General features: G+C 41.6%; 1 protein-coding gene across 1 annotated transcript; it reads left to right on the top strand.

Moving 5' to 3' along the window:
• The first annotated feature begins 10,720 nt into the window (after nucleotides 1-10,720).
• Nucleotides 10,721-11,252, top strand: LOC105487918 (small ribosomal subunit protein uS13). Its single transcript, XM_011751590.2, has one exon. It carries the CDS (start codon nucleotides 10,753-10,755, stop codon nucleotides 11,209-11,211), a length of 459 nt encoding a protein of 152 aa, XP_011749892.2. The 5' UTR covers nucleotides 10,721-10,752; the 3' UTR covers nucleotides 11,212-11,252.
• Nucleotides 11,253-144,179: the final 132,927 nt, after the last annotated feature.

Here is a 144,179-nt window from a genome sequence, read left to right on the forward strand (position 1 = left end):
GAGAATTAATCAAGCACTTGCCTTCTATGTACCCAGTGTTTCAGTAAGCCCTAGGATACAATGATGCATAGTCAGGTTTGCTGAAGGATAAATATTAATCAATGGATCATATGAAGCCTGCACAATTCTAACTTGGACAAAGGGTATGAAGTTCATGGAGCCAGGAAGTTTTACAATAGCGCATTTAGCCTAGTGAGGGAGGTCAGGGGAAGTGGCTGGTAGAAGTGATTATTACAATATAATTTGGTGAAGGGAGAGAAGAAGAAGCCTTTCAGGTAGAGATTGCAGAATGTGCTCAAACCTCATGGCAGGAGAGTGGAAAGAGAATTTAAAGATGAGAATGAAGTTGGATGAGGCTGGAGTTCACGGAGTGAAGAGAATAGTAGAGAACAATGAGTCGTGATTGCAAATGCTCATGGGAATGTTTATGGCTTGGCATTTATGCTCAGAGCAGTAGGAAGTCATCAAAAGGTTTTAAGCAAGAGGTCGAAATGATCAGATTAGAGAGCTGAAAATATGCTCTGACTTCAGTGTGGAGAATAGATTGGAGGATGGCAGAGATGCCATGTGGGAGGCAGGGCTGTTAACTAATGAACTGAGGGTAGCTTGAACTAAGGTGGGGGATGGACAGTGGGAGATAGATCTAGAGCAATTTAGGGGAAAATGAAAAACAAACCTGGCAATCCTTGGTGATTGGTTTGTGTGTCATTAGGGATGATGGAAAGGGAAGTGTCAAAGATGACTTTACATTCCCATTGATCTCTAGCCCTTTTGGATTCTAAATTTGATGAAAATTATAAACCTCTTTCTGGAGGCACGCGCGCGCGTGCACACACACACACACAGCATTTTGAATGTCATTTCAGAAGGACATACAGAACTTGTAAAGCTCATGTATGAGCGCCAGATGGGAAAGAAAACCAAATTTTATTCCTCACTGTACCTCTCGATTCTATTCTAGAAAACAGTGTGGAATCTGGCATGCAGTACATGTTCGTTGAAGTAATGAATAAAGGTGAGAGGAGATAGAGGGCACTGAGACAGTTCTAGTGGTTAATTTTCTGCCCTTTCAACTGCAAAATGGATGTAGGAGTCTTAATAGAAGAGCTATAACTTGCATGTCTATGAACCAACTGCTCATTAACTTGCAAGGCAGCATTAGGTGGGAAAGTCCACAAATGGACTCATGAGCCTCCAGGTGGTGAAGAGGAATAAATTTCAAAGTATTTAGGTTCCAAAGACCCAAGATTTGTCTGCAGCAGATGTCTCTTCGTAATGCTAAGTACTTTGGACTAAAGATAAAACTGTCTGCCTTTTTTTTTAATGTAGGGGGGTGCATCATTTAGAGATGAAGACAGTCTGCCTATGGCTGAATGGGTAAGTTAGGTTAATGCTACCGTGTGGAAGAAGCAAAAATGATAATTGTGTTCATAGACAGAGATTTAGAACAGAATCATGCCTTTGCAGATAAGACATTTCAGGAGGCCGGTGAAGATAAGAGGAAGAAAAAAATGCATTGAAGGAAGTTTTAGGAAAGATTCAGTTTGCACTTATTAACCCTAGGCTGGGTTGGGTTTTTCTCTTTGTGTTTTGAACAGCTGCATTTTAGAGGGAATTGCCATCTGAACCACAGACTCTCTGAAGGGCCTTAGCGATCACCTGGTTCAGTCTCCACCCCAGAGCAGGAATTCCCCTGCAAGACTTTTGGCAGATGGTTTGTGGTTCCTCCTGAAGCCGTGCTAATGAGACTCTATTGAACAACTCTGATGTAAAGTCCTGTCCTGATTGTTTAGTCTACACTGGGAATGGCAAATAGATTCAATTTGCATGACAATTCTAATTACTCGATAGTGCTTAAGGATTCTGGGGCTGAGTCTCCATTTTTTTTTCAAAAAGGCAATAACTGTGGTAACGTGGAAGCTAAAACTGTTCTATATTTGCCATTCCTGGGCTGGTTCTTTCAGTCAATGAATTCAACTTCCATTTATTGAGCATCTACTATCAGCCAGTAGTGTGGTCTTAGAGGGTTGGGATGTAAATCTAATGGCTATTTCTCAGTTCACATTTTACCTGTCCTGTCTGCTACATCAGATACAGTTGTTCACTTTTTCCTTTTTTTTTTTTTTTTGAGATGGAGTCTCGCTCTGTCGTCCAGGCTAAAGTGCAATGGCACAATCTCGGCTCACTGCAAACTCTGCGTCCTGGATTTAAGCAATTCTCCTGCCTCAGCCTTCTGAGTAGTTGGGACTACAGGCATGTGCCATCACGCCTGGCTAATTTTTTATATTTTTAGTAGAGACAGGGTTTCACCATGTTAGTCAGGATGGTCTCTATCTCCTGACCTTGTGATCCGCTGGCCTCAGCCTCCCAAAGTGCTGGGATTACAGGCGTGAACCACTGTGCCTGACCCACTCTTTCCTTCTTAAAATATCTTCCTACCCCACAACCCCACCATCCAGCCCCACGACAATCCCTATGCTTTTGGTTTCTCTGAAACCACATTCTCTCACAGGCCAGTAATAATCTCACAGGCTAGTAATAATCTCACAGGCTAGTCCTACTCAATTTTCTCTTCTTCTCTGTCTTAAAATGTCGGCTGACCATAAGTATGACCCCCAAATCTCCTTTTCTTCTCTGTCTCACTTTCTGTCTAGGTACCTCCAAAGTACCTCCACTCCCTTGTCTTCAAATACCATCTATATGCTAATGATATTCAACTTTTTGTCTCTAGCCATAAAGTGAAACCTATATAACCATCTGCTAGGTGACATCTCCACTTAGAGATCTAAAATGCATCTCAAACATAACACATTCAAAAGAGAACCCTTGATTTCCATATTTCCTCTATCTACCCCCAAAATCAGACCTCGCTCATCTGCCCATCTTCCCCATCTTGGTAAATACACTACCGTGTATTCAGTGGCACTTGCAAACCAGTCAGAATTTCTCTCTTCTTATCACCCCTTCTCTAAGCCATGAGCTATTTCTGCCAATTCTATCTCCAAAACGTCTTTCTAATCTGTCCAAGTCACTCTACCCCTTGGCCATCCTGATCATTCTTGCCTGGAATATGTCAATAAACCCCTGTCTGTTCTTCCTGCTTGCATTTTCGCTTCCCGGCGGTCCACTGCCCACACAATAAGAAGATAGTCTTATTTCTCCACATCCTCTCCAGCACCTGTTGTTTCCTGATTTTTTCATGATTGCTATTCTAACTGGTATGAGATGGTATCTCATTGTGGTTTTGATTTGCATTTCTCTGATGGCCATCAGTGACAGACTGGATTAAGAAAATGTGGCACATATACACCATGGAATACTATGCAGCCATAAAAAAGGATGAGTTCGTATCCTTTGTAGGGATATGGATGCAGCTGGAAACTATCATTCTCAGCAAACTGTCACAAGAACAGAAAACCAAATACCACATGTTCTCACTCATAGGTGGGAATTGAACAATGAGATCACTTGGACACAGGAAGGGGATCATCACACACCGGGGCCTATTGTGGGGAGGGGGGCAGGGATAGCATTAGGAGATATACCTAATGTAAATGACGAGTTAATGGGTGCAGCACACCAACGTGGCACATGTATACATATGTAACAAACCTGCATGTTGTGCACATGTACCCTAGAACTTAAAGTATAATAATAATAAAAAAAAGAAGATAGTCTTTACAAATGATTGCTAATGAGATCATGGAAATTGGCTGTTTAGAATGCTCCAAAGGCTTCCCTGTGAAGAAAATTCAAACGTGGACAGGGTGTACCTCAGCATTTTCCTCCCTTACCGATCTCACTGCTCTTGCTTCCTTCAAACACCCCCTGACTTTTTATTGCTCCATGCATCTTCCCTCTTTGGGGATTTCACAGTTTTTTGTTTCTCTGCCTAGAATATTCTTTTCTCTGGTTTCCCTATGGCTGGCTCCTTCTTGTCTTCTAGGTCTTAGCTTAAATTCCACCTTGTGGAATATCTCTATCTTCTGTCATCTGGATGACTGTAATCATCCTTGTTTCCCACTCCTCCACACTGCTCAGCAGGTTCAGCAGGATCTGCTCACTGTAGCATGGTACAACCCCTGCCCAGTCCTCCAATCTCAACTTCACTGGACTGTGCCTCACATGTTCGGTTCGCCTCACATAGACGAGCTCTGCCTTTTGCTGTATTGTAGAATGCCTCTGAGCCTTTTCCCAGGCTGTTCCTTCTGCCTGAAATTGTCTTCCATCTTTTCTTCTGGCTGACTGCTACTCTTCATCTAAGATGCAATTTACCAGGTGTCACCTTCCCTGGAAATGCTTTACTGACCTCTCTCCTTTCCCAAAGTTCGCCCACTGCTTTCTGTGCTTGGTTCCTGAAAGTTCTTGGGAACTGTTTAGTTACATTGTTGTCTGTTTTCTATTCTCTCTCGTGTATGGCCTTCTTGGGAAGAGAGTCTCTGTACGTCTGAGCTTGTATTTATCAACAGCACTGAGCCGAGACCTTTACAATATAATAAATGCCCCATAAAGATTGACTGGCAGGATTCCTGGAAGATGGCAGGAAGCTGTCTGTTGTGCTGTGATGGATTATAGTCAGTGTTTTACTCAGCTCCAGAATTTGTGAGCTCTGAGTGAAGGCTGACCTCTGGGAACAGAGTGAATAACATGTGCTTTGTGGAGGATCAGGGTGAGAGTGCTCAGTGCTGTCCTGAGCACTGAGTTTTGCATCCTGCAGGAGCCCATGTAGGCCTAGGAAAGGACGGAGCATCAGTGGTAGAGGAAGAGTTGGAAGGACAGGAAAGTCTTGAGTCCCCCAGGAATTATTGTTGTGTTCAGCCCTGGTATGGCAGTCTCCTTTTCTGTAGCCTGCCTCTAACATGCAGTGGACTCTAACTGGCCATATTTCCATTTAGTGACCCTGCCCACCTCGCCATACCTGGTTGAGACAGGACTAGGCATCCAACCTCACCTGGGCAATGAAATTCTCCCTCTCCTAGAATTTAATAATTAAATCAGAAAGATACAAAGGCTGGAAGGTGGTGGAAGGTAGTATGCTAATGGTAGCATACTAGAAATGGGGGCTGAAAACTCTTGCTTTTGGAATATTCCCATTTCCTTTCCCTTTCTGAATCAAATCTTCTTGATTCTATGAGATATCCCAGTAGCCCTACACACATATAGGGAGGGAGGAGGGAATTAGGATGGGAGTGACTCAGATGCCTTCTGGGAAAAGGAGTGGACCAGTTTTCCAGGAGTGAAGGGTGCAGTGAGAAAAGAGCCAGGAGTGGATCTCAGGCCTCCCATTTCAAGTTGAGCAAGTGTTTTCACCCTGTAATAAAATCAAGGACTCAGAAAATCAGAGCCGGAAAGGATCTTACTCATGAGGAAACAATGGCCCAGAAAGGGGACATGACTTGCTGAGGATCCTGCAGTCAGTGATTGGGTCTGGAACCCAGGACTCTCATCTCAGTTCTCTTTCTACCATCTCTGTTGTCCCCAGCTCATCTGAGCTCAGCTCCTCTGTCCAGATGGGTCTATTATGCTCCCATTCTCTGTCCTAGTTGGTGGCTCTGGGTGATTTCCTGTCGGGTCCAGTTGCCTGGGGTTAACTCCAGCTGTGCATTTACTTGGGGAGGGTGTTTACTGAGAGCATCTGCCTACATAAGGACCCAGGTGGCTCATCTCTTAGGATTGTGGGATTGAGAGCCACAATGCGATAATCACATGGAAGGACACTGGTATGGAGGAACACCAGTCATAATAGCATGATGTGATGTGAGCGTGGGGGTGGGACTCTCAGACTGCCCCACCCACACGCACCCTGCCAGCCATGCAGCATTCTAGCAGGGCTGCATTCCTGGCCTCAGATGTAACACTTGTTATATTGCTTCCAAATTTGGTTGGATGCAGTAATTGCACTCTTCTTTCCAGTCGACTCAGTCTCCCCAAGGTAGGAGGATGTCTGCTCTCTCTGCACCAAGCAGGATCTTAGGGTGACTAAAGATGGTCAGTGCTCCTGCATTACTTATATAGTTTGTCTGAGGACATAGCCCTAAAGTATGATCTGAAGTTTGCTAGGATCAGAATCCCTTAGTGTGACATTGGTAAAAATGCCAACTATAGGGCCTCTTGCAAGACCTACTGAATCATAATCTCTATATTATTAATAGACTTTTCAGATGGTGAAGGCTGCTGGTGCAATGAGTTCATTGAGGTTGGAAAAAGTGATGGGTTTAGGCTGGAGAGATGATAGTTTTCTGTTCCTGCCACAACACTTCCTAGCTGGGTGATTTGGGGCCTGTCACCCACTCTTTGAGCATCCCTTGAAGGAAAGGAATGTGTCTTATATTTATCACTTTTCAATGGCTAGAACACAACTGGTCCTTAACTAGTGTTGAATGAATACATACACGTAGAAGTGAAGATCATAACCCATATTACACCTCTTGAAAGAGGTAACTCAAGGAAATCACTTGTGCAAACTCCTACACATTGCAGGTCCTCACCAAGTGCAGTTCTCTCCCATTCCCCTTGGGTCAGTGGCTTGTGGTCTGCAGGTAACTTGTTCAGGGATACCGTGAAGTGTGGAGGCAATGGCAGGTTCTCAGGGACCTGGCTGAGACCTAGGGTGATAAGTGCTCCTATATTCTCCAAACTCCATTCTTATTCCCTCCCTGTGGTCCTCAGTCCTTTGTCCTGGGAGCCACCAAACCAGTGAAGGTCAACAGAGGCCAATCACAAAGGAGGGGGTTATGGCTGTCCATGTGGTCAATGTGAGGCTTGGGAGGCCACACCCAGCAGATGCTAAGTCTGTGTCCAGAGGCAGAAGAGTCGTGGCTGTGATCAGCAGCTAAGGTTAGGGGGCAACACAGAGGGTTAAGTTGGGGATTTGGGGTACTGCATATGAATAAATGAATCCAGGCATTAGCATTTGTGATACCCCTGGGAAAATTTTATACCCCCAGAGTCAATGATTATTTTTTAATCTATGAAAGGGTCATAAAGAACCTCCTATATTCCTTCTCAGTATTTGTCTGAGAAGGAAATGAGTTAAATGAGGATACAATTATTGTTTCTCTCTCTCTCGACTCTATTGTGATGCTTTCTGCTCAAAGTGTGGTCCCAAACCAGCAGTATCAGTGTCACCTGGGAGCCTGTTAGAACTGTAGACTCTCAGGCCCTGCCCCAGACCTAGTGAATCAGAACCTCATTTTAACATGACACCCAAGTGACTTAAAATTCACATTAAAGTTTCAGAAGTGAAGGCTAAACAATTACAAGGAATTTTTCATTCTCTAAGCACTTTTTTTTTTTCTAGTGAGCACTTCGAAGAAAGGGAATGTCTTGTTTCTCTCTTTTCAGTACCTGGAATATAATTGATTATTCACTAATGTTGAATGAATGAATGAATGAATGAATGAATGAATGAATGAAGATATCAACCTGTATTGTCTTGTTTCTCACCCACTTGGAGTTCTTTACCCAATTGATTTCCTGCTGTAATAGCAGGAGATATACACGGGGATTGCAGCTGCCTCACACGCAGCCGATGCCAGCCACAGATGCAGGCATTTAGCGTGTGATTAAGGACAGAGTAATCTACTTAATGTGGGTTGTGGGAGATATTTGGCAAGAACCAAGGGACAGGGGTTGGATTTTACTTTCCAAAGATAATGTCTTTCCCAATTGTTTAAAGCCCTCAGTAACTTGGATCACACCCAGACAGAAATAAGCCTTCTTAAGACAGAATTCTGTAAACAGGACTCTTGCTCACTTTTGCAGCAGAATCTTGACTCTAACAGTCTGCTTAGGTTTTTATGTAACATGGCATGGAGGCCTGCCCAGCCGGATCTTTGTGGAGCTAAGCCCAACTGAACTAACCGCCTATAGAGGAGAAATGCTTTTTGTTTACTGTATTTTACCACGAGCTAAATTAATTAAAGAATTAATCTATTCCATCACTCAACAAATACTACAGTGCCCGGTTTGAGGTTACTGTAGTGAGTACGTCAGCAGTCCCTGCTTCTACCAAGTAATTGCCAGGTGGTGAGGACGGAATAAGAATCAAGCAATTACAGTGAGGTTTGAGGAAGTGCAGACTGACATGGGAGAGCATGGCAGGCAAACTTAGCCTGCAAGGGTGGAGGTGCTGGAGAGATACTTCCTGCAGGAAGTGGCCTGTAGGCTGATACTTGAAGAATGGTTAGGAGTTAGGCAATTGGGACGGGAGGGAGGAAATGAAGCTGAGGCAAAGAATAGCATGGGCCCAAACCTAGAAACAAGAGAGAGTAAGCTAGAGCAAAGGAAGTGGCTCAGTGCATGTTTTGGGTAGGTCTTGTGTGGGGTGTTTGTGAATACACATGTGGGGTGTGGAGCCTGATGAGAGACAAGGCTGAGAAGGTAAGCAGGTGGATCCTCTTATGAAATTTGCATTTTATCCTAAGGCCGATTGAGGAAGTCTTTGAAAGGTCAGGTGTTCGTGGGGTCTGATAGTTTCCAGTTTGCCTCCCTCATGGACCAGTGGGCCCCTTCATCAATATGGTGAAATATGATGATAGGAAAAGATTTGGTTTTGGTCTGTGTGTCTCACACTGCCCTCTTGCCTCTGGTCTAAAGCTTCTTGCTTTGCATCCTGTAATGCTAACAATAGAGGAGTCCTAATTTGGCCTTGTATACTTCTTCAAAGAACAGGGTAATACTGTTCTGTTTTTTAACTCTTATTTTAATTTAAGGGGTACATGCACAGGATGTGCAGGTTTGTAACACAGGTAAATGTGTGTCATGGGGGTTTGTTATACAGGTTATTTCATCACCCAGGTATTAAGCCTAGTATTCACTCATTATTTTCCCTGATCCTGTCTCTCCTCATACCCTCTGCCCTCCAATAGGCCTCAGTGTGCATTATTCCCCTCTATGTGTCTATGTATTCTCATCATTTAGCTCTGACCTGTAAGTGAAAACATGCAGTATTTAGTTTTCTGCTCCTGCGTTGCTTTGCTAAAAATAATGGCCTCTAGCTCCATCCATGTTCCTGCAAAGTACATGATCTCATTCCTTTTTTGTGGCTGCATAGTACTCCACGGTACATATGTAGCACATTTTCTTTATCCAGTGTATCATTGATGGGCATTTAGGTTGATTTCATGTCCTTGTTTTTGTAACTAGTGCTGCAGTGAACATACAAGTGCATATGTCTTTGTAATAGAGCAATTTATATTCCTTTGGATACATACCCAGTAGTGGGATTGCTGGGTCGAATGGTAGTTCTGTTTTTAGGTTCTTGAAGAATTGCCACACTGTCTTCCACAATGGTTGAACTAATTTACACTCCCATAACCTATGTAAAAGCATTCCTATTTTTCCGTAACCTTGCCAACCTCTGTTATTTGTTGACTTTTTAATAATAGCCATTCTGACTTATATGTGATGGTATCTCTTTGTGGTTTTGATTTGTGTTGCTCTAATGATCAGTGATGTTGAACTTTTTTTCATATGATTGTTGGCCAAACGTGTAGCTTCTTTTGAGAAGTGTCTTTTCATGTCTTTTGCCCACTTCTGAATGAGGTGGGTTTTTTTTTTTCCCTTGTATTTTCCTTATAGATGCTGGGTATTAGACCTTCATCACCTGCATAGTTTGAAAATTGGGATACATACAGAGCAAAATGTTTCTCTGTAGGTTGTCTGTTTACTCTGTTGATAGTTTCTTTTGTTGTGCAGAAGCTCTTTAGTTTAATTAAATCCCATTTGTCAATGTTTGCTTTTGTTGCAATAGCTTTTGCCATCTTCGTCATGAAATCTCTGCCCATGCCAATGTGCTGAATGGTATTGTCTAGATTTTCTTCTAGGGTATTGCCTAGGCTTTGGGTTTTGCATTTAAGTCTTTAATTCATCTTGAGTTGACTTTCATATATGGCATAAGGAAGGGGTTCAGTTATCCCTGCACCATTTATTAAATAGGGAATCATTTCCTCATAGCTTGTTTTTGTCAGGTTTGCTGAAGATCAGATAGGTGTAGATGTGTGGTTTTATTTCTGTTTTCTCTATGCTGCTTTATTGGTCTATGTGTCTGTTCTTGTAACAGTACCATGCTGTTATGGTTACGGTAGCCCTGTAGTATAGTTTGAAGTCGGGTAGCGTGATGTCTTCAGCTTTGAAGAACAGTGTTTCTCTACCAATATGTCAGCAATTCACTTCTCCTGGTGGCTCTGCTTCCAGTCTCTCTATTGTGAGGGCTTCCTCTGTGTGGCTTATTTCCCTGAGTCCCCCAAGCCTTGTGTGGCAAGTGGGGTTCTGCTGCTTGGTGCCCTCACTGAAAACCACTGCCCTATGGGGTCTCACCAGCAGCATCCCAATGGGCACTCCCCATGGAGGTCAGGCCATTTCTGTATAATCATTTTATAACCATTAATGTACTAGCTACATTGATATATGCTTTCATTACGAGAGCCCTTACTTTGAGCTGTGACTGTTCAAAGATTTTTGAGAGGCCATGTGGTATAGTGGTCAAATCATAGGACTGAGGGTCAGAAGAGCTGGTCTGAACTGTGGCCCCTTTCTGCCCTCGTTGTATGCCCTTCTTGAGTCATCAGAATCACAGTTTCAGTTTCCACAGCTGTAAAATGAGGACAACAAGAGCATCTCCCTTGTCTTTCTCAGGGTGGTGGTGAGATCAAACAAGATGGTGCATGGGAAAATGTTTTGAAAAATTCTATAAAAGATTGGGCTTTTCCTTCCACAGGAGGCCTACACGCCACCACTTGTGCTGCCGCCATGTCTCTAGTGATCCCTGAAAAGTTCCAGCATATTTTGCGAGTACTCAACACCAACATCGATGGGCGGCGGAAAATAGCCTTTGCCATCACTGCCATTAAGGGTGTGGGCCGAAGATATGCTCATGTGGTGTTGAGGAAAGCAGACATTGACCTCACCAAGAGGGCGGGAGAACTCACTGAGGATGAGGTGGAACGTGTGATCACCATTATGCAGAATCCACGCCAGTACAAGATCCCAGACTGGTTCTTGAACAGACAGAAGGATGTAAAGGATGGAAAATATAGCCAGGTCCTAGCCAATGGTCTGGACAACAAGCTCCGTGAAGACCTGGAGCGACTGAAGAAGATTCGGGCCCATAGAGGGCTGCGCCACTTCTGGGGCCTTCGTGTCCGAGGCCAGCACGCCAAGACCACTGGCCGCCGTGGCCTCACCGTGGGTGTGTCCAAGAAGAAATAAGTCTGTAGGCCTTGTCTGTTAATAAATAGTTTATATACCTTAAAAAAAAAAAGATTGGGCTTTTATGAGCACTGTGGACATCCCGGGTTCAGTTCCTGGCTGCCCATCTCCTTCTGGTGCAGCTGAAGGTAGGAACCAGGAGTTATAGCATTTCTCACTTTTTGCAACTCATCACCTTCCTGTCTGAGGCTTGCAAACTAGGTTTCATTTACCACTGCTCCTGCACTCCATCACTTAATGGGCAACCTAATTGGAAACCATTTGTCCAGATATAAATGTTCATCTATAATTGTGGAGACCAAAGTAGTCCAAATAATTTTTGGTGACACGATCCACTTTGAAACTCTTTCTGGTGGACCTATGGAGAGCAAACATACCTACCATGCTTCCCTTGTAAGTAATTATCTATTCAGACTTCTTGCTGGCATTTTCTGAAATGTTAATGGAACATTAAATTCCAGTTTATTTCAGAACCCCTGTTTCTGCTAAAAAAGTTTCTCAGGGAAATTTTAAAAATGACAGCTAGACAGATAGATAAATAAAACACAAGAGCAAGCTATTCTCTTTACCCAAGTAATTCCCTTCTAAAATGCAAAACACAAACAGGCATGGTGGCTAATGTATGTTATCCTAGCACTTTAGGAGGCCAAGGCAGGCAGATTACTTGAGCCCAGGAGTTCCAGAACAAGCTGGGCAAGTTGGCGAACCCTGTCTCTACAAAAAATACAAAAATTAGCCAGTCATGGTGGTGAGTGCCTGTAGTACCAGTTACTCGGGAGGCTGAGGTGGGAGGATCACCTGAGCCTTGCGGATGTTGAGGTTTGCAGTGAGCCATGATTGTGCCACTGCACTCTAGCCAGGGCAACAAAACAAGAAGCAAGACCATGTGTAAAAAAGGAAGGAAGGAAGGAAGGAAGGAAGGAAGGAAGGAAGGAAGGAAGGAAGGAGGGAAGGAGGGAAGGAGGGAAGGAGGGAAGGAAGGAAGGAGGGAAGGAAGGAAATTATAGCACAAAGGGAGAAATTAAAGTTTTAAAGCATAGTCACAAAAATGGAATTTAGAGATTTTCAAAAACTCATAGTATTTATTTTTTTCTTCCCAACATGGAGTCTTGCTCTGTCACCCAGGCTAGAGGGCAGTGGCCTGGCCTGATCTTGGCTCACTGCAACCTCCGCACCCCCAGGTTCAAGCAATTCTCTTGCTCAGCTTCCCAAGTAGCTGGAATTACAGGTGCATGCCACAAAGCCTGGCTGATTTTTGTATTTTTAGTAGAGCTGGGGTTTCACTATGTTGGCCAGGCTGGTCTCGAACCCTGACCTTGTGATCCACCTGCCTCAGCCTCCCAAAGTGCTGGGATTATAGGGATGAGCCATCGTGCCCAGCCAACTCATACTATTTCAACTTTGAGAAGCATTCTCCCTATCCCATCTTTGGGTCCATTATACATGCTGAGAATTCCTGTCCTGGAGACAATGGGCCATATTAGAATATCCAGTCATTTCTTTCTGGGTTATCTTTAAGATAGCAGAGGGGATCCTTCAGGAAAGAGGGAGCCTTCACTGGTTGCATCCTCCCTGAAGCCTTCTTGGAGCCTCCTCCCCATGAGAGGCAGGCAGGACTATTTTCTCTTTGCCTCCAAGTGGTACCCATTTCTTTTCCATTATTCTTTACTCATTTATACAGTACTTAGTTTTTTCATCTGTGTCAATGGACCATGAGCTCCCCAAGGACAGGGACTAGGTCTCATTCACTTTGGCGCATCTAATGACTATTTGTAGGTAGAAGGCATGAAACAAATCATCCAAGGTCACCATCTCAAACCCTCATCAGCCCTCACCAGGATGACTGCAACAGCCTCCTAACTGGTTTTTCTGACATTCCTTTGTCCTTCTCTGAACCATGTTCCCCTAGCAGCCAAGGAAGGCTTTAAGGTAAAAATCAGATTAGTCTTTCCGCTGTTTAATATCTTCTGATGCCAACTCCTGTCCTCACAATCAGTCCCAACTTCTCAGCATGGCTCAGGGGGCTTTTTGTCATCTTGACCTGGTTTAGCTCTCCAGCCTCATCTCTGTCTACTCTCCCCTCAGCTGAAGTTCCAGCCACCAGCAAACTACCATATTTCCCTAAATACATCCTATCTTCTCACATAATAGTAACTGATATTATAGAGCACTTGCTATGCTGTATACTTTATAATGGCTCTGTCTGCATCGTTAGTAAACCTCACACAGCCCTATATCATAGTCATTATTATTATTATTCCCTTTTTACAGCTGAGAAAACTGAGATTTGGTAAAGAAAGGAAACTGCTTCAGGCCAGATAGTTAAAGGCAGCTAAAAGTTATAAACAGGCCTGTGACTGACTCCAGAGTCTGTGATTTTGTCTACCACATTTCATTGAAGAAGAGGTGGTTTTCATGCTTAAGGAAATTTCATCTAGCTGAGAAGATGTGACTCTACCCAAATAAAGAGAAGTCACTGTATAAGAGTAACTCCAATGCCATGCTGAGAAGTGGGAGCTGAGTTTCTGAGGGACAGTCTGAGAGACGATGATGATCTTCTAGCAGAGAGGTGGTCTAATTCTAGTGTTGGCTGGTTGGGAAAAATAAGAGTGAGTTGAAAGTAAGCAGCGAGAAGGGGGAAGTCTGGACCACCCAGTAAGGATGCATTTGCAAGAGTTCTGACATGAGACAAAAGTGGAGGCTGTGCAATTGCAAAGAAAAGGACTGGTCCCACAGGCATTTAAAAACCACCTTGGGCTATAATTTTCTCTTTAATGAAACTGCTGATCCTGCTGTTATTCATGTCTGAGGACCTCAGAGGCATTTTAGAGACACCCCCTGGTGGCCATTTGCCACTGTGTGTGGCACTTAAAAAGCCCTCAGTGAGGGTTCAGGAGCCCCAGGTAGGCTTGACTCCTGGTGGAATAGCCTTAGGCAACTCATTGAAGCATCGTGGGTGATTGCCACATCTGTCATGGCAGCTCATTGAAGCATCATGGGTGATTGCCACATCTGTCATGCCAGGTGATCTGCTCATTGTATCCACCAATCAAATTGGAGTTTTGGCTTAGAAATACTGTTTCAGGACTTGGGAGTTCTCACCATGCATCAAGAGCTGTGAGTAACAGTGGGATCAGGTCTCGCTCCTCCTCTCCCTCAGGATGACACACCCAGTGAGACTGTCACTAATCACTGCTTCTGCAGTGTAAAACAGTGTGTGTGTGTATTAAAGACCTCACTTAAAAGCAAGGAGGAGAGACAAGGGTGTTCTGACAAGCATCCTAGCATCGTAGCCAAAGCAGAGGTGAGTCAGTTACATAAAAGCCCTGATAGGGCCCCCTCGGTGCTGATCTGAGTCCTGTGCAAACTCAACCTGTTGAAAACAAGCCAGAGGCCTCCAGAACCTTCAGCCGGGAAGAAAGGGAATTAGGATTCAGTCAAAGGGAACCTTAGTAAGAGCACAAAGCAGACACAGAGTAGGACTTAACTATATCCAGTCATAGTTTGAGAAAATTGATTCTTTTTTTTTTTTTTTAACATTTATTCATTCACTCTGCATTTTATAAGCATCCACTTATTACGTGGGTTTACTTGACTGTTGAACTGAACAGTTTCTTCTCCATGTGGAGAAGAAACACATCTTGTTCATCACCCTGTCATCAGGGCTACAATCGACAGTGGTGGACGCTCAGCTGAATGCCCCGGGGCTGGACCCCAGCCTCTGCTCTTGCTTACTAGGGCTGCTTTAGCCTGGAGGAACAGCCAGAATAAATGACGACTTCTTCCCGTAAACACAAGGTACTGTCTGTTTGTTTATCTGCACACCTTAAGAACTATGTGCTCCTAGAAGGAGCATGTTTTCAAATTGGTGGGCTCCAAAACGGAGTTTTCTAATTAGCACAAACATGTTCTTTATGCCAGAAGTGGCCATAGGTATTATGGGCCTAATGTTACGCTACTCTACTGCTGTATTTTTTTCAGGTAACGTTTATTCGGCACAATTGTATACCAGGTGTGATGTTCAGTTGTCCCCAGGTGTTCGGTCCTGCCCCATCACACAGATATGAATAGGGCAAAATACTGACTTTCGGTCCTGTAGGGAGACAGGCATATAACTAAGCAGTTTAAGGTAAGTTTTGACAAATATGCATGCACAGAAAGTAGGGGTACTTCCTGTGGTCTGGGTAGTGATGGAAAACTTCCAAAAAGTGACTTCTGGTTAGGTTTGGAAGAATGAGTAGGGTTTAGCCAGGAGAAGTGTGGGGACATGTTGCAGCCCAAGAACGGAGATGTGAGTAGACATAATGAATGTGAGCAAACTACAAGTTTCATAGGTCTGATAGGAACCAGAATGTATACTTTTTTAGACTCAAGTCAGATAAGTCCTTCTCCAGGAAGTCTTCCTGGATCCCTAGAGAAGGAGGGACGTATTCTCTTTTATTACTGCCCCGGACCTATTATCAGCTTCTGTTATTGTATTTGCCACATAGCACTGCAAACATTTATAATACGTGTATTTCCCTGTTAGACCGGGAGCTTGTTGAGATCAGAGAGTTAGTGTCTTTTTTATCTTTGTTTAGTAAATTGCACATGCTCTAGAACAGAGTAGGCGCTTCCTGCACATTTACTGAAGTAAATTCGTACATGGAGAATATGAAGAAGGTGTTCTTCCTCCCAGAGCCGAGTTGAGGGACAGATTATCTCTGTATTCATTACATTTAGGGGGCCTCCAAAATCTTTCTTGAATTTTTTAATGTAGATCTTTCTACCTAATCATAGAAACATATACATACATGTACATGTGTGTCTTAGATATACACTGGAAGCATTTATATCCAATTTATCAGTGCCTCTTTCTGGGGAGAGGGGTGGGAGGAGGGCAGTGGGGGACTATTTTAGGACCACTGGATGTGACTGTTTACAATGTGCACCCTATTTTCAAGAAGACCATTCATTTAGGAGTGAGTCTGTACTTTACAAATTTAAACAACAAAAAATAATCATAAAGGAAAACATCATGAGACTGTCAGTTATTTTTTACTTTCTTTTCAGGGTTTTTCTGTATTTCTCCAAAATATCCAAAAATGTATAGGCCTGGCTTTCATATTAAAAAGCTGTTAAAGTTAGTAAATAGTGGACAATTTAAGAAATATTAAAAAGCATAAAGGAGAAAATAAAAATGACCCACATTTTACCAGCCCCCAAATCTACAATTAACATTTTACTTAATAAAGTTTGTTTAATTTTTTGACTTAAAATATTATGTTTTTTTCTTTGAGTAATTTTGGATAATACAGAAATATACAAATAAAAAAATTCATTTCATCACTCAGAGATGACCCACTGTTGACACTTTTTGCATTTTCTTGCAGCCTTTTTCTATATTAGTTACAATCATAGCTCCCATTTGGTGAGTGTTTAATTTGAGCCTGGCAATGTGCTAAGTTCTTGCCAGACCTCTCGTTTAATTCCCACATAAGCCTGTGAGGTGGGAATTGTCAGCCCCACCTCAAAGAAGATACAAACTAAACATTAAGAAACTTGGATCCGCGGTGGCTCAAGCCTATAATCCCAGCACTTTGGGAGGCCGAGACGGGCGGATCACGAGGTCAGGAAATCGAGAGACGATCCCGGCTAACACGGTGAAACCCCGTCTCTACTAAAAAATACAAAAAATCTAGCCAGGCGAGGTGGCGCGAGCCTGTAGTCCCAGCTACTCGGGAGGCTGAGGCAGGAGAATGGCGTAAACCCGGGAGGCGGAGATTGCAGTGAGCTGAGATCCGGCCACTGCACTCCAGCCTGGGTGACAGAGCAAGACTCCGTTTCAAAAAAAAAAAAAAGAAACTTGGATCCTCTGCAATGTGAACCTAATGTTGTCTGACTCTAAACTTAATATTCTTAACGATTACAATTTACTCCTTCATAGTTGCACATGCCCACACACACACACTTGCTGTACACACAGACACACACAAGCTGTGGTCACATTGTGTCTTCCACTTAGTCATTTTTTTTTTTTTTTGGTATTATTTGGTGTGCGTCTTATGAGGTCATGTAAAAATACTTTTAGAAATGTTTGGCAATTTTTAAAAGTTATATTTTAAGCAAATCAGTCTTGACTCAATTTTCCATTGACTGCTGGCCTTTGCCATCAGGCCTCCAGACATACTACATATCCAGTCCTCTGGGCTTTTTACTCCTTTATTCCTGCTTCCTCCTCAAACTGGGAGTAGGAAAAGCTGGGCAAGCTTTACTCATTTGTACTCAGAAGCTGTCAGGAAACTAACTGCCAAAATGCCTGCACTTTATGGCAGTACCTCATATGGGCATTGCTCTGAAGTCTCAAAGCCTTTCTTGCGAGTGTGTGTGTGTGTGTGCATGTGTGTGTGTGTTTAATGTGAATAACTTTGTCTGACTGAGACGGCATTTTCAAAATGGAGAAATTAATGGACAGGTTAAGCAATCAGGATACTATAAAATATTTAGCAAGGATTGCGACAAGCATTTAGGACATAGAGCACAAAACTTTTAGTAGACTGCAAACTGTTCACAAAAAAGTGGAAGAGATCACTGTGGGTTTTCTCAGCTCTGATATGTTAATCATGTGTATTGTGAATTCCCAGGGGGACCCAGAGTAACTGGTGCTCCCCAAACTTTCTTGACTAAGAACCTATTGAAGTGCAGGCAGCGTTCTTGGATAACTAGCATTCTGAAGTACATAGTTTGAGAACTACTAATCTACAGGTTTTCTATATAATGTTAATTCACTAATTTATTTTTACTCAATAGCTAATTAGGTCCTGGCTACTCGAAGTATGGTCTGTGGACCAGTGGTGTCTGCTTCCTCTAGGAGCTCCTTAGAAATACAGAAGCTGTGTTCTACCTCCCCTGTCCTTCCCCACATAGACAGATTTAGAATCTGCATTTTAATAAGATTGACAGGTCGTACACAGGAATAGTAAAGTTAGAAGCAGACACACTGCTGATAAGGACACAAAAGTTGTTAATATAGAAGTCACACAGAGTTCAATTTAATAAAGTGTTTCACACATGTATTTAAGGTAATGTACAGTAAACACAGGAAGTGAAAAATGTATTTGGACACTGCTTTCTCAAAATGCTGGTCATTTCCTCTGAGGGTATATTCTGGTGTTGGCTCAACAAGGAACTCAAACAACTGTGAGCCCACAGCTTTCTCTGAGTCCTTTTTCTTGTCCTTTTTAGGAGAGGGTGCAGTCCCATAGCATGTCCACATTTGGAACCGGTATGACATGCAGCCACATCCCATCAGCTAATAGCACTAGGTGGTGAGGCCCCTGGAGAGGGGTTTCAGCTGGGAACACACAGCTAAAGCCCCTTTAATTGCCCAGTCAGCTGTCAGGGCTGTAAACACATTTCTTCCCATTCAGAGCCATTTGCCCCTCTCTGTGACCTCTCATGGCTCTCAGACCCTAGCCACGTGGCCCAGATGGCATAATCTGTCAGGCCGAAGCAGGTGATAGTAGGGCTTGCTGTTAGGTAATCAGTGACTATAATTAGCTGGGGTGGAAGGGATAATGGGACCAACTGCAGGGCTGTGGGGAGGGGGCTGGGGCCAGGGGAAGCCCTGGATGGATGAGAGGGAGCCCAGTAGGAGGGAGGCTTGTTACCTGCCCTCCTTATTTCTCCTTTCCCCTTCCTCCTTCTTCCTCTAGTATTATGTTTTCTAGCACATGGAGTATGTGTGTGCTGGAGGCGTCATCCTCAATGAGGGAGGTCAGGGTTGAGCACTGGCAATTCAGTAAGTGAGTCGTTTGGCAGCCCTGATCAATTTTATTTCACAGAAGCTGTTCCAGAAATCTATGGTGCTTTGGTAATTAGTTGGCTACAAGGACCTTGTGGGAGCAAGGGTCAGGGTGGGGGTGGTGTGCTGTAGAGGTTTAGAACTTGATTCTGGGGAGTCAGACACACTGGCATTCAGACCCTGGCTCTGCTGTCACCAGCCAGGTGAGCTTAGGCTGGTGTAGCAGCCTCTCTGCGTCTCTTACAATAACAGCTCCCAATGCTCAACTTCTGGGCATGTTGTCAGTGCCAAGTAAACATGGCCATCAACACTTCCTGAAACATGCTTAATCTATAGTAGATACTCTGAAAATATCATTTTATTTCTCCTTTCTTTCTTGATAGGAATGATTTTGTACATGATGTCCATGATATGGAAATAACCAACCAAAAAATTGCTATTAACAGATCTTAGAAGGTGTCTTTGATAACAGGTGAAACTCGGTTATGTTTATCAAAAAGAGGTTGACAGGTGGCTGGGTGCACTGACTCACACCTGCAAGCCCAGCACTTTGGGAGGCTGAGGCAGGTGTATTGCTTGAGGTCAGGAGTTCGAGACCAGCTTGACCAACATGATGAAACCCCCCCCCCACTTCTACTAAAAATACAAAAATTAGCTGGGCATGGTGGCACGTGCCTGTAGTCCCAGCAACTCTGGAGGCTGAGGCAAGGGAATTGCTTGAACCTGGGGATGGAGGTTGTAGTGAGCTGAGATCTCACCACTGCACTCCAGCCTGGGCAACAAAGCAAGACTCTGTCTCAAAGTCTAAAACAAACAAACAAACAAAACAAGAGGTTGACAGATAAAGCTGGCTTTGTTTGTAACTTTTATCAGGAGAACTGTCCCTTCATTTTCTAAATCAAAGCGAAAGAGATAGCGCAGTCTACGAGTAAACATTGAAGCCTTGTGTATTTGTCCTGTGGCCACAGATGATGGTTTTCCTGGAACAGAACGTGCATTGTGGAGTGCACTGGACACATTGTTGGAGCTTGTCCACTTCTGTTTTGTTGAAGGTCTAAACTTCTCCTCTCATCTATCCTCTCCACCTCCTAGAATTGTTTTCTCCTTTTTCCCCTCCCTTAATAAAAAATACATATATAATTAATAGCTGTAAGCTACTTATATGTCCAGCTATGAATATATATCTCTATATATATCCTATATATCTCTCTCTATATAGCCTATATATATCTATACATCCTATATCTCTCCATATATATCCTATATATATCTATATATATCCTATATACATCTCCCTCTATATCCTATATATATCTCTATATATATCCTATATATATACCTAGAGATGAAAAAAGGTAACAAAAACCACCTATAATTTCAGAAATAACCAGTTAACACTTTGGTTTATATTCTACATCCATCTGGACACAGATATTACTTTTTCATCAAAATGAGTCATATTTGCTCACTTGGTACATGTTTCCCCCTGCCCCCCTTAATATATTCAATCTTATTCTATGTCAAAAGGTACATTTCTATAACATCATTTAAAAGTTTTTTTGTATAATAGTTTGTTGACTCTTAATGGGCAGAATCGTACCAATCTTTTTTTCCTCACTATTTTTTCAGTTGAGATAATTCACATACCATAAAATTCACCCCTTTAAAGTGTAGCTTTTAGTGTTTCCACAAAGTTGTGTAGCTTTTAGTGTTCAGTAGCTTTTAGTGTTTCCACAAAGTTGTGTAATTCTGTTACTGAATTTCAGAACATTTCTTATCCATTTGAGGTCACTCCCTATTCCCTGCCTCCTCCAACCCCTAGCTAATGGTAACTAGAGTACTGTTAAGATGCCATGAACTATTTGAGTCAGCTCTTCATAGTTGGATATGTAAGTTGCTTACAGCTATTTATTATTTCAAACAATACTATAATGATCAGTCTGTACAACTGTAGTCCAATTAGATTATATTTTTGAGCTGTCAAGGTTAATACACACATGTTGTTTAAATTTGAAAAGGAGTGTTACATTTGGGATCATGTGGTTTTGGGAAAATTGAGAATTAAATCTCTAAATCTGCAGAATGTTAAACATTGGAGCTTTCCCAAGGAAAATACTCAAAAAGACTTAAGCGATAACAAAAGTGGTCATTGCAAAATTGCTTTTGCAAATAACTACCTGTGGAGTTTGCCAGATGTTTGAAGTTATGAAATTATACTACTCTGCAGTTTTGCAGTAGAGGTTAATTCCTCACTCCACCCCTTGAGTGACAGTCAAAATTGTGTTTTGTGTCCCTCTGAACAGCATGAGGACCTGGTAGAGAGAGGAGGTGTGAGGTGGAACCAATTCTGTTTATAATTTTTAGGACTGATTTTGAAAGTTTGACTTAAAAAAATAGATCTTAATCTGATATAAAAAATCTGGTAATTACATTTAAAAGCCCTGTATACCTTTGCACACACAGACTGTATTTAAACATTCATTCCAATAATAATTATTATAATACTTCACATGAATTGGAGAGTTATGAGACTATGAGGCCCAGGTGTTATGTATGCTAAGTGTTTCATATTCATTATTTCATTCCACAGCCTTGCAAAATCATCTATTAGATTGTTTAAAAAATGGATGTCATAAGTTTGCACAAGGTAAATGATGGTCAAGTAACAAGCTACTCGTGGTGTCGGTTTGGCATGTCCATTGTTCCTTAGTCATTTATTCCTTCCCAGTGCCTGACTCACTGCCTGCAGTCTGCACCACCCCATCTCTATCCTTACCTGAGAACCACATGAGAAATGGGCAGGGCTGGGCCTTAGTGGAGAGAGCATGGTTTGAATCTTGGTCCTACCACTTCCATGCCACCTTGGGCAAGTTACTTGGTGACTCTGGCTCAGCTTCCTTATCTGTACAATGAAGATAAGAGTATCTGCTTTAAGCATTTGTGGTGCCAGCTAAATAATTCTATGACATGAAGCTAAGAAGTGTGTAAGCTCTCACTTGCTGTGGCAGGGTTGATCCAGCCTTGAGGTGACAGCACCAAGCCTGTCACCAGAGATAGTTACAGAAGAGATCTCAGTGATCAGCCATCTCCCCCCATCCTTTTACATTTGGGAAACCCGGGGGCTCCAGAGAGGAAGTGACTGTGAAAAATTACATTGCTTGTCAGCAGCAGAATCTTTCTAATGATTCTCTGAAGTGATCTGCTTAGTTCCTGTTTACGTTCCTCTAAAGCAAAGACTGTAGTGGCTTTATAAGCGTCTGAGAGCTGTGCTCTATTTCTGTACTCTTGCTCCCAGGGTTCCCTTATTTAGTCTTTGCTCTAATACACAGCTCAGGGGTTACTGGACTCCCTTGCATTGTCCCAGCACTGGGATTGACTGTGTGTTTAATCGCCACTGACAACCAGGCACTGTGCCCTCAGTACATTCTAACAAATGCCCTGTGAGAGAAACCAACATAGTCATTTTGCAGATGTGGAAACAGAGGCAGAAATAAGAAGCTGTGCCTAAGGTCACCCAGATACAAAATGAAGAAAACTTAGGAAAATTGCATCGTGATCAAGAGCTCTGACCTTGGCAAGTTTCTTAGCCCATTTGTCTCCTTGCTTTCTGTAAAATGGAGTAATAAGAGTATCTGCCCTAAAAGGAGGTGGTAGGGATTATTAACGCTTGTAAAGTGCTTGGAGGAATGCCTGGCACATAGTATGAGCTCGATAAATGTCAGCCTTAAACACAACAAACAAAACCAAACTGCTTCTAAAGTTTGTGTCCTTTCTGCAACTCCCTGACGCCTCACAAGGAATCAGGGAATTGAATTCCTACTTAGAAACTCGGAGCAAGGTTAAAGATTGCAAGGCGTTGGAAAGTGTGGCCTACTTAGAAAGCATAGTCACTCACATACACACACACATAGCTACTTTTAATAGCTGGTAAGAGCCAGAGAAAATCCAATTACAGATGAGTCAATCGATTAAAAAAAAAGAGGGCAGAATAAATGAAAGAATGTTGGAGAGACACAGAACCAAATTACAACCGGATAATAGAATTAAGGTCTGTAGAACAAACCAGGAGAAATAACAAAGGGATACAGGCTGGAGACGCTTTCACAGCTTTGTAATGATTTGATTCTTTCTGAACCCCTAGACTCCAAAGAGCGGTTATAGGACCAACGCCCCAAACAAGTGGGTGGATCAGAAACAGCCGGAATTGTGTTTGGCAAATCATAGTTTGTGGAGAAATGAACCACGTGTGGCCTGGGGAAGAAGAGGATTGTGTTTGAGTTAAACAGATGCTCCTAGTTAAGGGTGAGAGTCGCGGGCCCAGATGCAAGCCGACTTCGATTAGCAAAGGTATAGCCTTGCTCCAAAATATTGTTTGCTAAGACATTCTTCCTTTGTTTTCAAAGAAACATCTCTCCGTTAAATAGGATTACTCTCTTGTGTATACCTAAGCCAAAGCAAAACACATGCACTTTTCATTTTATTTTTCAGGTTGCGGGGACAGCAAGGTGGGGCTGTTAATTTCAGCACCAACCTCTACAGCTGTGTCTATTATTGGTGGGCTCTAGAATAACATCCGTTTCTATGTATTTATGGAAAGGCGTTCTTAACTAGGCCACATAAAAAGCGAGCGCATCTATAAATAAATTAAGGAGGCTGCAAGGCGCGGGCGGCTGCCCCTCTGCTGCGGCCTCGCAGGCCCTGCCGCGCAGCTGTCGTCTTTGTGCCCGGCTTTGCGCGCTCCATTGTGGACGCGATTACCCCGGCCTGGGGCGGCGCGTGCGGGGGCGGGGCGCACCTTCGCCGCCGACGGCTGGGGATTGGCTCCAGGGTCTAGGCTGGGCTACTTCGCGACTCGGGCTGGCCTTGCTGGGCTGCGAGGTTCATGGCCTGTGACTTGGCGGGTGCAGGTGACCTGGCGGCGGTCACTTCCTGGGAGCCAGCTGCAGCTACCCGGGCTCAGGCTGGGCTGGACTGACAGATGGTGACGTTGGGGGTGGGCGTAGGGTGGGGCAGGGGGAGGACAGTACAAAACAAGAATAAGAAAATGACTGGATAGACAAGATTAAACAGGTCAAAGCTGGGGTAGGGAGGATACGGATGAGGGAAACTTCTTTCAAAGCTTGAGAGCCCAATCCTTTCTTTCCACCTTAGGATGGGTGCCCCTCCTGGGCTCCTCCCTCTGGAACAGGCGTGAAGGATCCGAGTTCTACTTGCAGGTGGAGATTTAAGATAATAAAGGCAGTACTTTTCACTAGAGAAATGGAGCAAAGAGCTTCTATATGCTTGGCAATCATTTCTGGGTTTTGTAGGAATCTTGTCTCGAAAAGGATCTCGTTGTGGTCCCTGGACCTGCGCCAACAGTTTCTCCAGTTCAAAAAGCAGACTCGGGGCCCGCAGAGCCACCGAGTCAGAACCTGCTGTTTTCTAGGATCTCCTGGAGGTTCCTGGATAGACTCCATTTGAAAAAGCTCTGGTCTGCAGCACTGATTCTTAACCCTGGCAGAAGTTATGAGTTGAATTGTGTTCTTCAAAATGATGTTGAAGTCCTAATCCGCAGAACCTGTGAATGTGACCTTATTTGGAAATAGGGTCTTCACAAATGATCAAGTTAAGATGAGGCTATTAGAATGGATGGACCCAAATCCAACGTGACTGTGTTCATATAAAAAGGGGAAATTGAAGCACTGAGACAGATGTGAACACAGGGAGGATTTAATGTGAAGATGAAGGCAGAGATCAGGGTAATGCATCTTCAAGACAAGGAAAGCCAAAGTCTGATGGGAACCACCAGGTGCTAGGAGTGAGGCATGGAACAGATTTTCCCTCATGGCCTTCAGAAGGAACCAACCCTATCTGCACTTTGGTCTCCCACTTCTAACTTCCAGAACTGTAAGACAACATATTTCTGTTGTTTAAACCACCTTGTTTGTGATACTTTGTTACAACAGCACTAGCAAACCAATACACCTGGGTACTCCTAAGAATAACCCAGGTTTCTGAGCTCACATCTGAAATGTTTTCAATCAGAATACCTAGGAGTGGGGCCAATGGAACAGCATTTTCTAAATATCCCTTGGGTGATTCTAAGGTAGTTGGGAGTTTGGGAACTAGTGAGCCTGTCTCCCTTCCTTTGCAGTGTGGTGCAGAAGGAAGAGAGTTAGAGCTGAGGCCGACGATGTAAGATCTGCTCTTACTTCTTGCTGCATGACTGGGTAAGTCATGGCCTCTCTGAGCCTTACAGTGTTCTCCCTAAATCCAGATGCTTGCCTTCACCAGCTACCTGGGAAGCTTCTAGTGATGACGATTCATCACCTGATGGGGCATCCCAATCTATCATGGAAAGTTTGAACTGCTTAGAGAAATCTTTAAATACAGTCAAAACCTGCTGTGATTATCTCCATGATAAAGACGAGGAAACTGATGTCCTGAGAGATTAAGTAACTTGCCCAAGGCCAAACAGTCAGTATGGGGCCGACTGTGGATTGAATGCAGGCAGCTGTCAGAATCTATCCTCCTGGCCACTTGTAATACCCAGACTGACATAAGTTTACAAAGGGCTATCACACTGGTGACTCAAACCAGACTCCTGCCAGCCCTGGGAGACAGAGACCCAGCGTCCATTTCTGACCCTCAAACCTGGATTGTGTGGGTGGTGTATGAGGCTGGAGGAGGCATCCTGTGAACCATCTAGGCCTCCTGGGCATGGAATTTGCCATGTGTGCAATCTAGAACCTGAATGAGTTGGACGGGGATGCCAGGGTATGAATTTGATTCTTGTGTCAGGGCCTGCACCTGACCCCAACTCCCTCAGTAACCTGGGGCAGTCTGTCTTGCTCTGTGGTCCTCAGTGTTCACACCTGTGAGACGGGGCTAATAGAATCTACCTTTCCTACCTTGTAGCAGTCTTGGGGGCTCCAGTGAGATCACAGATAGGAATATGCCTTGTGAGTCACAAATATGATCGTTACTACAGCTTCGCCTGAGAAGAGAACTTAGCTATTTCCATGAAAAGACCTCTCCTCACTAGGGCAACTCTGGCAATTGCTCCTCCTCACCAACCATTTTATTTCTGCTCATTTCTACCAGCCATTTCCTTCCAGGCTTGGGCCGAAGTGGGGTTTGGAGAAGGGAATCAGTCAGGGGTGAGGTCTTGTAGGAAGCAGTAAGTTCAGTAATATACTGCCCTACTTTCAGGACACACCCTTTGATCTCCGAAATCAAAGACAATGTGCCCCGCTCCCTTCTAAATAGATTATACCTGAGCTGCATTTTCGTTTTCTTTATGTTTTTATTTTAAGTTCCAGGATACATGTGCAGGACATGCAGATTTGTTACATAGGTAAACATGTGCTATGGTGACTTGCTGCACATATCAACCCATCACCTAGGTATTAAGCCCCACATGCATTAGCTATTTATTCTGATGCTCTCCCTGCCCCCATACCGCCCCCCCACCCAGAGGCCCCAGTGTGTGTTGCTCCCCTCTGTGCCCATGTGTTCTCATTGTTCAGCTCCCACTTATAAGTGAGAACATGTGGTGTTTGGTTTTCTGTTTCTGCATTAGTTTGTTGAGGATGATGGCTTCCTGCTTCATCCATGTCCCTGTAAAGGACAGGATCTCATTCCTTTTTATGGATGCATAGTATTCCATGGTGTATATGTACCACATTTTCTTTTTTTTATTATTATACTTTAAGTTCTAGGGTACATGTGCGCAACGTGCGGGTTTTGTTACATATGTATACGTGTGCCGTGTTGGTGTGCTTCACCCATTAACTCATCATTTGCATTAGGTACTTGAAATACCTGACTTGCATTTTATAAGGGTGGGTCTGTCTGTTCCTTCTTTCCCTTAGAAATCTGAATGCCCCTTCATCTCCTCCCCACCTCCATACACCTCCACTAATAGGCAGGGCCTGGTTCACCCATCAGAGTCTAAAATTCCCAGTAGTATTATGATTCCCATCCCCTATTTTCTCATTGATGTTTTTTATTCATTCATTCCTCCGGTATTCCCTTGGTGTTTACTCTGTTCCAGATGCTGTGTGGGTACTAGGAATATCAAGTGGATTAAGATGAGCTCCTTGCTCCAGAAACTTACAAGCAATCTAATGTTAAAGCTGCACATAACTCATATTGGTTCTCAAGGTTGTCTCTGCTTACAGGCCTCATAATAAACCTTCTCCTTTCCCTTGCAGTGTGGTGGAGAAGAAAGAGAGTTGGAGCTGAGGCAGATGATGTAAGATCTGCTCTTACTTCTTGCTGTGTGACCTTGGGTAAGTCATAGCCTCTCTGAGCCTACATATTTATCTGCAAATTTAGATCAGCAATAAAGATATAAGATTCAGTGAGAGTTAACTATGAGCCAGCTGCTATTCTAAGTGCTTTACTTATGTCAACAGTTAACAACTTTAGGAGATAAATGTTAATGTCTTTATTTTACACATGAAGCAACTGAGACATAGAGAAGTTAATTAATTTATCAGGAATCACAAAACTAATTGCTTGCAGAACAAGAGTCAAGCCTAGGCTATCTGATTCCAGAACCCAGGTCCCTAACCCTCTGTATTAACCTGCTTCCATAAGCTGCCCATTATTCCAGTTTACCTTAGGGGGTCTGTGAACAGATATAACTACTCTAATGAATGCATGAAGAAGGGGGAGGAGGTAGAAGAGGAGGAGGTGCCAGGAAAAGAAGGAGAAACAATTCCTTCTTTGGCAAAGAAGTCTTACATGTCTTTACCAAAAGGTCTTAACATTTTCTCAAAAAAATTTTTTTTCTTATTTAGTTGCACATATACAACAAGTCTTCTATAATAGGGAAAAATAAGAGGGAGATGTAGAGGAAATAAAAAGGATGAAGTTTTTCCCATTTTAGGAACTTTGGGTAAAAAAAACCATTGAGTGTGCAGATTGTGTATCAGACATTGTGTTGGATACTCTTGTATGAATAATCTATAATCTATCGATTGATTGAGGGATGATATAATCCTACACACTACAGAGGTATTAATATCCCAGTTTTACAGATGAGGATATGGAGGCTTAGAGAGGTGACATGCCTTATTCAGGGACGGTTAGTGGCAGAGCCTGGATTTTACCCAAGAAAATTCTGATTGCCAAGCCAATGTTCTTATATCTCTCTTAGCTCTTGAACAGACAGGAGTTAGCAAATCTCCTGTGTAGCTGAAATTCAGTCTTCTCTCCTCTTCCTTCCTTCATTGATTAGTAATTTTCAGAGCAATTTCTACATACTGTTAATCCATGGATAATTCAACAAAAGCAATTCCACAATCCCAGCTTTTAGGGAGATGTGTTTGTATATATATATAAATTGTTTATATAAATATGTTTTATTTATATATATGTATTTTTTTCCCTTGTATGAAGGCTTGATAATTCCTATATGGAATAAGCTATTGATCTGAAGGAGCCAAAGAAGGCTCTAGTCTTGGATTGAATACTAAATTTTATGTGATGCTACCAAGCCATATCTTTTTTAAAAATATACTTAATTTTGTTAGAGGCATTTTAGTTTCACAGCAAATTTGAGAGGAAGGTACAGATATTTCCCATATCTCTCCTACCCCCACAAAACCACAGCTTCCTCAATTATTAGCATCCCTCACCAGAGTGATACATTTGCTACAATTGATGTAGCTACATTGATGTATCATAATCAGCTAAAGTCCATAGTTTACATTGGGGTTTGTTCATATTTTGGCTTTTTAAATCAATAGTTTGTGGGGAACAGGAGGTGTTCGGTTACATGGATAAGTTATTTAGGTGTGATTTCTGAGATTTTGGTGCACCCATCACCCGAGCAGTGTACACTGCACCCCGTGTGTAGTCTCTTATTCCTCAACCTCCTCCTACCCTTCCCCGCAAGTCCCCAGAATTCATTATGTTATTCTTGTGCCTTTGCATCCTCATAGCTTAGGGAGCCATAGTTTTAAATTATTATATAATTTTATCTTCCGTAACATACAAGATTTACCCGAGGAATCCCTACTTCAAATAAAAACTCTGGTGCCCGAAGGAGAGGCTTATTCTATCTCTCTCCTCCTCACTTCTGGTTTGTTAGGATCTGGATTTGAGTGCTGCTTCCTGTGCCACGCCGACTTGATTTGTACAACCCAAAGGTCAGGGCAGCAAAGCCGGGGGAGCTGTTTCTTTCTAACTTCAAGAACTCATGGGACTAGGTACATTAAAAACAGGGTTATTCCCAGTTCTTTTTGTTGCTTAAATAGATTGGCTTTTCAGTAGTATGTTCTGTGCCAGTAGTTCTAAGCTATCACAGGTAACAAAATCATAATTAAAATGATGTGTGTGAAGTTAATGTTGGTGAAAAAACGCATGTAAAGCTGTACAGTGCAAGAATGGGCAAAATCAAAGGCATTTTTTTTTCCCTTTTGCAAGGGAGGCATGTATAAATTCAACTAAACTCAACTAAACATGCTCATAGAAAACCTAAAGCCCAAGATATGTACACTTCCTTAAAAAGGAGAAGGTTAAAGGAAAATGGTACCTATTTAATCCCTATATTGTGCCAGGCAGTTAGACTCTTTCACTGGACTCTCTCCTTTAATCCTCCCAACAACTCTGAAATGAATCTATTATTATAAAGTAGGCATGGAATTATTTGAGATGATGCAAATAAGATACCAAGTCGAGTGCCTGGAACATAGTAATTGTTCAAGAATATGTTGCTTAATGTCCACAGAGATTCAACGACTTGCCTATGATCACACATCTAAGGAGAGGCAGAACAGGGATCCCATGCAGACAGATTTGGTCCCAAGATCACTCATACACTCATGGTGCTACCAAGGCACATTTTTTGCAGGAAAGACAAAAGACAACCTTTGATTTATTATTATTTTTTAAATGACCTGGAATTCTAATTCCCCAGGGCCAGTCTTGTCTCTGGCCTTTTTTGTTAGTTTTTCCCTGATTCTCTACTTATCCACTCTAATTAGTAAGAGACCACCATATAGTCCCCATTTTAGCCCCTTTCCCAGCTCAAAATCTGAAAAGAAACATGAGAACTCAGAAAACACTGGAAGACATCACTATTACGGGCCTTTCTCAAGTCCCATACTAGTGAGTCCTTCTCTCCATTGTGACTCACATCCCATCACCCTTCCTCCTCCCAGGACAAACAGGGTTATGACTCACTGTGGCTTCTGACAGCCTTAAAAGAACCATGAACTTGTGCCCAACCCTTGAAGGTCAAGGAGTACTATCATTCTTTAAGCCACACCATTGTGAACATACTTTTTCCTTTAGCCAAGGGGAACTCCATGCCTCTGTGGGTTTTTCCCTTTAGACTAATATATTTCTTCTTGGTTCCACCCTGAGAGGACTGTCAGTCAAGGGGGGCATTTTTGGGTTTGAGGTCAGCTTACAAAAGCTGCAGGGCAGAGGCCTTAGGTGAATTCTGGGGATTTACAAAAGAATCAGAGACTGGGGAAGCCAAGTGTTCTGTGAAGTGAAGCTTATCAGGAATAATTCTAGCAAAAGCAGGGACCCCTCAGTGCTATGTCATTACGGGCCTCTGGGCCTGTGGCTTCATGGGCAGGAGATAATTAGCAGACAGCTCATCCTGGAGGAAAGCATAGAATGAGCTTTGGAACTAGTTCCCCTGCCTCCAGTTTGGCTTCCTTCCAGCTTGCCCCATTATCATGTCATGCTCACGCTAAAGATCTTTAATGCTTCCCTTTCATCTCTATTTAACAAGGGGAAGAATATTTTTATAGCTTAAATGGAAAGGAAACAAGAAACACACCTCTTCTACTATGCCTCCCTGCTTTACCTGAACAACTGCTCCTGGTTCTCCAAGGCTCAGCTCCGCTGTTGCCTCTTCTGATTTGCCAAGTGGGGCTAGGTGCCTGCTCTGTGCATTTGTTACACACTTTGAACTCCTTCTAGCCCAGCCCTAATGCATTGTACTTTGGTTTTGCATTTAGTCATCTAGCTTCCCAACCATGCCATGAGCTCCTCAATGGACAGGGCCTTGTTAGCTCTAGCAGCATAGTAGGCATTCAAAATGGTGGGCACTGTAGCAGGGTGGTTGAGAAACTTATCTGCGTCTCATTTGATGCCACAGAGTTACTGGAAATGAAGGAAAGGCGTTCCTTCCTCTCCTAGCAAAGTTAACAAGTCTATGTTACAGAGATCTGAATTTTCTTTACTCTTCATGAAAGTAGTAGCCTTTCTGAGTTTCAAAGATGGGGGGGGAAAAAAAAAAAAAAAGAAATAGGCAAGCCTCTCCCAAACTCAGTTCTAATCCCACAACATTTTTCTTTCTTGCTTGAAGGTACAGACCCATTGAGGTATAGTCTAAAGTAGAGAGGGACTTCTTCAAGATTTGAAGACAGTGGAGGCATAATCAGTGAGTTGGCTGGATCTTCAGGGACTGGGTCAAGGGCATGGTTGTGGGAGTGTTCAGTGAGTTCCTCCAGCTGGAAGATGGGTTCCTAGAAGGGGGTGCCTTCATGAGGGCCTGGGAGGGCTGAGTATTGAGTGTGGTGGCCTCAGGAACCCCGTGGCTGAGCTGGTACAGAGGGAAGGGGAGCTACTAGCATAACCACTCATTTTTTGGTGGTCTATGACAACTGAGCAAGGACTTACATATAGCAGTAGCACCAGGGATGATGGAAAATGAATGCTGAGGCTGTTGTGTCCTTACGATACCACTCTCTGTTTACCATTTTCCTGAGCTGGTAAACTCTAGCATACTTACATGACCCAAATGAAAGAGACATATTCCAAAAAGAAAGAAAAAAAAAAGGACTAAAGCCTTCTTGGAGTGCTTTTGCATAGCAAAGAAGCCTTGTGAACAAAGAAAGCAGATCACTAGCCTAGGAAATAAGTCAGCTGGAATGAGAAAGGTTTCAATCCGGTAAGCATATGCCATTGGCCCTCTGTATCTGTGGGTTCCGCATTTGTGGATTCAACCAACCGTGGATCAAAAATATTTGAAAAAATAAAGGATGGTTGTGTCTGTACAAACTTTTTTTTCCCTTGACATTATTTCCTAAACAATGCAATATAATAACTATTTACATAGAATTTACATTGTATTAATATAAGCAAACTAGTGACTAAATTATATAGGAGAATGCATAAGTTATGTGCAAATATGATGCCACTTTGTATAGGGAACTTCAGCATCTGTGAATTTTGATATCCACTGGGGATCCTGGAACTAATCAGTTACTGAGGGGTGACTGTATAGGCTACACTGGCTCTAGGGTAGGAGCTGGGATATCATGACGGACAAGTCATAGACCCCTCTTGGTGCTGCTCCTTTGCAGCGTGTCATGCAGACCAGACGGCTACATTATCAGGACTGCAGTATAATTTTTGATACATTGAGGCAGAGGGAAGCACTCAGGAGGAGAACTTAGCCTGGATTGAGAGAGGAAGAGAGGGATTCCTGGAGTAGATGGCACTTGGACTAATCTTTGAAGGTTAATATAAACTAAGTTTATGATTAAAAAAAAAAAAAACCAAACCAAACAAAACAAAACAAAAAACAGTAAGGGTATTTCAAACACCAGAAAGTTAGTCAGAGATAGATAGAAAGGTATATGAGCTATCCTGGGGAGTGGGGGAACTGACATGTAATTGGATACTACTGGAAAGTGAAATGCGTCACCTTAATAGTGAGATAAATGATTAGAGAGTTTGATAGGGCCAGAGCCAGATAACTCTGGACTTGATCTCAAAGATGATAGGCAGAGATTAGAAGGTTTTAAGCAAGTCAAATTTCTTCTTTAAAAAGATAGATTAATTAAGGCAAAGGTAGGTGTTCCAACAGAGAAATTCTGAAACCTCAGTGATTAAATGCCATGCAAGATTATTTTTCAGTGACATGTATTTCAATTGGTAAGAGCAAGGGGTCTGTTCACAGAAGGTATTGAGAGTTGCAGGTGGACGTAGGCTCTGCCCTTTTCTAGACATGACTTCTAAACTCTGGCCGTTGACCTTAAGCCAGCAGATGAGGCAAGGAAACTGAGAAGGCTTGTGCAGAAAGTGTTTAAGGATTAGGACAGGGAATGAATACATCACTTGCATCTACATTCCACTGTCCAGAGATCAGTCAACACAGTCACACTGCCGCTGCTACCAGCAAGGGAGCCTGGGAAATGTCGCTGTACAGGAAGAAACATCTACCCTTCATAGTTCTTAGTTGGGACAGACCTCTGTAACAAAAAAATAGATTAACAAGAGAAAACCAGGAGTTTATTAACATGTATATACTTCAAGTATACATTGGAGATATGCAAGGATAAGTAAATCTCACAGAAGCGGCTTTGAATTCAGGTTTAAATACCATGTCTGTTGAAATGAAAATAAGGTTGTAGGGAAGGCTGGTTATGGAGAAATACCCAGGAAAATCCCAGTGAACAAGGGTAAGGTTTATTATGCAGATTAAGTCAGTACCGTCTCCATTGATAAGAGTCTTTAGAGATGTAATCATCCTTTTCCTGGTACAAAGAAGGAGACACCCTTCTATGATTTGAATGTGTCTCCCAAAGTATATGGGTTGAAAACTTAATTCCCAACACAACACTGTTGAGAGGTAGCACCTTTAAGATGTTTTTAGGCCGTGAGGATGAGTTTAGCCCCCTCTCTTGTTCCTTGCCTGTGATCATGATGCCCTCTGCCATGCAATGATGCAACAACCAGACTTCCTAGACTTCAGAACCGTGAGCCAAATAAATTTCTGTCCATTTTAAATTACCTAATCTGTGGTATGCTGTTATAGAAGCATAAAACAGACTAAGATTCTTGCATATGGAGTTTTTTTTTTTATAGATGCAAATTTTCTTTTCAAAAGGGTAACTTCTACTCTGTTTTCAGAGATTCTCTTGTGTCTGCAGGGTCTCAAAATAATTGGCTCAAGATAATACTATGCCAAAGAGGCATATTTTGAGGTGGCATGTTTTGGTCTCCTGCCTAGCCAAGATGTTGCTCTGGAGGAAAGAAAAACCAGTTTGGTGAATGGTTAGTTTATCTCAGCTCAAAAATAGTACTTTGCCACAGTAAAAAATAAATTGAAAAGACAGAAGACAAAAGGACTATAGCAGCAGTCCATGCTAGAGGTGATGGTAGCCTCAAAGTGGTGGGGAGAGAGATTAGAGAAATAATATGAGAATGTGTACAGAGACAGAATTGGCAGCCTTGAAGTATGGATGGGTGAGGAAGTATGATGGGAAGGAGAGAGATGACCCTGAGGTTTCTGGCTTGGTGGATGATGCATCCAAGAGAGATCATAAATTACAGGAGTAGGAACAAATTTGGGAGGAGTAGAAATTGGCAGAGATGATAAATGTGGTTTGGGGCATGTTGAGTTTATACTGTTCATGGGACAAGTGACCATATGAGTGACAGGCTGGGTTCAGAGATAAGACCAGATTAGGGAGAGGGCTGAGTAAGGAATTAACATTTAAAAAGCCAAATAAATATTTCTTCTTTCCTTAAGGAGGAAAAGGGATCTCTTTCCTTAAAGAGGAAAAAGAGATCTCAAAAAGGGAGAAGGAAAGGTAACTCTCCATAGGATACAAACCATAGACATATTTTGAAAAATTTTTAATGTTTTTCTCCTGTAGAGTATCTTGGCTGCATAGTACATGCATTATACTTACCAAATGCCAGGAACCATGCCTGGCGCTGGGAGAGCACCTCTCTACTCTGAAGGAACTCGAAGTTTAGTGGGGAAAATGCTTGGGTATATCATGAATGGAGCTCATAGTCAGCAAGATTTCCTGTTCAAGATGGATTGTGGGTCACCAGGAGACATATTTCCTTCTACATGCCTGGAATTCCACCATTGCAAGTTCACTGCTTTTGGCTACACTCTTTACCTTTTATTTTGGGAAGTAACACATTGTAAGAAAAAGAAGATAGTCCTTAGAGATAAGCAGTGGAAGATGACATCTAGTAGGTGACAGACCTTGAGCTGATAACTTAAATTCCTTGAGCTTCATTTCATTATTCATTATATGAGAAAAACGAACTCTGCACAACTCAGCACAACCAACTCTGATTGTGCTGAGGGTAATTGGCAACCATCAATGAGAAATTCTTGATGTTAAATATACAGTGCTCCTTAACAAGATTAATGATAATATAAAGATGATGATGATAGCAGCTAACAAATAGTATCTTCCTATGTGCCAGGATTACTCTAAATGCTTTATTAATATTATCTCCATTAATCCTTGTAACAACCCTACAAGATAGAATTATTATTACCTATTCCCTTTTAACTGGTAAGAACACTGAGGCACAAGAGGCCTTAGGTTTGAAGAGTAATGAATTCTGGCTGGGCACAGTGGCTCATGCCTGTAGTTCCAGCACTTTGGGAGGCTGAGGCAGGCTGAGGTCAGGAGTTCGAGACCAGCCTGGCCAACATGGTGAAACCCTGTCTCCACTAAAAGTACAAAAATTAGCCAGGCGTGGTGGTGCGTGCCTGTAGTCCCAGCTACTTGGGGGACTGAGACACAAGAATCTCTTGAACCCGAGTGGTGGAGGTTACAGTAAGCCAAGATTACGCCACTGCACTCCAGCCTGGGGTAACACAGTGAGACTCTGTCTCAATTAAAAAAATAAAATAATAAAGAAGAAGATATAATGAATTCTGGATGGGCCACACTAGAACTAGTTCTGAACACATCCCTGAGAAGGAACAACTCTAGGACATGGAGGATTGCATAGGTAGGCACTTAACACCTGTTGAAAAGAAACTTGGAAATGGCTCAGGGTGTTGCAGTGTGTGCAAACCCATGGGAGAAAAATGGGAGACAAATGCTATTTATCATTATTTTGTTCAGGACTGCACAGATGCCAAGTGGTTCATGCATTCATTTAGTTATTCAGTGTTCTTTTATTGAACTAACTCTGTGCCAGACCATGGGCTAGGCTCAAAGACACTGCTCCCTTCTTTCCTGGTTCTAGAAACTCCTGGTTGGTTCTGAAAAGGGCTGAGTAATAAGTGATAGCCAAGCAAAAGTCATAAAGAACTTTCTTTTACATTTCATTCATTCTAAAATATGCATAGTTTTGTGTCTATCTGACATTGACTTTCTTTCTCCTGGGGAGTTACTCCTCAACCATAGTGTACAACACTCACAGAATTGGTCTGTGACCCAACTCTGGTGCTCAGCCATTCTCTCTCTACGATTTGTTTTGAATGGAGTGACACATGGCTGAAACAGCTTCATCCAGACACCAGCACCCTGAAGAGACTCGATTGCTAGAACCTAGAACCCTTGAGTTGCCCAACTTCCTTCTTTCATAGCCACGTGCTTTCCTATGTCCTTTATATATACACACATTTATTTTTATTTTTAATTTTGTCATTTTAAATATAAGATACTATATATTATATATAATTATATCTTATATAAATATAATATTTATGTAATATAAATTATTATTGCCCGATTGGCCGATTTTTTACGTTATTTGCAACCAAATATACTAGCATGCGTCACTTTCTGGTACCTTTCTACCTTGGGTTTTCGACCTATAAAATGGGGATAGTAAAACTTGTTACTTACCCTCAGGCAGATGTGCAGATTAAAGGTGTATGTCAGTAAAATGTTTTCAGATGCTTGCATGAAAGTTGTTGAAGTACAAAGTCTTCTCTTCCATTTTAGCAATACTTTCAAAGGACTTTCTTTATATACCATAAAGCAGCTTTTATCTTGGGAGGGTGTGCTCCTCACATTACTGTCTCTGTAAACAGTTCAAGGGTTGCTCTGTGCATGATCCTTTTTCCAAAGCTGCCATTCAAGATGAAAGCTCAGCTCTATTTAGCCTGAGAAGTTGCTGTGTGACACACAGAGGGCTTGTGCTTATTATTGCCATATATATTACTTAATGATAAGGAAATTTGTTCAAATCCTTGGATAGTCAATTTGTTAGCTTTTCAGGGTTAATACATTCTTAAATAAAAATAAAATGTAAAAACTCTACCAATTTTGGAGCAGAAAGTGTAGCATCTTATTAGAGTGCTCAACAATTATGAAAGTAGGTGCCATAGTAAAAACTATAACACCTTACAGATTATAAGGAATTTTATGATTTTTAAAAACACATACTTTGGACTAGTCTAGATACTAGAGTATGTGGCAGATACCAACTATCTCTAAGACTCCTGAGTTACTATTGCTCAATAAACTGTATAATATGCAAACATGATGACAGTAATGCATGCTCATCAAAATTTGGAAATGCAGAAATGTAGAGAGATAAAAATATATCAATATTTTAATAAGCTTGCTGTCGTAAAACAACCATTCATCTCATTTTCATGCATATCATTTTTTTGTCATAATTACAACAATTTCACATTAATTGACATATTTTACTTGTGATTTTTTTCTTTTTATATTGCATCATAACTCTATCAGTTATCTATTGCCACCTATTTAAACAATGACCATTTATGATTGCAAATGAGTTCAGAGGTTAGCTGGAAGGTTCCATAGTCACTCTAGTTTCAGCAGGGCTTGCTAATGGTTCTGCAACCTTGGCTGGGTTCTCTCACTTGCTGGTGGGTTCACAGCACTCCTATCCTTGGTCTCTCATCACCTAAGAGGCCAGCCTGGGGGTGTGTACATAGCAGTAGCAAGATTCCAGGAGAGAATATAGAACCACAAGATGCTGAGGTCCAGAACTGACACACTGTCACTGCCACACTTTGCCAGTGCAAGTTACAAGGCCAGCCTGGATTCCAGCGTGGGGAAGTAGACACCACCTCTGGATGGGATGGGGCTCCCCAGTCATTTGCAAAGGTCATGGATAGAGGGAGGAATAAAGAATGGCAGCTACTTTTTGCAATTGATATAGCAAAATAACATAAGCACACTTCTGTATGATTCCATGGACATTTGTGATGACTTTATATGACAAATGAGTGTGTTAAACTGAGTGACACCCTCATAGATAATTTTAAACATTTCCAAAGCTTTGTTGGGAAAATTTTATATTTGTGGTAATTAAAAAATCTAGAATCACATAAGTTAATATATTATCTTAAAGTTTATAAATTTTTTTGTTTTTCCTTCATACTTCCAAAGAACTTTTCAAAAGGCTGATACTAATTTAAATTCACATTGGAAGTATGTGAGTGTTTATGTCACTACCCGGCTATGAATATTGAATGCTAAAAAGATAAATCTCTGTTGAAACAAATAAGGAATCTTCCCGCCTTCAGCATTTTGTTGATGTAATTGGCACTTATTTAATTGCTAGTAAAGGAAGAAAGGAAGGGAGCTAGAGAGAAACAGAAACAAAGAGAGTTCTGCAATCAAACAAGGTTAGGAAATACTGTGGCAGTTTGGTTCCTATCTTAGCTATTCCCAGTGTATGTTAGCACTGGACATGCTCTGAAGAGTCTTGCAGTAAAGAATCATATTCCACTTTATTTGCATCAATGTTGTCCTAATTAATTTCATCACAGAACTCTTATTTTTTGTATCAATTAATACCTTAGAACAACTGTTCTGAGTGGAACATTCTTGAGGAAATGGTGTCCTAGTAAAATACAGTCATTTTTTCTGATGGTGGGAATTTCAGACACCTGGGTAATGTGGGCAGGATACGAGACACAGCTGGGGCTTTCGATCATTCCTCAGATCATACTGACCTTCACAAAAAAGAAATGTAACCTGTCAATGAAGATATTCAACTTCTCTTTCCTCCTAGCCATTCTCTTTGTAGTGATAACCCCAAGAGCTTTTAGTCTTTGTTTGAAGGGATGCGTTCTTCCCTGAAAATAGCCTGTTGGCATTTTTTTCTCCTGTTTGAATCTCCGCAGTAAAACCAATCTGAATGGTGGCCCCATGTCTAAGGGACTGAGCCTTTCCTAGGGCTCTGCAGCTCCAAGTGTAGTCTGTGGACCAGCAGTGTCAGCCTCATCTGGGAGCTTGCTAGAGGGCAGAGTCTCAGGCCTCACTTAGACCTACTGAATCAGGGTCTGCCTTTTAACAGGGAAATGTCCTGGTGATTACCAGGCACATTAAAAAGCCCCACTGCTCCAGGGGACATCCAAATCATCTAAAGGACTTACCTCTTCCTCTTGACCATTGCTTTCTTCTTGTCCTCCCTGAATTCTATTTCAACTGCCACCACTACACACTGCAAAAAGTTACCTGGGCATATGCTCCCCTCCCTCCTTTCAAAGTCTGACCCAAGCAAGGTCATAGGCCCATTCTCCTGGTGCCTTTAGACATACACTTACTGTATAAAATAACAACTATCAACACCAAATACAGAGGCAAAACAAAGGGGAAAAATAAAAGGAAGGATGAAATCAAGTCTAGGAGGCACAGAATTTTGCTCCTACCACAGCCCTTGTCCCTATCTTGGGTCCAAGATTCACAAGCCAAGTCTTGATCTATTTCTAACTCTGTCTTAGGAGACTTGCCCTCTACCCCCAGATGCATGGTACACTGTCCCAGGGCCTTTTATAGTCACTTATCTTGCCTTGGCTTTCTAGTCCTGCTGCTTCCTGGAGGGGGTTTCTCACAATTCACACACCACACCCCCAACTTTCTGCTCACTCCCAATCCCTGCAAATAGGCCTGAGATCATCTTGATTATTCTGTAGTCAAGAAACAGAGAGGCTGGGCATGGTGGCTCATACCTGTAATCCCAGTAGTTTGGGAGGCTGAGGCAGGAGGATCTCTTGAGACAAGGAGTTTGAGGCCAGCTTGGGCAACAAGACCACCTCTCTATAAAAAGTGAAAAACAATTAGCCAGGCGTGGTGGCAAATGCCTGTAGTCCCAGCTACTTGGGAGGCTAAGGCAGGAGGATTGCTTCAGCCTAGGAGTTAGAGGCTACAGTGAGCCATGATGGTCCCACCACACTCCAACTTGGATGACAGAGCAAGACCCTGTCTCAAAAAAAAAATTAATTGCTTATAATAATAAGGAAAAGAAAAAGAAACAGAGATGAGTCTTCCAGGATGGGAGACTGTCCCGGAAACTGGAGGCTCCTTCTACTTTCTGATGTCTTGTTACTTTCCCTGCTGACTGATAGCAGGCATTGATACCCTAGCTCTACTCCCTTAAAGGAGATCTTGCCTCAACCTAACTGACAGGGCAGTGACTTTCACTTAACTCTGGCAGGCCTCCTAGGCACTATATTCAAGAATTGTATGCATCTGCAACATGGGAATCATTTCTTAAAAGCTGCTGGGCTAAGAGTCATCAGCATGAAGATAAAGATTACTTGGGTGATAGGAAGTGAGAATGGCAGGGAATGGAAGCCACTTGGAGTTATAAAGCACAGAGTAATGGCTTTTAATTAAATTCTCTCACCAGGAAGGCACTATCCAGAAGCATTTAAAAGCATGGATCAGAAAGAAACTTCTTCTTGTGCTACTTACTAGCTGTGTGACCTTGGACAAGTTGCTGAACCTTTTTGCATCACAATTTTTTCATCTGTAAAAGGAGTGTAAGGGTAATTCCTGTCTCTGAGAGCCATGGCCAACTGCAAAATTTGCAGGGCCTAGTGCTAGGTGAAAATGTGGAGCCCTTTCTTCAAAAGTTATTAAGAATTTCAAGATGGCCTTTCTGAGCCCAGGGCCCCATGCAACTGTAGAGATTGCATGCTTGTGAAGCTGTCCCTCCTCAGAGCTGTTAAGATCATTCCTGTGTCTAGGACAAGGTAGGAAGTCAATAAATTCCACTTATGAATGAAGACTTGAGAGGTATATATTAATAATGCTGTATAAATGAACTGAAGATTGAGAAAGTAAAGCAACTTACCCAACAAGGTCAGACGGCTAAGTGACTGAGCCATGCCTCTGCCTGGTTCTGTGTGGAAAACCCATAAGCAGAAATTTCTATAATAAGTAGCACAAATGAGAGGAAATGAACTTCATTTCTACCCCAATGAAGGTGGAGAAAGGGGCCCAGGGATACATCCACCCTCCTCTCTGTCAAGGAGACAAGAAAGAGGGAATTGCATATCTTATTCTGGGGACATTTGACAAAATCAAAAGCAGGGCTGAGGAGCTTTGACTCAGGGCTGCCTATTTGTGAGATTTCAGCAAAGTATTCAGTTTATTTTGATCAGAACCTTAAAACTGAGTCTGTGGCCTGTAGTTTTCTCAATCCTTGAATGACTGCATCCTAAGTGGAGTACCCAAGTTTCTTGTGCCACCCCAACCATCTGGCAAGAATCTGTCATTTTTGTGGGCTGCGGTGTTTCTGGGCCTCCAAAGAGTGAAAAGCAATCTGAAAAACCCCATGAAGCTCAGGGTCTCAGAAATCTGGCTAATTAGCCTGGTTGAGAATAAAAGCATTTCCAAAGGGAAACCCTAAAGAAGCCATGTGCAATGCGCCAGCATCTGGGGACGTGTCTAGCACAGTTCCCTTCCACGTGGGGAGGGTGCACTCAGCACTCATACTGTTGACTCTGGTCTCGATACTGTGTTAGCCACCTTACACATGAGCTTTTATAATTCTCCCAGTATCCCTTGGAGGCAGGCATGACTATTCCCACCTTACAGATGAGGAAACCAAAGGTCAGAGAGTATAATCATTTGTCTTAAATCATACAAGCTAGAAAAAGATGGAGTCAAGTTTTGAATCCAGCTCTCTCTGGTCATGCCATGCCATCCCAATCCCCATCTCCATCCCCACCCTATCCCATCCCTATCCCCATCCCCTCCCATCCTAGCTTTTAACTACTTGCTATGGTTTGAATATGTTCATGTGTTGGAAACCTAACCCTGATTGACACAGTGCTGGGAGGTGGTACCTAATAAGAGGTGATTAGGTCATGAGGACTCTGCTGCATAAATGGATTAATGTTATAATAGGAGTGGCTAGTTATCTTGCAGGTGGGTTTGTTATAAAAGCGAGTTTGCTCTTGCACATGCTCTCTTGCTCTTCCACCTTCTGCCATAGGATGAAGAAGCAAGAAGGCCCTTGCTAGATGCAGGCTCCTCAACTGTAGACTCCCCAGCCTCCAGAACTGTAATAAATAGTTTTCTTTTCATTATAAACTACCCAGTCTGCGGCATTCTGCTATGGCAACGTAAAACAGACTAAGGTACCACTGTGCAGTGAGAGTTTACAGTCGTGATGGTTAATTGTATGTATCAACTTTTTTTTTTTTTTTTTTTTTTTTGAGACGAAGTCTCGCTCTATCGCCCAGGCTAGAGTGCAGTGGCCGGATCTCAGCTCACTGCAAGCTCTACCTCCCAGGTTCACGCCATTCTCCTGCCTCAGCCTTTGGAGTAGCTAGGACTACAGGCGCCCGCCTCCTCACCCGGCTAGCTTTTTGTATTTTTTTTCTTTTTAGTAGAGACAGGGTTTCACCGTGTTAGCCAGGATGGTCTCGATCTCCTGACCTCGTGATTCACCCGTCTCGGCCTCCCAAAGTGCTGGAATTACAGGCTTGAGCCACCGCGCCTGGCCATATCAACTTGACTGGGCCATGGGATGCCCAGATATTTGGTCAAACATTATTCTGGGTGTTTCTGTCCTGATAATTTTGGATGAGATTAACATTTGAGTCAGTTGACTGAGTAAAGCAGATTGTCTTCCCAGTGTGAGTAGGCCTCATCCAGTTTTTCCCCAAGTAAGTGACAAATTTTTCTACTTTAAATTTAAACTGAAACATTGACTCTTCCTGAATTTTGAGCCAGCTGGCCTTTGAACTAGAACTCCCCTTCAGCTCTCCTGGGTCTCTAGCTTTCTGACTCACCCGACTCTACCTGGAGATCTTGGGACTTTCCAGTCTCCACAACCATATGAACCAATTCTTCATAAATTTTTTTAATCTAAATATAAATTTAGATTATATATATATGGGAAATCATAATATTTAGTCTTCCAGTGGATTAAATTAGATGGTGGTTATAAGGTAAATATCCTTAGCTTGTCTATCAAACGTTGCTCAAATGTCAGCTTCTCAGGGAAGTCTTCCCTGGTCTCTATTTCAAATTGCACCCCTTCACACCCCTGTATCTAGCATGTATTATTCCTATTCAATGACTTATGTCTCTCTAACCTTTATTATTCTATAACTTATAATTTACTTATTATTTGTTTTGTTTATTGTTTGTCTCCCTGACCAGTATGCAGGTACCACGAAAGCAGAGCATTTGCTTTGTCTTGTTGTTTAGCACATAACTGGTATTTGATAAATATTTATACCACACATGAAAGACCCTGTCTGGTAAATAGTATGCACTGATGAAATATTAGTTATCATAAACAAGATGAAAATTATTTTACTAGTGTTTTGGCCTTCCATAAACACACTTTCACGACATACCCAAACTCTACTCCTTAAAATGAGATGCTAACCTACTCTGAAAATCATTTGAGAGGACTAACCAAGCTAGAGTTCCCGGCCCTCAATAATAGCTAGACAACGTTAGGATTTTTGACATCTATCAGACATCCCTCAAAACTGGTCAATGGATTTACCCTTTAGATGTGACTAACGTAGAACATCTTTCTTGGCCTACCTTCTTTCATTTGTGAGATAAAAGAATCAGAAATAGAGCTCTGAAAGCATGAAGTCTGGAGCGAGTCACACAGATACTAGTAACATACTGGAAATCCTACAGGTACCTCTTCATTTGCTCTTTTACAACTATCAAGTGACAGATTAAACTCTGAGCATACAAGAGAGAAATGACAGTGTAACTTATTATATGGCCCAGATAAGTTTTTTTAAAATGCTACTAACTGGCAGTTATTTGAGGACTCACTTTAATAAAATAAAACTGGTGTTTTATTAAGCTTACAGGAAGCCAAGTACCTCCCTACATTGTACCAAGCCTTCTCTCATTGTGGCAGGCATGAAGACATCTTGATATATGTGGGTGCTGTGGTTTGAACATGATGGAAACTTAGTTGCTACTGTAATAGTAGTAAGAGGTGTGGTCTTTAAGAAGTGATTAGGCCATGATGCCAGGGCCATGCTCTTGGGCTTCTCAGTCTCCAGAACTATAACCAAATAAACTTCGGTTCTTTATAAATTACCCAGTCTGTGGTACTGTGTTATAACAAAAGAAAACAGACTAAGACAAAATTGGTACCAGGAGGGGGTTGTTGCTATAACAAAAATCTAAAACTGGATAATGGGCAGAGGCTAGAAAAAGCCTGCATTGCCATGAATGGAGAGTTAAGGGTGATTCTGTTGAGGGTTCAGAAGAAGAGAAGAGCTTTAGGGAAAGTCTGAGTCTTCTTAGAGATTACTTAAGTGGTCATGACCAGAATGTTGGTAGAAATAGGGGCAGTAAAGGCCATTTTGTTGAGGTCTCATATGGGAAATGAGGTATTGGAAACTGGGATAAAAGCCATCCTTTTTACAAAGTAGGAAAGACCTTGGCAGAATTGTGACTGTGACCTAGGACTTTATAGAATGTGGAACTCAAGAGTGATCAACTAGGATATCTGGTGGAAGAAATATCTAAGCAGCAAAGCATTCAGGCTGCTGCATGGCTATTTTTAACCACACAGTGAGATATGATAGTAAGTAAATTACTTAAAGGCAAAATTTATATTTAAAAGAGAAACGTAATGGAAAGATTTGGAAAATTTGTAACCTGGCCATGTAAAGAGTGAAAAAAAAAATGTGTTCAGGAGAGAATACTAAGGATGTGACCAAGTGAACATTTGCTAAAGAGATTTCTATCAGTGGAAGAAAGCCAGGTGCTACTCATGAAGACAATGGGAGGAAGACCCAGAATTCATTACAAAAAATTTTGAGGCTGACTTCCTATCACAGTCCTAGAGCTCTAGGAGGGCAGAATGGTTTCAGGGGATGACCTTGGGGTGCCCTCCACAGATTCATTGCCCAGGACTGCCTCAGAACTCTACACTGTGCATTTCAGCACAGCGCTTCTCAGCTGCCCAAGCCAGGGCTCAAGTGGCCCCTGGTGTGGCTCAGGCTGCCACTCCCAAAGGAGTATCATTCACACTTCTTCTTATATCATGTGGTATTCACCTGTCAGAGGGGTGGAGGCACTGCAGAGAGCTACTACTAGGGTATTGCCAATGGAAATGTGGGATTGGAGCAGCCACAGATGGTCTCCATTAGGGAAACATGTAGTGGAGTGGTGGAACTGGGGTCATTCCTGAGACCTCAGACCTGTAGAGTTACCAGTGTGAAGTGACAATCTGAGAGAGCTTCAGGCATGAGACTCCAACCAGTAAGAGCAGCATAGGCAAACTGCATAGGTCCCAACCCATGCCCCAGTGTGTTCAGGATTCAGGAGTCAAAGGAGATTATTCTCCAACCTTAAGACTTAATTTTGTTTTCCCTGTTGGGTTTTGGACTTACTTGGAACCACCTACCCTTCTTTTCTTGCCAGTTTCTCCCTTTTGAAATGGCAATGTCTATCCTATCCCTATTCTACTATTATATTTTGGAGGTAGATATCTTGCTTCATTTCACAGGTTCACAGCTGGAGGGAATTTGTGTCAGAATGAAGTATGCCTTGAGTTTCACCCATATTTAATTTAGATGAGACTCTGAGCTTTGAACTTTTGAGTTGGCACTAGAATGAGTTAAGACTTTGGCGGCTATTAGAATGAAATAAATATATTTTGCCTGTGAGAAGAAGAAGGGCATGAATTTTAGGGAACAAGGGCAGAATGCTATAGTTTGAAAGCATCCACAAACATTCATATGTTGGAAACTTAGTTGTCATTGTAACAATACTAAGAGGTAGGGTCTTCGAAAGGTGATTAGGCCATTAGGGCTCTGAAGAGATGATTGTCATTATCGTGGGAGTGGTTGGTTATTGGGGGAGTAGGTTCCTGATAAAAAGAGTGAGTTTGGTCCAACTTCCCTTCTCTGTCCCCTTCCTTCACTTCCCTTACACTGTGGGATGACTCTCAGCAGATGCCAGTGCCATGCTCTTGGACTTCCCAGCATCCAGAATTGTGAACCAAATAAACTTTCATCCTTTATTAATTATTCAGTCTTTAATATTCTATTATAGCTGCAGAAAATGACTAAGACAATGGCTACAAGGTCAAGGTTAAACATACCCTGACGGTGACGGGAAACATTTTTATGTTCCCAGTGTCAGCCGTCTGAGCTGGCAGATCCTTGGTCAGGAACCACAAAAGGGGTGAGTGGCTTACATGGACGATAGGTTTACTTTTGTATTCCCTTCTTGACCTGCACTTGAAGCACCTAGGTACCTATGAGGTCACTCTCAAGCAGCAGGAGACAGAGACAGACTCTGTGACTTGGGAGTGAATGCCAATGGTAATGGAAGCTCACACTAGTTGAGCACTCTACCACTATTATACCAAGCACTGGGATCAGTGATCTGAAGTGGTGTCATCAACTTCACAGGGAATTTAAAAGATCACTGGACGCTACTGTTATTCCAGTTTTGCAGACAAAAAGATTGAGGCTCAGAATAATCAAATGACTTTTCTCAAGTTACATATGCAATAAGTGAAGGTACTGGGATTTGAATTGGATGATTCTGACTCTGTATTAGTTTGCTAGACCTGCCATAACAAAATAGCACAGACTGGGTGGTTTATGCACCAGAAATGTGTTTTCTCACAGTTCAGGAAGCTGGAAGTGCAAGATCAAGGTGCCAGCAGGACTGTTTTCCTCTGAGGCCTCTTGCAAATGGCAGCCCTCTTGCTGCCTTCACCTAGCGGTCCCTCTGTCCTGCTCGCCCTTGGTATTTGTGTGTGTGTCCTAATCTCCTCTACTTATAAAGACACCTGTCAGATTGCATTAGGGCCTACCATAACGACTTCATTTTAATTTAATCACTCCTTTAAAAGCTCCCTCACCAAACACAGTCACATTCTGAGGTACTGGGGGTTAGGACTTTCTTATGGTTATCTTAGGATACCATAAAAAAAATACATAAACCAGGTGTCTTAGGAAACAGAAATACATTTTCTCACAGTTTTGGAGGCTGGGGGAAGTTGAAGATCAAGATTCCAACACACTCAGTTTTGGTGAAGGCTCTTTTCCTGACTTGCAAACAGCTGTCTTCTTGCTGTGTCTTCACATGGCAGAGGAAGAAATGGAGAAAGAGAAAGAAAAGACGGGGAGAGGTAAATTAGGGCCTCACTCTTAAGTCCTCAATTAACTTTAATTAATTCCTAAGGATGCTATCTCCAACTACAGTTATATTGGGAGTTAGGGTTTCAATATATAAATTTGGAGGAACACAATTTAGCTCATAGCAGACCACTCTTAGTCATTTTACAAGTTCAAATACTTAACCAAACCAGTCTTAGCCATTTTAAAAGTTCAAATATTTAGAACCTGAAGATCCTTTATGTATATTTGACTGATGTTAACTCTCCGTTGGTAAAGCCTTTTAGGAGTCACATTCACGTCCTGCCTTAGTTGTACACGCAGAGGTGAAAGGGCCCTCTGTCCTAGGACCACAGCATAAAGGGGAAGTGGCACCCCCTGAGGCCAATGTAATGAAGGCCAGATCATTAGTGAGCTTTTCTTGGGGAAAGCAACTCTTGGGCAAGTTGCTCAACCTCTTGATCCCTGCCTTTCCTCATTGGTGTACCAGGCATAAAAATCATACCCAACTAGTGGGGATACTGTGAGAGAATATAACTTTGCATAATGCCTGGAACATACTCAGACATTACTAACGAAGTGACTTTTGATTTTTTATTTTTTTGCCTTAGTTACTTCCTTTCAGTAAGAGTTCAAAAATGTCACTAAACATCTTAGATAATCTCCTACAACAGCGTTTTTCAAGATATAATTTCTATATCCTGAAGTCAAAAGATGCTTTGCTCAGAATGAGTTCTAGAATCAATTATGTTTGGAAGCACATTTACAATTTCTGCCCCTTTGAAAATTAAATGCTCTGGGACATCTTAGAACAAAAATCTTGTTGAACTTGGCAAACCCACCATCTTCTAGATGCATTTAATAGTGGAATGCACTTTGGAGATGGCATCTTATATAATTTCCTAAATCTTTGTGTATGTGGGGGTCTCTTTAACTCATTTTCAAGTTTCCTCATCATATTATGTATAATATATACGTGTGTGTGTGTGTATGTCTTTTTATATCTACTATGATAGTGTACACATAGTGTACACAAATGTCACTCATCCACTTCATTGGAATCTGTGTTCTATTTCACAGAGAAAGAGCTTCAGTCCAGCCTGGTAGGAAAGTATCCTACTTCCAGGCAGGCAGCCTAATCATAGAGGGAACATTGGATCAAACATTTCTGTGCTTTACTTTCCTTATTTATAGCTTTAGTGTGACAAATTAGAGAGGCCCTGATTTATTGTCCACTTTTAAATTCTATGTAATCCTGAATTAGTGGCACTGAAGTTGGTGAAGTTTTATGATAAAAATAGAGAAAAGAGTCATAATCTTGTGAAAATAAGTGAAGACTAACCACATGAGAACAAAGGAAGGCTATTTATTCAGAGCTTGCTACAGGAAGGGAGTCAGCCACCATCATGTGCCAGACTCCAAGGCAGGCAGGGAAGTGGGAAGGATTTGTAGTGGAAAGAAGGGAAGGGCTCAGGTGTGCCCTGGGTGGAGGCTATTGGCCTGGGAAATCTGAACATGGGCTAAGTCAAAGCAGGGCATCCCATCTGATCAATTAAGGGTGAATATTTAGTTTTTGCTGGTTGGTCCTAAGCTGGAAGTGAGAACAACAATTAGGAAGCCTGGCAGTTATTAATAAAATCTTGGCCATTATGGATCGACTGTGACAGGGGTTATGTTTGGCTTCCAGGACAAATGACTAGAGATTACCAGTTACTGCTAACCTGACTTCTGCACATCTGATTATAGACAGCAGGCTGGCTTCCTGGGTTTGTTACTGTGGATAATGGATTGGTTTTCTGGACAGGTTACCAGTTGTGTGGGTCAGAGATCTATGTTTACGCAGAGTTGGGCCATTGTCTATTTGGATAGTCAGCCTCCTCTTATACTCACTAGCTCTTGGTTAAAGTTCCCCATATAACGCAATTCAAAGTTCTCCAAGTCAAGGAAATGTGTCTTGTGTTTGTGCTTCTGGTAAGTATGACAATAGAGGAAACCATGGATCTTCCTGGAATTCTTTTCCTGTAGTTCACCATTGTCACAAATCATGTGCTGAATGCAATAGTTAGCCTTCTGTGATTCTGGGAAGGCATCTTCTTAAACTTTTATTATAAGAGTTGTGAGTTCCAGAAGAACCTACTGGGACTCCTGGGCACTCTCATGGCTGCTGAGGGGAACTGGAGGCTCCCCCATGGACTGTTTAATTCCCTGTACTGATTCTTCTCAGGATGTCAATGAAGACTGGACTAGATTTGACATAGCATGTCTCAGCAATTTCAGAACAACTCTCAGCATCTCTCTCTCTCTTTTTTTTTTTTTTAAAGACGGAGTCTCCACTCTGTTGCCCAGGCTGGAGTGCAGTGGCACGATCTTGGCTCACTGCAAGCTCCGCCTCCCAGGTTCACGCCATTCTCCTGCCTCAGCCTCCTGAGTAGCTGGGACTACAAGCGCCCGCCACCACACCCAGCTAATTTTTTTGTATTTTTAGTAGAAACAGGGTTTCACCGTGTTAGCCTGGATGGTCTGGATCTCCTGACCTCATGATCCACCTGCCTCGGCCTCCCAAAGTGCTGGGATTACAGGCGTGAGCCACCGCGCCCGGCCAGGATCTCTATTTTATTTTATTTTTTAATAAAAAGAGAAAGAAATTCTTTCCTAGGAGTCCATATGCTCTGACCTGTGACCTGACCTAAGGAGAATGTTAAAAAATGATTATTTAAAAAAACCACACAAAGAAGAACATGTGGCAGAGACTGTAAGTGGCCCACAGAGCCTTATCTGTCTGCTCACTTCAGAGCAAACTTCTGTCGGTTCCTATCCCGGTCAATTCACAGAGAGCCTTTGCCAGATTTTAGAAGTAGGGTCCCCTTCACTATTAGTGCAGTGAGTTTGCGGGAGGTGCCTGGCAGTGAGTTTGGGAATAGTGTCTGGCATCTCCATACAGTAGCTGTACAGGATAAACCAGTCTAACTTGTCGGGCTGGCCACATGGGGAGCAGCTGGGGGTGGTCTCAGAGGCTCTGACATCAGCTGGCTCCCAGGAACTGTAGACCTGAGTGTTTTGCTTTGTTTTCTAAACCACTATGGCTCCTCCTGTGTGACCGCTCCCGGGGCTAGTCCTGCTACCTTTTCCAGTTCAGCCTGCCTGATGGCTGGAGAAGAGTCAGTATCTTCAAGGCTTCAAAGTGTCCTCATCCCAGAGCTCAGTCTGTCTGAGTAAAACTTAAAGCATACTTTTTTTTACCTTTTTCATTCCTGCTGGTTCAATTCCCAATCTTTAGTTCAAAAGCCAGGCTGAATTACCTTTCTGGGAAAAGCTATCAGACATGTGGGATGATAAATAATAGCAACTCAAAATATTAATACTTACAGCACATCATTAGGTGAGCAAGTCAAATACAAATGTGGGCCTACAGCATAGTCTTGTTTCCTTTTTTTTGAGACGAAGTCTCACTCTGTCACCCAGGCTGGAGTACAGTGGCACGATCTTGGCTCACTGCAACCTCTGCCTGCCAGGTTCAAGCGATTCTCCTGCCTTAGCCTCCCGAGTAGCTGGGACTACAGGCATCCACCACCATGCCTAGCTAATTTTTGTATTTTCAGTAGAGACGGGGTTTCACCATATTATCCAGGCTGGTCTCGAACTCCTAACCTCGTGATCCGCCCCCGCCTCGGCCTCCCAAAGTGCTGGGATTATAGGCGTGAGCCACCGTGCCTGGCCTAAAGCATAGTCTTAACTACTTGAAGTAAGTGAAAAGAAAAATAGCAAAATTTGCACTGAAACAAAATGTCAGAAAGGAAATGCTCCAAAGCTAAACTGTGGTTGCCACAAGGAACTGGAATTGTAGGTTATGATTTTTCCTCATTTTTTATTTTCTGTGTTTTCTAATATTTCTGTTAAAAGCACATACAATTTTAAAATCAAATTTAAAAAAGTAGTTTAACCCAACACTGCTGTGATGTTTTAGTCATAAGAAACACGTATGTATTTGTGCTCAAAAGTCCTGGAAGCAGATGGAAAAAAGGATCCCTAAAGATGTGATTTAGACCCAGTTGTCACGGTTATCAGAAACAAGTCAAACACTTAGACAATCTGATGTTAGAGAGCTTTGAATTATTCTGGTAACTACTTCCACTCTCGGTTTACATTCTGGGCAAGACCTTTTTTTTTTGAATGTTTTAGTGTTGGAGCAACCAAGAATTATAGTTGTTCTAACTCTTAATATATTTAATTTTCAAAACATGAAACTTCAAGTAGAAATTAAAGCCCTGAATATATTTGAAACTCGCTGATGCCTCCTTTTTCACATGGGACAAATCCATTGCCTCTTGTATTTATTTTTATTGCATCTATAAATCGATTGGGAACAATAAAAACCCAGGAGCCTGAATGTCAGGAAGGAAAGGAGACTCAGTCACAGCTTGTTGGTAACTCTTTGATGTATATATTTGTTCCAAGTGTGGGACATTGGCATCTTTTTCTGTTTCTTGATAGAGGACAGTGTCTTCTGTAGTAGGCAGATAATAGACTTGGCAAGAGGGCAGGCCTGTGTCTTCTCAGGGCAGTATTACCACCTTATGTTCATGGTTCTTGATTTTGTTGTCATTTGTTTCTCCTCCCTCCCTGGGCCACACTTAGAGGTGTTAGGGATCAGGATACGTAATTCTGTATTTATCATCTATCTTTTTGTTCCATACCTGTTTGCCCTTCCTCAGTCTTGCAGGGACTCCCTCTGCATCCTCGGCTTCTCCCTGTAACAGCCACTATAACTCTGTTTTGCACTCATCTGCCTGCTTGCCTTACTTGCTTACTAGATTACAGGCACTTTGAGTCCAGGGATCATGCCATATTCATCTGCTTTGTATTCTTATTTTTATTTTTTTCCGAGATGGAGTCTTGCTCTTGTTGCCCAGGCTGGAGTGCAGTGGCTCAGTCTCAGCTCACTGCAACCTCTTCCTTCTGGGTTCAAGCAATTCTCCTGCCTCAGCCTCCCCAGTAGCTGGGATTACAGGCACATGCCACCACACCCAGTTAATTTTTGTATTTATAGTAGAGACAGGGTTTTACCACGTTGACCAGGCTGCTCTCGAACTCCTGACCTCAAGTGATCCACCCGCCTCAGTCTCCCAAAGTGCTGGGATTATAGGCGTGAGTCACCATGCCCGGCCTCAGCTTTGTATTCTAAGCAAGCAACATGGAGCCTAGAAGTACACTTCAAAACAATTTCTTAAATGAATAAATAAAGTAAAATCATTAGAACTATGCTTCAAGCACCGGTTTTAAGCACTTTGCCTATGTGGGTTCATGCAATACCCTGCAAGAGTTCTATTATTGTCCCTGCTTACTTGTATATGAGATGGAGGGCTCTGGTGACTGCAGACTTTCTGTCTGTAAAGCTGTGGCTGTTGAAAGTTGTGTCTCTCCTAATACTTCCCCAGTGGGCTCCTTGGGGTGATGAGGGTGGGAATGGTCCCAGCCCCATGGAGAGAGGGCAATATTTAAGCACACTCAAAGGTCTATATAGAGATCATCCCCCTGCTAGTCCCTGCACAGACTACCCCCCATGACTCAAACTGTAGTGCATAGGGGTGCTTCTTATCTGTCCAGACTCTTGGCCATCTGGTTCACCAGGCTGGGCTATCTGGACACCTTGTGATTGGGCCTGTGCAAGTAGGATGCTGACATTCCATCCCTCTTCAGGCTCTTGTCTAGAACACTGTTGCTTATTTTCCACTCTTATTCTCTGTCCGTTTTCTCTTCCCATGTTTACTTGGCTGCCCTTGGGCCCTCTTGGCTTTGTTTTCAGCTCTAGCTCCTACAGCCTTTTCAATTTTTGCAGCAGTGCTTGACTTCCCTGGGTGAGCCTCACTTCATGTAGCCAGCACTCGTCCCGGGCTCTTCTGCCCCTGGCAGCTTCTGGCAAGTCTCCTGCCTGACCAAATGACAACTTGAGTCCCCATTTCCAGTGTGACACAGCCTCTAGGGCAGGGGTGGGGTTCCCCCAGAATTTATCACATAGCTCTGCAGAGAAGTTGTATGATGAGTTATACATCTCTAGTTCCAGAGTAGAAGTGGGAGAGGGTGGTTATCAGATTGAGGCTTTTCTCCCCAGCCTGACCTGCCAGCATTCTTTGTGGTTTCCCCGAAACTTCCATTCACCCTTGTTTCTGGGTTATTGCACACCCCCTGCCCATGCCTGGGAAACTTTCTCAACCCCACTCTCCACCCTTCAACTCGACTCCTGCTCCTCCTGTGAGCCTCGGTTTTGATGCTCCTTCCCTTAAGAAGAAGCCTGTGCTGCTCACATCCCCTGAGCCCTGGAGGCCTGGATCATGTAGGTGCCTTTTCTTTTTTCTCCTTTGTCACCATGTAAATCTTCATCATCATCATAATAGCCAGTGTTCACAAAATGCTTCATTTGTGCAGGCACATTTCTAAGAGCTGTACAAGGATTAGCTCAATGGATCCTCCACAACCACCCTGAGACAGGTACTATTTTTATCTCTGTTTTACAGATGAGGACATCTGGCACAAGGAAGTTACAGAACTTGTCTAAGGCTGCACAGATAATTAGTGGTGTAGTCAGGTTTTGAACCCAGGTAGGCTGGCTCTAAAGCCACACAGGGCGTAGCTGTTCTTGACTGCCTCTCATGAATGGCATTTGTCACACTGCATTGCACTGTCTAGTTACTCCTGTTTTACTCATAGCTGTGAGCTCCAATCTTTACATTTGTCTGTAACTAGAATTCAGGAATTTGAGCGTAAAGCTCAAATCCAGGCAAAAATTAAACTCAATGAATATTTTTGGTGAAATAAATGCCTGAATTCTAGTTGCAGATATTCTGTCTCAGAAATTCAAGTAATTATTTCTTGATTTTGTGAGATGAAGTCTGACCGAAAAAAGGGATGGCCAGCTGGGCACGGTGGCTCACACCTGTAATCCAGCACTTTGAGAGGCTGATGCGGGTGGATCACCTGAGGTTAGGAGTTTGAGACCACCAGCCTGGGCAATATAGCAAAACCCTGTCTCTACTAAAAATACAAAAATTAACCAAGCATGGTGAGGTGTGCCTGTAGTCCCAGCTAGTTGGGAGGCTGAGGCATGAGAATTGCTTGATCCCCGGAGGTGGAGGTTGCAGTGAGTCGACATCGTGCCACTGCACTATAGCCTGGGCAACAGAGTGAGACAGACACACACACACACACACACACACGATGGCCAATCAACTGTTGAGTTATCTTCGAGTTCCTTAATGATTTCTGTTTTCATTCCTCTTATTTAATGAATATCAGCTGGGATTAACAACACTTTCTTGTCAGCTCAAATTTTTTGTAAATATTCATTAATTATTATTTGAAATAGTTGAACTGATAGGAAAGTGTTGTTTATCCCAGCACCCCCCGTACGATAGAGCTGGAGATTGGAAACAGAGGGTATAAGTGACTTGCTGAAGGTCACACGTGGAGCCAGTGACAAACAGGATTCTAGGTTAGATGGTTTCCAGTCCTGTGCCCTTTCTCTACACCTGGTCAAACAAAAACTGCAGTCACATGAGGGCTTGTAGTTAAAACAAACAGCAGGTTCACAATTGGTTTGATTATGACTTCAAAGAGCCTGACGGTACTCATGGCTTTGGTGCTCCCTGGGGCTGCAATCAGCCCAGAGTAAACACAGGGCAACTGATAGGAGGCCTGCTTGGCATGGCCAGAAGCACCCAGACCCTGCAAAGTCTCTTAGGGTGTTTTACTCACCATGCGGCCTCTGTCCCTGTGTGACCTTGGGCCCATTGCTCTGCTTCTCTGGTCTCCAGTCTATCCTCCTGTAGTATGATGAGCTTGATCTCAAAGGCTCCATCAAGCTCTGAAATTCTGACATTCTCTCTTAACATCCCCTCTGCTATTGGCTGTGTTCACTCCTGCCCCTCTGCCTTCACCTGAGCCATGCGTCCTCACTGATGTTTTCCATAACTCCTCACTGTTCTTTGGAATCCTCTCACTTAGAGGTAGAGCACAAGTCCCAGCTCACAGGTGTGAAGGAAGGTCAGTGCTTTTGGGTCAAATCCAAATACTTTTCTTAACTTTTATGTGACCTGGGAACAGCGACTTTACTTCTCCAAGCCTGCAGCTGCAAAGGAATTGATAATACCCACAGTATAAGAATGGCTGTGATGATTCAATAGGATTAAATGTATAAATTACTCAATGGGGCCAGGAATGTAGTAGACTGGGGGGATCAGGGAAATTTTTCTGTAAAGAGCTAGGTAGCAAATTATTTCAGCTTTCAAGGAGTATGGTCTTATAGCTTTGCCACTGTAAGGCAAGAACAGGCATGGACAATATGTAAATGAATAGGAGTGACTGTGTTCCAGTAGAACTTTATAAAACAGGCTGCCATCTAGATATGCACCCCCACAGTAAGTTTTGCATGCTTTCTTGACTCCTATTGTAGCTTCTGATTCACATTGCTTTTTCTGTTTCCCTGTAGACAAATGTAAGGCTGTCTTGTGCAGTCTTTGTGTTTCTGTGGATCCCCTCCCTGCTTCATTCCTCCTTTGCCGGATAAGAGAGCAAGAACAGAGATGTTTTCATTGATGTTCTTTCCTCCAGGACTGTAGGCACAAGCAGTAGATGTGCCCAAATTTATTTATTTATTTGTTTATTTATTTATTTATTTGAGATGGAGCCTCACTCTGTCACCCAGGCTGCAGTGCAGTGGTGCAATCTTGGCTCACTGCAACCTCCGTCTCCCAGGTTCAAGCGATTCTCTTGCCTCAGCCTCCTGAGTAGCTGGGAACTACAGGCACATGCCACCACACCCAGCTAGGTTTTGTATTTTTAGTATAGACAGGGTTTCGCCATGTTGGCCAGGCTGGTCTCAAACTCCTGACCTCGGGTGATCCACCTGCCTCGGCCAGAGTTATTTTTTAAAAATAAAATTGGCTGGGGGCAGTGGCTCACACTTGTAATCCCAGCACTTTGGGAGGTTGAGGCGGGTGGATTACTTGGAGCCAGGAGTTCAAGACCAGCCTGGCCAACATGGCAAAACCCTGCCTCTTCAAAAAATACAATAATTAGCCTGGCGTGGTGGTGCATGCCTGTAATCTCAGCTACTTGGGAGGCTGAGAAGGATCATTGCTTGAACCCGGGAGGCAGAGGTTGCAGTGAGCCGAGATTACGCCACTGCACTCCAGCCTGGGTGATAAGAGTGAGACTCTCTCAAAAAAAAAAAAAAAAAAAAAAAAGGTAAAGAAAAAGAAAAAAATTAAAAGGAGCCTTCTTCCTTCTCATTTCAGGCCAGGGACTTGCATCTGAGGTCTCTCAAGTGTAGAGGTGAAGGACCTGGCACCAGGGGAGAAGAAAGCCTTTCTTAGGACAGAGTGGGCTTGCAGGCTGGGAGGGGCTTTACTTCTAAAGAGATGCTGTGCTTGAGAGCTGCTGGCACACAGGGGAGCTGGCCAGCAGCAGGGCAGCGTGTGGGTCTACTGCAGAGGTTCCATCGCCATGCCAGCTGCACGGTGGCCTCTGCTGAGAGCAGAACCATTGTTCCTTGCCATTGTGCAGAGCGGAGGGTGTTCAGGACTGTGGGCAGGATTGGAAGCAGCCACTCATTTCACAGAGCTCAGCTCTATGAAGAACAGGAGAGAAAGGGTAAGGAAAGGGGAAAAGAGCACCCGCTATTAGAATGTGTACCTGCTCAGAAATTGAAGTGACCTGTGGTGTGAGCGATGATAACATTTGCTGTGAGTTGCTCTGGGTTTGGAGTGAGAACTGGGCTTCTAGAGGCTGGTAATTGGAGTGCTCAGAGATGCAATAACCCATCTGGCAGTTATTCTGCAAATTTCAGTGCCTTGGTCAGGAGCCAGAAAGAAAAAATTCATGCTCTCTTCTCTCTCTCTTTTTTTTTGTTTTTTTGTTTTTTGAGATGGAGTCTCGCTCTGTCATACAGGCTGCCAGGCTGGAATGCAGTGGCATGATCTTGGCTCACTGCAACCTCCACCTCCTGGGTTCAAGCAATTCTCCTGCCTCACTTTCTGAGTAGCTGGGATTATAGGTGCGTGCCAGCACTCCTGGCTAATTTTTTTTTTTTTAAATAGAGATGGGGTTTCACCATGTTGGTCAGGCTGGTCTCAAACTCCTGACCTCGTGATCTACCTGCCTCGTCCTTCCAAAAGTGCTAGGGTTATAGGTATGAGCCACACCTGGCCTGCTCTCTTCTCTTAATCCCCTGTGCACACACTTCTAGCTGCACGAAGCAGCCCCCATTCTGGCAGGATTGTTAGTGCTACTTTGCTTGGCTCAGCGACTCAGGGAAGCCCCTAGAAATACCAGGTGTGTCAGCCGCTGGCCTCCCGCAGGGGCTGGAATATGGCCAGGCACCCAGGATGGGCCAGGAAGGAGTGTGGGTAATGGAAGACTGTGACTTCCAGGGTCATCTGGGCTTGACTTTGAGTCCTTGTTCTATATGGGCAAGGTATGGAACTTCAGCAAAGACCGTCTCTGGGACCTACTTACCAACTTTGTGATTTGGCCAAGCTACTTAGTGTTCTGTGCCTCAGTTTCCACATGTGTAAAATGGGAACAATATTGTACCTTCTCAGAGTTGAGGAGGTACAGTATTCCTCAGAGTGTTATGAGGACCAAATGAGCATGCACGTACACACGCACACACACGCACACACTTTAAAGAGTCTTGCCCACAGCACACGCCAGTATGGGTTTACAACCTTTGTGATTATTTTCTCACTTGTGAAATGGGAATAATGACATCTACTTCCTGGGGTTCCTGTGAAGGTGAGATGGGTTCATGAATGTAAAGCCCCCATTTCTGGGCTTGGTATATAGTAGGTCCTCAGTGAATGTTAGTAAGTTTGTGGTTCCCTTCACCACAGACTTGTTGCACAGCATGGGTAGGACTCATCAATGACCATGGATTGTGGACCAGGCTTCGTCACCTGTTAGCTGTGTGACCTCAGGCTAGTCACTGGCCCTCTCTGGGTGTTCTTACTAGAAGATTAGGAGGTCAGACAAGGTTCAGTCTTTCTGCTATAGTATCCCAGTCTTCCCAGGGGGTGTGAAAGCTTGTCACAGATGCCTGTCTTACAGAAATTTGCCTTGAGCACTAGCCTGACGGTAGATGGTAGAGGTCACAGGTGGGGTGTTTCCAGCATGTGTGAAACATGACAAGGTGAGGGGCTCCCTGTGTAGCCTACAAAACTTGAAAGAAGGAGAGGCCAGGTGCGGTGGTTCATGCCTATAATTCCAGCACTTTGGGAGGCCAAGGTGGGAGGATCACCTGAGGTTGGGAGTTTGAGGCCAGCCTGACCAACGTGGAGAAACCCCATCTCTACTAAAAAAAAAAAAAAAAAAAAAAAAAAAATTAGCTGAGTGTGGTGGCACATGCCTGTAATCCCAGCTACTCGGGAGGCTAAGGCAGGAGAATTGCTTGAACCCAGGAGGCAGAGGTTGCAGTGAGCCGAGATAGCGTCATTGCAGTCCAGCCTGGGCAACAAGAGTGAAATTCTGTCTCAAAAAAAAAAAAAAAAAAAAAAAAAAAGAAGGAGAATGAGGTTTCCTCAACTCTTAGCAGCTCCCAGATCCATCATCATCATTATCACAAACACTTTGTTATTACTGAGCACTTTATATACTTTAATTCATTTGACCCTCACAAGTATCTCATGAAGCAAATGCCATTATTATACCTGTGTTGCAGATAAAAAAAAAAATAGGCAACGGAGAAGGTTACCTTGCCAAGGTGACACAGCTGTCAAGTAGAAATGGGCTTTGATTACAGTGGTTTGAGTTCTACATCTGGCTCTACACCATGGGACTTAGCTGGCAAATGGAAAAAACAGATCAGGCCACAGGCTGCAGGACATGCAGTGAAGTGGGACATGTATTGGTTCAGAGGGCAGGCATGCTGTGTTCATCCGGGGGCCCAGTCAAGACTTGCTGGAGGCCAAAACCAAATTGCACAACTTTAATTTCTCTGGGTCATAGCTGCCCTAGTCTGGTTCAGGGAATGGGAGGGTCAGGCGAGAGTGCTGTCTTCAGTAAGGCCTGGGAAAGGAAGAGGCTGTTGAAATGGGAAGCCTCATTCCCAGGAAGGCAATAGCACGCATTGACAGGATACAGGATGGTACTTGGGGATGAAGAGGCAAGTCCTTCCAGGTAGGAGACATTGAGGCACTTTACATTCAAGAACACATGGGGCAGAGGATCAGAGGCCCAGTGGAGGCTCCACAGTGATTGGTTCTGTTATGGAAAAAACTACATTTTCACATGACTTGAGCCTTTGGGTGTCTTGTCTAACTTAAACCCTTTGGACAGGTCCAAGGTTAATCTCTCCAGGGCTCTCTGGGGGAAGCAAACAAGAGTGTGTTCTATGTAGTGTCCAAAGAGTGCCCAGAATGCAGCCCCACTGCTTCCACGACCGCTCACTGGGCGCTTATCTTTTGCTGCTTATAGTGTTACCACTTTATAGAAGATGGAAGTGAGACTCAACTGTAAGCTTACTGACCACCAGTACACAGGCTGTGGTCGAGCTGGGATTTGAACCCTGGTTGTTCTGATCCCGAACCTCTGCCGTAAACTGCTCCACTCTACTGGATTTTAGGAGAAAGTCTCTGTCCTTTGGCTTAACATGTGAGGTGTTTCATGACAGGCCCCTGTCACTCCTGCTCACTCATGCTACACTGCAGCCACAAGAAGTTATTGCTGTTCCTGGACTCTGTGCCCTTTCTGTACCTCTGTCTTTGCCTAGGTCATGCATCTGCCAGGATTTCCCTTCGGTTTTCTCCTCTTCCTTTAATGCTCAGCTCATGTGTCACTGTTTGAGGAAGGCTTTTCTCATTATATTTTCAGAGACTGCTGAACAGCTTTCAGCCTGTCTTCCTGAACCCATTCTCACCAATCTAATCTTTTCTATACCCATCTGCGACAAGGACCTTTCTAGAATGAAGCTAGGATCTTGTTCCTCCCTGGTTCATCACCCTTCAGTAGCTCCCTATTGCTCTGAAGGTTCCTGGCACACGTGGCCAGTTCTTGCTGACTCTTGCCTATTCGTCTCTTGAATAATGCCTTGCCAACCTCCCTCTCCCACTCCAAACTTCTTCCAGTTTTCTGGAGGCTCCTTAACTCTCCTACTGCCCTCCCATGTCACATGCTTCTCCCTCTTCCTGGAATGCTCTCCGCCTCTGTCTTCAGTGGCCAACGCCTTCTCTTTCTTTTAGTCTCAGGTTATCTGTTCCTCAGGGAGACTTCCCTGTATCCTAAACCAAGACAGATCCCCTCTTGCAGCTCCCATTGTAAAACTCAACCTTGTTAACATTTTTTCCTCTCTGGAAGATGGTAAGTTTCACTAGGGCAGGTAACTTGGCCTGGCTTTGTGCAGAGTTCCTGGTACATAACTAGTGCTCAAGTCATAGTAGGTAGATGGATGAACAGATGAGTGTGGTGGCTTGCCCAAAGCCATCAAGAGCTAATTCTGGAGCCTTGGAATTCTAAATTCCCCATCCCAAACCATCTCCCTACATCAGCTTGTCTGTAGACCCTGCTTGCCTTGCACGCTCATTTCCTACCTCTAGACCATTTTCCCCAAGTTACTCTCACTATATACCATATTAACAATCATACTATATGATGTTTCCTGCTCTAGGGAGCACCTTTCAAATATTTGTACACTCTTGGTCCTTGTGTTTTGTCTGCTAGTCAAGTTCTCCAGTTCAGCTCCTTTAATTTTTCTTTCTTAAATCTCGTCATACTCACTTTGTACCCAGTTTAATTTCCAAAGTATTTTCCCCTCTTCGCACCTCCTTAATATTATTTTTAAAAATGTCCTTAAGTTTAGAAGCACTGGCTTAGATACATACTTCAGTTTAAGTCCATAGAAAATCATTGTGCCCAACACTTGAGATAGAAAGATGAGCAAGACATTCCCCAGTGTTCAGGGAACTATAGTCTTGTATCTCTGAAGGCTGAGTGCCTGTATGCTGGAAGGGACATATTTTGGTGTATTTATTTGTATTGGGCATTAAGCAAGGTGCAAGTAGCTTCCCCCCCCCGCCCCAGTGCAGGGTACTTGGGAAGCACCCCCTAGAATCATCCTGTTCTCTTCTATTCTTTCTGCAGACCCACAATTGCAACTCTACATCCTCTTAGCGAACACTGAGACAGCCTGAGCTACCTGGTTCTAAATCTCAGAGAGAAGGAGACCATGGCCCTGAGTCAGGAGATCTGGTTTGGGAGTTAGGTTAGAAAGCTGTTTACTTTGAATTAGGAGACAAAGTGTAGGGTTTGAATTATTACCATGCCTCTTATTAACTGTATCTTCTTGGCAAAGATATGTCAAGCCCCCCCGCTTTCTTCATCTGCAAAACAATAATAACTGCCTCACAGAGTTCTTCTAAGGATAAAGTAATGGAATGAATAAAATATTTCTGGCTCAAGGACTCAGCAAATCCGATCTCAAATCAATGGAGTGGCAGTTTAGCCATGATCTGTCTTTTGCAGCTACACTGTGTGTTTGTTAGTGATCCCGTGAATGAACTGCCTTCTACTGTCTAGGTCACACCATAGATTCAGTGCAGCTTAGATAAGGTTAAGCCCTTGGCTTTTAGACTCATAGCTGGTGAGGGCGTAGCCAGACATCAGGTGTATTGGAAAGAGTTTTATATTTGATGAAGTATAAAAGATACATTCAAATATGATATAGTCACTTCAGAGAACACCTTGGTTATGCTGTTCAGAGTACAAACAATTTTTTCTCTCTCATGATGCATCCAGCCCTCCTCCATCTGTGCATTCAACCTTTGAACTGGGGTTTATTGAGCCCCTACTATGTGCCAAACACTGCACTAGTGACCCAAAGATGTAGTACCTGTGTGAGTGGGCACACACTCTTAGTTTGTAGGCAATACAGCCTGATGTAGACTGTGATGGAAATAAGCAGAGAAGCTATGGGATGGGGGCAGAGAGAGGGACTGGTGACCCCACTGAAGGGCCAGTAAGGGTTGCCTGGGGAAGATGATCTGTCAGACAGTTTATATAGGCATTGGACCAATCAGAGTAGATTCTGGTCAAGGAGTTAGGACTGGATTCTTAGATGCGTTCTGTTATGCCAGGCATTAACCCTGTAATCGCAGGCTCCCAGAAACCTTGGGGATGAGACAGGGTGGGAGGGGTTGAGCATCGTCAGTTGAGGGAGCTCAGGGAAGTGGCTATTCACTGACCACATAGAAAGGGTTCTCTATGTTACCTCTGGCATTGCCATCCCACCCTCACCTTGCTTGGTTATGAAGTTTAGGACAAAGTTACCAGGTTTACAAAAATCCTGAAACCCTCACCAGGTACTCTACTCTAAATCTGACTGATTTTACTTCATTTTCCCTGTATTGCATTTTTGAAAATGGTGTTTTATGTCTGTCTTTCTTTTCCATCAGTTGTATAGATTCTTTCACAGTTTCTTGCTAAATAGAATGTCCAAAATGGTTTCAAGCATCTCTGTCTCTGTGCCTTCCTGCCTTAATTAGTGCTGTGGGTCTTTCTCTCCTCCTTGTTGAATCATGCCATCAGCACACCTGTAAGCTCCTCATAGTGTCTTTTTACTCTCTAATATTAACTCAAGTGTTGTATATCTTCTTAGTCTCCATGACTTTTGAGAGTAACGCAGAAGTGCCTGATGCCTCTTACCCTCTCTGAAAATTTCTGTGCGAGAATGAAACAACCAATTCTGGGAGGCAAGCAAGTGCAGAGAATGCACGTTTTGGAGTCAGGAGACTCTAAATTTAAGCACTAGGTCTTTTGTAGTTGGCTATTCGGCTGTGGGCTAGTCTATTTCATGGGGCTTTATTTAAAAACTAGAGATTAAAATTGTGAGACTTCAGTGAACCGCCTGCATTGGCTTAGGTCCATCAATAAGTAGACACCAAAGTGGGATAAGACATGTTAAGATGTTATTAGAAGAAACGCCTGTGAGAAAGGAAATAGGTCAGGAGTTTGGAAAGGCTGGGAGAGCCTCAGAGGCAGTGTAACTGTGACCCCAGTGAAGGGGAGAGGGAGAGGAAGTTGGTGGAAGCATCCCAGACTATTGTTTAGTCTACAGAAGGGTTGACAAAGCCTTTGGGAAGTCCTCAAGCTTCAGTTGACCAACAAAGATGTCCTGGAGTTCCATGTCTCTCGGGAATGGGTCGGTTTTGGTGTCTTTGATGCAGTGAGTCATTGTGGGGGTAGCCTGTGTTGTAGAGGGGTACTCAGGCATAAATGTAGTGATGAATTTCAGGTACAACAGCTGAGTCCAAGATCAGTTATGTTCCCTGTTGTAGGAGGTCCACAGGGTTCATCCTCACAGCTACACCAATGCCTGTCACATTTCCTGGAATACAAAAGTGGCTGTCCGACACTTGAATCTGAAGTGAGATGCCATTTCCTGAATTTGCGAGGCAGGGTTCCTCTACCTCAAAATAGATAAAGCCTTCACATTGGCAAAGAATGAGAAAGTGCCGAGTGCTGTGAGCAGCACACAAGAGATGCTCAGGAAACCTGGGAAGAGGCCCACATATGATGGAAAGAATATGCCTGTCTTCAAGTCCCAGTCCTATGATATGCCTTTGTTTTTAAACGTATTTTTACCTATTACAGGGAGCTGACAAGAGGGTAAAACAAGATAACTCTACCAGACATAGGTACCCCTAAGTGCAGGACGGCTCCATAACTTTCTTCTCTCTGCACCCTACCCCCTTTACTTTCAATTATCTTAATTTACTTAGGTAACAAATTTATCAACGTACCTGTTCCAAGGCCCAGAATGAGAGCTTGTGTTCTACATGCCTAATCTTATACGGAGTATTTACCCTTTCAGAGAATGTTCCTGCAGGAGTCAAGTTTATTTATGATGTGGTGATACTGGGATTTCAGAAGGCGGAAGTGTTCATTGGGCAGAGAAGCGGTACCTAGCATATCAAAGCTCTGTTTTTCTACCTGATCCTAGGGTCCCTCTTAGCAATGCTATCCCCATTAACAAGGTTCTTTAATTTGTGACCTAATGTAACTTCTTTCTACTTTCCATCTGTTCATTTATACAACAAATATTTGAGAGCCTGCTCCATGCCAGGTACTATGTTGCTCTAACAGAGCATCTGAGTTTTGGTCCTTCCAAAAGCCAACTCCAACCCAGGGATTTGGGTGTAGGTAGCTTATTTGGGAGGCGGGTACTCCCAGTAAGGAATGCAAAGAAGTGGAGAAGTGAGTCAGGGAAGAAGAGGAAACCAATAGAGTATGCTCCCTCTAGAGCAGGGACCAGCAAATGTTCTCTGTAAAGACCCAGATAGTAAATATTTTTGACTTGGTGGATCGTATGGTCTCTGCTGCAATTACTTGACTCCACTGTTGTAGTGTGAAGGCAGTCACAGGCAACATGCAAATAAATGGGCATGGCTGTGTTCCAATAAAACTTTATTAAAAACAAGTGTCTAGATGGATTTGGTTAATATTTGTTGACCCCTCATGGAGAGGGTACCTACCATGGGCAACTGGGGCTCAACTGCACTGAGAATCCACTGGAAATACACTTCTGCTAATTTGTCCTACTGAAAAGCAAACTGGCAGATTTATCTGTCAAATCCCTTCCTGCATGGTTTGAAGGGTTGATTCCTTGCTCCCTCGATTACACTTGGTTGACCTCGAGCCCATATAATCTTCCCCAGGAGTGCTGGGCATGTTCTGTGTCCAGAGAACACCCTCGGGCCAAGAGGCATAGGATTCCTCAGTGTGTGCCAAACTAGATAGTGACCTTGAGGGTGACCCAAGGGGACATGGGTGAGGCACCAAAAGTACCTATTACACAGAGGATCAAATATGAACCTCTAAAAATGACATCATATTTCATGTGGTCAAGAAAGCCCTGTTCATTGGAGAAAACCTACCAGGCATAAAGAAAAATTTCAAGTGTAAATTAGTTAAACCATTGTAAGACAGTGTGGCGATTCCTCAAGGATCTAGAACCAGAAATACCATTTGACCCAGCAATCCCATTACTGAGTATATAACCAAAGGAATATAAATCATCCTATTACAAAGATACAGGCACATGTATGTTCATTGCAGCACTGTGCACAATAGCAAGGACATGGAATCAACCCAAATGCCCATCATGGATAGACTGGGTAAATGTTGGTTTTTAAGCTACCCGGTCCATGACCATTTGTTACAGCAGCCTGAACTAAGGCACATGGCTTCTGCCAGAGCTGAGTACAGGCAGAACTCTGGGGTCTTCTACCCTATCTAGCAGCCCAGTGCTCTCCTTCAGCTTGTTCACACCTAGAATGCAGGCCCTGGAAGCTTCATCAGAGAAGATGTTTATAATAAAATACTCTGGTTGAGGGGAGCTGTCAGCAGGTCCAGGGAATAGCTACAGAGACACCAGCAATTGTCAATTAGGCACTAATTGCTTCCTGGCAAAGCCAGCCCTTTGATGGGTGATGGCTCAGAGATCACACAGATTAATCAGGTCAGCATGCTTCTTCCTTTTCTGGGCTTTGGAATCCAGGTGGTAGGAGAGCTCGGAGAAAATAACCTGGTTGGTGGCCAGAAATTGGAGTGCTTATTGTAGGCGGAAGGCCAAAAAAAGGCATGGGAAGTTTCAGTTTATTTTTTAAAATCTTTTTTTGGTCATATGTCTAAGTCTAGCTGTTTCTAAGGCCTTGGGCTTTGTAGTTCTGCCTATCTGGGTTTAAATCACTTTCCTTTCACTGTGACCTTGGAGAAGTTACTTAGCCTCTCTGAGTCTCAGTTTCTTTATCTGTAAAGCAGATACAACAGGAGAACTTACATTGTTGGATGGTTGTGATATATATAAGTTTACAAGTAATGGTGCCTGCAAAGGGTTTAGCATGGTGCCTGGCACATAAATACAACTAGTCAATGTTTGTTGTTATTATTATTGACTCATGAACCTTGTGGGTGGTGAGAACAGAAACTAAAGGACATTAGCACCAACCGTGTGCCAAGTATTGGGCTAAACAACATACATAGAATCTCATTTAATATTTATAATAAGCACACAGGGTAGGTGGTGTTATCTTCTGCACTTTATGGGTGAGAAAACTGAGGCCCAGGGAGGTGAAATAATTTGCCTAGGGTCCCAAAGTGGCATGTTGCTGGAGCCTGACTCCAATCATCCTCCTTCCCTCCGTCCACAGTACATATATCTGGGTGAAATTGGGTTAAAAAGAATAAGGGAAAGCCATAAAAGGAGAGATATTTCATAAGAGAGCGGACTGGGGTCGTGCCCACATGCACACATGTGCTGATAGTTACCCTTATCCGGGAATTTAGTTATAAACATCTTCAGTGAAATTATAGGGTGTCCAATACAGGTGTTAAGAAGCTGGAAGGAGCAGCACTATGTACTAAGAGGTTGAGATGATAACTCTGAATCTACTCATCTATCCATCATCCCCAAGGCATTTCATGGGCTATGGGAGACATTTTGAATATCCATCGATAAGTTTATGTACTTCTCTGTGGCAGGCAGGGCCCTTCCCAGATGAAATTCAGAGAGCTAATAGGAGTTTCTGGGAAGGAGAACCAAGTTCATCCTCAGAGGTGGGCAAAGGCTCTAAGAGTCTGACTGGTCCCTGATATGAGTAATTTCTTATCACTGTTGGTTTCCTTTTCTCATTTACATTACCCACCCTATGTGCCTGAGGAAGGTCAGGGGCAACCCCCTCCGTGTTTATATTTTTTATTTTCTATTGAAGTTAATTAGTACTATCTCAATGGTCCTTATCCCAAAACACAGCCCCTCGTCTTGCTGGGTCAGAGAACCTGGAAAGTATTGGTATGGTATGCAGAATAATGGCTCCCAAAGATGTCCACGTCCCAATTCCCCAACTTGTGAATATGTTAGGTTATATGGCAAAGGGGAATTAAGGTTGTGGGTGGAATGAAGGCTACAAATCCGCTGACATATCAGTATTATCCAGGTGGGCCCAATAGAGTCACCGGGTCTATTAAACTGGAAGAGGCTGGCGGAAGTTAGAGAAGCAGAGAGTTGGCAGCGTGGGAAGGACTCAGCCTGATGTTGCAGACTTTGAAGATGGAGGAAGAGGCCATGAGGCAAAAAGAGCTGATGGTCAGGAGGCAAGTTGTCTGCTGCAGAAGGAATACAGCCCTGCTGACATCTTGATTGTAGCCCCATGAGCCCAGAGTAGGACCTCTAACCCACATAACTGTAACATAAGGCATTCGTGCTGTCGAAAGCTGCTAGGCTTGTGGTGATGTGTTACAGCAGCAATAGGAAACTAATCTACTTGGCATAACACAGGGAAGGGGTAGAGTAGGAAACCAGCCAGAGAGTTTGAGCTCAGGGATTGGAGTGTGTAAAGGTGACCACCCTGTGTGGCCCAAGCCAAGCACAGGAAAGCACAATTAAAACAGGAAAAGTGGTAGCTGATATTTTCTTAAACAAAAGGAGAGCAGACATTGTACTGGGAAGATTCCTCTGGGAAAGTGGAAGAGCATGGGTCTTGGAACAAAGTAATCTGGTTTAAAACCTGACTGCATTTCTCCCATTCTGTGATCTTGGGCAGTTACTTAACCTCTCAGAGTCTCAATTATTCATGTATAAAATATCACATACTGACTAGCAGATTAAGGTATGCATGATCCCATTGATTATCTGTAAATTCAGATATTAGCTAATTATGGATTTGTTCTGATTCATAACAACCAAAGAGAAGCAGCCCAGAAGTAGATGTATAATAAATGGAGACAAGCTTCTTCTCCAAAGGCTATATGCCACTAAACCTGCTGTATTTTTGTTTCTCTGAACTAAGCCATTGATTATTCTTTAGAAAGAAATTGATCTACATTTAGTGTTAATGCAATGCTATATAGTAAAAGTTTCCAGTTTAGAAGCTTTTTGGACATCATTGGGAGCCATTATTCTGCCCACCACACCAAGTATTTCCAGGTTCTCTGACACAGCAAGGCGAGGGGCTGTGTTTTGGGATAAGGACCATCAAGATAGTACTATTTAGGGAAGATAATTTTGATGGGAAGGGAACATGTTGCTTGAACTAAGAATTAGGATTAGGCCTAAGGACTAAGATATTCTTTGCAAAAACACACTTTTAAATCAACCTCTATCCGTTAAACACTTCACGTTCACTTCTTAGTTGGCCAGTCAACCAAATTTCCAATTCTTGTTTTTATCTTTACTTTAAAGCCCAGCAATGATCTTTATGTATAATAATGGATCTTTAAGATGGTCTACATTTCTTTTTTTTTTTGAGACGGAGTCTTGCTCTGTCACCCAGGCTGGAGTGCAGTGGCCGGATCTCAGCTCACTGCAAGCTCCGCCTCCCGGGTTTACGCCATTCTCCTGCCTCAGCCTCCCGAGTAGCTGGGACTACAGGCGCCCGCCACCTTGCCTGGCTAGTTTTTTTTTTTGTATTTTTTAGTAGAGACGGGGTTTCACCGTGTTAGCCGGGATCGTCTCTCGATCTCCTGGCCTCGTGATCCGCCCGTCTCGGCCTCCCAAAGTGCTGGGATTACAGGCTTGAGCCACCGCGCCCGGCCGATGGTCTACATTTCTACCTTTGCATCAAAGTCAACATTCCCCAATCTGAACTCATTGTTTATCCACTTCTGTCCATAAATCTGTCCATCCTATGCTTCCAGTCTTAGTGAGTAGCAGTCACTTGGGTCCCATCACCGAAGCCCAGAGCCTGGAGTCACCAATCCCTGCTGAGGTCCCTCCTTAGCATCTTTCTACCTGACCTCTTCTCTCCATGCTCATTAGTAGTAGTATTATTTCCACACAGAAGAAGAAATGATACTATAGTTCCTCTCTCTGCCTCAAGTCTTGTCCCCATCCCTGCTCTAATCTAGTCTCAACCCTGTGACCAGTATGACATTTCTAAATTAATAGTTTGATTGTGTTACTTTCTGCTTAAAACCTTTCAGTGTCTCTTTGCTAACTACAAGTGCTATGGTCTGAATTGTGTCCCCTAAAATTCACACATTGAACCCCTAACCTCCAGAGTGACTGTGTTTTGAGATAGAGCTTTTGGGAAGTAATTAAGGTTAAATGAGGTCATGAGGGTGGGACCTTGATTTAATAGTATTAGCAATCTCATAGGAAGAGACACCAGAGAGTTCCCTCTCTCTGCCATGTGAGGATACAGCAAGAAGGCAGCCATCCACAAGCTAGGAAGAGAGCCCTCCCCAGAAACTGAGCCTGCCAGACCTTGACTGGGGTCTTTGAGCCTCCAGGACTGTGAGAAAACAAATTTCTGTTGTTTAAGCCAACTTGTCTGTGTTATTTTGTTATAACAACCTGAGCAGACGAATACAAAGTGATACAATCATGGCATATAAGGCTTTCTTCTTTCTAATCTCCACCTACTGACAGGTCACAATAGACAGCTCTTCTCTTTACCCACTCATAATTTAGTTTCCTGATCCACCTTGCTCTTTGGAACAGAAGTCCTCCCTGCTGGGAATAGTCTGGATAGTTTCCTTTCATTCTTTATGGTTATTCTTAGTGCATGTGATGAGAACTCCATTTTGTATTTTCTTAGGACTTGAGAGGAGCCTCCTTCATCGCAATAAAATGTGTTATAATTATTCCTTATCCAATCTACATCTCTCAGCTGACAGATTGAGAAGGAGAGAGAGAGAAGGATGCTGCCCTACGTGTCTGTCATATCCGTAGAACTCATCACAGATCTGGCGCCTGGTATATTTTGCAAAAAAAAAAAAAAAAAAAAAAAAAAAAAAGTCTTTTCAATGGATGAATCAATGAATAGGTGGAACATGAAGCAAAGCTTATTCTTGCTTTTAGGATAAGTTCCAAAGTCTCTCATATGGCCTATGTACCTCTTCAACCTTGCTTAATTCCGTCTCCTCTTGGTACCAGCCACAGGAAGCTGCTTGTTAGTCCCATAATCCCCCCATCGCCAAGACTTTGTACATTCTCTTCCTTCTGCTTGGAATATGCTCCCTGCTCTAACCAATCTTATGCTAGTGAGTGGCTATCCATTTTTCAACTTGTGGCTAAATGGCTTCCCATGGAAAGTTTTCTTGACATCTAGTTCCTTAGACAAGATCTCTTCCTCTGCCCTTTGTTCACTTAGCACTTTTCTGTTTGTTTCCTGATACTTTCTCCAGTGTGCTGTAGCATGCTTATGTGATTATATAATTAAAGTTGGGCTTTCTGATAAGGCAGTAAGGTCCCTGAGGTCAGGGAGGTTTTATTCACTTGCTTGATTGTTTTGTTTACATCTCGTACTCTCCACTAACCCCCGGCTCCACCACCTTACTACTGAGGCTTTAGAACAGTGCCCAGCACGTAGCACAGAGCAGGCACTCATAATAATACTCTGAGATGGTAGATAATTGATAGTTGCAAGATACAAATCAGACCCTACTTTTAGCCATTTTTCTGTACATCATTTCATTCACTTGGAGTTATCTAATAATAGGCCAGAATGAATCAGACCTTATCTCTCAGTGGCTTAACCCTTGCATCCCTTGGTTTCTGTCCACCCTGGAACAAAGGTTACAGGGTTCAGGCTGTCAATTAGTAGGTTTAAAAGTAAAGGCTATTCTTGTAGCTCCAAAGCCTTGCAGGTATAATAGGTGAAGGAACCTCACGGAACTCCTTTGTCAGGGAGAATTTGCAGGAAGCTAGAGCTCGTGCTTAGCCTTGAGGGGCAGGTGTAGTTGGACTATAGAGAAAGGAATTGTTAGGGGAGAACTCTTGTGTATTCTTGGTAGATTTGGAACTCGTAATTTGGTAGTTAAGAGCCTTGTTTCTGGAATCTGACTTCTTGGGTTCAAATCCTGGTTCTAGTCGTTTTTGGGAGAGTGACCCTGAGTAAATATATTACTCTCTCTGTGCCTCATCTGCTGAAGTGGAGGTTAGAAATAGTACCTACCTCATCAGATTGTCATGAGGATTAAATGGGTTAAAATATGTAATGGGCTTAAAACAGTGTCTTGAACATAGGATGCATCTGGAAAGGCTATTTGATACTACTGTTGACCATCCTTGGTGTTTTTAATCCATGTAGAGAAACATCCATTACTATATCACTCCTGGCCTCTTCCCCTGGAGGAGAGAAATAACTAAACTCTTTGGAGAGTCTAGCAGGAGAAACTGGCAATACTTCGAAACTTTCCTTCCTCTTAGGAACTATCTGGGTTTGCTCTGGCTCAGAATTGCTATGTCTGGGAGATAATTCTGACCAATTCTGGGATTCAGTATGAGGAAGTTTAAATGCCTGTGTTTATAAGCCAGATTCTCTAATATCAGCTTAACAGTGTCTCACTTTGACACAACTTGCCTGCTTCCTTAGTTTTCTCTACTGGTTTGGAACTTAATCAGGAAAGAGGTTGACTATTTATTTATTGGCTCCTCTTTAAGGCCCCAACAGGATCACATTTACAGTGAGTAGAAATGCATGGGAGAATAAATGGCAGAGGTCTTAGTGTCCCAAGAGCAGAAGATTCATGCTTGAGAAATTGGAAGAATTAAACAGTCAGTGTTCTTGGAGATGGTTGGAGGAGCAGCAAACCAGCATAGCCCACATGGTTGTGAGTGACATTCCTAAATATCAGAATCCCTACACTCTTGGAGTCAGAGGATGCAAATGTTGATGCTCAGAAAGTGTCACAACAGCTGCCTCTATAAAGGAGCTGTTCTTAGCCCAGATCCTCAGCAATGAATTACATTAACATGAGTGAAATGTGTGCAGAGCCCAAAGGTATGACATAAAGCATAAAGACAGCATTCAAGACAGAGCACTCAGTTCAGAGAGACAGACACGGAGGACCACAGGGGCTATGCACACAGAACAGCCATTCTTAGGCCAAGGGACGATTATGCACAGATATTTGTGCAGCATTGAGTGGACTAAGCAATCTAATCCAATTGCTTAAGATGATTTATAAATGAAACTAGCAGAAAACAAATGGCAACGACTGGGAATGTGGCCTTTGAAACAAGGTAAAAGTGCTCCAGGACAGACCAACATAGCAGTATGAGGACATGGAAAGGGACCAGCAGAACTTGGTCAATGCAAATGGTAGAGCAATCTAGTGTCAGCTGGGTCAGATACTCTTCTACCTGGCACACCTGGCTAAATATGATTATGAGTGGTAATCATAAATAAATGTAAGACCACACTGTAGGTATTTGGTAGTTTGGGGTGAATAATTTTGCTCAAGGTACTTGTTTAGTGTAAATACATGTATATACTCCTTACTTCACAATTCAGATTTGCATGACTTTTAAGCAAACCCATTATGTCTGTTGTTATAATGTCTATGTTAAAGGGTCCATACAGGTATATGTGTTTAGAACTGGATAGACCCCACAAAACTTTCAGGCAGGGAAGCAGTAGGCAGTGTGGGAAAAATCAGCTCAGCAGATCGTGTTTGTGGCTACCTTTTCCTAGTATCTTCTTTTAGTATAGGAATAATCCTATTTCTAAGTAAACAAGTTAAGATTGTCATCACTTTTGTCAAATGTTTAAATATCAGTGGAAATAGTGACCACAGTGAGGCTTCTGAGGATGCTGGAAGAAGAGACCAATTTAGTTAATTAGAATGAATAATTCTGTTTAATTTCCCCTCCCTCCCCTTCCTTCCCCTCCCTTTTCCTCTCTACTCCCCTCTCTTCTCTTCTCCTTCCCTCCTCCCCTCCTTTCCCCTTCTCTCCTTTCTCCCTCCTCCCCTCCTTTCCCTTTCTCTCCTTTCTCCCTCCTCCCCTCCCCTCTTCTATTTTCCCTTCTCTTCCTCCCTCCCCCATCCTTCTTCCCTCTCTCCCTCCCTCTTCCCTTTCCCTTCTCTTTTCTCCCCTCTCCTCCTCCTTCCCCTCCCCTCCCCCTTCCCCTCCCCGCTTCCCCTCCCCTCATTTCTCCCTTCATTTCTCCCTCCACCCTTTCTCCCCTCCCTCCCTCCCTCCCTCCCTCCCTCCCTCCCTCCCTCCCTTCCTTCCTTCCTTCCTTCCTTCCTTCCTTCCTTCCTTCCTTCCTTCCTTCCTTCCTTCCTTCCTTCCTTCCTTCTTCTTTTCCCCTGAAAAGATATTACAGGTTGTTTATCTGGAAAGCCAACTCTGGAAATAATTTAGCAGGCTGGATATTTATTAAAGCATTTCTTTGGGATGAGGTCCAGTGGAAGGGAAAAGAAAGAAGCAGGACTGGGCAGGGAGAGAAGCTGAATGGTGATACATCCCTGATAATTTTATACAACCCCACAAAGGCTCCAGAGCTAGAGTGGCTCTTCAGAGTTGTCTTGAGTTAAGCCAAGATGACCTGGATTTTTCATAGTCTCACATTGGTCCATCATTGCATGTGGGCCTTCTGGGGAGGAGCATGAAATTAGATAACCTTGGGGCATCTCTACAACTGAGAGATTTATGAAGGGGCTGATCATTGCAGGCCTCTGCCCTCAGAACTCCCAGGCTAGGACAACTAGATCCTCATTGAAGGAGCATATGGGAAGCACATCATTATATATAACGACTATAGAGCTGTTACAAGAATCCAGAAATAAGATGGTAAGGGAGGAAAGTTGAGACATACTTGCAATGAATTACTCTGTCTGCAAAATGAATGGGATCCCCAAAAACTGAATCTCTTACTTGTATCTTCAATGCACACTTGAGTTTAATTTTCTTTATGGGAAAATTCTTCCAGAACTGATTTTAAATATGTATATATTTAACCTTTTGTTTTTCTCAATTAGCTCTTGAGGCAGCTTTGTGCAATTATAGAATGATAAGAATTGATCCCAAATTTTGTCTCTGACTAGTTTTAGATGTTTGATTTTGGTCAAAATTGATAACCTTTCTGAACCCAGTTTCTTCATCTGTAAAATGGGGATAATGCTTTCTACCCTTCTTAAGGTTAAGATTGGTACAAGGTTAAAAGAGAAACAATGTACATAAAAGGCACTTAGCACAATGTCTAATTTTACAAGTTTAGCCAACCTGCCTTATTTTGTTGTTGTTCTCTGTTTGGTTTTGTTTTAGGCTTTTAGCAGCCTGAAGCCATGTAATATTGTTTGACTCTCTGTCCCCACCCAAATCTCATATTGTAGCTCCCACAATTTCTATGTGTTGTGGGAGGGACCCAGTGGGAGATAATTGAATCATGGGGACAGGACTTTCCCTAGCTGTTCTTGTGATAGTGAATAAGTCTCATGAGATCAAATGGTTTTAAAAACAGGAGTTTCCCTGCACAAACTCTCCCTCTTTGCCTGCTGCCATCCATGTGAGATGTGACTTGCTCCTCCTTGCTTTCTGCCATGAGTGTGAGGCCTACCCAGCCATGTGGAACTGTAAGCCTGTTAAACCTCTTTCCTTTGTAAATTGCCCAGTCTCGGATGTGTCTTTATCAGCAGCATGAAAAGGGAGTAATGCACCATGGATTTTAGTTTCTGTCTCTAGTGATAAGCAGAAATGGTAGATGAAAAAGGGGCTTTACTTGCCCAACCAGAAACAGAAACCAGGACCCCATGACTATATTATTTCCCTTGGACACCCCTAGATACATAGCAATTTTTCAATAAAGTCAGTCTTCTTCTCTAGAGGGGAAACTAGTTCAGACATTCTAGACTGTTCTGTCAGACTCAGTTTCAAAAGAGAGTATGTGGGAGAACAGTCTTTGTCAACTTTTATATATAAAATAATAGTATAAAAAAGCTTCTGGTTGTCAAGTGAAGTACATGCATGAAACATTCATCTTGCAGCTAAGACCTAGCTTGTTGAAATCTGCCTGGAGCAAAATTTCATGGCTGAGTTACAGCTTCAGAAAAAAACATTCTAGGTTTGAATTTCTGTACCAACCTTCACATCCTGGCCTTATTTAAAAGGACATTTTAAGTCTACCGTGAAGTGGGATTTGGGATGATAAAGTTTTTGTTGAAGGAGAAAAGAGGGGAGACAGAAATATTTGTATTATTTTGTTTTAGTAGCTTTCTATCTAGTGAAAACTAGAAATGATCTCTGACAGAGAGTGTAATAGAAATGTTTTGAGTGGCCCTCAAATCTGCAACAGTGTCCTGAGGCCTCCACTATATGGAGGTCCCTTGTGTGTAGAGGTGTAGAACATATCAGGATGCCCTGTCCTGAGAGAGTCAGAGTCCAATGGGGAGACCTTCATGAAAACATACTTTACTCCATTATATAACTAGAAACGGCTGTGGTCTAATGCAGTTTATCCATTAGGCACTCAAAGCAGAGAGCCTGAGGCCTGTGAGTTTTTCAGTGGGCTTGAATGTAAATGTTCAATATCTGAAAAAATAGCAACTCCTAAAAGAAAAAAAAAGGAAACTGCAAAATTACAAGTGAATAAATGATAAGTTAAATGTTTATAAAACTTTACATCAGCTGTTCTACTTCAACTCAACACAGACACATATACATACACACATATACACCAATATGTACATATATACACACAAAATATACATATTATATATAAACACATAAAATAAAACTTAAACTGTAAGAAAAAAAGTCAATAATTTATACTAAACAAATTAAGAATTATTTTTATAATTCTTAACATTCCCGTCAATGAAATAATGACCGTTGGCCATCAGTATTTATGGGGGACTGGTTCTAGGACCCCCTGTAAATACCAAGTCTAAGGATGCTTATGTCGCTTTATGTAAAATGGTTTAGTATTTGCATATAACCTACACATATTTTCCTGTATACTTTAAATCATCTCTACATTACTTATAATACCCAATACAATGTAAATGTTATGTAAATCATTGTTATACTGTATTGTTTTGAGAATGATGGAAAAAAAGTCTGTACATGTTTAGCACAAACAGTACCATCCATTAGATAAATTTTTCTATCCACAGTTGGTTGAACCCAAGGATGTAGAATCCATGGTTGTGGAGATCAGACTCTATAGTAAACATGGGATGTGGATATGTTTTATTTTCATGTGGTGTGCAGACAGCCTCTGAAAACATGAGTTCCTAGATCCTGCAAATGTTTAAAGATGGCCCTTGCTGTGGGGGCCCCAGAAGGGTGGTATCCCTCATAGGGAAAGATTCCCAAAAGATTCCCAAAGAAGGTAAAGCTAGACTTGAATGTTGGGTATAAAGCAAGCATGGTGACATGCCACACATATCACAACTAAGGAGAGTTCCAAAGCCATATAGTCAAGTCTCTCCGCTTATCTGGCCATCGGTTGGACACCTGTGACTTAACAGAATGCAACTCAATGCTTCCTGCTGGTGAGAACTCATGCCAACTCCTGAATTCATAATAAACAGAACCTAGCAAGTTAGGGTCATGTAATTGTCTTTCAATTTTTTGGTGAGTCTCTTTTGCAAAGGAACTAATTCTCTTGGACCCATTTGAGAACGAAAAGAGCAGAAACCAACAGGACAGGTGAGTGGAAAAGCAGGTAGCACAATATAAGCATAGCATATGTTCACTGGAGCACATAACCAGGTTCAGCCTCCCAGTGATGCTGATGGCATTTAATTTACCTGCTGCAGCTTCATTACAGCACTCCTGCTTCTGAGTCTTCCTTATCCTTTCACCAGGCTTAGGTAAGAAACAGAATTGGAATTTGAGGTAGGATATCCCCGCCCCACATTTTGTATTTTTTGAGTCAGAGAAATATTGCCATGTTGTTTGTCTGGATAGGATTTTAGAAGATTTGCCTTTAATCTGAAGCCTCAGAGAAATTATGGCTTTACCTCTGGGAATGAGTGTTCTTCCTCTGGATTTACTGTATGCCATTGTTAATTATTCTAGTCAATTTAAAACTGGACCTGGGGGTAGTGGAATGAGGTCAAAAGTTAAATATCTGTATGGCCTGATTATGAATTTAACAGTAAATATCAGCATTCTTATTTTTTAAATGTTTTCTAATTGATCCATCTTTTATTTCATGTAATAAAGGAAACTAAAGAAATAGTTTCTATGGAATGCTTACTCCGTGTTAAGTCCTCGGCTAAGTGGAATTTAATCTCTATCTCATTCCTATAAATTAGATATTATTGGCCAATTTTAGAGTTGAGGAAATGGAAGCTCGGCAATATTAAGGAAATAACTAGAAGTTACAGAATTATCAGTGGTGGGGCCAAGATAAAAATGAGGATTCCTAAGCATTTACTTTTTTTTTTTTTCACAGCACAGAATATTGCTTTTGAATGCTCTAATTGTCTCTCCTCTCTTTTCTGATGTAAAGTTAAAATAAATTTTGTTCTAAGAATGTATCAAGTTCCACTTTAGGTGCTGGGAATAAAGGGAGAACTTTCTCTTTAGGTAGGGTCTTTGCGCTCGAGAAACTCACGGTCTACTGGAGATATGGAAACAACTGACTTTAATACCAGATGGAATAAGTTTCCTAGAATGAACTATCTGCCTGAGTGTTAGGGGAGAGGAGACTGGTTTTGAGGGATGGGATTGGTTATAACTGAGGGACTTAGAAAGCCTCCCTAGTGGAAATAATATTTTGAGGTGTGCTTTGAAGGATGAGGTTCAGCTAAGCAGAGAATGAATTGCCAGAAAGGACCTCTGGGCGGAGGACTCAGGAGGAGAGGGAGCAGGGAAGCATACAGTATGTTCTACAGGTGAGGGGATGGGGTTTTTCAGGATGTTCTGGCAGGGGGCTGCAGGGAGGTCTGCAGGCAGGTGCAGCTGTGTGAATTTCTTTCTTCAAGGACAGGAAGGAGGCTGGGAGGTGCTCAGAATACCTCAGCCTCATCACACAATGTGTTGTTCAAAGTGTTCCCAGCCAGATATTATAATTGGGCCATAGAGTAGAGTGTGGCCAGCCCTTTTGCACTTTTTACAATCAGGAAAATAATTCAAAAATTGTCCTTTATGGACAACCAGTAGGGCCACTTTTGTCTACACACTGAGGTCAGGCTTTGTTATGAGGACAAGCATGCTTTACTCTGCACTTTGTACCTCAGCCTACCTCTCGGTGTGGGGTGTATAGTTCCTCATAGTTCCCCTGTGCCAGTCACTGTCTAGATGCTGGGATTCACTAGCCAGCCAGGCAAACATGGAGCTTGCATTCTAAAGTGGTATCCCAAAAGTAAAATGATAAACAAATGAAGATGAAGTCATGGCTAGTAGAAAGTGCTGCAAAGAAAATAAACCATGGGATGTGATAGAGAGTGATGGGGAATGGGATATTTAGGGAAAGCTCTTTCAAGTGGCAGTCAAGAGAATATTAATTATTCAGTTTAATTTGGAAACACAGGTACTCCACATAAATTCCAAATATTCTAAAGTGTACAAATAGAGAAAAGGGGCATCTCTCTCTCCATATCTATTCCCCAGCCACCCGTTTGCATTTCCAGAGACTGAAATCAGTTCCTTGTTTGTCTTTCTAGAGCAGTTCTATGCATGTACAGCTCATGTGTGTGCGTGTAGAATGCCAATGCCAATGATAGCATCCATATACACTTCCTGACATGTATTTTTTACCATTTAGAATATGTATTGAAGTTTCCACATCAGTATATTGAGTTGCCTCACTTATTTTTAGCTGGTTTCACAATATTCCACTATGTAAATAAACAGGTCCACAATCCTTAATTCCAATTCCCAAATTACCAAAGGCATAAAAACTAGGTTTTTTTCCTCTACATTTTGACACCCAAACTCATCTGGGAGGAAACAATTTTGAACTGGTATGAAAATGTTTATGCTTTTTGGTTATCCCACTTCATGTTCATGTGGCATGCCTCAGAAGTACAAATAAATTTGATTAGAGGATGCTTCCAAGGCCTGCTGGTAATGGGTGTACATCTCATCTGTTACACCATGTTACTAAACTAGAGTGAAAAAAATCTGCATTCTAAAACAAAACTGGCCTCAAGCATTCTGGATTAGAAATGGTGGATCTTTCTTGTGTTTTATTTAACTTGCTTTCTTTGGATGGACATTTTAATGGTTTCCAACATTTGTTCCCACAAACAATGTTAGAATGATATCTTGATAAATATATAATTCTGTACTTGTGTTCCATGGATCTAAATGCTTTTATATTTATAATTTCAATCAATTTTACCAAACTGCTCTTACGCTCTTACCAGCATTAGTTTAAACTACCAATTTTCCCTGTCTGCGTTTCATGTCTACCAAGCACACTCAGCTCTCATTGAGAGCTTCATTAGCTGGATCTCCTTGTCAGCCAGGGCCACATTTTCCTGATTTGATGATACTTGCTGATGATAAGAACCACATTGGTTTAATGGCAAGAGAAGAGCAAGTGATGCCTGAGCTTTGTTTGAATATCAAGTAGATTTGACTGTCTCCTTTTTAGAAAATAGGCAGCCCAGGTATGAGATCAGGTTTTATGATGTAATTATGTGACTGATCTTTTAGCCCATATGACAGATACTAGGCAGTGACAATATTGAGGATGATGAGATTTATCTGAAGCAAAATGATTGCGTTCTTTATTATTGTAGGTTACACTTCGTGAATATTGTGCATTATATGGTGAATACTCTTGGTGAATATGGGAATATTGAATCAGAACACAAGTCCTTGGCTAGACAATAAAGCTAACTATAGAGGATATATAGCGTAAGGGAAGGATCTGAGTTCAAATCCTGACATTCCTACCTAGTAGCTGTGCGAATGTAAGGAAGTCACTTGACTTTCCAGAGATTTGGCTTCTTTTCTTGTTTAATTAAGATAATAACCCCACATTTTGTCATTATTATTAGGGTTTAGTAAGATGAATGCTTTTAAGGCACCTGGCATATATAGCAGGTACTCATCAAGTGACTGGTTTTAACATTGGAGTCCTGAGCCAAGAGGCTTGTCAGTGCCTTTTAATTTTTTTTAAGTCTTACAATAAAGCAGTTAAACCCACTACACTGGATCTCTTTGGAAAAATGATATGAACAAGCTTCGGTAAAAATGAGTATGTTTTAAGGACAGAAAACACAAGGAAATCAAGAAGACCAGGCATGATTGATGATTGGTCCTGATCATCCATGAAACAGATATTATATGTCCTTGTTTGAAAGCAATCAGACTGTGGAGGCTATTATCCTAAGCTAATTGATACAGGAACAGACAACAGTTTGATTTCAACATGGGTGTGCCTAAGTATAGACAGGCTTTGAGTGCAATTCCAAGCACACCATCATAGGAGAGTAGAGGAACCAAAGGATACTTTCTCAGGCAAGTCATTTCTGATTGTCTTTGTTATGCTGAGATGTGAGGATAATTATATCTCCTACCTCCCATTATTTGTAGCCATCCCTTTTATTTTTAAATTTTTACTGTTTTCCGCTTTTATTTTAGATTCAGGGGGTACATGTATACATGTGCAGGTTTGTTACCTGGGTATGTTGTGTGATGCTGAGGTTTGGGGTACTAATGATCCCATCACTCAGGTACTGAGCATAGACTCCAATAGTAGGTTTTTCATCTCTTTCCCCTTCCTTCCCCCTCCCTTATTGTAGTACCCAGGTTCTATTGTTGCCATCTTTATGTCCATGAGCACTCAGTGTTTAGCTCTCATTTATAAATGAGAACATGTAATATTTAGTTTTCTGTTCCTGGGTTAATTAGCTTAGGATAATGCCCTCCAGCTGCATCCGTATTGCTATAAAATATATAATTTTGTTATTTTTAATGGCAGTGTATTCCCCAGTGGATATGTACCACGTTTTCATTTTCCTGTCCACCATTGATGTGGCACCTAGGTTGATTCCATGTCTTTGCTGCTGTAAATAGTGCTGCAATGAACATGCAAGTGCATGTGTCTTTTTTGGTGGAATGGTTTGTTTTCTTTTAGATGTATACCCAGTAATGGGATTTCTGGGTCATGTGGTAGTTCTGTTTTAATTTCTTTGAGAAATCTTCAAACTGCTTTCTATAGTGGCTGAACTAATTTACATTCCCAATAACAGTATATAAGCATTCCCTTTTCTCTGCAGCCTTACCAGCATTTGTTGTTTTTTGGCTTTTTAATAATAGCCATTCCAATGGATGTGAGATAGTGTCTCATTGTGGTTTTGATTTGCATTTCTCTGATGACTGGCAATGTGAAACATTTTATCATCTTTGTTGGCTGCTTCTATGTCATGTTTTGAGCAGTGTCTGTTCATGATTTTGGCTCATTTTGAATAGGGTTATTTGTATTTTTCTGGTTCAATTGTTTAAGTTTCTTACAGATTCTGAATATTAGACCCTTGCCAGATGCATTTTGCTATTTTTTTTTTTTTTGCCACTCTACAGGTTGTCTGTTTATTCTGTTGATAGCTTCTCTGTTTTGGTTTATGTATGTGTTTTTGTTTATTTATTTGAGACAAGATCTCACTCTGTCACCCAGGATAGAGTGCAGTGGTGTAATTGTGACTCACTGAAACCTCAAACTCTTGAGATCAAGCAATTCTCCCACCTCAGCTTCCTAAGTAGTTGGGACTACAGGCGTGCACCACCTTGCCTAGCTATTTTATTATTATTATTGTTATTTGTAGAGATGGTGTCTCACTATGTTGCCCAGGCCAGTCCTAAATTCCTGGGCTTAAGCAGTGCTCCTAGCTCAGCCTCCCAAAGTGCTAGGATTACACAGTTTGCTGTGCAAAAGCTTTTTAGTTTAATTAAGTCCCACTTGTCGATGATTCTTTTTGTTGCCATTAATTTTGAGGACGTAGTCATAAATTCTTTCCCAAAGCTTATGTCCGGAATGACATTTCCTAGGTTTTCTTCTAGGATTCTTGTCGTATTCTTAAATCTTTAATCCATCATGAGTTAATTTTTTTATATGATGAAAGGTATGTGATATGGTTTGCCTCTGTGTCCCCACCCAAATATTATCTCTAATTGTAATCCCTTTGTGTCAGGTGAGGGGCCTGGTAAGAGATGATTGGATCATGGGGTACTTTTTCACCTTGCTGTTCTTGTGATAGTGAATAAGTTCTCATGAGATATGATCACTTACATGTATGTGGCACTTCCCCTTTACACACTCTCTCTCTCCTGCTCCTCCATGGTGAGATGTGCTTGCTTCCCCTTTACCTTCCTCTATGATTGTAAGTTTCCTGAGGCTTCCTAACTATGCTTCCTGTACAGCCTGCAGAACTATGAGTTAATTAAACCTCTTTTCTTTGGAAATTACCAGGTGCAGGTAGTTCTTTATAGCAGTGTGAGAACAGACTAATACAGATTAATACAGAAAATTGGTACCAGGAGTGGAGCATTGCTATAAAGATACCTGAAATTGTGGAAGTGACTTTGGACTGGGTAATTAGCAGAAGTTGGAACAGTTTAAAGTCCTGAAAAGAAGACAGGAAAATGTGGGTAAGTTTGGAACTTCCTAGAGTCTTGTTGAATGTTTCAGACCAAAATGCTGACAGCTATATGGACAATGAAGTCCAGGCTGAGGTGGTATCAGATGGAGATGAGGAACTTCTTGGGAACTGGAGTAAAGGTTACTCTTGTTATACTTTAGCAAAGAAACCATTGGCATTTTGCCCCTGCCCTAGAGATATGTGGAACCTTGAACTTGAGAGAGTTGATTTAGGGTATCTGGTGGAAGAAATTTCTTTCTTTCTTCTTCTTCTTCTTCTTCTTCTTCTTCTTCTTCTTCTTCCTCTTCCTCTTCCTCTTCCTCTTCCTTCTTCCTTCTTCCTTCTTCCTTCTTCCTTCTTCCTTCTTCCTTCTTCCTTCTTCCTTCTTCCTCCTTCTTCCTTCTTCCTTCTTCTTCTTTCTTCTTTCTTTCTTCTTTCTTCTTTCTTCTTTCTTCTTCTTCTCCTCCTCCTCCTCCTTCTCCTCCTCCTTCTCCTCCTCCTCCTTCTCCTCCTTCTCCTCCTCCTCCTTCTCCTCCTCCTCCTCCTTCTCCTCCTCCTCCTCCTCCTCTCCTTCTCCTTCTCCTTCTCCTCCTCTTCTTTCTTCTTTCTTCTTTCTTCTTTCTTCTTCTTCTTCTTCTTCTTTTTTTGAAACAGAGTCTTGCTCTGTCACCTAGGCTGGAGTGCAGTGTCATGATCTCAGCTAACTGCAACCTCCACTTCCTGGGTTCAGGTAATTCTGCCTCAGCCTCCTAGTAGCTGAGATTACAGGCATCCACCACCATGCCTGTCTAATTTTTGTATTTTTGGCAGAGATGGGGTTTTACCATCTTGGCCTGGCTGGTATAGAACTCCTGACTTCATTGTCTGCCCACCTCAGCCTCCCAAAGTACTGGGATTACAGGCTGGTGGAAAAATTTTCTAAGCAGCAAAATGTTCAAGATTTGACCTGGCTGTTCCTAACAGTGTACGGTCATATGCATTCACAAAAAGATAATCTGAAATTGGAACTTTGCTTAAAAGGGAAGCATGGCATAAAGGTTTGGAAAGTTTGCATCCTGACCATGTGGTAGAAAAGAAAAACCCATTTTATGGGGAGGAATTCAAGCCAGCTACAGAAACTTGCATAAATAAAGGGAAGCTGAATGTCAATAGCCAAGACAATGGGGAAAATATCTACAGGGCCTATTAGTGACCTTTGTGGTACCCCTTGCATCACAGGCCCAGAAACCTACAAGGGAAAAATGGTTTCAATGGCTAGGACCTGTGCCTAGCTTCTTTCTGTATCCATGGGACATGATGCCCTGCATCCCAGCCACTGCAGCTCCAGCTGTGACTAAAAGAGAGCAATGTACAGCTCAGGCCATTGCTTCAGAGGATGCAAGTCCCAAGCTTTGGCGGCTTCTATGTTGTGTTAGGCCTGTAAGTGCACAGAAGGCAAGATTTTGCGAGCCTCTACCTAGATTTCAGAGGATATATGGGAATGCCTGGATGTCCAGACAGAAGTTTGCTGTTGGGTTGGAGTCCTCATAGGGAACTTCTACTAGGGCAGCGCCCTGCACAGAATTCCCACTGGGGCATTGCCTAGTGGAGCTATGAGAAAAGGACCATCATCCTCAAGACCCTAGAATGGTAGCTCCACTAACAGCTTGCACTGTGTGCCTGGAAAAGCTGTAGGCACTCAATGCCACCCAGTGAAAGCTGCCATGGAGGCTGTACCCTGTAGAGCCACATGGGTGGATCAGCCCAAAGCCTTGGGAGCTGACTTCTTACATCAACATGCCCTGGATGTGAGACATGGAGTCAGAAGACATTATTTTAAAGCTTTAATGACTACCCTGCTGGGTATTGAAATGGAGCCTGTGGCCCCTTTGTTTTGGCCAATTTCTCCCATTTGGAATGGGAGCATTTACCCAATGCCCATAACCCCATTATATTTTGGAAGTAACTAACTTGTTGTATTAGTTTGTTTCTATGCTGCTGATAAAGACATACTTGAAACTGGGAACAAAAAGAGGCTTAATTGGGCTTATAGTTTCACATGGCTGGGGAGGCCTCAGAATCATGGTGTGAGCAAAAGGCACTTCTTACATGGTGGCAGCAAGAGAAAAATGAGGATGAAGCAAAAATGGAAACCCCTGATAAACCCATCAGATCTCGTGAGACTTATTCACTATCATGAGAATAGCACAGGAAAAACCAGCCTCCATGATTCAATTACCTCCCCCTGTGTCCCTCCCACAACACTTGGGAATTCTGGGAGATACAATTCAAGTTGAGATTTGGGTGAGTACACAGCCAAGTCATATTGTTCCACCCTTGGCCCCTCCACATCTCATATTCTCACATTTCAAAACCAATTATGCCTTCCCAACATTTCCCAAAGTCTTAATTCGTTTCAGCATTAACCCAAAAGTCCACAGCCCAAAGTCATCTGAGACAAGGCAAGTCCCTTACATCAATGAGCCTGTAAAATCAAAAGCAAGCTAGTTAATTCCTAGATACAATGGGGATACAGGTATTGGGTAAATACAGCCATTCCAAATAAGAGAAATTCACCAAAACAAAGGGGTTATAGGGCCCATGCAAGTCTGAAATCTAGCAAGACTGTCAAATCTTAAAGCTGCAAAATGATCTCCTTTGATGTTATGTCTCTCATCCAAGTCATGCTAATGCAAGAGGTGGGTTCCCATGGTCTTGGGCAGCTCCATCCCTGTGGCTTTGCAGTGTACAACCTCCCTCCTGGCTGCTTTCATGGGACGTGAGACTTGGAGGGGGCCAGGAGCAGAATGATATGGTTTGGCTCCGTGTCCCCACCAAAATCTCATGTTGAATTGTAATTTCCATGTTTCAGGGGAGGGGCCTAGTGGGTTGGATCATTGGGATGGATTTCCCCGTTGCTGTTCTCGTGATAGTGAGCTCTCACAAGATCTGATTGTTTAAAAGTGTGTGGCACCTCCCCTTTTGTCCCCCCTCCTGCTTTGCCATGGTAAGATGTGCTTACCTCCTCTTCAGCTTCTTCCATGATTGTAAGTTTCCTGAGGCCTCTTAGACATGCTTCTTGTACAGCCTGCAGAACTGAGAGTCAGTAAATCATCTTTTCTTAGAAATTACCCAGTCTTAGGTAGTTTTTAAATTTTTTTCTAATTTTTGTAGGTTATTAGGGTACAGGTGGTGTTTGGTTATGTAAGTTCTTTAGTGGTGATTTGTAAGATTTTGTTGCACTGATCACCTGAGCAGTATACACTGTGCCATATTTGTAGTGTTTTATCCTTCGACCCCCTCCTACCCTTCCCCACAAGTCCCCAAAGTCCATTGTATCATTCTTATGCTTTTGTGTCTTCATAGCTTAGCTCCCACATGTCAGTGAGAACATACAATGTTTGGTTTTCCATTTCTCAGTTACTTCACTTAGAATAAGTCTCCAGTGTCATCTGGGTTGCTGCAAATGCCGTTTATTTATTGCTGTTTGTGACTGAGTAGTATTCCATCATATATATATATGTATGTCTCATTATATATATATGTGTATATATATATTAAAATTTCTTTATTCACTTGTTGATTGATGGGAATTTGGGTTGTTTCCACAATTTTGCAATTGCAAATTGTGCTGCTACAAACATGTATGTGCAAGTATCTTTTTCGTATAATGACTTCTTTTCCTCTGGGTAGATACCTAGTAGTGGGATTCCTGGATCAAATGGTAGTTCTACTTTTAGTTCTTTAAGGAATCTCCACATTGTTGATCCATAATGGTTGTACTAGTTTGCATTCCCACCAGCAGTGTAGAAATGTTCCCTATTTGCTGCATCCATGCCAACATGTACTGTTTTTTTATTTTTTATTTTGGCCATTCTTGCAGGAGTGAGGTGGGATTGCGTTGTGGTTTTGATTTCCATTTCCCTGATCATTAGTGATGTTGAGCATTTTTTCATATGTTTGTTGGCCAGTTGTATATCTTCTTATGAGAATTGTCTATTCATGTTGCTAGCTGACTTCTTAATGGGATTGTTTGACTTTTTCTTACTGATTTGAATACATTGTAGATTCTGGATATTATTCCTTTGTCAGATGTATAAATTGTGAAGATTTTCTCCAACTGTGTGGGTTGTCTGTTTACTCTGCTGACTGTTCCTTTTGCTGTGTAAAAACTCTTCAGTTTAATTAAGTCTCAGTCATTTATTTTTGTATTTTTTTGCATTTGCTTTTGGGTTTTTGGTCATGAAATATTGCTTGAAGCCAATGTCTAGAAGGGTTTTTCCAATGTTACCGTCTAAAATTTTTATAGGTTCAAGTTTTAGATTTAAGTCCTTGATCCATCTTGAGTTGATTTTTGTATAAGGTAAGAGATAAAGATCCAGTTTCATTCTTCTACATGTGGCTAGCCAATTATCCCAGCACCATTTGTTGAAAAGGGTGTTTTTTCCCCATTTTATGTTGTTGTTGGCTTTGTCAGACATCAGTTGGCTCTAAGTATTTGGGTTTATTTCTGGATTCTCGATTCTGTTCCATTGGTCTATGTGCCTATTTTTATACCAGTACCATGCTATTTTGGTGATTATAGCCTTATAGCATAGTTTGAAATCAGGTAATGTGATGCCTCCAGATTTGTTCTTTTTCCTTAGTGTTTGGCTATGTGGGTTCTTTTTCGGTTCCATATGAATTTTAGAATTGTGTTTTCTAGTTCTGTGAAGAATGATGGTGGTATTTTGATGTGAATTACATTGAAGTTGTCGATTGCTTCTGGCAGTATGGTCATTTTCACAACATTGATTCTACCCATCCATGAGCATGTGATGTGTTTTCATTTGTTTGTGTTGTCTATTATTTCTTTCAGCAGTATTTTGTAGTTTTCCTTGTAGAGGTCTTTCACTTCCTTGGTTAGGTATATTCCTAAGAATTTTTTTTCCAAGTACTGTAAAAGGGGTTGAGTTCTTCATTTAATTCTCTGCTTGGTCGCTGTTGGTGTATAGAAGAGCTACTGACTCATGTACATTAATTTTGTAATTGGAAACTTTGATGAATTCTTTTATCAGTTCTAGGAACTTTTTGGAGGAGTCTTTAGGATTTTCGAGGTAAATGATCATATCATCAGCAAACAGTGACAGTTTGACTTCCTCTTTACCAATTTGGATACCCTTAATTTCTTTCTCTTGTCTGATTGCTCTGGCTGGGACTTCCAGTACTGTGTTGGAGAGGAGTGGTGAGAGTGGGTATCTTTGTCTTGTTCCAGTTCTCAGAGGGAATGCTTTCAACTTTTTCTTATTCAGTATTATTTTGGCTGTGGGTTTGTCAAAGATGACTTATTACATTAAGATATGTCCCTGTATGGTGATTTTGCTGAGGGTTTTAATGATAAAGGGATCCTGGATTTTGCCACATGCTTTTTCTGCATCTATTGAGATGATGATGTGATTTTTGTTTTTAATTCTGTTTATGTGGTGTTTCACATTTATTGACTTATATATGTTAAACCATCCGTGTATCCCTGGTATAAAACCCACGTGATCATGGTGGATTTTCTTTTTGATATGTTGCTGGATTTGGTTAGCTCATATTTTGTTAAGGATTTTAGTGTCTGTGTTCATCAGGGATATCGGTCTGTAGTTTTCTTTTTTGGTATGTCCTTTCCTGGTTTTGGTATTATGGTGATGTTGGCTTCATATAATGATTTAGGGAAGGTTCCCTCTTTCTCTTTCTTGTGGAATAGTGCCAAAGGATTGGTACCAATTCTTTGAAATTTCTGACAGAATTCTGCTGTGAATCCATTTGGTCCTGGACTTTTTTTGTTGGTAATTTTTAAATTACCATTTCAACCTTGCTGCCTGTTATTAGTCTGTTCAGGGTATCTAATTCTTCCTGATTTAAGCTAGGAGAGTTGTATTTTTTTCAGGTATTTATCCATCTCTTCTAGGTTTTCTAATTTATGCATGTAAAGGTGTTCATAGTAGCCTTGAATTATCTTTTGTGTTTCTGTGGTGTCAGTTGTAATATCTCCCATTTTGTTTTTTATTGAGGTTATTTGGATTTTCTCTTTTCTTTTCTTGATTAATCTTGTGAATGGTCTATCAATTTTATTTATTTTTTCAAAGAACCAGCCTTTTGTTTCATTTATCTTTTGTATTTTTTTGTTTCAATTTCATTTCATTCTGCTCTGATCTTGGTTATTTTCTTTCTTCTGCTGGCTTTGGGTTTGCTTTTTCCTTATTTCTCTAGTTCCTTGAAGTGTGACCTTAGATTGTCAGTTTGTACGCTTTCACTCTTTTTAATGTAGGTATTTAGGGCTATGAACTTTCCTCTTAGCACTGCCTTTGCTTTATCCAAGAGGTTTTGATAGGTTGTGTCCGTATTGTCTTTCAGTTTGAATAATATTTTTATTTCCGTCTTGGTTTCGTTTGTGACCATTCAGGAGCAAGTTATTTAATTTCCATGTTTATGCATAGTTTTGAAGGTTCTTTTTGGAGTTTATTTCCAGTTGTATTCCACTGCAGCCTGAGAGTGTTTGATATAATTTTAATTTTTTAAAATTTATTGAGACTCATTTTGTGCCCTATCATATGGTCTGTCTTGGAGAGCGTTCCATGTGCTGTTGAATAGAATGTGTCTTCTGTGGTTGTTGGATGGAATGTTCTGAATATATCTGTTAAGTCCACTTGTTCCAAGGTGTAGTTTAAATCCATTGGTTCTTTGCTGACTTTTTGTCTTGATAGTCTGTCTAATGCTGTCAGTGGACTATTGAAGTCCCCCACTATTATTGTGTTGCTGTCTACCTAATTTCTATGTCTAGTAGTAATTGTTGTGTAAATTTGGGAGCTCTAGTGTTAGGTGCATATATGTTTAAGATTGTGATATTTTCCTGTTGGACAAGGCCTTTTACCATTATCTCTTTGTCCCTTTTTGTCTCCTTTTAACTGCTGTTGCTTTAAAGTTTGTTTTGTCTGACATAAGAATAGCTACTCCTGATCACTTTTGGTGTCCATTTGGATGAAATGCCATTTTCCACTCTTTTACCTTAGGTGAATGTGTGTCCTTATGTATTAGTTGAGTCTCTTGAAGGCAGCAGACAGTTGCTTGGTGAATTCTTATCCATTCTGCAGTCCTGTATCTTTTAGATGAAACATTTAAGCAATTTACATTCAATGTTCGTATTGAGATGTGAGGTACCACTCCATTCATCATACTATTTGTTACCTGTGTACCTTGGTTTTTTTGTTTGTTTTTTAAATTTTATTTTTGTTTTATAGGTCCTGTGAGATTTATGCTTTAAAGAGGTTCTGTTTTGTTATATTTCCAGGATTTGTTTCAAGATTTACAGTTTCTTTAAGCAGTTCTTGTAGTGGTGGTGAATTCTCTCAGCATTTGTTTTTCTGAAAAAGACTGTATCTTTCCTCCGTATATGATGCTTAATTTCTCTGGATACAGAATTCTTGGCTGCTAATTATTTTGTTGGAGGAGGCTGAAGATAGGGCTCCAATCCCTTCTAGCTTGTTGGGTTTCTGCTGAGAAATCTGTTAATATAATGGGTTTCCTTTATAGGTTAGCTGGTGCTTTTGTCTCAAAGCTCTTAAGATTTTTTCCTCATCTTAACTTTAGTTAACCTGATGACAGTGTGCCTAGGCGATGATCTTTTTGCAATGAATTTCCCAGGTGTTTTTTTGTGCTTCTTGTATTTGGATGTCTAGGTCTCTAGCAAGGCCAGGGAAGTTTTACTTGATTATTCCCATAATTGTTTTCCAAACTTTTAGATTTCTCTTCTTCCTCAGGAATGCCAATTATTCTTAGGTTTGGTTGTTTAACATAATCGCAGACTTCTTGGAGCCTTTGTTCACATTTTCTTATTCTTTTATCTTTGTTTTTGTTGGACTGGGTTAATTTGAAGACCTTGCATTTGACCTCTGAATTTTTTCTTATTCTTGTTCAGTTCTATTGCTGAGATTTTCCAGGGCATTTCATATTTCCATAAGTGTGTCCAATGTTTCCTGTAGTTTCGATTGTTTTTTATTTATGCTATCTATTTCATTGTATATTTCTTCCTTCCCTTCTTGTATTCTTTTTTGGATTTCCTTGCATTGGGCTTCACCTTTCTCTGGTGCCTCCCTGATTAGCTTAACAACTAATCTCCTGAATTATTTTTCAGGTAAATCAGGGATTTCTTCTTGGTTTGGACTCATTGCTGGTGAACTAGTGTAATTTTTGGGGGGCTGTTAAAAAGTCTTATTTTGTCATATTGCCAGAGTTGATTTTCTAGCTCCTTCTCATTTGGGTATGCTCTGTCAGAGTGACGTTATAGGGCTGAAGGCTGTTGTTCAGATTCTTTTGTCCCACTGGGTGTTCCTTTCATGTAGTGCCTTCCCCTTTTCCTATGAATGTGACTTCCTGAGAGCCAAGATGTAGTGATTATTATTTCTCTTCTGGATCTAGCCACACAGCAAGTCTACCAGGCTCTGAGCTGGTACTAGTGGTTGTCTGCACAGAGTCCTGTAATGCAAACGGTCTATGGGTCTCTCAGCGGTGGATACCAGCACCTGTTCTGGTGCAGGTGGTGGTGGATGTAATGGACTCTGTGAGGGTTCTTAACTTTGGTAATTTAATGCTCTATTTTTATGCTGGTTGGCCTCCTGCTGGGAGGTGGATGCTGGAGAGCATCAGCTGTCATACTATGGCGAGGAACAGGCAGAGGGTGGAGCTTTAGTACTTCCAAGAGTATATGCCCTTTGTGTTCAGTTACCAGGGTGGGTATGGAAGGACCATCTAGTGGGGTCAGGGCTAGGAGTGTCTAAGCTCAGACTCTCCTTGGGTGAGTCTTGCTGCAGCTGCTGTGGGAGATGGGGGTGAGGTTCCCAGGTCAATGCATTTATGTTCCTACAAGGATTATGGCTATCTCTGTTGAGTCATGCTGTTTGTCAGGGAGGTGGGGGAAAGCTGGCAGTTACAGGCCTCACCCAGCTCCCACACAATCTGAATGGCTGGTCTTACTCCCACTGTGCCTCCCCTATCAGCACCAAGTCTGTTTCCAGGCAGTGGGCAAGAGGGCTGAGAACTTGCCCCAGGAAACCTGCCTCCCAGCTGCAACAGAAAGTAGGGCTTTAGTTCTTCCCCTGCCTGAAAAGTCTGCACCTGGGATTCATGCCCTCCCCCAAGTTGTGGCTAGGAGGCTTCTCAGCAGTTCAAATTGTTACAAAGTTCATCTGGAGATTTCCTTTTCCCTGTGGTGCTTTCCTCACACTTCTGGCTGCCCTCTCAAAGGTTCCCTATAATTCCAGACAGCAATGACCTGCTTGGGGACCCAGTGAGCTGACAGGGCCTTTCCTGCTGCTGCTTCTACCCCTGTATTTTGCTTGGCTCTCTAAATGGACTCAGCTCCAGGTAAGGTCAGAATCTTCTCCTGTAAACTAGACCTTCAGTTTCCCCAGTGGGGGTGTGTGTTTGGGGGAGGACAACCTCCCTTTTCCCACTTTCACAGTTTGGGCACTCATAATATTTGGTGTGTCTCCCAGATTGTGCAGGGGCAATCTGCATCCTTCAGAGGGTCTTTGGGTCCTCTCATGTTTCCTTATTTATTCCTGCATTTGTTCTGGATCTAAAATTCACGATGCAAGCCTCCACACGCTTCTCTGTCCATCTGAGTTGGAGCTGCAATCTATTTCTGCCTCTGATCTGCCACATCCAATACCTTTTTTTCCCTCTGGTAGTTCTTGAAAGCAGTGTGAGAATGGATTAATACAGTAGGGGTCCAGTTTCAGTCTTCTACATATCCCAACACCAGCACCATTTATTGCATAGAAAATACTTTTCCTATTTCTTATTCTTTTTGGCTTTGTTGAAGATCAGATGGCTGTAGGTGTACAGCTTTATTTCTGGGTTCTATATTCTGTGGCATTTATTTATGTGTGTGTTTTGTACTAGCACCATGCTGTTTTTAGTTACTGTAGCCTTACTAGTTTTAAGTCAGGTAATGTGATGCCTGTGGCTTTGTTCTTTTTCATTGGGATTGCTTTGGCTATTTGGACTTTTTTGGTTCCATATGAATTTTAGAACAGTTTTTTTCTAGTTCCATGAAAAATGAATTGGTAGTTTGATAGAAATAGCAGTGAATCTGTAGATTTCTTTGGAGATTGTGGACATTTTAACATTATTGATTATTCTAATCCATGAGCATGGAATGTTTTTTCCATTTATTTGTGTAATTTATGATTTCTCTTAGCAATGTTTTGTACTTCTTCTTGAAGAGGTCTTTCACCTTTTTGGTTAGATTTATTCTTAGGTATTTTATTTTAGTTTTTGTGGCTACTATGAATGGGATGGCATTCTTGATTTGGCTCTGAGTTTGAATGTTATTGGTGCAACAAAATGCTCCTGATTTTTGTATATTGATTTTGTATCTTAAAATGTTACTAAAGTTGTTTATCAGTTCCCCAGTCTTTTGGCAGAATCTTTAGGGTTTTTTAGGTCTCTAAAATTCTTATCATCTGTGTAGAGTGATAGTTTGACTTCTTTTCTTATTTGGATGCCTTTTATTTCTCTTTCTTGCCTGATTGCTCTGGCCAGCACTTCTAGTATTATGTTGAATAGGAGTGGTAAGACTGGACATTCTTGTTTCAGTTCTCAAGGGAAATGCTTTCAGTTTTCGCCCACTTAGTATGATGTTGCCTGTGGGTTTATCATAGATGGCTCTCATTATTTTCAGGTATGCTCTTTCAGTGCCTAAGTTCTTGAGGGTTTTTATCATGAAGGGATGTTAGAATTTAGTGCAAGCTTTTTCACATTTATTGAGATGACCATATGGTTTTTGTTTTTAATTCTGTTTATGCGGTGAATGACATTTATTAATTTGCATATGTTGAACCAACCTTACATCCCAGGACTTAAGCCTAGGTGATCATGATCAATTAACTTTTGGATGTACTGTTAGACTTGATTTCCTAGTATTTTGTTGAGAATTTTTGCATCTATATCTCTCAGGGATATTGGCCTGTAGTTTTCTCTTTTCGTCATGTCTTCACCAGATTTTGGTATCAAGATAATTGCAACTTCATAGAATAAGTTGGGAATGAGTCCCTCCTCTTTGATTGATTTTTTGGAATAGTTTTAGTAGAATTGGTACCAGCTCTTCTTTGTATGTCTGGTAGAATTCAGCTGTGAATCCATCCAGTCTATGGGTTTTTTTGGTTGGTAGAATTTTGTTGCTGATTCAATTTCAGAACTCAATATTAGTCTGTTCATGGTTTCAATTTCTTCCTGATTCAATCTGGGGGGACTGTGTTTCCAGTAAATTATTAATTTCTTGTAGAATTTGTAGTTGGTGTGCATAGAGGTATTGATCTTTTGTATTTCTGTGGAATATGTTATGTCACCTTTGTCATTTCTAATTGTGGATATTTTCTTCTTCTCTCTTTTTCTCTTGTTAATGTAACTAGTGGTCTATTGATCTTGTTTATCCTTTCAAAAAATACCTTTTGATTTCATGGAATCTTTGTAAAAATTCTGGGGTATAAATTTTGTTCAGTTCTGATCTGATTTTAGTTATTTTCTTCGACTAGCTTTGGGGTTAGTTTGTTCTTGTTTTACTAGTTCCTCTAGGTTTGCTCTTATATTATTAATTTGAGATCTTTCTAACTTTTTGAGGTAGGTGCTTAGCACTATAAACATTTCTCTTAACACTGCTTTTGCTGCAACCCAAAGATTTTGGTATGTTGTGGTTCTGTTTTCATTTATTTCACATAATTGTTTGATTTCTGACTTAATTTCGTTCTTTACCCAAAAGTTATCCAGGAGCAAGTTGTTTAATTTCTATGTAATTATGTGGTTTAGAGAGATCTTCTTGTTATTGATTTTTATTTTTATTCTACTGTGATCTGAGAATATGGTTGGTATTGTTTTGATTTTTTTTTAATGTATAGAGACTTGCCTTATGGTGAGCATCTGGTCAATCTTGAAGTATGTTCTGTGTGCAAATGAGAAGAATATATATTCTGTGGTTGATGGATGGAGTATTCCATAGATGCCCATTAGGTCCAAAAGGTGAAGTATCAAATTTAAGTCCAGAATTTCTTTTAAAATTTTCTGCCTCAATGATCTGTCTAATGTTGTAAGTGGGATGTTGAATAGGGCTTCCTCCACTATTATAATGTGGTTAAGTCTTTTCGTATTTCTAGAAGTAGTTGTTTTATGAATTTGGGTGCTCCAATGTTGGGTGTGTATATATTTAGGATAGTTAAGTCTTCTTGTTGAAGTGAGCCCTTTATCATTGTGTAAAGGCCTTCTTTGTCCTTTTTTGCTGTTGTTGGTTTAAAGTCTGTTTTTTTTTTTCTGATATAAGAATAGTGACCTCTGCCTTTTTGTTTTCCATTTTCATAATAGATCTTTATCCAACTGTTTATTTTGAGTCTGTGGGTGTCATTATATGTGAGATGGGTCTCTTGAAGTCAGAAGATGAAGGGATCTTGGTTTTTAAAAAAATACAAATTGGCATTCTGTGACTTTTAATTTGGATTGTTAGACTTATTATCGTTCAAGGTTAGTATTGATATGTGATGTTTTGAGGCTATCATGAAGTTACTGGCTTGTTGCTTTGTAGTTTGTATTGTGTGGTTGTTTTATAGGGTCTGTTGACTATGTACTTGGTGTTTTTTTGTGTACTTAGGTGTATTTTGTGGTAGCTGATATTGTTCTTTGTTTCCATGTTTAGAATGCTCTTAAGGATCTCTTGTAAGGCTGGTCTAGTGGTATTGAATTCCCTTAGCACTTGCTTATGAAACTTAGGGAGGAATATGAAATTGTCAGTTGAAATTTATTTTTTTGAAAAATGCTAAATGTAGACCCCTAATCTCTTCTGGCTTATAAGGTTTCTGCTGTTAGCCTGATGGGATTCCCTTTGCACATGATCTGACCTTTTTCTCCAGGCCTTTCTCTTTAAGGATTTTTTCTCTTGCATTGACCTTGGACAATCTGGTATCTCTATGCCCTCGTGTTCATTTTGTATAGATTCTCATAGATATTTTCTGGATTTCTTGTATCTAGATGCCTACCTGTCTTGTAAGATTAGGAAAATTTTCTTCACCTGTTCTCCTCAATATCTTTTCCAGATCATCTGCTTTTTATCCTTCTGTCAGAAATACTAATGACTCATAGGTTTGGCTACTTTACATAATACCATATTTCTTGAAGACTTTGTTAATTTTTAAAAATTTTGTTTTATTTTTTTCTGATAAGGTTTGTTGGAAAGACCAGTCTTCAAACTCTGAAATTCTCTCTTCTAGTTGATCAGGTCTACTGATAAAGCTTTCGATTGTATTTTGAAATTCCTTAAGTGAGTTTCAATTCCAGAAGCTCTGGTTGATTTCTTTTAAAGATGTCTCTCTTTCTTCATTTTCTCGATTGCTTTAGAAGTTTCTTTGTGTCAGTTTTCAACCTTGGCTTGGATCTTGTTGAGCTTCCTTGCAATCCATGTTTTGAATTATTTATCTGTAAATTCTGAGTCCTGTTTTCATTAGGGGCCGTTGCTGACGAGCTAGTGTAATACTTTGGTGGGGTAATTATATTCAGAATTTTCATGGCCACCAGAATTTTTGTACTGGTTCCTTCCCATCTGGAGATGCTGGCAGTTTTAATTTTTGTGATTTTTTTTGTGGGTAGGATATTTTATTTTCCCTGTTTTTCCTATAATGTATTTTTCCCCCTTCCTTGCACTCACTCCTTAGAGGGTGCAATTGTAGAGAATGCTGGGTAGGATCTTTTGGCTTTGCTCCTATGGCCCTATGTAATTCTTTTTGCAGGTTTTGTATTGGGCTGTGCAGTTTGACATACAAACCAGTAGAGGGTGCTTATAGGTAAGAGCTGGCTGTGGCCAACATGGCTGGGTATATATTTGATCCTTGTTTACTGGCAGAAGCTCCCTGTTGCTTCAGTCAATGGGCTGATTTGTGAAATGCATAGTGGTCTGAGCTGCTTGCTCAGCCCCAAGGGGATAGTGACGATTGTTGAGCAGGGCCAGACTGAGCAGGTACTCCTATGGGTCCTCTGATTGCAGGTATAAGCACTAGTGCTGAGGGAGAATCTGGTGGGTGGCCACCAAATGTCCAGAGGTGTGCCTAGTGGAAACCTTCTTGGCCCCAAGTTCTCCACATGGGGACAGGGGGCAGTCTAAACTCCTAATCCAGGAAAATGGGTCCTCTCAATGCCTGGAGATCTGCCTGGGCTTGGAGTGAAGGAGGGCTCCCATATACTAAGATCTCTACACAAAAGTGGTGGGGCAACTCAAGTGGCTGATCCAGGTGAGAAGGCGCTTTGAATGCCTGGAGATCTGCCTGGGCAGGGAGCAAAGAAGACCCTGCTGCACTGTGATCTATGTCCATTAAGGGTGGGGCAGCTCAGGCTGCTGATTCAGGTGAGCTGGTGCCCTGAATGTGTGGAGCTCTGCCTGGATGTGGAGCAGGGAGGGCTTTGCTATACCGCAGTCTATGTCTAGGTAAAGTGGAGTGGCTCAGGCTGCTGATCCAAGAAGCTGTTGCTCCGAATGCCTGGAGATCTACTTGGGTTTGGAGCAGGGAAAGTCTCTCTCTACTAGGATTTCTGCATGGGAAGGGTTGGGCAGGTCAACCTCCTGATCCAGGCGAGTGGGTGGTCTGAATGCCTGGATATTTCCCTGGGCATAGAGTAGGGAGGGTCCTGCTACATCACAATCTATGTCTATGAAGGGTAGGGCACCTCCGGCTGCTGGTTTAGGTGAGTGGGTGTTCTAAATGCCTGGATTTCAGCATGGGAGTAAAGCAAAACATGTGAAATGCTTAGAACAGTGCCTAGCACATGATAAACATATATTAGATATGTATTAGATAATATATATCAGAATATATTAGATAATATATATTAGAATATATTAGATAATATATATTAGATAATATTATATATTAGATAATATATATTAGATAATATTATTCACTCCTGAAATTGCTGTTTACTATGTGCCAGGGAGATGAGTGGTGGGGGCAGCATCAGGGTATATTATTGGGTCTGTAACTTGCAGCCCTCTCTTTTCTAGCAGAGTTTTGAAACAATTGAGAAATAGGCAAGATAATTAGCAAATAGAGAAGAAAATGTTAGATTTATTATTGATAGAGTCTATGTAGACATACATCTTATAGACTGAGTTTGAGAAATGGGCTTGCTAACTCCAGCTCCCTGTCTAGGTCTTGAATTAGCACACCCTGCAAAGTTGGATGCTAGGTCACTTCTCTCACTGGTACAGGTGTGGAAGGGAAGAGAGAAGAGATTCCCAGGGTTTGGGGTCCTTGTAAATTAGCTCCACTCTATGAACCAATGACTACTGCCATTAACTAGGCAAATGACTAAACCTCAGTGAAGAGTAAAAGGTGAAGCATGAGAAAAGGTCTTTTATCTACTAAATAAAGTGGGGATAGCCTGTTCAATGATGCGAAATCAAGCATAGGAAGTCTTGTGTGTCTTCAGAATACACTGAGTCATGCCAAAAGATGTCTTCATGCTATGAATAATTTTTGTGACCATGGTGGCAAGTATTCTTTACGATCACATAAACCAAGTAAGAAGATAGGGAACTGAGTGATCACAACTTCCCAGGTGATGATCCAGCACTTTATGTGCATCTCTCAGGTGGCCTCGGCTGCTCATGGTGGAGAAAGTAGGGATTGGGAATATTCCACATATATCTATGGGCCCAAGAGGAGAGAGTAGGATGCTCAGGGAAAAATAAGACCCACGTGTGAGTCTGCATTTATATACATGTTCTTTCCAAGATAACTCTCATAATTCACACTTGTTTGGTGATTTCTTATTTTTTACTTTATTAATCATATTTTATTGTGGTAAGAATGCTTCCCACATGATCTACCCTCCTAAACATTTTTTAAAAATTCAAGTGTACAATATTGAAGATGCAGGATTGCTGACTATAGGTACAACAATCTTTAGATCCCTAGAATTTATTCAACTTGCTTGACTGAAACTTTGGACCCATTGACTAGTAACTCCCCTTTTCTCCCTCCCCACAGGCCTGGGCAACCACCAACCACCATTACCCTCTTTGATTCTGTGAATTTGACTATTTTAGGTATTTTAGATATCTCATGTAGGGGAAATCATGTGGTATTTGTCTTTCTGAAACTGGCCTATTTTGCTTTTAGTGAAACATTTTTAAGATTCATCCATGTTGTCACATATGGCATAATTTCCTTCTTTTTAAAAGCTAAATAATATTCTATTCTATGTATATGCCAAATTTTCTTTATCCATTCACCTGTCAATGAACATTTAGGCTGTTTTCACATCTAGGCTGTTATAAATAGTGCTGCAACAAATGGGAATGCTAATATCTCTTAGGGACCCTGATTTCACTTCTTTTGGATGAATACCCAGAAGTGGAATTTATGGATCATATGATAGTTCTATTTTTAATTTTTTGAGGAACCTCCATACTATTTTCCATTGTGGCTACACCATTTTTTTTTATTCTCACTAACAGTGTGCAAGGGTATCAATTTTTCCATATTATCAGCACTTGTCTTTTGTTTTTTGATAATGGCCTTTTAGATACATTCAATCCTTTGTTCCTTAGGACAATCCTGAGAGGTGACCTCTCAGGGTGAGATAAGAGGAGACTTTCAGGGGCATCTGAGAGTATTGAACATTGCTTTCTGCTCCCAAATTCCCTTACAGACCTGCTGGACTATTTTCAGCCTAAGTGTCAGTAGGTAGGTGTAGGGCACAGAGCTTGGGCACTGGGCTGTAACTGCAAGCAAAAGCAGACATAATCCTTCACTTTGGCGAACTTTGTGGGAGAGAGGTGATGGGAAGTAGCCACCATGATTAATGTAAAAGGGGAACTCTGACAGGTCTATGAGGGCCAGGGTACATGTCTAGTAGACTGTATAATGGGGTAAGTGTTGAGAAGAATATTCTGGACAGAGGGAATAATGCATGCCAGAGACGGAGGGCACACTTGAGAAAACTAGCATGGCTGATGTGCAGAGCAAAGAAAGGCAGCAAATGTGTTGCTATCCCCATTTACAGATGGAAATACAACCTCAGAACAACATGTGGCTTGCAATATCACCACCAGGGAGTAAAGGAGCAGCACCTAGAAGTGTGTAATTAACTCCAACACTACCACACCAACCTCTCCCTCCGTGCTAAACTTGTGGAGGGAGGGAAAAAAAAAAAAGCCTAGCAGAGGTGTGGTTGGTTAGCTTTGAGTTTCAGGGGAAGGAAGCTCGTGGGTAGATTAATTGTTTCCCAATATCACAGAGCACCAGAATGTGTGCAGCAGAAGCTAAGCATAGTGGCCAAGCAGTTGCAAATCCCCTCACGGGCCTGCTGGACCCTACCTATTATCTACACCTCCCCCTTCCCCCACAACAACTCATGCACAGCAGGGCCTTTGAACTCCATGGCACTTATATTTCTGTTTGACATTTTTGTTTTTAACTTTTTCAATTCATGTCTCAGATGAATTCTCAGAACTTTTCAAGAAATGTGAGGAAACTTTATGTACTAGAATAAACAGGTTGACAACTGTGAAAAGATAGGCATATATACACGCATGCATACACACACGTCCATTTATCACTACCATGTCCTGTGACCTGGAGGGATCCCCTGCTTGTTGTTTTCCCAATTCCACCAAATCAGTGGGAGAAAAAGGTCAATAAAACTTGAGACCCTTTCCCCTTCTCTTCAACCATGCATGCAGACACACATCTCTGCAAGTGTTTTTCAGGGGCTGCACATCCCTTAAGCCTGAGCCTGGGTACCTCCACCATTCTCTTTGTTCTTTTTGACTCTCTTCTCCTCATCCCTTGTTTTTTCTTTGACTGTCAGCCTTAGGGCCTTCAAAAAGCACAGGGGCTGTGGAAAGAGCAGTGGTGTGGAGATCAGAAACCTGCCTGCCTGGATTACTTCTACTACTTACTAGCTCTGTGCCCTTGGGCAAGTCACCTATTCTTTCTGAGCATTTGTTTGCTCTTGGGGTTATCACCTACTGTTTAATTTTTGGTAAGGATTTAAATGAGTTCAACACTGCAGTGCTTGATGAGTGGATGAGAGTTGTAGTGATTCATGGGTGTTTCTGAGTCTCACATCACTGTGTATAAATTGAAGGCGTTCGTCCAGCTGATCTCTGATATTTTCCAGGTCACAGGGTCTATGATTCTTGGGTGTTCTCTATCTCTTGGGATCTCCATTGACTTATTCCCCTTCTAACCACATCTCTGCTCCTTACAGGCTTAATTCAGGGCATTGTGAGGAGCACCTCCATGTATAGACTTGTTTGATGATAATGGTGCTTTCTCAGCAGCAAGACTAGAGACTCATGGTGAGGAAGGATCGTTGGTTCTGAAACCAAGTGCTAATGCCACGAGGGAGACCAAGTCTGTCTGAGTCACAAATTTGGGGAGAGAGGTGACCTCTCAGGGTGAGATAAGAGGAGACTTTCAGGGGCATCTGAGAGTATTGAACACTGCTTTCTGCTCCCAAATTCCCTTACAGACCTGCTGGACTATTTTCAGCCTAGGTGTCAAGTTTCATTACCATCATTGAGGACTCCTTTGGGTTTCCTTTATGACTGTGCAAAGAAATGAGCATCTCTCAGAAAGGCAGACACCGATGGGAAGTGAGTCAGCCTCAGAGCCAGGGGAATCAGGGCTCCTTCCAATCCCTCTCAGCCACTGACCTGCTATGTGGGTTTTGGCAGGTGACTCAACCTTTGTAATCATCCTTTTCCTAACTTACATATTAGAGAATCATAGTAGATATTTCCTAGGGTCTATTTGAAGGTTGCATAATATATTGGCACCAATATGTGTTCAGAAGAACCATGAAAGATAGAAATTTAGGTGTAGGTTTTGTATAACATGATATAACTTTGGCTGCATCCAAATTTAACACTTAGCCAACAAGAGAAAGCAGCATGGTGTGATGATTATATGGATGGCTGTTGACTGCTTCAAGTCCCATTTCTACCCTTCTAGCTGTCACCTTGGAACAGATTCTGTGACGCCCAGTTGCTTTGTTCATTGCCACACGTTACTTTTTTGTTGAAGTAGAAAGAATTGTAAGGCTATAGTATATTATTGTGGGATTAAGGCATTACAGGCCCCTGTTTTAAAAGGTAAATGTGATCTTTTAATAGGAAAATAGAAACGTGGAAGTATAATATTCAAGTGTGGAATTGTTAGATAGTGCCTTCACATAAGAATTTCTAGGTAGGCCGTATATTCATCTGTTTATCCATCCATTCATCTATTTGTCTATCCATCCATCTTTCCTTTCCTTCCTTTTATCCATGTATTATCAAGTCCTTCATTTTTTCATGTATACATCCTTCCATACATCAACTTATTCATCTGTCCATCCTTATCTATCTATCTATCTATCTATCTATCTATCTATCTATCTTCATCATGATCATTTATCTGTCTTACCCATTTTGCTTTGCCCATCTACCCATCCATACACTCACATATCAACATATTCATCCATACACTCTCTCATCTACCTATCTTTTTATCCATCCACTGTTTCATTTTCTTTCCGTCCCCTTCCCTCCTCTCTCTTCCCCTCTCCTCTCCTCTCCTCCCCTCCCCTCCCCTCCACTCCCCTCCACTCCCCTCCCCTCCCCTCCCCTCCTTCCTTCCTCACCTACTCAGTCATTAACCTCCATGTATTGACTGGTCATTCTGCTAGGTGTTTGGTAATGTAACAGTAAAAAGGCCCATTATTTGCCTTCAAGAAGTTTGTGTTCTGTTTGAAGAGCAAGCAGTTGCAGTATAGTATATCTTGCGATAACTGGGGCTCTTAATCTGTATGTCCAATGCCTGGGTCTTAAATGGCCTTCACAGTTGGGCAAACAAGGGGAAATCAGTGTGGCTCTATCCTGAGACCAGCAGGGCTGTGCAGGTGGCTTCATGCACATGCCTTAGGCCCAGTGGAGCCCTCAGTTCTGATGTGGATATCCTGCTGTGTAGCATGTTGTCTTTGGAATGAGCAAAATCTCTTGCAGTTCTTCAGATGTTTGAAAACACCAAGTACATTTGGCAAAGTGTTCGCCCTTAAATTTTAAAATCATGTTTTATTTAAGGGAAATGACTTTCATAAATTTCTGACCCATTTAAGCTTTATATCATTGTAATATTCTTTAGGAGCCAATTCGTATCCAATAAGGTTTTTCACCTTGTTTAATGACTTTTTAAAATTCTCTTTTCTTGCAATCAAAACTGTATAAGCCAATTTGAATGCTGGAGAGTTCAAGTTCAGTTCAGAGTGCTCAAATCATGAATTCTGAGAGAACTTTAAGTTGCTGAAATGAGTCTGCTCATTTATATTCGACTCTGGGTCCCCAGTGATTAGCCCTGGGTGGACTCAGCATGGATGCCATCTGAAGGATGAAAGACTGGACTTTTCACTGAACATTTAAAAAACAATTTAGCCAAATCTTGCCTTATATATATCTAACTTTTCCCAAGCAGAGAAACTGAGCTTATGTTTCCAATTCTGAGAAACTGAGAAGGAAGAAGTACAAACCAACTAGTCTTTATCATGTTGCACTTCAACTTGATCTTGTTTTATATACATAACACAGTCCTAGGTGGTAGATGTTATTTCCATGTTAACAATGAGGAAACTCAGGCCTAAGAGGGTAAGTTGATTAAGGCCACACAGCAAGGAAGTAGAAGAGAAGGTCATCAGGACCTCTGAAATCAAGTTTTGTGACCTCTGAAAGTTCTCTTCCTATATGCTCCTTGCTTCATAAACTACTAAACTATGGTGAGGGCTGCCACTGGGCAGTGTGTTGGGTACTGGATATCAGCACATTACCTCATTTAATTTTTGCTGTAATCAGGAATTGAAGCCTGTGAAACATAAATAACCTGTCCCAAGTCATAGAACAGAGCCAAGCAGACTTGGGATTTAATCCTGGCTTCGCCATTATTTAAGTTTCCAGAGGTCACAGTAGTACATTACCATATATTTGATGGTTTAAAATGATAGAAATGTATCACAGGTGTTGAGCTCAAAAATCTGAAATCAAAGTGCCTGCAGGGCTAGAGCACTCAGGGAGAATCTGTTTACTGCCTCTTCTTGCTTCCAGCATCTGTAGGCAATCCTTGGCTTGTGGGCACTTCTTTCTCTGCTCCATCTTAACATCACTTTCTCCTCTGTGGTCCTCCTACATGAACACTTATTATTTTATTTTGGTCACATGCAGATTGTTCAAGGGATCTCCTCATCTCAAGATCTCTAACAATCACACTTGCAAAGACTTTTTATCCTAATGAGGTCAAATTCACAGGTGCTGAAGATTGGGTCATGATCATATCTTTTTGTAGGAGCCACTTGTTGGTTGGTGACTATGCAACTTAAGCCTCTCTGCTGTCTCACTTCTTCCACAGAGTGATAATGCTGGCAGTTCTTATCCCACAGTATTTCTGTGAGAGATGAAGAGCAAAGATGAGTCCTTGGAGTTATTGCAGCACTCAGAATCCATTCACTGCATGGACTGTTCATTGCATATCACACACAAGGTCACATCAACAGACTCTTACATCGCCACAGGCTGATAAAAGATGACATATTAAGCCAATCAGGTGAACCAACACTTTACCTATAAAAATTTGCTCCCCGGCTTTGACCTAGATAGTGGTCTTGTCCTGTGTTCTTTCCCCAAACCCCTTTATCAGGTGGTTTTAGGGGACCTGCTCTTAAAATACAGCAAGTGTTTTCCCTTAGGAACATTTTTCTGCCTGGAATTTGAGAGTCAAGAACCTCAGTATCCTGATAACCTTGTGACTTGAAAGATGACAAAGGCTTTTCAGAACTGGCCTGGGGCTAATTTACAAATAAATTACGATTCCTGACTTACATCACAACTTGCAAACCTGCAATACAGTGTCACTTCTGTGGAGAAGTATGTGGATGCCCACCAAAGAGCCAGGAAAATTCTGAACAAACTTGAAAACAAAACCTATTTCTAAATCCGGTGAATCTTTATATTGATGAGTTAAGTGTGAGTTCTGGGTTTACAGCAGCACAAATTGCCCCAACTTCTTCTCTGTCCTTCTGCTTCTCTCGTTTCTTCCTTCCCTTGCTTCCTGTTTTCTGTATCTTGCATCAAATCCCTGCAACACTCCATCACATGCCAGGACCTGCATTAGCTCAGGAGGTACATGATATGGGCTCATATTCCAGAGGACAGTAAGGGGCATGGACAAATGGATCACCCTGTGATGTTTCTTAATGGAGGATACAGAGAGTTCTGGGGCCACATGCTCTCTTACAAAATTGGCCATGATGGGGAGACAGGGAGGAGAGGTAGGGGAAGGAGACTGGGTCACAGAGGTGTTTGAGTTTTGCCTTGAAGGGGCAAGACGTACAGGCCTGGTAGAGGAAACAGTGCATACAAAGGCTTAAAGGCAAAACGGCAAGTATGTTTCAGAGAACAACAGGTATTTTTAATGTGATCTGAGTATAGGAACATAGCAGGGCCCAAGGCTTAGAGGAAGAACCAAGCACACCACACTGAAATCAAAGGCCATCATCAAAGGCTCTGAAGCTAAAGACTGGCAAGGCCAGATCAAGTTTATTGAAAGATTTATCTGGCCTTTACAGGAGAATGGATCTGAGGGGAATTGACCTACAATAAAGGAGACTAGTTATGATATTTTTTTGACTAGTTTATCGTTCCCTGTAGCTCAGGCATTGTTCTAAGCACTTTAAATGCAGTTTCACTAGCTTAGCCCTCACGACAATCTTAGGAGAAATGTCTTCTCTCATTTGACAAAGAGAGAATAAATAACTTGCCCATGGTCACCCAGCTAATAAATGCCAGAGCTAGGATTTGAACTGGGGTTGCTGGCTGTAGAAAATGAAGATCCAGATTAGGTCCATGACCATGGGAGGTGGAAGGTCTAGACCTTGGGGCCTGAATGTCAGGAAGGGGTGAGGGAGGCAACCGAGTTCCTCAGTCCCATTCATGTTGAGGCCTGGTTATGTGATCTGCTCTTCCCTCACCCATCCTCACTTCTACATTCTGTCCTCCAAAAGCTTCTGCACATCAGTGTTCCCAGGCCTGACTTCTTTCAGCAGGATCCTGAAACCAGGGTAGAGTTAGTCCAGAAGATTTTGTAGTGGTTTGATATCCAGGCTCTGGAGTCAGGTTGCTGGATTTGCATCTCTGCTTTCTACTTTTTAGTTCCTTGCTCTTTAGGACATGGTTAGTGGATCAGCAATATCAACTTGTTACAAATTCAGAATCTCAGGCCTCACCTAGACTTTCATCTTCAGAGTCTGCCTCTTATCAGTTGATTCTAATTGTATTCATGTTTAAGAGGCACTGTTCTTCCTGTATAACTTGGAGCAAATTATGTAACCCCTCTCAATCTCCAGTTTCCTCATCTGAAAATAGGGGGGTTAATAATACCTTCTTCAAAGGGCGATTTGGAAGAATATTAAGTGTAGTTCAGAAGCATAGGACAAACATCAAAAATGTCACTTACTATTACTGTTATATAGTTCTTATGATAAAGACCAATTTTTTGTGTGCCAATTTACAGCTTACAAAGTACAAATCCATTATCTTAGCTGGTCATCATAACATCTTGTAGAACAGATGAGGAATGAACTGAGGCTCTCAGAAATGGCACGACATACCCAGAGCTATATTTGAAGTCTATCACAAATGCTCCATTTTCAGAGGGAAATGGGGCACAGATACATACATTGCTTCCTTTATTCTGTTTGGGCAGAGATATTTTCATGGTGAAGAAGGAAAAGGAGGAGATAAGTTTACCAAATTCATGTTGTAAGTCAGCAAACTTTTGGAGATCTTCTATACAGACAGAACATTAGCCTGCCAGGTCTAGAGAACCAGAAATCTTTACTGCTACTTTGCTCCTTCAGACCCACTTCCACCCTTCTCTTTCCTCTTCTATGCCTCAGGAGAACAACCTGTATAGACCACATTAGTGGGTTCCTCTGTCTTCAAAATTCTGGATGAGTTTCTTGGACAGGGACCCTCAGCAGAAGGTAGTGGGTGAGAGGTGAATGACAATGGAGTATTTATTTCCCCAACTCCTTTTCCTTAGGTTGCTCAATGTTGGTGGCATCTGGAAGCCCTCCCCATACTATTACCCTCTCTGAGGTTTAGCACTTACTCTCAATCCTTGTCCTTTCAGGCCTAGCATTGGAGAGAACTCTCCATTTTGCAAGTCCTGGGTACTCTGCCAGAATTCCTTATACTTTATCCACATCCAGGCCTCACCTACCAAATCCTGCTATGACCCAATTAGAATGAACCATTTTTAGTCCATTTTCATATTTCTATGAAGAAATATCTGAGACTGGGTAATTGTTTTAAACAAGGAGGTTTAATGGACTCACAGTTCCACGTGGCTGGGGAGGCCTCACAATAATGGCAGAAGGTGAAGGAGCGGCAATGGCCTCCCCTGCATGGTGGCAGGCAAGAGGGCATGTGCACGGGAACTGCCTTTTAACCATCAGATCTCATGAGACTTATTCACTATCATGAACAATACAGGAAAAACCTGCCCCCATGATTCAATTATCTCCCACCAGGTCCCTCCCACATCACGTGGGGATTATTATAATTCAAGGTGAGATTTGGGTGGGGACACAGAACCAAACCATATCAAACCATCTATTTCCTTCCATGACCCTGACTGATGGAGATGGGGGAGGAGACATCATTTTCCAGAAGAAACCTTAGGCTCAGTAAGGAGAGCGATGTATCTATTTTCTCATGATTGGTTAATGATAAAGTCAAGTCTAGAATCCAATCACATGAGTCCCATTCACTATTTTCTTATATGGTGTTCTCTTTGCCTTACTTTTTCTTTCACTTTCTTCCAAGGCTCCATAATTATTTCTGTATCCCCAAGTTTGTATTCTATTTCTCAAAGAGATTCTCCCAGATTGTAGAAGTCTCAGACTTCATGCAGCTAGGTGCCTTCCCTTTGTCTTTGGAGAGAAGTCTAGGCATGTAGACCTTTCATACATCTTGGCCATGCATCTTAGGCTTAAGCTAAGCGGGAAGGCTGGGTAGCGGAGAGCTGAGGATTCCTCAGGAGGTTCCAGCTGCAGAAAACCTAGACAGTCACTCTTATGAATCTATCCACTTGGCTTCTGGGACCAACCTGCCTGCTTTTCCCTATTACTTCTCCCTTTCCTATGTCCCACACAGCACTCCCTTCACTCCTGGCCACCGTGGATGGTGACACAGGTGCCCTTCTTACTATCATGTTACTAAGATAGCACAAAACTCTCTTGAAGTCTTTTGAGAATGTTACAGATGAGACTAGGAGTAAAGGAATAAGAACATAAAAATCTGGGAATCCTCAGAATATGGGACTATTTGAAATTAGCTACTGCATAATCCTAGCCTTTACTGACTTGGATACAGAGCTAGACCTTCTCTTTCCTAGATCCTCTGTTGTATCCCTAATGAACACATCTTTTGTAACTCTCCTAGGAATGGGTTCTATAGTTGCCCATCAGAGTCACCATAACTTCTTTCATTTACCACTCTCGTCTCCTTTAGATAGGCTGCTGGGGCAAGACAATGGTGAACAAAGTGGCTAGAGTAGCCACCTTGTATCATTACCATAAGATGACCTTGAAAATGAAGGTTACCCAGAGTAGCCACATAATTGCAAGGATATCTGCCCATCATCAGTGATTCATGGGAGTTTATTCCTTTTCATTTCCTTAGTCTTCCCCAAACACCGTGTCCTGGCAAACTCTATGTCTCTGTACTGTGGGTTCTCCCTGTCCAGAGCACCTTCTTCCCCAGTCCCTGACTGACAAAGTGCCACTGCATTTATGAAACATTTAAAGCTTGACCCTTGCAGAAATACATCTCCTCCTCCTATGAGGACCCACTTACATAAAATAGTGTACTTAATGCCTTATATAAAATAACAAAATGTGCTAACATCTGTTTACAGTATTTTTCTGTTTATATATCACTTTTACATATACTGAAGGCCTTGATCCTGATTTTTAATAGGTATTATACCTATTTTATAGATGAGAATACTACAGGGGAGTGTTTTGTGATTTTTTTTTTTTAAAGATCACTGGCAATATAATAATTATCCTTAGTCATAGCCTTGCTGTAAAACAGTGGAAGAAGGAGGTTCAAAGTTTTGGATGGAGCATGTCTGGAACTCCACTCCACTAATCCATTCATTAATGGCATTGTCTATGGCCTTGATTCCTATAGAAAAAATGGATTTATGACAATATAATTTAGTAGAAAGAATGAAATAAACTCACACAACCCTGGGCTCAAATCTGGGTTAACTAAGCAAGTGACAACATCTCTGAGGCTATTTCTACTCTGGATTTTGAAGATTTTAATAACAATGGCCTACACTGCTAATTTTCCCTCAGTATCTATTTTCTTCTTTATTCTTAGAAAATCACTAGCCAGAATGAGGACTACATTTTCCAGGTACTCTTAAAGCCTTTGACTAAGTATTGGCCAGTGATATTCATGCTGAAGTGTTATAGGTTCTTACTTGGAAAATATTTTTAAATTAATTTTTTAAATTTTTTATAGGCTTAGTAGGTACAGGTACTATTTTGTTACATGCATAGTGGTAAAGTCTGGGCTTTTGGTATAGCCATTATCTGAATGGTGCACATTGTACCTGTTAAGTAATTCCTTATCCCTCACCCTTCTCCCACCCTTCTGAGTCTCCAGTGTCTATTATTCCACACTCTATGTCCATATGTACACATTATTTAGCTACCACTTATAAGTAAGAACATGTGGCATTTGACTTTCTGTTTCTGAGTTATTTCACTATAGATAGGCTTAAGTTAATCCTTTGCTGCATGATTTTGTTCTTTTTTTTGTGGTCAAGTAGTATTCCATCGTATATATGTATATACCACATTTTCTTTATCCAGTCATCCATGGATGGACACTTAGGTTGATGTCATATCTTTGATATTATGAATAGTCTTGTGATTAACATACAGGTAAAGGTATCTTTTTAATATTGTGATTTCTTTTCTTTTGGGTATATACCCAGTAGTAGGATAGCTGGATCAAATGGTGTATCTGCTTTTAGTTCTTTGGGAAATCTCCATACTGTTTTCCATAGAGTTGGCACTAATTTACATTCCTACCAACAGTGTATAAACAATTTCTTTTTTTCCCACATCCTCACCAACATCTATTTTTTTTTTTTTTTTTTTTACTTTTTAATAGCTGTTCTGACTGCTTTAACATAGTATCTCATTGTGGTTTTAACTTGCATTTCTCTGATGATTAGTTATGTTGAGGATTTGTTTCATGTGTTTCTTGGCTATTTTTATGTCTTCCTTTGAAAAATGTCTGTTTGTGCCCTTTGTTCATTTTTCAGTGGTATGATTTGGTTTTTGCTGTTGAATTGAGTTCCTTGTAGGTTCTGGATATTTATCCTTCATTGAATACATAGTTTGCAAATATTTACTCCCAATATGCAGGTAGAATTTTACTCTGTTGATTTCTTTTGCTTTACATTTATTTAAGCTTTTTCATTTATTTAAGTCTATTTTTTAAAATTTGATTTTGAGGTCTTAGTGATGAAGTCTTTGCCTAGGCCTATGTCTAGAAGAGTTTTTCCTAGGCTTTTTTCTAGTATTTTTTTTATAGTTTCAGGACTTACATTTAAGTCTTTAATCCATCTTGAGTTAAATTTTATGTATGATAAGAGATAGGGGTTTAATTTCATTCCACTTGGCGAGCTAACTTTCCTAGCACCATTTATTTAATAGTGTGTTCTTTCCCCAGTGTGCTTTTGTCAACTTTGTCAAAGATCAGTTGTCTGTAGGTATTTGGATTTATTTCTAGGTTTTCTACTCTGTTCCATTAATCTATGTCTCTATTTTTATGATGGTACCATGCTGTTTTGATTACTATAACCTTGTAGTATAATTTGAAGTCAGATAATGTAATGTTTCCAGCTTTGATCTTTTTGCTTAGGATTACCTTGGCTATTTGGGCTCTTTTTTGGTTCCATATGAATTTTAGGGCTTTTTTTCTCTCTAATTCTGTGAAAAATGACATTGGGATTTTGCTGTTCATTTCATTGAACCTATTAATTGCTTCGAGTGTATGGTCATTTTTAACAATATTGATTTTTCTAGTCCATGAGCATGGAATGTTCTTCCATTTGTATTTATCACCCACAATTTCTTTCATCAGCATTTTTTAGTTTTACTTATGAAGATCTTTTACCTTTTTGGTTAAATATATTCCTAGGTGTTGTTGTTGTATTGTTGTTGTATTGTTATTGTGATTGTAAATGGAATTCACTTCTTAATTTGGTTCTTACCTTGCTTATTTTTGATCAATAGAAATGCTACTGATTAAAGGCATCCAAATTGGCAAAAAGGAAGTCAAAATTGTTTCTGTTTGCTGATGATATGATCTTATACCTAGAAAACCCCAAGGACTCCCTCAGAAGACTTCTAGATTTGATAAATAAATTTTGTAAATTTATTTATCAAATTTATGTATTTATTAGTTAGTTTTTTTTTTTTTTAAGACAAGTGGATCACACCCTTTACATTTATTGTTAGTCCTTATATTGCCCTGCTGGCTGGAATGTGGGCATAGTGGCTGGCAGCCAAAGCAATAATTTTGAACTCTGAAGATATCTTGGGAATGAACTTCACACTCAGAGGAGCTTGGGTTCTTGAAAAGATTTTGGAACAAAGTATATAAGTCTATTTTCTGTCTTGAAACTTACAAAGAGAGAGCAGTAAACTTGCTTAAGCCACTGTTACTTTTTGAGTCTCCCTTACTTTTAGCCCAACCTCACCTTAACCTTACAACATTCTTAGAGTCATAGTGAATATTGGATATATTGTGTTCAGTGTTCCTGACACATGGTAGATATCAAATAAATGCTAGTTGTTAGTAATATCACCTAACCTCTCACATACACATATTTAATAAGTTATTGAGAATTGTACTAAATAAAATTTATATTCCAGTGTAACGTTGGCTGAAAAAAAATACTCTTGGGTTATTCTTAATGGAAAGACAAAAAGATAGTTTAGGAACCTTAATGTAAGTTCTGCCTGAAACCAAAGCTGGCCATGCGATAAGCCATCTTCTAGGACTTGCTCTGCATTAGTGGCAGCTTTGACTCAAATCCCTAAGTGATTTGATATGGAAGCAGAAAACTGAGTTCAGATCCTAAGTGTTCCACCATGCTTTGGTTTCATAGTCATACAGAACTCTGACTAATCTGACTATCCAGATGAGCCAATAAAAGAAAAGCTGAGAAATAAGAAGTCATAATGGGGGCAAATGTATTGGAAAGTAGGGGTGGAACTTATGTAAGTAGGATTTTCTGAAGTTTCAGGTGCAGCCATTTGTTTTCATCATCTCTAATTAGTGCACAGATCCTACTACCTCAGAAAGAAGGTATTCAACTTCACTATTTAAACATCTCACTCTGATTTGTTCTATTAATACCCCATTTTAGAAGGCTGCTAGTATGATAGAATGTGAAATATACATTTACTGAGTGCCCACCTGTCATGTGTTTTACATATGGTATATCCTTAATCCAGTCCTCATTGTGTCATTGTAAATTAAATATTATTGTCCCCAGTAGGAAGATTGGAAGAATGGAAACCAGGAGTGGTAAGCAAGTCATCCAAGGTTATAGAGTGAGTAAATAGCAGAACTGGGATTCACACCAATTCTGACTATATCTCCTGTGCTCTTTAATGATACCAGATTTAAAGAACCATATTCTCTATACCTTGAGTCAGTTTGAATTGCCGCCCTAGCTATGACTAAGATGGGAAAGAATTGGCATTCTGATCCTCTCCCATCCCTGAAGGCACTGACTCTGCCCTTTCTGGTAACCCCAACAATTCTGGATCCTAGCTAAGCTACCTACCCTGACTTAGATGGTTTGATGGGTCTGTGGCAAGGTTGGCATTCAGGAGCTGCATCATGTCCATTTGCTATCCCTGCTTTGGTAACAGCATTGCAGCTGCTGCATAATGACAATCCATAGGACTGCTGCTCTGCACCCCTGCTATGAGTGTGGGAAGGCTCAGGCAGATAGTGTGAGTAAAGCAATACCAGGTTAGTTCTTCCAAGGACATATGAGGCAAATTATATGGCTAACAGGTTTTCTTAAAAAGGAAAAGCTCATAGTCTGTCACTTCCAAGGGGCTGAAAGGCTGTTTCTGAGCCTATGCCCGAAGATTGAGCATCTGAGTTCTCATGACAAACTCATGGTAAAATGTCTGCAATTTATTTTGGAGCAATATGATAGATTGCAGTAATGGACACATTTCTTTCCACCTCTCACCGTGTTCATGCCCTTTTGCATATAACTCTGCAGCTCCTCCCATGAAGACATGCAGTCTTTCCCCCAGTCTTTGGATCTGGGTTGGTCTGGTGATGTGCTTTGACCAATGATGTGGCAGAAGCTATGAGATGCCAGTTCCAAGTCTTTTCCCACTCACTTTTGGGACTTTGCCTGGTTCTGATATAAATAAACAAGCTGGGGCTAGCCTGCCGGAGGATGAAAAACTGTGGAGCAGGCAAACAATTGCAACCAAAGCTATTCTGGGTCAGAAAAACTCCCAGCCTGCAGCTGAAGGGGCGACTCATGAGCCATGTTAAACTGTTACTGTTCTAAGCCAGAGCTTAAACATTGACAGAATGTTTAAAATGATTAAATCACTGTGACAATAATAAAAACACTGATAAAATTAATCACTGAGCATTGGGAAACCTGATTATGAGGCAACAGCCAATACAGACCTATCAATGAAAGTGGTTTTAAAATAGAAAAAGTTTGTGAAACAGTCTGTTAGGTATACTGGGACAGCTACTTGGATACTTTTTCGTGTTTTTTTTTTTTTTTTTTTTTTTTTTTTTTTTTTTTTGAGACAGAGTCTCGCTTTGTTGCCCAGGCTGGAGTGCAGTGGTGCGATCTTGGCTCACTGCAAGCTCCACCTCCCACATTCACGCCATTCTCCTGCCTCAGCCTCCCGAGTAGCTGGGACTACGGGTGCCCACCACCACACCTGGCTAATTTTTTTGTCTTTTTTGGTAGAGAAGGGGTTGCACCGTGTTAGCCAGGATGGTCTCGATCTCCTGACCTCGTGATCCTCCCGCCTCGGCCTCCCAAAGTGCTGGGATTACAGGCATGAGCCACCGCGCCCAGCCCAGATACTTTTTCTCATTTCGTCTTTACATCCATAAAAGCTGTCATTTTACTGAACTCAGTACCAAATACTGTGCCATTAAATAATATGTCATAAAATTTAATTACTATTATGTCTACTATATGAGTTATGAGAGATGTCTTATTATTTCCATTTTATAGGTAAAGAAACTGAGTCTCAGGGAGGTTAGGTGAATTGACTAAGCCCTAGGTGACAAGCTGGAAAGTGGCGAAGCTAAGCTTTCACTTCTGATCTGAATCTCACACCTGCGTTTTTTTTTTTTTTTCCTTGAGTTTCCATTTTCTTAACTAGCTTTCAAGAGAAGTACTTTTATATCCTATTTTTAGAGGATAACTTGGAGTTTTAGGGACATTAAATAACTTGTCTAAGAACAACCAATTAATAAGTGGAAGACTTGAGTTTTAAACCTAGGACTCACTGACCCCACACTTGCTACAAGCACTCTGTTAAGTGCCAGGTACTGGGCCAGGTACATTTCACTGACATTCATTGTTAAGAAATATATCCTAAATAGAGAAGAACATGTTTATATCTGTTCTAGGATCGTGTTATTTCTTTGTTTTAGAAACATGTTCTGTTCTGTTTGAGTGTTTTAGAAGCCCATGTTTTCCAAACCCCAAACTATAACAGAAAGCAGGTTGTAAAGGAACTGGTGAGAGTTATTGCCCAGAAAAACCAGCTGGGAAGCATTTCAGTGTCAATCTTATTATTGCTTTTAAATTAGCAGTAACTTCAAAAGCCTTTGAAGTAGCTGGCAGGGAATGCCTGAACTGGGGAAAACAATCACGACAGGGTATTCTCAGCAGGCATGTGCTTTATAAATGTTCCTTCTCTTTATGCCTTGGCACTGCAAAAGGTTAGAAAGGAGGTGCAGAGATTGTAGCAGGAAGCTTCTAACTGATGTGGATTTCCAGGAAGACCCAATTAGCCTGTCCCTCTCAGTAGCTGAAGTTCCAGCAGAGGGAATAAATCATCTGTGGCAGTGGCCGAAGCTGCTGACAACTTCAGAGACCACCTGTGTGGTCTTCTCAAGTCAAGCTCACTAGCAGGCCCTGAGAAACTCTAACCCCAGGGGCCTGATGAATTCTAATCCAAGAGTATAACTAAGTTAAATCGAATGGTGTTTTTCAACACCTGAAAAATAAGGTGTTCCCTATCTCCCACACTGAATCCCCTATCTGAAGACATCCACTGGCCATCCTCTAAGTCTAGAGTTAGAGCTTACTTCATCTTTGAAAGCTCTGACATATCCTGGGATTTCTCTCTCTTCAAATAGAGCTCGCTCATATTTCCCTCCATTCATCCATCCAACCATCCATCCACCCACCCACCCACCCACACATCCAGCATTGAATGACTTCCCACTCTGTGCCTAATGTTACCAGGCCTTGCAGATACCACTGATTCTAAAGTGGACGAGGTCACCCTCCTCTGCATGATGCTTTAGTTTTGTGAAGAGTATAGAGATCACCCAATGGGCACACCACGTATACACCTGAGACACAAAACAGGGATACCAAGAAATTGTTTGGAAGTAATATGACATTTTTTGCACACAAAAAATTATTTTATCAACATCAGAAAAATCACAACTACTTTGAACTTCCTTACACATATTTATGCTTTAGGGTGATTTTTATATTGAATTCCATATCAGAAGAGGAATCACAATCTCCAAGACTCAAGGCTTGGAGTCTCAAAAGGATAGCCTTCGTCCTTGTAAAGAGGAGAACATAAGCATTTAGCTAAGTTATCTGATAAGGAATACTTGTGGGCTGTGGAATGAAGAGGTGTGTGTGTGTGTGTGTGCACATGCGTGCATGCATGTGAGCATAGGTATGCATGTATGTGTACATGTGCATGCATGGATATGTGTGTACAAGTATGTGCTTGTGTGGTCAGGGAAGCCTAGTGGTCCATAAATCAATCATTCTCTTCTATGTGCTTTTGTAGTACCAAAGTCATATTCCTATTCTGGCTTCTGCTTAAATTAATCATCTACGTGTTCATTTGTAGCAGATGCTGTGGGGTCTTCCCCATCCCGTATCCTCTTGGCACAGTGCATGCCTACAGTGTCCTACTCCAAACACCTGGAGCTTTCAGTCTGAGAGAGTTTTCTGCATCACAGGCAGGGAAACCAAAAATGCAAGGGGATTATGGTACCTGGGAGCAGCTCTCACCTCAACCAATGATGGATGGGAGTTAGATGATAAGACTCTGGACTTCCCCCTTGCCGTTCTCATGATAGTAAGTGAGTTCTCATGAGATCTGGTTGTTTGAAACTGTAAAACTGTCTAGAACTTCTTCCTTCACTCTCTCTCTCACTCCTGCTCCACCATGTGAAGAAGGTGCTTGCTTCCCCTTCGCCCTTCTGCTGTGATTGTAAGTTTCCTAAGGCCTCCCCAGCCATGCTTCCTGTACAGCCCATAGAACTGTGAGTCAATTATACCTCTTTTCTTCATGAGCCCATCTCATCGCCCCTTAGACAGGTTCCCTTGGAGGCATGTTCTACAACATGTTCCAGAGTTGCCCAGGTAAACCGTGAGCTCCGCACTAACCGGCATGAAGGCATACCCTCTATTAGCTTCCTTCCCTGCCCAGTCTGACTCTGCTCCTCACACACTTGTGCCAGTTTTCCTGGGATTGCCTACAAATAGACCTCTTGCATACCCATTCTGGTCTCAGGGTCTGCCTCTAGGGGAATCAAACCTAAGACAATGACTCTCCTCTCAAGGCAAAGCTGGTTCTGACACAAATCCTGGCACACAGACTTAATAAATATCCAGCAAATATATCAGTGAATAATGAATGGACAGTAAAATGTGAGTGACTGATAGCACTTTTCCCCCTGTTTTTCCTTTAATCAAAGCCAAATAAATCTCTAAATAATAACATTTTGGAAGAGAAAATATAATTTCCTCGGAAAGTAACTGGTGGGTGATTTGGACTCTGTGGCATGGGAGGCACCAAGGCTGGCCTTAGAGGAAAAAGTGAAGCTGTGTTGATATTCTCTCCCTCCCTTCCTGACCCTGGCTTCTCCTTCCCTATGGTACCTACAATGATGCAAATAACAACCTGCCTTCCCTTAGTGGCAGTTTTAATTAGATTCAAAGAATTCATGGAGGATGTATCTCAAGATACAGACTAAGGAGATTCGCCAAATCCTTTGTAGTTCTCAGAAAAGTGGTGATATCTATATATTTATTCAATTCATTTGTCTACAAATGTATGCATTGAGTAATTTACTTACTTATAAATTTGGTCATTCTGTAATTGATTCATTTATTCCCTCCCTAGCTGACTCAAACAATTTTGCACAGAGGAGCTGGTCCTTAGGCACATGGTCCCTAGACACCGAATGCCTGTGTTAGAATCCTGGCTGATAGGCTATCAGAGCTTCAATCTCTTCATATGTAAAATGGAGATAGAGAGTATCCCCTTGCTGAGAAGGTGAAGCAATTAGCAATGTATGTATAGTGCTCAGAACACTGGCCATACATAATCCGTGTCAGGGAGCAATCACCTTCATCCTGTTGTTTGAATTAAGCCATCTGTGCTGAGTATTGCTCACTCCTTCATTTTCTGTTTCACTTCCTTTATTCTATTTCTAGTTTTCTTCTCCACAACAGGAAGACCACATCAAACTGGAGGAACTTAGTGTCCCAACTTCCAAATGAATCCTGAAGTTTTAACTTTCACAGGCTCTATCCTGACTGTTGCCAAAAGTTGAAAAAACTGCCAAGTGGATAAAAATGTGTCTATTGTACTTTTTCAACTCCATTTGGGGGCTGCTTGTGCAGAACCTTCAAACCACACTGCTATGGTTTGGCTCTGTGTCCCCACCCAAATCTCATGTTGAATTCTAATCCCCAATGTTAGGGGAGGGACCTGGTGGGAGGTGATTGGATCATGGGGGTGGACTTCCCCCTTGCTGCTCTCCTGATAGCGAATGAGTTCTCATGAGATCTGGTTGTTTGAAACTGTGTAGCACTTCGCCCTTCTCTCTCTCTCCCCTCCCACCACCCCGACCACCACGTGAAGAAGGTGCTTGCTTCCCCTTCGCCCTTCTGCCATGGCCGTATGTTTTGGTCTCTCCAACCATGCTTCCTGTACCACCTGTGGAACTGTCAGTCACTTAAACCTCTTTTTTTCGTAAATTACTCAGTCTCAGGTAGCTCTTTATGACAGCGTGAGAATGGATTAATACACAAACTTTATCTGTTTCAAGTTTTCCTTCCCTCTTTTGAGTCCTAATAGTTCCAGCTTCACTTCTGCTTCTATAAAACCAGCACTTTCTGCTGGGTGTGAGGGGATTAACCCAGAACAACAATTGACACAAGGAGTGAAAGATGCTGTAGCTTTCACAGAGTATTTCATTTTGGAGGCTCCAATATTTAGACTGTGCAAAAGAAGACAATAGATATTAGGTAGGCATCAAACAATTTCTGTCACAGTTGTTCCTTTAGCTACCCAACCTCCAAACCTACTTTTTTTTGTTTTGTTTTTGTTTTTGTTTTTACAGAATCTCACTCTGTTGCCCAGGCTGGAGTGCAGTGGCATGATCTTGGCTCACTGCAATCTCCACCTCCTGGGTTCAAGCGATTCTTCTGCCTCAGCCTCCCAAGTAGCTGGGACTACAGGCGCACACCACCACACCCAGCTAATTTTTGTATTTTTAGTAGAGACGGGGTTTCCATATAGGGCAGGCTGGTCTTGAACTCCTGACCTCATGATCCACCCACCTCGGCCTCCCAAAGTGCTGGGATTACAGGCGTGAGCACCATGCCCGGCTGAAACCTACATTTTTTTATTTGTAGAATATAATCCCTATCCAAGGAAGAGGACCTTGGTATCTCCTCCAGGTGCTGTATTTGCTGAAAGTCTAGGATCTTGGAAGATGTGCAGTTCTCTTCACCAGGTCTGATTTTATCTCCTTAAACCCCAGTGATCTATACACTAACACAACCTATCTCCTTCTCACTCCCTGTCCACCAGCAACCAACAGTGAAGCAGAAACAGCATTCCTGCAGAAAGAACCTCCACTCAGTAAAGGAGAGGGTTGGACAAACGCAACAGCCACAAGTCCATAACAAATAACAACACTCGTGGGGCAGTTTCTAGCTTAATAACTTAGAAGGTTCCTGTTCCATATGCTTCTGGAAATTTCCATATGTAAGTGACCACAGCCCCAAATCTTGTCCAGCTAGAGGTTTTAAACGTAATGGCTTTTGAATTTCAATCATAGATCTCTGTGATCTGTTCATTCTTCTCTCCCAGCTTGAAGGCCATCTGAAACAATAGGCTTTGGTCAGGAGGCAATTCACTTATTTTCATTTCACCAGCAAGTCTATTTGATGCTAAGGCTGCAGCTGCTGATAACAGATTCAGGTTAGACCATAATCTTTCTAGATTTCTAATTATGGCCTCACAGGGAGCCTAGATTTTAGTCTGCAGACAAAGGAAAGCTTAATTTCTTGCTATTCTTTTTGTGAATGGATAGGTGTTGTTTGCCTTTATTTTTTGTGAAACTTTGTTGAAAGTGGCAGACAATGTTATCACATATCAACTATGGTAAGCAACTATGATGGTCCCTAATGATCCCTACCTTCTGGAATTTACTTGTGTAATCTACACACCTTGAATGTGGGCTGAATTTACTGATACACTTCACAACACACTAGGGTGATAAATGCCACTTGTGCGATTAAGATTTGGGTCTACTCTCTCTTATCCTATCACTTGCTCTCTCAGGAAAACTAGCTTCCATGTTGTGAGTTGTTCTCTAGACAGATCCACATGGCAAGAAATTGAAGGAGGCCTTTGATAAGTATCCATTGAGGAAATGAGGGTCTTACTCAAACAACTTGCGAAGAACTAAATCTTGCCAACTACATCAGTGAGCTTATAAGTGGATCTCCTTCATTCGAGTCTTCAGATGAGACTGTTGCCACAGGAAAAATCTTGATTATAATTCTAAAAGAAATCTTAATCCAGAGAGACCCAGCTAAATTGTGCTAAGATTCCTGACCCACAGGAACTGTCAGATAATAAATGTTTGCTGTGTTAAACTGCTAAGTTTTATGCAGTGATAGATAACCAATATATCAACATTCTTGACGTTTGCTTTCCTCTCTCCTAATGGTATAGCCTAAGTGAGTGTGTGGTCTGTGTTTCAACTTCTATTAGTCAATAGGTTGGCAAACTGTTTTGCTATCATATAGCATGGGACATCAGCTTTTCTACCTGCAATATCCTAGTCCATAATATTTGCCTGTAGGACTTTATGCAATAAGATAATACTGTATTTTAGATTTCATTTCTCATGGTACCTCTCTTGCAAGAAATAAATGCTGTATCATTTAATATTAGGTTCAGCTGCATCTAACAGAAAGTCTAAAAATTCAGTCAAATACACAAGAAAGAAGTTTATTTCAGTATCATATAAAAGAAGCCTAGCAGTACATAGTCTAGGACTCCTTTGGCTTTGGTGGTACTATATTCATTGGTGTCCCAATCTCTTTTCTTTCTTCTCCTGGAGTTTGGCATCCATCATCAAGACCACCTCATGGTCAAAAATGACTGCTTTGGCTAAATCCATCATATCCTCATTCCAAGCCACAGAGGATGAAGCAGGTAAATCACCCTAGCAGAGTCAGCACCCTTGAAGAACTCTTCTCAGAAGTGTTTTCCTTAAGTGTTTGTGTAATAGACAAAATATATTTAAAAAGCAGGAGGGCTTCTAAGTCATCTACTCCAGTATCTCCCCTACTTCAGAAATTTTCATTCCACCTTTATGATTTTGCTATATTTGATGCTATCCATCAAAGTGATTACTTTATGTTGAATCATATAGCGAAAAATTATTTCCTTACATTTGCATACCATCTGTACTGTCTTTAGGTAATGTGTTTTTCAATCAAGGTACTGTTTAAAACTTAAATAACTATGTCTAAAATAAAAGCAATATATTGTTATCTTCAATTAAAAAGTAAAACTTCACATAAAATTATGAAAAAAAGTAAAATGAAATAAATTTGTACAATTGTACACAAATACCAAGTCAGCCAAAAGTTCTGAGCAAGCCAGTGGTCTCCTATTTTCTTTGTTAAAACTGAAGATTATCAAGTTCCAGAGGGCAGCTACCTCCTGAAAGAACCAGAAGGATTATAAAGAGAATTACTTTCTTACTATACTATTAATTATAATTTATTTAATGTCCTGTCTGTATACCACCTAAATTGTCTCAATTTTACTAGAGATTTGTGCTCCATACTTGGGACACTCTGTTGGATTCTTGTGACCAGTGAGGAAACCAATTTTCTAGAGACTCCATGTGGTTCTCTGGTTGCTCCTTGATTATTTGTAATGTTTGTGAAAAATTTACTGTCTGATACCAGAGTCAGATGTTTCAGGGTCTGTATTCACCTCCTAGACTGAGATCTCAGAAGACTAAGCCTGGCTCATCTTTGTCTGTAGGACAAGTCCCAGGGCCTGCCCCTCCCCCCAGAATCAATACATTCTGTTGGTTGGAACAAGTGGAATTGTTAAGGACACCAGCTCTGTACAAAGATGAAACTAAGGCCCACATCTTCTGTGTCCTCATTCGTGGTGCTTTCCAAGTCACGTTTTTAGAGAGAGGTCAATTTGATTCCAAGAACCAGAGATAAAAGGGATTTTAAAAAGTGCTGCATTTTTATTTTTAAAGCTCAAGGTTACTGTTGCTTTTTTTTTAATGATAAACTTCTATATATATAATAATAGGTTAAAAATCAATGACCCAAAGTGCAAATCTCTGGCAAAGTTAGTTTGATCATACCATTGTTTTTGATGATGACAGTAGTAATAAGAAGAGCTGTTATTTATTGAGCATTTTCTATGTTCTAGGAACAGTTGTGAGCACTGGAATTTTCTCATGAGCCAGATACAATTACTCTTTCCATTTTATTCACAGGAAACTGAGGCACACATAAGAAACATAGCCAGCAGGTGTTGGGATAGTGTGCATGAGACTTACCTATTTCTTGGCCTCACCTGATTTTTTGTTTCAGGGGCTGCTATAGCAATACGCTCAGCATGAGTTCCACTCACTTTAGGCAGAGGTGGCTGGACATCGCCTCACCCAGCCACCCTATGCCTGCTGCCTTCTGTCCTGGGGCTTCTCTGTAACCCCAACTGCACAGTACCTTTAGTCACCTGTGTATCCCCAGCCCACAAGAACTGGAGAATTAATGCTCCATGGGACGAACCTTTGATCAGTAGGAGGTAGAATCAGGTGTACTGATTATTACCCTGGATAGGCTGTGCAAACATACATTTTATATATTTTCTTGAAGAACAGTCCTACAGAATCAAGCAACCAGTTGTACCTTATGACAGCCAAATTGATAATGCATCTTTTTATTTTATTTCAACGTATGTTCCTATTTCGTCTTCCTTTTTCCTCACTTCTACTCTCTGGGATACATAATAAAGAACCATCACATAGGGTTTTACCTATGGCTGTTTTCCAAACTGAGGCTATAACAGCCTATGTTTCTCTGATTTCTAAGTCCATACCTAGGACACCGTGCTGTATTGGTTCTAGGCACAAATCTTCAGGATGGTCTGACTCCCTGATGAGACACTAATGGCCTTTTGGAATTTTGATCATCTGCCACTTCCCTCTTCCCATTCTTTACCTCAAATCCTGATCTTTGAGTTCTGTTAATTAAGGAGCTACTGCCAACTCTGGTTTTAGCTCTCAAGGACACTTGTTTCTTTGTTGGAGAATGCTTCCTGTTTTCTTCTTCTCTATTCCTTTCTACGTCCTTTCTGAGCTAACTCCTACTCACCTTCCAAAATTCAGTCCTCCTGGCCTTTTCTGATGTTGCTTTTCCCACTACCCTCAGCTTCTGTTCCCTGTACCTTACCCCGATGTTGTTCCTTGCATGTTACCGTCTGTTTCTGTGTTCCCTTCGAGGACAGGCATTGTGTCCCACTGACATCTCTGTCCTAAATGTGAGTATGGGATTTGTCTCAGAGTGTCCGCTAAGTGAGTGATGGCGGAGGGGCTAGTTGATGATGGCTCCAGATTCCAGTCCTTCCCTGACACTGACTGTCATGGGCTTCTCAGCAAGTCACTTAACAGCTCTGAGCCTCAATTCCTAATCTATAAAAAGGAAAGAATTATAACAGCATCAATATAAGGTCCTTCTATAGACTAAATTACATAAAACTACAAAACTACAAAATTATGAAAAAAATTATATTGCCTTTAGTACTAGATAAATAAATTGTTGGCTGCTCTTATCAATGATAAATTAATATTATTCTTCCTTCCAAAAGAGGAGGGAAGAAGTCAGAAGTCACTGGGGGCACTCATTAAAACTGTGCTTAAAACTAGGCTAATTGTCACCTAGGTTTAAACACAGGTTTATTGAGTGCCCCCAGTGTTTAGGGATACCTGGGGCTCTCTTCAGACCCCACAAGCTTGTAGACAAAGTCAGCCTATTGCCTTTTACTGGGCACCCCCATGTGCAAGGAAGTGCACACTGGGCTGCGGCTTTGGACATGGTAAGAATTGTTGCCTGCTCTCAGCGAGTTCATAGTCTAGCAAGGCTAAGACATAAAGCCTGCAACCTTTTATCATGACCACCTTCTTTCCCATTTTGAGGGTAAATGTGTTTATATCTTCAGGAAAATATTTGTTGTACAAATACTATGTCCCCAGCCCTGTCTAGGTGTTAGGGACACTACAGTGAATTTATACTTTGATCATTTGAAATTCATCCACACTGGGAAAGACAGACCATTAGCTTACAAAGAAACACACAATCAAGATGAAAAAAAGTGGAGGCCTAAACAGTGGACAAGAGAATTTTAGGAATATACATCAGATTGTGCAAAGGTATGGAGAAGAGAGTCCAGGGAAGAAAAATGGGCAAGGCTGGAAGGACAAGCTGGGGACAGAATGTCAATGGTTGTCTTGTTTTTGAGGATTCTTTTCCATCACAGAAACCCAACTGGAGTTGGTTTAAGTGGAATGGAGGTGGACTTGTGTGGCAAAGCGTGAGTGTGGACCAAAAAAGATGGCCCCAGAGCAACTGGACCCGAACCTAAAGACCTCACCTCTGTCTTCTGCTTCTAATTTTCTATCTTAGCTTCCCTCAGACTGACTCTCTGTCTTTCTCACGCTCTCTCTCTCTCTCTCACGCTTTCTCTCTCTCTCTCTCTCTGTGTGTGTGTGTGTGTGTGTGTGTGTATTTTCTTATTGCAAAGATGGAATTTGGAATTCCTATGCGGTAAGAAGCAATCATAGGTATGTCTAGAATTATTTATTTCCAGCCTAATGACTTGCAATAAAAAGGAACTTTATTTATTTATTTATTTATTTTTTAAATAAACCCCAAGTAAGACTTACTGACTTTATTTAGTTCAGTGGTCTTCCTGGATTACCAACCACAGTGACTGGGGTTGGGAAAATCTAATTGGCTAACTTGAGTTACTTGCCCATCTGCATCTGAGGTGGCATCAGGCATCAAAAGATCCTATCCAGACCCAGACCCAGACCGAATAATAGCCCCAGAGCCTTGAATGCCATACTAAGGAGTTCGGGTTGTATTTGAGGGTGACAAATTATTTTCAGGTTTTAGACAGGGGGATGGAATGGTCAGACATGTCTTTAGAAAGAGCACCCCAGGAGCAGAAAGAGGAAGTAGTTGAGATGGTGGGGCAGATATGAAGCTGGAAGACCCATTATGATGCTAATTTCAGAGTCTAAAGTAAGACCTTAGAACAGGAGCTGTGTACAAGGTGGCGGAAGTGTGCGAGAATGAAGGAGAAAATAGATGATGTTCCCTTCTGAGTTCTAGTTGGAGACAGACAGAAAAGCATTAGCCTCTGCTGGGTAAATTGTTGACAAGGTCTTTTAAGAAGTCATTCTGGCTTAGCAACTGGTCAATTTCCTAGACTTACTTATGCTTTTTTGGGAGCTAAATTATGAACAAACTACCAAAAAACCCACTCTTCTGATTAAGATAGTAATACTTCTATTTAAGAAATATTTATTGGACACTCAGTGATATGGTTTGGCTGTGTCCTCACCCCAATCTCATCTTGGATTGTAGTTCTCATAATCCCCACATGTGGTGGCAGGGACCTGGTGGGAGGTAATTGAACCTCCATGCTATTTTCATGATGGTGAGTAAGTTATCACGAGATCTGATGGCTTTATAAGGAGCTTCCCCTTCACTTGGCTCTCATTCTTCTCCTTCCTGTTGCCATGTGAAGAAGGACATACTTTCTTCCCCTTCCACCATGATTGTAAGTTTCCTGAGGGCTCCCCAGCTGCACACAACTGTGAGTCAACTATACCTCTTTTCTTTATAAATTACCCAGTCTTGAGCAGTTACTTATAGCAGCATGAGAACAGACTAACACAGTAAATTGGTACGGGTAGAGTGGGGTGCTGCTATAAGGATACCTGAAAATGTGGAAGTGACTTTGGTGCTGGGTGACCTTTGGCAGAGGTTGGAACATTTGGAGGGCTTAGAAGATGACAGGAAAATGTGGGAAAGTTTGGAACTTTCTAGAGACTTGGAGCACTCAGAAGACAGGAAGATGTGGGAAAGTTTAGAATTTCCAAAGACTTGTTGAATTGCTTTGACCAAAATGCTGATAGTGATATGAACAATGAAGTTCAGGCTGAAGTGGTCTCAGATGAGAAACTTGTTGGGAACTGGAGTAAAGGTGATCCTTGTTACGCTTTAGCAAAGAGACTGGTGGCATTTTGCCCTGCATTAGAGATCTGTGGAACTTTGAACTTGAGAGAGATTATTTAGGGTATGTGGCAGAAGAAATTTCTAAGTGGCAAAGCACTCAAGAGGAAGAACAGCAAAGTTTGGAAATTTGCAGCCTGACAATGCAATAGAAAAGAAAACCCCATTTTATGAGGTGAAATTAAAGACTGCTGCAGAAATTTACATCAAGACAGTGGGGAAAATGTCTCTAGGGCATTTCAGAGACCTTCATGACAGCTACTCCCATTACAGGCACAGAGGCCTAGTAGGAAAAAATGGTTTCATGGGCCAGCCCGGAGCCCTTCTGCTGTGTGCAGCCTAGAGACGTGACGCCCTGCATCCTAGCCACTCTAGCCATGGCTAACAGAGGCCAAGGTAAAGCTTGGGCCATGGCTTCAGAGGATGTAAGCCCCAAGCCTTGATGACTTTCACGTGGTGTTGAGCCTGCATGAACACAGAAGTCAAAAACAGATTTGGAAACCTCTGCCTAGAATTCAGAGGATGTATGAAAATGCTTGGATGTCCAGGCAGAAGTTTGCTGCATAGGCAGAGCCCTCATAAAGAACATCTGCTAGGGCAGTGTGGAAGGGAAATGTAGGGTTGGAGCCCCCACACAGAGCCCCCACTGGAGCACTGCCTAGTGGATCTGTGAGAAGAGGGCCACTGTCCTCCAGACCCCAGAATGGTAGATCCATGAACAGCTTGCACTGTGTGCCTGGAAAAGTCACAAACACTCCACAAGAGCCCATGAAAGCAGCTGGGAGGGGAGCTGTGCCCTGCAAAGCCACAGGGGCAGAGCTGCCCAAGGCCATGGGAGCCCACCTCTTGTATCAGTATGACCTGGATGTGAGACACGGAGTCAAAGGAGATCATTTTGGAACTTTAAGATTTGTCTGCCCTTCTGGATTTCAGACTTGCATAGGGCCTGTAGCGCCTTTGTTTTGGCCAATTTCTCCCATTTGGAAGGGGTGTATTTACTCAGTGCTTATACCCTTGTATCTAGGAAGTAACTAACTAGCTTTTGATTTTACAGGCTCATAGGGAGAAGGGATTTGCCTTGTCTCAGACAAGACTTTGGGCGACTGTTGCCAGGGCATGATTGGGTTTTGAAATATGAAGACATAAGATTTAAGAGGGGCCAGGGGCTCAATGATGCAGTTTGGCTGTGTTCATGCCCAAATCTCATCTTGAATTGTAGTTCCCATAATCACTACGTGTGATGGGAGGAGCCCAGTGGGAAGTAATTGAATCATGGGGGCAGTTTCCCCAATCATGAGTGAATAAGTTCTCATGAGATTTCATGGTTTTATAAGGGGCTTCCCCCTTCATTCAGCTCTCATTCTTCTCCTTCCTGCTGCCATGTGAAGAAGGACATGTTTGCTTTTCCTTACACCATGATTATAAGTTTCCTGAAGCCTCCCTAGCTCCACAGAACTGTGAGTCAATTAAACGTCTTTTCTTTACAAATCACCCAGTATCAGGCAGTTATTTATAGCAGCATGAGAATGCACTAATACATCCACTGTGGATTATGTCTGAGGCTTTTTGTACTTTTCATGCTGAATAAAACAAGATTCTGTTAAAAAAAAAAAAAAAAGCAGCAAAATATTTCTGTTTTTTTTTTTTGAAAAGAACACATTGCACTTACACCCTTATTTCTTTCAGTCTTCAGCATGGGCCTGTTGGGTAGCAGAGGGGAGGTATCCTGCAGTTCACTTTCTTGGAGAAGTGAACTGACTTCCTCAATAAATAGTGGAGTTCTCTACAGTTCTACACACTCTCATCTCCTGAAACCCATGGGTCTTGTATCTTTTCTATCTCATAGTAGCCAAGTGACTCCCTTGGTGACTTACAGCAGTGGGCTGATGAATATTGAACAACATGCTCTCTGAGCAGATTTTACTAATTTGCATGGTGTGAATCTTCCCACCTGGCTGATTTCAAACCATCAGCATGATGTCACTGAATGTAGACTTGGGAAGAGACTTATGCATGCTGGGTTCTCCTGAACCTAAGGGTTCAGCGACCCCATCAGGCAAACCACAGCCTAGGCCCTGGTTGGGGGAGTGGAAATCAATTCTCTGGAAGTTCAATCCACATGGTCAGTTATGGTGTGTCTTACACAAAGAGTATATTGAAGTTGTAATGCTCAGTACCTCAGAATGTTAACTTATTTAAAAATGGGGTTATTGTAGATGCAATTAGTTAAAATGAGGTCACACTGGAGTAAGGTGAGTTTGTAATCCAATATGACTGGCATCTTTATAAGAAGATAGACAAGTGAAAACACAAAAGACACAGGCAGAAGGTGATGTGCAGATGGACACAGAGACCAGAGTGATGAATTTTCAGGCTGAGGAACTCCTGTAACTACCAGAAGCTGGAAGAGGCGAGGAAATCTCATCCCCTAGGAGCTTCAGAGGTAGCATGGCTCAACCAGCACCTTGATTTCAAACTTCCAACCTCCAGAACTGTGAGAAGATACATTTCGGTTGTTTCAAGCCATCTAGCCACCTTATGCCTGCTTTAGGAAACTAAAGGTCCCTGCACTTTCTTATACCCTGCATCCCCTGGTTTGAAATATGACTACCTTTGAGAAAAATCCCAGTTTTTGTGCTTTAAGGTTAAAGTGATCTCTCCACTCCTTCCCCATTTAGATCATATCATAGGAATCTAGTGCAATGGGCTAAAATATAGGAGAACCCATTGCCTTATAGACCTAGCAAAGTTATATTAGTTAAACATATACTAGGTATCAGGTGCTATACCACTGGTTTTGCATGTATTGCCACATTTACTTTAATCTTCACAACAACCTATGAATGGGTATAATTATCCTCATTTTCCAAATGGAAAAACAGAAACTCAGTGATGTTAGGTAACTTACCTAAGGTCACAGAGCTGGTGGACAGCAGGGAAGACAACTCGGGTATGGTGAGCAGTCACAGATGCAACACCACATCTTAGTGCTCCACCCTGTGGCTGATTTGTGGGAGTCTCAATAGGCTACAGCTGCATAAACACCTCAGCGAATGCTCCATCTGTGCCCAGAGATAAAATGGGATTTGAGGAAAGGTGGAGGGCAGTCAATTAAATAAGTAACCCTGCATCTCCTTGGTGAACTGGTCCACATGGGATGGTTGCCATTTCCATGTGGCAAATGACAATGAAGGATTCACAATGATATCATAATATGCTAACCTTAATTCTTCATGTGCATACAGCACTGAACATCTGTGACAACTTTTCTATTAAATGGTTCTTGTCTGTTCACAGGCTCTGGAGCCAGGTAGAGCTGGATTCAAATTCCAGCCCTGAACCTTATCAGCAGTAAGCTGCTTAATCATTCATGAGTTGCTTCATTTCCACCTTTTATAATCTCATAGGGGTATTGGGAGGATTCAAGTAGGTGATTGGAGTGTGTGCAGTGCATAGTAGGTGTCAAGTGAGAAACACTGACTGCCAACTCCTTGGCTTCTTATGAAGTAGTTTCCCTCAGTACTTCTGACCTGTGCCAGTTTTCCTTCCCACAGATTGCATAGTCATGATGGGAGAGTCATGCTGGGAAACAGGGGAGAAACAAATTGACCAAAAGTTCCAAGTATGTGCCTCAGTTTCCCCATCTGCCTCCCCTGGATCCATGCCATGTCATTCTGCATTTGTCATCCCTCTTATGGGTTGCATTGTATACCCACAAAGAACATGTTAAATTTCTAACTTCTGGTACATGGCAACATGGCCGTATTTGGAAATAATCTGGGTCTTTGCAAATTTGATCAAGTTGAGATGAGGCCGTTAAGATGGGTCCTTCCTCCAATATGACTGGCATACTTCTAAGAAGAGGCAAACACCATCTGAAGACAGACGCACATGGGAAGAATGCACCATGACCATGGAAAGAGGTTGAAATGCTGCACCTTTAGGTCAGGGAAGCCCAGGGCTACCAGAAGTTGGAAGAAACAAGGAAGGATCCTCCCCTAAGGGCTTGCAAGGGAGCATGGCCTTGCTAAAACCTTGATTTCAGACTTTTTCTCTGCAGATCTGTGAGAGAATAAATTTCCCTTGTCTTGAGCCACCGAGTGTGGTATTCTAAGGCAGCCCTGGGAAACAAATACGCCCCACCAAGATCCATGCTACCTTGTGTTAATGAGGAAGCGAATGAAGGAATTGAGCACCTCTGTGTGTAGTTGCTCTTAGCCAGAATGGAGATGAGGGCTGTTGTAAAACAAGAAAGTGTTTTTCTATTAACACCTGAGGTGGATAAGTGTAGGTAGGGCACTGTGAAAAAGGAAAAGACAAGGAAGGGAACCAGTGTATATCGAGCACATCCTATATGTTTGTTCCTCCACCAGGTGCATTGCAAATGTCTTCTTTAGTCTGTGAACCCTGTAAGGTGGGTGTTGTTCTAGTTTTCCAGATGGGAAAACTTTAGTTAGAGAGTAGACTCTCAGCTTAAGGTCTAACAAGGGAGCAAGGGGCTGAGCAAATTCCATACAGGGGTTGGTCTCATTCCAACATCTGCCTGTGATATTTCTACTTGATGCAAAGCAATTGAGGCAATAAAAATCAAGTTGTGATAGGTACAATTTCAAACACAGGTGGCCATTATCAGTGGTCATTGCACTTGTTCTGAAATGAGGAGGGAGGAGAGTCTTGATGGAGGCATCCAGTTAAGGCATAGAAAGGTAGCATAGCAGAGTTTATGTGGATAGGTCTAGGGGTTCCAGTGCCAGCCATCTCCACATTAACTAGCTGAGTGCCTTTGCCACATTACTCCTTCTATATTTAGGCCTCCTGGCTTGCCATATGGCAATAACAGGGGCAGGGACCATAAGGCTGTAGTGAGGACTAAATGATCATCACAAAAGAAGAAGTTAGAACTGAACTTGCTACATACTGAACATGACAAAGTGCTTGTTGCTGCTATTATTTTTTATTACTTAAAATGTGACCCGTGCCAGGTCTCCTCTGCCCCCTAAAATTGCAATGATGCCACCAGCATAAATGTCTCCTTTGCATGGCTCTCAGGACATTTTGCTGATCTGCTCTCTACCACAGTGACTTCTGACACTTGAGTCAAGCTGAAATATTATGTTTCTGATTAGAGAACTGAATGCCATGTTGGTTCATACTGCCTTTCCTGAAGCTTTTGGCTGTAATGTTTCACAGCCATTAATAAGGAAATAATCTGGAAGAGAATTTGTAGTCGTGACTTCTAGCACTGGTTCAAAAAATATCTCTCTGGTCCCCAATGTGTGCATATCTCTCTGTTGGGTCACTTAAGGGTGTGGGAATGCTCCTTTCGGAGCAAGTGCACAAGCCTCACACCCAGCTGGTTCTTGTTCCCAGGAGGACTGTGCGTCTCTGGGAAACTCTCTAAATTCTGAAGTAATTGTCCTGGGGTCCACTGCATAAACCATGTAAACGGAGAAGCCGTTACTTAAAGCTGGGTGGTCAAGCTGTCCTTGACCATGTTCCTGAAGCAGAAAAGGAACCACAATGACCTGCCTTCACCTAACTAGTCAACCATATTTCTTTCCTCTCCTGCGATGTGCTTATCAGAAAGACAGAGCAGCCCCAACAGATAAAACCAGTCCAGCTTTGAGGATTTTGCTCACTGAGTAGTGTGCACAGTAGTGGTATTACTATTAGGGGGCAAGGACTGCAGTTCTCTCTCTCAAATGATGTTGTTGTCTTTCTGGTCCTGAGGGAAAGCCCCAAGCCACCTTTATATGTTTGTCTTCTAGGACTTGTATGCTTGAAGTTGAGATTTTCAAACACAAGCGTCTCTTATTTATTAAGGTCAAAAAAAAAATTTACAAACTATGCAAAACTTGCTGGATTTGGGAAGGAGGGAAAGGAGAGCCTGCATTGGATATGTAGTATATTTGAGAGCTGGATTAAAATGTGAGGATATAATAAAAATATAGAATAAGAATTATTTGAATGTTCTCCAAAGAAACAGGAAAAAATTGGGTATATATGCACATTATATATACATACCCTAAAAATACATTGTGTGTGTATATATATGTACACACATATAGACATATACATATAGACACACAATTATGGTATATTGGGTATAAAATAGGGCATACACCCTGCTTTTCGTTTTACTTTCTTCCATATGATTATCATCTGTGTCTCATGATTATCATGTGTCTCATATGATTATGTGTCTCATATGATTATCATGTGTCTCACATGATTATGTGTCTCGTATGATTATCATGTGTCTTGTATTATCATATATGTCTCATATGATTATCATATGTGTCTCATATGATTATGGAGGCTGAGAAGTCCCATCATCTACAATCTGCAAACTGGAGATCCATCACAGCTGCTGGTATAATTCAGTCCAAGTCTGAAGGTTTGAGAACCAAGAGGGGGCTGATGGCGCAAATCCCAGACCAAAGGCAGAAGACTTATGTCTCAGCTCAGGCAAGCTGGCAAAAAGCAAAAGAAGTGAATTCCTCCTTCCTCTGCCTTTTTGTTCTTCTCAGGCTCTCAGAGGATTGGATGATGCCTACCCAATTGGGAGGGTATTCTACTTTACTGGATCTACTGATTCAAATGCTAATATTATCCAGAAACACCGTTACAGATACACCCCAAAATAATGTGCTATCTGGGATGCCATGGTTCAGTCAAGTTGACACATTAAAATGAACCATCACTAGTAGTAATAATAATAATAATAAAAGCTCCAGGGAAGGAAAATAGTCTACAAGAATGTTATGACTAAAAATCAAATAAATATTTTAAAAAGTGTAGATTTTAAAACATGAATTTCATGCAATAGGTAGGCAAAGATAAATACAATGAAATAGAAATTATTATACATATAATGAACATAGGCAAATATAGAATGCAAATACACACACTCCTATCTTCATACCTGATACACTCACAAAACAAGAAAGTTCTGTATTTTGCCTATTAGATTTTAAAAAGATTCAATCAACTATTTTCTGTGACTTTTTTTCGTTTTAATATATTATAGATATTTTATATTAGTATATACCATTTTCTTTCTATCATTCTAGGACATTCTTTTTAATGGTTTCATTGTATTTATTATATAAATGTCCATAATTTATGTATAGATCATCTATTAATGAACATGCAGATTATTTTCAGTTTGGAGCATTTTATGTTTTAAATTTCTTTTCCATGCAATACTCCAATGAATATTTTTAGCCATACATCCTTGTGTGCCTCTGTGGGCATATCTGTACACAGAAATTATTTGGAGCAGAATGTCTGAATTAAAGGGTATTTCATTATAATAGATACCGATCTTTTGCCAAATTGACCTTTAAAAAAGTTATGCCAATTTGTACTCTCATTACCAGTGTGTGAATATACATTTCTTCCAAATCTTGCCAAATCCATGTTTTGAAATCCCCTTTACTCAATGCCAATTTGATAGGTAAAAATAACTATATCTTGCTGTTTTAATTTGCATTTATTAAATCATTGAGTGAAGTTAGGCTTCTGTTCATATAATTCTAAACAATATATATATTTTTCTGAACTGAACACTTAATAGGTGAACAATAAATATTTGTGGAGCAATTAGTCTGGGCGCGGTGGCTCATGCCTGTAATCCCAGCACTTTGGGAGGCTGAGTCGGGCAGATCACGAGGTCAGGAGATTGAGACCATCCTGGCTAACACGGTGAAACCCCGTCTCTATTAAAAAAAAATACAAAAGGCCGGGCGCGGTGGCTCAAGCCTGTAATCCTAGCACTTTGGGAGGCCGAGACGGGCAGATCACGAGGTCAGGAGATCAAGACCATCCTGGCTAACATGGTGAAACCCCGTCTCTACAAAAAATACAAAAAAATAGCCGGGCGAGGTGGCCGGCGCCTGTAGTCCCAGCTACACGGGAGGCTGAGGCAGGAGAATGGTGTAAACCCGGGAGGTGGAGCTTGCAGTGAGCCGAGATCCGGCCACTGCACTCCAGCCCGGGCGACAGAGCGAGACTCCGTCTCAAAAAAAAAAAAAATAAATACAAAAAATTAGCTGGGCGTGGTAGCTGGCTTCTGTAGTCCCAGCTACTTGGGAGGCTGAGGCAGGAGAATGGCGTGAACCCAGGAGGCGGAGCTTGCAGTGAGTCAAGATCGTGCCACTGCACTCCATCCTGGGCGACAGAGCGAGACTCCGTCTCAAAAATAAATAAATAAATAAATAAATAAATAAATAAATAAATAAAATAATATTTGTGGAGCAATTATATATGCTGCTTATGCTGTTATTCCCTTTATTATTAGTTTGAATGAACTCTATAGCATGACAAATTAACATCTTTTGATATAGTTGTCATACGTATATTTTTGTTTGTTTTCTATTTGTCTTTTAATTTTATGTATGGATTTTTGGTGGGAAGACATTCAGAAATTTAGTTTTTACTTTTTAATCACATTTATTATTTTTAAATAATTTTTAGTTTTTGATTATTGCTTAATGTTTTATTCCTCTAAATAAACACAATGCCCCTTATAGGCCTCCTTTTCTGCCTGTGATGATTCCTTGTGTAATTCCTAAGTTGTCCTGTTGCTAATAGGTTTCCTTTTGCTTAGCAGGCTCTCTTCTCATCCTCTCTGCCCATATAATTACCTATATTTAGGGAAATCAAGTGAATTCTACTTGCTCGTAGAAGCTTTGTAATGTGGCAAATGCAGAAGTGACTCTTCGTACAAGGTACTGTGGGAACACAGTTTGAGCCTCAGAGCATTCTGGAAAGTATCCTGGAAGTAGAAAGCTACTGCTACAGAGAGTATTAAATGCCGGACTAAGGAAACTGTTTTATCTCCTATAGGAGTCTCCACTGAGCAGGGCTCACTAGTCTTTGCATTTTATGTTAGGTGCTAGCTCTAGGCAGGAAGAAGGATATTAAAATTCATTGATTGATCTTCTTTGGTAGACTCTCTTATGGGAATCCCTAATTAGACATTTTTTGGGTAGGTTATTTCTCCATCTGGTACCCATTGTCCATGGTTTGGGCAGACCTGGAGTCTCACTGATCTTACAGGGCTCCCCGGAGTGTGGCCTCAGGAAAACAGGCTGTGGTAGATCTGCCTGCTGCTGGGCAAGGTTAAATGAGTCCTCTGGCAGTCATATGCCTCGGTCTCCTGGTGGGGGCTAGTGTTGCTGTCCACTCAGCACACTGCTTCCTCTCTTTGCTTATGATAATAGCATTCTTTCACTTGAGGACTGGCTTTTCCCTCTTTGTTGTTTTACCCAAGGGGGCAGATAATACTAGTGAGGATAAAAATTGGAATCTTGACTAAAGACCCACAGGCACCCAGGGCTCTTGGATCTTTCCACAATGAGAACATCAACATCAGTTTCCCCATTCCTGAACACCTTATTACATCCCCAGGGGTCTGAGATTGTTCAGGCTTCCCGTAGTTGCACACGCCACCACAGTAACCATCCAATAAGCACTTTTCTCCCTTCGTTTAAGTTATACTCAGATTCTGTTACTAGCTCTCTAGAATCTTAGCAGATGCAAGAGCTCACCAGTGTCAGTAGATACATGGAGCAGGAGACAAAGCCCTGGCTGTGCTCAGTACATCATTATTTGGGGAGCTCTCTATGTTAATCTGAGGCCATAGAAGGCCTTTTGTGAATTCTAGACCACAAAGTTAGGAAGACTGGGTCCCTTTACCATATCAGCAAATTGAGTTTCATGGAGGGTTGAGGACTTGGCAGGATGGAGGGAAGGAGTCCATGACAATTTTTGTAAGATGGTGATTTTGCCCAGGCTGATTGTGAGCTGATTTTGGGGACTCTTGCTGGTTTCTTAGAGTCAGAACCAGGAAGCTTTCATCTGTTTGTGATTACAAGGCTCAGCATGCCCCACTATAGGCCCTCTGGTGCCTTTCCTCTTCGGAAACACATTCAGCACATTTTTAGAAACCGCACTGAGAAGCCCTCCCTGAGAAAGTGACTACACACTGCTTAATATTCTGAAAACATAAATAGCTGCTGAGAAGCCAGTCATAAACTACTTGGGAAAGCTGACTTGGCACTGTGAGAAAGCCAGCTGTTGCTGGCATTTGATTGGCGGAGATTATAAAATTTCTTGCCATGTCAGGATTGTCAATGAACACATATTAAGCTTGTTCCTCATCTTACATGCTGAAGCATTCTGGTTAAATTTGTGTTCTTTTGGACATTTGGAGAGATAAGGTGCATTAGGATGGACGTGTCTCTCCTGGGACCATATGTTCTGGGTTGAACTGTGACCCCTCAAAAGATATATTGAAGTCCTAATCCACAGTAGCCCAGAAAGTGACGTCATTTAAAAACAGTGTCTTTGTATGTATCATTAGTTCAGATGAGGTCTTACTGAAATAGAATGGGCCCTTATTCCGATAGGACTGGTGCCGTTATTGGAAGAGGAAAGAGAGACACCCAAAGAGAATGCCATGTGATGGCTAATGCAGAGATTGGAGTGGTCCAGTGGCAAGCCATGGGATACCAAGGATTGGTGGTGGCCAACTCCAGACACTAGGAAAGGCAAGGAAGGATTCTCCTTTACACATTTCAGGGGGAGTGCAACCCTGCTGACATCCTGATTTTGGATTTCTAGCCTCCAGAACTGTAAATCAAACAATTTCTATTGTTTTAGGCTGCCCATTTGAGATACTTTGTTCCAGAAGCCCTAGGAAACTGATATGCCATGGTTCTAACCATCTCCCTGCCCTATATCACACTGGACCTCTCATTCCCATTTTTTTCATTCATGTGTTCATTGAACATCATTAAGCATTGACCACGTTTTAGATTCAGTTTTGAGTGCTGGGAATATGTGGTTTGAGGCCACAGTCCCTACCGTCAAGGATCTGAGAAAATTGGGAGGGAATAGACATGCGCCTACCAACAGATGAGTCCTACTGTGCCTTAGATTCTTAGCATTTGTCCTCCTTTATTGAACTGTAAGTTAGGGGGTGTGTGTGTGTGTCTGTGTGTGTGTGTGTGTGTGTGTGTGTGTGTGTGTGTCTGTGTGTGTGTGTGTGAGAGAGATCTTTAATCACATTGATCTAAACTCCTCAAAACCTATTCTTTTTCTTAACTGTTTTATCATGAAAATTTTTGAATAAATATTCAAATTAAACTGCATTAATCACCCATAAACTTAGTGTCTGGATTCAATGACTGTTACCATTTTGTCATATTTGGTTTTAAAACCTGTGTTTTAATTTCTTTACATATATTGTATTCCAATGGGAGTAGTAACAATACCCAGCTCATGGGGATGTTGTAAGCAAGAAATGCATCCACATGTAAAAAGTAATTAAAACAGTGCCTTTCAACATGTAAACACTCAATAAATATTAGTTCTTTCAATAATTATATCCTAGAGTTCTTGGGAAATAGTAGGAGTCTTAATCTCACAAGTGGGGCTGGAGTGATCCTAAAGTGGGTGAATCATGTGAAGATTTTGACCTTATTTGATTCATTCTCCAGCTTTTCCCCCTTTACGGCATGTTGATTTCTGTACCCTTTGAAGCAGTACCTGGCACATACTTAGCTCATAAGAGGCATTCAGTAAATAGCTTGCTGAATGAGTCGTATTTAACATGCTGCTATTTGTTCATGCACTTATTCACCTACTTATTTGTCAAATATGTATTGAGCATCCTTTTTGTGCTAGGCATTTGACTCTGTGCTGTGGCCTCATTGATGAATAAGATGAAGTCTCTTTTACCAAGAAACTTAAACTTAGTCTTGTTGATAATTGATTTTGAATTCATCTTCAGTTTTGTATATAGCTCATTTTATCAGCCAGACTATAAAACCTCTGTGACCAGAGACTGCTTTCCACTTCTCTTTTATTAAAGGCAGGAGTCATGAGAAGGTTAGCATACACTAAAGCAAGGCTTTAGAATCACATAAAAATGCCAAGACATCAAAACTTTTCCATTATGTTGACAATAAATATTTCACTTTGCCTATCTTTATCTCAATACCTTTTTTTGTCAAGTAGGAATATTATTCACCTGGATGTTTTAAGAGCAGAATAAGATAATGTAATGAATTCGTTAGATAAAATTCATTTGAAATTAATTCAATTCAATGATATTGAATTAAATAATGAAAAAATAGTGTGTTCTCAGTGAATATATTATTTTTTTATCTGCTCCCCCTTTCTTTCCAGAAATGGTGAGTTTGAGGATATCGTGAAAGAGGTTGATTTGTTCCTTTTACAATTTTCTGGCAATGGAATATCTGATTCATTAGAGTACTTGTAAGAATTGTTAATGGGTGAATGGTGATCCCCGCCCCCACCCCAACATTCATATGTTGACATTTTCAATCCTGGTACCTCAGGCTATAACCTTATTTTGAGATAGGATGTTTACAGAGGTAATCAAGTCAAAATGACATTATGAAGGTGGGCATGAATTCAATACGACTAGAGTTCTTTTAAAAAGGGGAAATTTGGAGACAGATACAAACATAGGCAGAATGCCACGGAACAAATTCTTTCTCGCAGTCATCAGGAGAAACCAACCCTGCCAACACCTTGATCTTAGACTTGTAGCCTCCAGGATTGGGAGATAATAAATTTCTGTTACTTAAACCACTCACAGAAGTAAAATCTAAACTTGAAAATGTTCTGGTGAAAAACAATACAACTGAGAGTCTATGAGCTTATCTAAAACAACAACAACAATGGCAAATTTTTGAAAACAATAGCAGACGTGAAGCCAGGAAAAATTTCCTCACTACTAAAAGTTCCTTCTTTTTTTGGACAGGACGCTAAGGGACAAATGAATGATTTTCTCACAGTCTCTGTACCTTTGTTTTTCTCTGGAAGGTGTGGTTTCTGCTGTGTTTGTGTTCTGAGTAGGGGGAGTGTAAGTTACATGTCTCCATTCTGGTACTGTGGAAGAACATGTCTGCCTGTCACAAGACGACATAAAAGCAAGTTAAAATGACAACAATTTAATATTAATTCTTCCAATTATTTAAAAATTTTAACCCCGATGCCTATTCTAAGTCCCAACTAGACATTGTGTTGTGATAAGAACACACAAGATGCGGATTTAAAGTAAGTAGATCTGCAGTGACCATTTAGAGCCATATGACGTTGGGCAACTTGCTCAAAATGTCTCAGCTTCCGTTTTCAAAACTGCAAACTGGTGGTAAAAGTAATATTCACTTATCCATTGATTTATGTATTCACTAAGTGTTGAGCATGTACTATATGTGATTATACTCTAAGCACTGCAAATATGTCAGTAGACAAAGCAGCAAGTCTATGCCATCTCAGACTTTACATTTTAGTTGCAGAGACAGGCAATGGATAACTAAACACAATTCAGAGAGTGACATGAAACCTGAAGAAAATAGAGTAGGGTAAAGAGATGGAGCATCACTGGAAGGTAAAGAGCTAAATGATAAGTAGAGGTCAACCCATACCAAGATATAGGGAATTAGTGTTTCAGTTAGAGAAACTGGAAAATGTAACATGTCTGATGCTGGAGTTAATGTGGTGTGTATAAGGCTGGCAAGAAGCCCAGTGTGGCTAGAGTGTGGAAATCAAGGAGAGGCACATGGTTGCTGAGATAGGAGGGAGAGGCAGGGGCTGGATCATGTGGACAAATGTAAGGGGTTTGGATTTTATTTTGAGTGCAACAGGAAGCCACTGAAGTAGTGAATTAATGTATTTATTTTTCCCTCTAACTACTGTGTGAACAAGTTTGGAAATATGGATGCCAGTTCTGGGGAAACTCTAGTATCTAGGTTCTAGAAGGAGAGATTGTGTCTGATCGAATTTCAGACATATTTTAAGCTAGAGCAAAACGACTCATTGATATATTAAGTAGGAAAAGAGAAAAACAGGAATGTCATCTGAAGTTTTGGATTGAGCAACTGTTATTGACCAAATTATGTATCTCTCCATGTCCAGCATTTGTATGTTGAAGTTCTAGCCACAGTACCTCAGGACGTGACTATATTCGGAGGCAAGGTCTTTCAAGAGGTGATTAAGTTAAAATGAAGCCTTTAACCTTAATCCAATATGACTGACAATCCCTATACAGAAAGGACATTTGTACACACAGAAAGACATTAGACATGTGCGTGTGCACAGAGAGATGACCATGTGAAGACACAAGGAGAAGTCCACTGTCTGCAAGCCCAGGAGAGAGGTCTCAGAAGGAACTAAAGGTGCAAACATCTTGATCTTGAGTTCCTAGCCTCAGAATCAAGAGCAAATAAATCTCTTTGTTAAGCCACCAGTCTGTGGTATTTTGTGACGGCAGCAGTAGCAAACTAATAAAGCAATTGAGTATTACTGGTGCCGTGTATTAAAAGAAAACTGGGAGCAAACACAGGAGGTTTGAATATGTGTGTGTGGAGGGGTGGTGGCAGTGGTGGTGAGAAATCAAGGGTTCTATTCTAACCTTGTTCAGACTGAGATGCCCACTAAACATCCAGTTGGGGACTCCTGGGGGCAATGAGACTCATAATTTTGGTGCTTGATAGCACTCAGCATATACAGCAGTCCCACTACGGTGGTTTCAGTTTCCTTTCTGTGGTTTCAGTTATCTGTGGCACAGTACAAGAAGATATTTTGAAAAGGAAGGGAAAGAGAGGCCATATTTATATAATTTTATTATAGCATACTGTTATACTTGTTTTCTTTTATTATTATTGTTAATTTCTTACTATGCCTAATTTATAAATTAAACTTTGTCATAGGTCTGTATGTATAAGAAAAATCATAGTCTCTATAGGATTTGGTACTATCCATGGTTTCAAGCATCCACTGGGAGTCTTGGAACATACTCCACATGGATAAGGGGGCACTACTGTAGATGGTATTTACAGTCTTGGGGGCATGATGAGATCACGAGTGAGGCCATGGAGAGAGAAGCATGAAGACTGTGCCCTGAGGCACTTCAAGATAGACATGCAAAAGAGACTGTTCAGGTGTCCTTGGTGAGCTAGGAGGAAAGAGTAGGAAAGGGGTGGTGCCCTGAAAATCAAGTGAAGGTAGTATTTAAGGAGAGAGGAAAAAACCAATTCTGTCAAATGCTGTGGAGATTTGGCATAAGGTGAAACAGAAAATAGGTCTCTAGAGTTGGCAACTTGAAGGTTGTTAATAACCTTGAAAGAGTAGTTTTAGTGATTTGATGAGGTAGTTTGTATTTGAGATGGGCTGAAAGGAGAATGGAAGTAAGAAACTGAAATCATGCAGAAAAAACTCTTTCGAGGGGTTGTTTTTAAGAGAAGCAAAGAAACGGGGAGGTGGCCTAAATGAAATGTGGGGTGAGTGGAAATGTTTTTGTTAAGATGGGTTTTGTTATGGCACCTTTGAATACAGTTTGGAATAGTCTATCAGGTGGAAAGCAGTAAAGATTCAGGTGATGAGAGAAAAAAATAGTTGTAGAAGAAAATGTGTTTAATAGGTGAGAAGAGACAGAATCCAGATCAAAGAAGTAGCTCCAAATAGGCACAGTGACGTTCACTCACTTTAGCAGGAAGCAAGGCAAAATGCTCCCTCATCTCCCTCAAACCAAATCTGCCACCCTTTCTCTATCGGTACCTGTGCATTTTGCCTTGCTTCTTGCTAAAGTTTTCTCAGTTTAATAAGAAATGCAATTACCAGCTGAGAGTTTCAGGGAAATACTGAATTTCCCTGAAATGGGGAAATGGAAAATTAACATGTTTGAAAACATCAGATAAGATATACAATGGTCACCCAGAGAATGAGAAAGTAAATTTATTAAGCACGTAAGTCAGAGTGGTTAAGCAGAGTTGAGTGACCACTGGATTTTTGGTTTTTAAAATTTAACTTTTATTTTAAGTTCAGAGGTACCCGTGCACATTTGTTACATAGGTAAACTTGTGTCATTGAAGTTCATCAGGGATATTGGCCTGAAACTTTTTTTGTTGTGTCTCTGCCAGGTTTTGGTATCAGGATGATGCTGGGGATTACAGGTGCATGCCACCATACCCAGCTTATTCTTGTATTTTTACTAGAGACAGGCTTTCGCCATGTTGGCCATGCTGGTCTCAAACTCCTGACCTCAGGTGATCTGCCTGTCTAGGCTTCCCAAGGTCCTGGGATTATAGGCATGAGCCACCGCACTCAGCCAGCATTTGAGTCTTTAATGCATCTCTTGTTGATTTTTGTATATGCTGTATGGAAGGGATCCAGTTTCAATCTTTTGCATATGGCTAGCCAGTTATCCCAGCACCCTTTATTAAATAGGGAATCCTTTCCCTATTGCTTGTTTTTGTCAGGTTTGTCGACAATCAGGTGATTGTAGTTGTGTGATCTTATTTCCAGGTTCTCTATTCTGCTCCATTGCTCAATGTGTCTGTTTTTGTACCAGTACTATTCTGTTTTGGTTACTGCAGCCCTGTAGTATATAGCTCGAAGCAGGGTAGTGTGATGTCTCCAGCTTTATTCTTGTTACTTAGGATTGCCTTGGCTATTCGAGTTCTTTTGTTTTGGTTCCACATGAATTTAAAATGGTATTTTCTAGTTATATGATGAATGTCATTGGTAGTTTAATAGGAATAGCATGAATCTATAAACTGCTTTGGGCAGTATGGCCATTTTAATGATATTAGTTCTTCCTATCCATGAGCATGGACTATTTTTCCATTTGTTAGTGTCATCTCTGAATTTTTTGGCAATGTTTGGTAGTTCTCATCATAGGAATATTTCACCTCTCTGGTTAGCTGTTTGCCTAGGTATTTTATTCTTTTTGTGGCAATTGTGAATGGGATTGTGTTTCTGATTTGGCTCTCAGCTTGACAATTGTTGGTGCATAGAACTGCTAGTGATTTTTGTACAGATTTTGTATCCTGAGACTTTGCTGAAGTTGTTTATCAGCTTTAGAAGCTTTTGGGTCAAGCCTATAGGCTGTTCTAGATCATGTCATCTGCAAAGAGGGATAGTTTGACTTTATGTTTAAAGTGACACTAGTCAGCATACTTGTGAGCTTTTCACCCGTTATATCTTGGAACTCAAGTGTAGTAATAAAATAGTTAAGGGATGAGATTTACTAGGACCTCAGGGTTTTGTGACATGGAATATGATGGGAAAAGCAGGAAAAGGGGAGCCAAGTGAGCAAGCTAGGGTGTTGATGTACTAATTGACCATGGCATCTAAGGCCGGTAAGGAAAGGTATGGTAGATGAAAAGGAGCACAGAACTATAGCAACACTCTTGTGAGATCATTGGATTGGATTTCTCAGTGGGGCCAAAGAAGAGGGCAAGTTTAACACTGAAGAGTGAGCTGTAGATTACAAGGTGATAACCAGAAAGTGAGATACTTGAAATCAATCTTTGGAGGTGGAATGATTGTTGGCAATGACAAAATCCAGGAAATGACCATGGCAACCACAGCCTTGGAGTAGTCATCATAGGAGGAGTGGAGGATAAGATTCCTTGGTGGAGGATGCCATGGGACCAAGAATCCAGAGTGAGTTATGCAGATGTTGAAGTCATCAAGAAAAGCCATCTAAAACTGAATTCCCGATCTCACTCACTAAACACGCTCCCCCTGCTGTCTTTTCCACTCAAACTGCAGGCACTCAATCCCAGCCTGTGAAAGCTAACGTGAAAGTTGATAGTGTCCCCATCCTGGTTACCCATGCCCCAAATCTTGGAGCATAAATGAATTATCTTTTTCAATAATTCATTTATCATGTATCAATATAATCTTTATGTTTCTAAGTAAATGATTATTTTTTTCATTACATCCCACATTTAATTACTCAGCAAATCCTCATAGCTATTCCTTCAAATTATATACAGACTCCAAACACTATTACCTAAATTGTGTATCTTTCAAATTATTGCAATAACTTGTCAGCTGCTCATCCATCTCCTATTTTATTTAATAGAGCAGCTGGAGTAAACCCTTACAAACATTAACCTGGTCCTGTTGATCCCGTGCTCAAAACCACACAGGGGCTTCACATGCCAGCTTGACTAACTTCTGAATCCTTACCATGTCCAGTCAATTGCACTTGTCCCTCATTTCTCTGACCTCATCTCTATTCTCCCATTGCTTACTGTGCTCCAGCCACTCTGGCCTTTGTACTTTCCGAACGTATTCCTTGGGCATATTCCAGCCTCAAGGATTTGGTATTTATTATTGCTTCTGCCTGGAACTTTCTTGATATGGTTTAGCTCTGTGTCCCCACCCAAATCTCATCTTGAATTGTACTCCCATAATTCCCACATGTTGTGAAAGGGACCTTGTGGGAGAAAATTGAATCATGGGGGCGGTTCCCCCATACTGTTCTCATGATAGTGAATAAGTCTCACCAGATCTGATGGTTTTGTCAGGGATTTCTGTTTTTGCTTCTTCCTCATTTTTCTTTTGCTGTGGCTATCTAAGAAGTGCCTTTCACCTCCTGCCATGATTCTGAGGCCTCCTCAGCCATGTGGAACTGTAAGTCCAAGTAAATCTCTTTTTCTTCCTGATCTCGGGTCTGTCTTTACCAGCAGCATGGAAACGGACTAATACAGTAAACTGGTACCAGTAGAGTGAGGCATTGCTGAAAAGATATCCAAAAATGTGGAAATGACTTTGGAACTGGGTATCAGGCGGAGGCTGGAACAGTTTGGAGGGCTCAGAAGAAGACAGGAAAATGTGGTAAAGTTTGGAACCTCCTAGAGACTTGTTGAGTGGCTTTGACAAAAACGTGGATAGTGATATGAACAATAAGGTGCAGGCTGAGGTGGTCTCAGATGGAGATGGGGAACTTACT

Source organism: Macaca nemestrina, chromosome 3 (genome assembly GCF_043159975.1).
Source record: "Macaca nemestrina isolate mMacNem1 chromosome 3, mMacNem.hap1, whole genome shotgun sequence".
NCBI classification, from domain to species: Eukaryota; Metazoa; Chordata; class Mammalia; order Primates; family Cercopithecidae; genus Macaca; species Macaca nemestrina.

Coding starts and splice junctions, on each gene's coding strand:
- LOC105487918 (XM_011751590.2), top strand. CDS start 10,753: ATGTCTCTAGTGATCCCTGAAAAGTTCCAGCATATTTTGCGAGTACTC.